Source organism: Vulpes vulpes, chromosome X (assembly GCF_048418805.1).
Source record: "Vulpes vulpes isolate BD-2025 chromosome X, VulVul3, whole genome shotgun sequence".
NCBI classification, from domain to species: Eukaryota; Metazoa; Chordata; class Mammalia; order Carnivora; family Canidae; genus Vulpes; species Vulpes vulpes.
Window position 1 is genome coordinate 120,835,695 of NC_132796.1, and position 130,796 is coordinate 120,966,490.

Genomic DNA, 130,796 nt, shown 5'->3' on the forward strand with positions numbered 1-130,796 from the left:
AGCCAGCGCTGTGCACTCACCCTCGCCTGCATTTATGGGGGAGCTCTCCGCATCCCGTGGGGGCACGCCGCTTTGCCTAGTAACAGCGGCTTTGGGTCACGAGTCAGGGAGCGAACCCTACCAGTAAAGCACAAACGTGCCCGTGGGTAGCATGAGATCCCTACCCCAACCCCAAAGCAAGAAGGGAGAGCGAACAAAGCCAGATGTTGCTCGTGGAGACCCAAGGCCTGGAGGCTCCCAGCCCAAGTTCTTCCCAGCAAAGAGAGCCTACACGTTAAAAATAAATGGTCTTTTTATTGTGTCCACGAAAACAAAGTCAGGGTGGCCTGGGTTATTCCCCCCCGACGAGGTGACAACAGACAGGAGGCATGCAATGACAACAACCATGTTCTCCTCTCCAGGAGAAGGGTCTCACCCTCCTGGGCCCTGGATCAGAGGCAAGCAGGACCAGGAGACTCCAGAGGAAGGCCTGCCCGGGCCCGCCATGCCGCGGAGGGCCTGGGCTTGCCACCTCCCGGGCAGAACGAGGCAGGGGGAGCAAGCACTGCCCTGGGCCAAGCCCAGCACACCGAAGCTAGAACACACAGAAAAGCCCCCACCCCCTCCCCCAGCAGACACTACTAAGGCAGTCAGCCAGGACTTCCGGGAACAGCTGGCCACGAAGCCAGCCCCTCAGGGCTCCGTCCAGAAGGGATTGCCATCCTCAGCCTGCATGGAATAGTAAACAAAGAGCAGGAAGGCAGCAAAGACCAGGAACAGGAGCAGCTGGCCCCAGAGTGGGACCTGGCGGTCCTGGCCCAGACCAGCCCCAGGGGCCTGCTTTTCTGGCCGGATAGCACGACGGGTGAGCCACGAAGTGGGGGAAGATGAAGATGAGGATATGGGAGAGGTGGAAGAGGGTGTGGGATAATAGGACAGGCCCAGGGAGCTTCTGGAGATGTTGGAAACAGGGCGGTAGTGCACGATGTTCTGGTAGGCGCTGTCCCGGCCATACCCGGAGCGTTCCCTGAGGCAGAGAGGACAGCAGGTGAGCCAGGGGGCCTGCGCCCAGAACCGCCCGCTGCCTGGCCCTTCCTGCCACTCACCTGTCCTTGCTGTCCTCTTCAGAAGAGAAGAGACTGTCATCGCGCACCTGCAGGTAACAGTCAGGGAGAGGGGACTGGCCAGCAGGGTCAGCAGCCTGTAGCCTGTCCCGTCCTCACTGCAAACTAGCCCAGCTGAAACACCCGGACTCTGTTCCCTCCAAAACTCTCCTGAGTTCCCAGCCTTAGCCCGGTAGGGCTTTGTCACCCACTCCACGACTTGACAGGTACCCTGGCTGCCTGCACCTTACTTTCTGCCCCGGGGGGTCTGAGAAAGATCTCAAACCTAGATCCCAGGTCAGGGTGCACGGCACGTCCCAGGTACCCTAGTGTTAGGTCTGACACTCCCCCAAGGACGGCCCTGCCCAGGGAGGTGTGCACTTACCTCGCCTCTCGGGAGGCACAGGGCCTACCGCGTGCCCCCAGCAGCCCCCCCGTCCAGGTTTTGTCCAAGCCCAGCTATGACCCCATAGGTTGTACGCAGGTGCTCGGCAGCCAGCTCACCTGGTGGTGAAAGGTGTCCGAATCTGCGAGTGAGGCTGACGGCTGACGGAAGCCCTTGGAGGAGCCCACGGGCTCAGGGTCCCCGTAGGTCCTGGTGCTCAGGTAGCTCTCCTCGTAGTAGTCATCGCCGTAGCCTTGGGGAGGGGGGGGAGAGCGGTAGAAGGGTGCACAGTGGTGGCACCCACCTGGCCCTAATCTCAGTCCCACGTGGGAGCCTGTGGCACAGTCTCTCCCCTCTGGGGCTGCTGAGGATGACGGGCTTGAGATCCCAGGTCCCCCCAACACCAGGCGCCCTGAGGGAGGGGGTAAGGGTGGCAGGGTGCTCCCCCCCCCCCCCCCCCCCCCCGCCCAGCCCAGCCTCACCCTTGCTCTGGTAAAGCAAGGCGTCTTCTTTCTTGGGCAGATCGTACATATCCGAGTCCACGGAAGCCGAATCTAAGTCTGAAGGGGGGGCAGGACCATTTGCCCCCGGCTCCCCTCCCTTCTTCCCGTGCCCCTCCCAACCACCGCCCCTGCCACACCCTCCGGACCCCGTGCCCCCCGTCGCCCAAACCCCGTCCCCCTGGGAGGCCAGGTGGAGATCCGGGGCGGGGGCCTCACCCGAGAACCGATAAGAGAAATTGAAGGCGGACGAGTTGGGGGGCGACAGCCTCCGCCTCTGGGTCTCGTACTCGAAGATCTTCTTTTCGTAGAGCTTGCGAGTGGAACCTGGCCAGACACGGGACGCGGGCGTCAGGGCCGCGGGCCGACTCCGGGGGGGGCGGGGAGGGGGCGCGCTCGCCGCCGCGTACCCACGACAGGCCCGTGCGGGATGTTGTACTGGCGCAGCACGGCGGCCAGCTCGGCGTCCGACAGGACCGCGTAGTCGTCCATGGCGGGCGGCGGGGACCCGGGGGCCCGGCCTGGCGGGCGGCGGGCGGCGGGGAGCTGGGGGGGCCCGGGCCTGGCGACGCGGGCCCAGCTACCGCTGCCTCCGAGCACGGCGGGGGCGGCGCGAGCGTCTCGGGAGCGGCAGCGCTCGCGTCACGCCTACGTCACGCTCGCGTCACGGCCGCGGGCTCTGCGGACTGCGCGCGGGGCGGGGCGGGACCAGGCCGCGGGCGGCGCCGGCGCGTAGCGGGGGACCGTGGGAGCGGGCGGGGCGGGCGTCATGACGTCGGACATTGCAAGCGGGCGGGATAGGCTGGCGGCGGCGGAGGGGCGGGGCCGCGCTCTGGAGGGGCGGGACCCGCCGGCCGAGGGGCGTCACGCGCCGGCGCGCAGGGGCGGGGCTCGAGCGAGGAGCCGGGCCTGCGGGGGCGGGGGACGAGCGTGGGCTCGCCGCGACGTGGGGGCGGGGCGGGCGACCGAGGCGTCACCGGCTGGCGTGTCGGGGTCGGGAGGGCGGGGGTGGGGGCCTACGCAAGTCGAACCGGCAGAAACCGGCCAGGACAGGAAAGCGGCGTAGGACTGACGCGATGGGCGCGGCTCGCGCTCCCTGAGTCACGCGGGCTCCGACGGTCCCGCAGCCCCCTGCCCCCTGCCCCCTCCGCACCCCGCGCTCCCCGGCCGCCCCGGGCCGGCCGCGCCTCCGCCGTAGCGGGAAGGGACCCCGATCCCGAGAGCGGGCCCTCGGGGCCGCGGGGCCCAGGCCCGGGCAGCAGCCCCCTCGGCCCCCGGTGCCCGCCCCGCTCCGCTCCGCTCTCCACCTGCGCCCGTCGTCCCGCAGGTCCCCAGCGCCTCCCACCCTCCCTCTCTGCCTCCCTCCCACTGCGCCCGGGAGGAAATGGGGCACTGGGCCAGGAGGCCGCGGGCACCCAGGAGCGGGCATCCTTGCAAGGCACTGGGCGTGCCCGTGGGCGCTGGCAGGGGGCCGAGCCGGGCGTGCGGGCGGCGGCCAGCGTGCGCCCGACCCCCCGCGCCAGCCACCTGGGGCGCCGGGGCTTTCCTCTGCTGTCCAGGGCGTCCCCGGGGCAGCCTGGGGGGGCGGGGAGCCTTCCAGCCCCCGACGACCTGCCAGGCCGGCTCTGCGCGCTTGGGCCTGGGTGGGCCTCGGGGCGCAGCCGAGCACAGGGGGCCCCGGGATACTCGCGGGTGCGCGTGCAAGGTTGCAAGGCCGCGGAGAGCCTGCACTGTCATTAGGAATTGGTTAGGGCCTTGGGCGCAAAGAGCTGTTCCTGGAGGGATTGGAAGGGAGGTGACAATCATATTCTAAATGAAGCCAACTCAGGGAATGTGGGTCCAAATGAAGCGCCCCCCACCCCGGAAGCCCAGAACTGGGAGCATGGGGAGAAGAGGTGCTATCTTTGATATCAGATGATAGCTAGTGACAGGGACAAGAGACAGGTCTCCGATCCATCCTGGTCCAGCTGGTGAGGGTCACAGACCAGTTCTCTTTGGGTCACAGGGTGGAGAAGAGGAAGCTACACAGGGAGTGGTGAGATGGGGCCTTGGTGTGAACACACACACAGACTCAAGACGTGCCCCTGGCGGGGTTTCGGGGTTTCAGAGCACAGGCCAAGCTGCTCCGTCTCCTGAAATAGGAGGAGGAGGTGCGTGGGCCTGCCGACAAGTGCATGGCAGTAAAGGGGAGGACAGCCCTGGGCAGGGCAGGCACTTGCTGCTTATCTTTCAGAGCAGGGAAGGAGATGGCATTTGGACTCTGGCGCGCAGAGGCTGCCTCATGGAATTTGGAGTTTTGGCAAGATCAGATTCCCCAGCACCTCTCCAAGCCTTCTTCTGCAATGCTGGCCCCTGTCCCAGAGGCTCAGTCCTCCCCCATGCCACCCCTCCCTGTAGGGATCCAAGCTGTTTCCTTATGAGGTCAAGGAATTCTAGGTTTGCCTTCTCCCCAAGGAGCACCCCCTCCCCCAGCACCTGCCTCGGCACTCTGCCTTTTATGTCCCACCTATGGCCCCACTATGGGGATCCCACCATCGATGGTACCAGGAGGCTGAACTGTGATGCTTCCGTGCGCCCGCCCCGTGGGCACCTGTAGCCCAGGTCCAGCCCCGCCGCAGTGGAAACCTGCTCAGACCACCCGAAAACAGACACGCTCTTGACCACGGGAGCTAAGAGGCCCTCCGCACCACCGCCATCGCCAAGAGGAGGAATTGGGGGCCTAGAGAGGGAGCACACTTGCCCAAGGACCTTTAGTGCAGGAATTCAATCACAGACATTCCCACAGCTGGGTCCTAATTCTCAGGGCAACAGCCTGGATGATGTGGCCCAGTGGGGGTTCTGAGTCCTCGGAGAGGCTGGTGGGGGGAATCTTCAGCCTTTAGCGAGGCTTTCTGGGAAGGGTGTGCACAGGTAAATAAGAGGAAGAATTTTTCTGGAACTGCAGCCAGGGTGGGAAGAGGTAGGAAACCACTGGTTCCAAGTCAAGAATAAAAAGACAGTTTCCTTTGGGGCACTGGGTGGCTCAGTCGGTTAAGCGCCTGCCTTCAGCTGAGGTCATGATCCCAAAGTCTTGGGATAGAGCCCTGAGTCAGGCTCCCTGCTCAGCGAGGAGTCTGCTTCTCCCTTTGCCCCACTCCCTGCGTGTGTGCTTTCTTCCTCCCAAATAAATCTTTTTTTTAAAGATTTTATGTATTTATTCATAAGAGACACGGAGACAGAGGCAGAGACACAGGCAGAGGGAGAAGCAGTCCCCCTCCCCGATGTGGGACTCGATCCCAGGACCCTGGGATCATGCCCTGAGCCGAAGGCAGGCGCTCAACCGCTGAGCCACCCAGGCATACCCCAATAAAATCTTAAAAAAAAAAAAAAAAGAAAAAAGTTTCTCTTTTAAGGATGGGAATGGTTCTAAGCAGTATACAGTGTAACTTAGACTCCCAGCAGGGTTGAAGGTTAAAGGAAATGTATCAACTCAAGCACATTTCTCAGGATTCTCAGGATTCGTGTCCAAGGAGAAGATTGTTCAGTGAGCAATTAACATTTTCCTTAAAATCAGAATCTTCTTAATACTTTAGTTTGATACAAAACTTAACTCTTTGGCCCGCCTGGGTGGCTCAGAGACTCCTGATTTCAGCTCAGCTCAGGATCTCAGGGTCCTAGGATTGAGCCCCTCAGGGCCTCGGGCTCCCTGCTCAGTGGAGAGTCTGCTTCTCCCTCTCCCTCTCCCTCTCCCCCTACTCATGCTGCCTCTTAAATAAAGTCCTTTAAAAATTGTTTAAATATTTTTTTAAAAACTGAAGTTTTCAAGGATGTCAAAGATCCTTTGGATTTTACCTGCTGGTATTCAAATGCACTGAAACATTGCTCAGAGGGCGCCCCGGTGGCTCAGCGGCTGAGCGTCTGCCTTCGGCCCAGTGTGTGACCCTGAGGTCCCAGGATCGAGTCCCGCCTTCTTCTGCAATGCTGGCCCCTGTCATCGGGTTCCCCGCAGGGAGCCTGCTTCTCCTTCTGCCTGTGTCTGTGCCTCTGTGTCTCTCGTGCATAAGTAAATAAAATATTCTTAAAAAGAGAAAGAAACGTTGCTCAGAGAGTAACAAAAGTTGTAAGATCATGAGTGTTGTGAAAATTAATATGTGGAAGATTGTCTCAATCAATATAAAACACTGAATGGTTAGCTGACTAAACGCCTCTCAAAGAACGCCCTGTGTTCCAATTCTAGAACACATTGGTTCATCTTGGTACTACTGACACGGCCAGGTGGAGATTCACCTGCCTTGGTGGCAAGAATGGAGCTGATTCTAGTGGCTTTCCAGAACCTTCAACGCAAGGAGAAAAAAGCCTGTAATTTCGTTTGATCTTCACCAGAGAGCCGTGGGTGCCGTGGGTGCCGTACAAAGCTTCGCTCCCCCTAAGCCGGGAGGAAGGAGAGATCAAGAGCTGCCTGCCTTTCTGGCTTGCACGTGGAGGGGAAGGGAGGGGGGTAGGTGTAAAAAAAGGATTCAAACGGGGGTGGGGGTCCCATGGTCCAGCCATGTGGCTGGAGCCTCCCTCGTGCCCCCCCACCTGTTGCAGTGGCTCCGGTTGTAATGTCTGTGGTAGGGCGGGCCTCAGTCCTTGAAGGACAGCCTTGGCCGTGAGCTCCAGCACAGCTACCCCACAGGCCCGAATGCCTCCTGCCCATCTGTGCTCATCCATCGAGTGACGCAAAGCACTGCCCTCCCCAGCAGTATGTGTGGGGGGGTTCCCACCAGAGGGAGCAGCAGGAGACCCCCACCCTCCTAGGAGATGCCACTGTGGGTGTGGGTGGAAAGGCCATCACCAGTAGAGCTAGCAAAGGTGGCAGTGAATGTCTGGGGGCCTTAGGGGCCAACGGCGCCCTCCTGTAGTGTTAAGACTGTAGGTGGCTAGCCCAGTGCGTTCGGCAGCTACCACCAGCTTCACCCTCCCTCCCTCCCTCCCTTTTTGTTTTTTTTTAAAAATTTTAGGGCAGCCTGGGTGGCTCAGCGGTTGAGCGCCGCCTTTGGCCCAGGGTGTGATCCTGGAGACCCGGGATCGAGTCCCACATCGGGCTCCCTGCATGGGGCCTGCTTCTCCCTCTGCCTGTGTCTGTGCCTCTCTGTCTCTCTCTCTCTGTCTCTCTCTCTCTGTCTGTCATGAATAAGTAAATAAAATCTTTTTTAAAAATTTGGATTTATTTACTAGGGGGGAGAGAGAATGTGCACCTGCGTGGGGGGGGGTGTAGGGCAGAGGGAGAGAGAACCCCAAGCCCACTGCCCACAGAGCACAGAACCCCACCTAGGGCTCCATCCCAGGACCCTGAGATCCTGACCTGAGCGCAGATCAAGAGTCCCGCGCTCAACCGTCTGAGCCACCCAGGCGCCCCTCTTCCTCCCTTTTAATGAAGTAGAAAAGAATAAAAAAGGTCAGAGTGCTTTTCAGGTACTTAGGAAAAGTCTCATTTTGTGAAACGTTTATTTCAGTTGTTTGCGTCCACGCGCGTGTGTGCGAGGGTGAGGACTCTCCCACCGGCAAGGGAACGCCACTGGCTCGGGACAGAAACCGTAGTTCTCACTGAGGGTTGTGGGCAAAATGTTAAAATGACACTTCTTTGTGTGACCTTCCCCGAGGAAGTGACATTTGAGCCGCCTCTGAAGCTACCAAGAAGTAGGCCTGTGGAAGAGGAAGGGGGCCTGGCAGCGCGAGAGCGGAGGTGCCCACCCGGTCAGCAGTACCGGGCCGCGGCCACGGCGCCCTCCCGCACTGCAGGCTGCACCCAGTCGTGGTCCGCAGGGGGCTCCCAGGCCGGGCCTGGCACCCAGCAGGGGCTCGCTCCTCGGGTCCCTGCCCGCGGCGGCCCTGCGGGCGCCAGGAGCTCAGTGCACACCTGCAACGGCCTGCCGCGCGACCCCACCGCAGCCCCGCCAGCCCAGGGGGCAGAGCCCCACTTGCCCCGCCGCCCCAGCTTGGGGCAAATGCGGGGGGCCGCGACTGTGGGCGGCTCCCTGGAGGGCGTGGCCTTGGCCGCTGGGCTGAGTCGTGGGCCCCGAGACCCCGCGGGATCTTGAGGCGAGCCCCCCCCCCAGGCGGACCTCGCCGGGCGGTGAGCTCATCGCGGGCGGGGGGTGGCGGCGTCGCCGGGCGGCCGAGCGCTGGAGCTCACGGCGCGCCCGCCCCCCGGCTCCTGGGCGATTTTACCAATTAAGGCTTTCTCGCCGGGCCGGGCGCGGGGCGGGCGCGGGGCGGGCGCGGGGCGGGGGTGCGGCCAAAAGAAGGCGGGCAGCGGCGGCCCATTCGCGTGGAGGCGCGCGGCGCTCAGCGGACGCCAGCGGAACCCCGAGGCGCCGGGCGCGGGCGCAGAGGCGACCCCGGCGCCACCCCCGCAGTCGCGGGCCGCCCGCAGGGACAGCAGGTGAGGCCTCCGCGCGACACGGCCACCGCGCAGCCTGCGGCCCGGGCCCGGGGAGCCGAAGGAGGGCGGAGGGGCGCCAAGAACGCAGGCGCCGGCGCGGAACCGCGCCCAGGCCGGGCGCAGCTGGGATTCCTGAACTTGGGAGCGCGGTGCCCGGGCGCTGCCGGCCCTGCTTTACCCGCGAACGTCCATCCGCGCCCAGGGGTGTGGGAGCCCCAGGCCGCAGGGGTCCCCCAGACACAGGGTGTCGGGCCGTCTGGCGCGACGTGGGCCAAGTGGGTGCCCGTGAGCCAGCCACCGCGTTACTGTCTGCGGAAGAAGGGCCCCGAGAGCAGGACGTTGTGCGGGCTGAGCGCGACTGGCCACCTGGGACCGTCCGCAGCCAGTGTGGCCCCTGGGGGGGGACAACAGCGGGTTCCCCGCTGGCACCAGCTGCGTGGGGCACCGGGGAGCTGGTTCCGGGGCTGCGGCGCTCCATGGGGGCTGGGGCAGGGGTGTGGCCAGGCGCGAAGGCAGGGGCTCCTCCTATGGGCCACATTCCCCGGCTGGGCCCCGTCCCAGGTTGGCGCGGAGCTGGATGTTCACCGCCAGTCAGGATGTGAGCGCAACATCCCCACATGCCCTTGCCAGCCGGGTCCAGGAAAAGTAGGTGAAATCCCCGGGCAGGTCCACCTGCACGTGCTCCAGGCCACAGGGTCAAGGTGGGAGCTCAGGGAATGAGTGTCCTCACCTGCGGCACCGGGGCTGGCCCTTCCCGCCCCGCTCTCTGCTCCCCGTGCCATTCTGTGGCTTTCTCCAGCCGCCCAAGCGCCCCTGTAGGAGGGCCTGGCCTGGGGTCTGAGGGCCCCGGGGTGGGGTGGGGGGCGGGGTGTGTCCAACATCCCAGAATCTACTCCAAATAAGGGAAAATATGAAAGAGCTGGATTTTGGTTTCCAAGGACTGCCCGATCTGGGGGCTTTGGGATGGGGCGCCATCTGGTGGCGATACTATGTTTCCTGGGGCCAAACCCCCTGTACACCCACCGACAGACTCCCCCAAATAGGGAGAGGGTGTGACGGGAAGCCAGGACACCCAGCTTCCGTGCTCCTTTCTGCTGGAGCAGACTACGGATCGGGTGCTCCGACTTAGTGTCCCTGGCCGCTGACCGTCACGGAATGAACACATGACCCAGTCGATAGCACTCAGTGGAGAGAAAACCAATTCTCCATGTAATTCTGTCCTTGGGAACTTGTTTTCCAGTGGGGCAGGGGGACAGACCAGGACAAATATCGCCTCGCCCTGCATGGGCCCTGCGTAGGGAGAGGTCCGTATGGGTTCCCGCCCCCGGTTCCCAGGCGCCGTGGTGTGCTTCTGCAGGTGTGTCTGACAGTGGTCAGCAGAGGGAAGAGTGCAGATGGGGTGGGCCTCCGACTGGAAACCCCAGTGGGGTGACAGGCAGCCCCAAAGTGAGCGTGCTGGAGGGCAGGGGAGATGCCGAGTGGGACGGCAGCCCCACCGTGGGTAACGCAGGCGTCCAGGGCTGCCTTAGACTCAGCCATATTTGGGCATGACGCGCTGGCCACCCGGGCCTCCTCGCCCTCTGCTCTTTTTTAAGATTCTTTTTTAAATTTTTATTTATTCATGAGAGACAGAGAGACAGAGACACAGGCCGAGGGAGAAGCAGGCCCCACGCAGAGAGCCCGACGCAGGACTCGATCCCGGGTCTCCAGGATCAGGCCCTGGGCTGAAGGCTGCGCTAGAGAGTGGCCCGGGCTGCCCTCGTCCTCTGCTCTTTATCACGTGACTTACTACTAGTCTGAAGTTCGGTTTAACAAGTGGGAGACAGACCTGCCTTCCTCGGCCGATGCAGAGAAGGGACCCTGCAGAGGGACGTACAGAGGACCGGGAGGAGTGAGTCCCCGCTCAGTGAGCCCCAGCAGGCTGGCTCCTGAGGAACAGGGTGGCAGTGGCGTCTGGGCAGGCCTCGGCTGGCTGCTGTGCCTTTGCGGTCTCGGTCTCCCTGATGTGACCACTAGAAACTTGATTTTGAGTGAATAGCTCTCCGCGGCCTTGCAACCTTGCACACGCACGCGCGAGTATCCCGGGGCCCCCTGTGCTCGGCGCACCCCGAGGCCCACCCAGGCCCAAGCGCGCAGAGCCGGCCTGGCAGGTCGTCGGGGGCTGGAAGGCTCCCCGCCCCCCCAGGCTGCCCCGGGGACGCCCTGGACAGCAGAGGAAAGCCCCGGCGCCCCAGGTGGCTGGCGCGGGGGGTCGGGCGCACACGCTGGCCGCCGCCCGCACGCCCGGCTCGGCCCCCTGCCAGCGCCCACGGGCACGCCCAGTGCCTTGCAAGGATGCCCGCTCCTGGGTGCCCGCGGCCTCCTGGCCCAGTGCCCCATTTCCTCCCGGGCGCAGTGGGAGGGAGGCAGAGAGGGAGGGTGGGAGGCGCTGGGGACCTGCGGGACGACGGGCGCAGGTGGAGAGCGGAGCGGAGCGGGGCGGGCACCGGGGGCCGAGGGGGCTGCTGCCCGGGCCTGGGCCCCGCGGCCCCGAGGGCCCGCTCTCGGGATCGGGGTCCCTTCCCGCTACGGCGGAGGCGCGGCCGGCCCGGGGCGGCCGGGGAGCGCGGGGTGCGGAGGGGGCAGGGGGCAGGGGGCTGCGGGACCGTCGGAGCCCGCGTGACTCAGGGAGCGGGAGCACCGCCCCTCCTCAGGGGCCTCGGCGGAGGAAAGTCCCTTGTATGGCGTGCCTGCCGGAGGCCGAGTGGTCCAGCGCCAGACGCCGCTCAGCCTTTCCTTGCTGCAGCGTTTCCTGCAGGGCTGGTGCAGGGCGGCGGGGCTGGGGTGCACCCTGACCCCCTCAGGGCGCGGCGACCTCCCCAGGGCCTCGGGGTCGGGCCGCGCCGCTGGGACTGGGGGCTGAAGGGGGCATTCCGACGGGCGGGGCGGGGCGGGCGCAGCCCGAAGCCCCACCCCGCGGCCCCGCCCCGCTGTGGCTCCGCCCCCACGGAACCCGCCTCCGCCCGCATTTAAAGGGCTCGTTCTCTCCGCAGCACAATCTCCACTGTCTGCCTCGTCCCGCGCGCGCGGAGGTGCCTGCGACTTTAATTAAAGGGCCGTCCCCTCGCCGAGTCTGCAGCACCGCCCCTCAGTTCCTCGCGCCTCAAAATGAGTAGCTCCCACTCCCGGGCGGGCCAGAGCGCGGCAGGCGCGGCTCCGGGCGGCGGCGCCGACACGCGAGACGCCGAGATGCCAGCCACCGAGAAGGACCTGGCCGAGGACGCACCGTGGAAGAAGATCCAGCAGAACACGTTCACGCGCTGGTGCAACGAGCACCTGAAGTGCGTGAGCAAGCGCATCGCCAACCTGCAGACGGACCTGAGCGATGGGCTGCGGCTCATCGCGCTGCTGGAGGTGCTGAGCCAGAAGAAGATGCACCGCAAGCACAACCAGAGGCCCACCTTCCGCCAGATGCAGCTCGAGAACGTGTCGGTGGCGCTCGAGTTCCTGGACCGGGAGAGCATCAAGCTCGTGTCCATCGGTGAGGGCGCGGGTCGCTCCTGTGGCACGGGGGAGATCGAGGTCGAGGTTGAGGGCGGGGGCTCCACGCGTCCTCCTCTCTCCTGGGCTGGCCCCTCCCAGCCACCCCACCCCCCACCCCAGCCCCGCCGCTGCCCCCGGGGCCGCCGGGCTCCTGCACGCAGGCCTCGAGAACAAAGGCGCGCTGGCAGGCTGGCCGGGCGTGCAGACCGCTACGCGCCCCCGCCCGCCGCACCCCGGCTGGCCCGCGCCCAGGCTGAGCTCACATCCTCCGCAGGCCGCGCCCCCGCCACTGCACCCGCGGTGGGAGACGGCCTGCGGAAGGCGGGCACTGGCCGGGCTCTGGCCCTGCGCCCAGCACCCCATCCCTGAGGAGGGGGAGCCCGGGGCTCACCACCCCCGACCCCCTTCAGCAGTCTGGGAAGGGCCCTCTGGCCTTCCCGAGCTTCTGTAGTTCCTAAACAGGGTGCTGGAGCTTAAGGGTCCCATTGTCTAGGGCTCTTGGCTCTCTTTGGCCTTAGGAGGTAGGTCCTTCATTGGAGATGGCCCCAACCCCCAGTTTAGATCTCCCCTGGGGAAACTCGGGGCCACAGAGGACCGTGGCCAGCCAAAGGGCACTTGAGAGGAGTTGGCCAGTGAGGGGAGCTGGTTTGTAGTCCCCTCCAACACCAAGTTACTGTGGAGCTTGAGCCAAACTCTTGCTTCCATGTAGGACTCGCTTTTCTGCATCTAGAATGCACGAGTTGGTTGGGAGGTACTCTAGCATGCACTGGGCTCGCCGCCAACCCGGCGTCCGTGTCACCGGACTCGTGAGGCTGGCATTGACCAGACCTACTGCAGCATCCCAGGCTCTTCTCAGGATGGGGGCCACTCAGGGACAGGCACCAGGACTGGTGACTCAGGGGCAGCGTGTTACAGCGGCAGGAGGAGACAGGAGGAGGCAGGAGGAGCGCTTTCTTTTCTTCACAATTCTCCCAGTTGTCCCTGAGGCCAAGAGCCTTACGGAGCCTGGGAGTCTAAGGGACTCGGGACTCAGGTGCCCCCAGCCACTCAGAGGGCAGGTCTCCGGGGCCCCACCTCTTTCTTTGGAATGCCAGTCGAGGCTGAGGCCCACCCCTCAGTCCCAGCCTCCGTCTAGGCAAGCTGAGTCATCTCTGAGCCTTGGGTGGGGGGGCAACCGGATGTGGGGAGGCAGGCCACACCCCAGCTGTCTGGGGGGGGTCTCCTCCTCCCTCCTCCCGTCTTCTCCTCCTCTTGTGAGCTGGCTGGAGCAGGCCTAGTTCCCAGAGCTTTGCCATATAAGGCAAAAAAATGTTGGAAAGCAGCGGTGATTAGGGGAGGGAGGGGGCAGGCTAGCCCGGGGGCTGGGGAAAGGGGGTGGGATGGGGCGGGGCCACTCCAATGGGCTGTCTCCCAACCCTGGGCCCCGGTTCTCTTCCCTCCCTCTTTTGTGAGGGGGATGAGGAGGGCTTAGGCTGGCCTCCCATGGACCAGGGGGAGGGCCCAGCCCAACCCACTAAGGCTGATGCGCTTGGCCTTGTGCGTCCCAAGTCCCCGCAGGACTCTGGCGGTGGGGTTACTAGGAAGCCCTGGCTGGTCCTGGGCCCTCGGTCTTCTCTGAACCTTCCAGTCATCCCTGGCCTGAACCCCCTCCGCCAGCCCCACCTGCCGAGTGGGGACGGCGCGGCGGTAGTGCAGAACTTGGGAGCAAGCTCAGTCTGGGACCTGCTTTGGGTGCCTCGGCTGGTCCTCGAGGTCCTGCCTCCTGGCTTCAGAGGCTGCCTGTCACTGGTGGCCCTCTTGCTGGTGTCCATCCCCTCCCTCCCACCCTCGAGTTGACTCATCCCACAAGTATTTTCTCTTGATGTCGATGGGGGCTGCAGGACTCCAGTGGCTCTTAGAACGCCCTCCCCTTTTCAGGGCCCCACCCTTAGGAAGCTGAGACCCACAAGTGCCTTGGGTGGGGTCCAGAGCCCGGAGGGGTTGCCGTGGCAACAGGGTGCTGGGTGCCCGCCCTAACCACTTCCCCTGTGGTGAGCTTGGCAGCCACCCGCCTGAGGCCCAGCACCCCGTTAGGTGGTGAGGAGGGCAGGCGGCGGCGGCGAGCTCTGCTGAGGCAGCAGGACTCCAGGACCCCACCCATGGCTCCTGCCACCCCAGCTCCCAAGCTGGGCCCCGGGTGCCCCACCCAGGCGTGTCAGCTCGGCCCTCCTCCCCCTCCCCCTTCCCCTCCTCCTCAGGCCGGGTGAGGGGCTCTCTGCAATGTGTCCTGCCCGGCACCCCAGGTGGCACCCCATCTCTGCTGGCTCCCCGCAAGTCCAGGCCACGCAGCGCCACCGGCGTCTCCTTTGTCCTCACTGCCACCCTCCCCAGGCCCGCTCCCAGTTTGGGTCTGTAGGGGGTGGTGGGGGAACTGAGGAAGTGGGGGTGGGGCTCACATCCTCCACCCAAAGGGTCCTTGCCCAACATCTCCACTTCCCCTGCCTCCACTTCCCCTGCCAGGCCCTTGGCCCACCCGCCCACCCACCCTGAAGCAACAGCTTGCTTTCCCAACCGCCCCACTGGGCAGCCTTCCTCTTCCTCGGCCCTGGCCCCGGCCCCCCGCCAGGGTCAGCTCAGGGTGCCCGTGTCGAGGCCTGCTGCGCTGCGCTGCACTGTCCTGACCGCTCCCCTGGGGACCCCAGGACACGGGCGGCCCCAGAGCCCTTCCAGCAGCACCCCTCCTCCGGCTGTTCGGTGGGGATCTGTCCCTCCCCTCAGTCCCTTTACTCCCAAAGAGCCTAGCAGAGAGGTGACCCGCGTGCCACCCTCGGGGGGCCCCTCCCCCTCCCTAGGGCCCCGAGTCGCCTGGAGTGGCCACGCGGCCTGTGCATACACAGCGACGCCCACGGCGGCCCCCTGCCCGCTCAGGCCTCGCTCTCCTCACAGACAGCAAGGCCATCGTGGATGGGAACCTGAAGCTGATCTTGGGCCTCATCTGGACTCTGATCCTGCACTACTCCATCTCCATGCCCATGTGGGATGAGGAGGAGGATGAGGAAGCCAAGAAGCAGACGCCCAAGCAGCGCCTCCTGGGCTGGATTCAGAACAAGCTGCCGCAGCTCCCCATCACCAACTTCAGCCGGGACTGGCAGAGCGGCCGGGCCCTGGGTGCCCTCGTCGACAGCTGTGCCCCAGGTGAGCGGGGAAGGAGTGGGGCGTGGGGGCAGCCTGCAAGGGGGCCCGCGGACGTCTCCCCCTCCAACCCACAGCCTTCCTTGCGCCGCAGGCCTGTGTCCTGACTGGGACTCCTGGGACGCCAGCAAGCCCGTGAACAACGCAAGGGAAGCCATGCAGCAGGCTGATGACTGGCTGGGCATCCCTCAGGTACCCCCTGCCCGGCTGCGTGGGGCCATCCAGGGCTTGCGGTCCCCGTGGGGAGCTGTGTCACATCCCGGGACCTGAGGCCTGGCATTCAAGTGGCCTCTATCTGGCATCTGTGATAGGTGATCACGCCCGAGGAAATCGTGGATCCCAATGTGGACGAGCACTCCGTCATGACCTACCTGTCCCAGTTCCCCAAGGCCAAGCTGAAGCCAGGGGCTCCCCTGCGGCCCAAACTCAACCCGAAGAAAGCCCGAGCCTACGGGCCAGGTGAGGAGGGCGGGCTGGGGATGCCCTGCGTGCCAGCCGCATCTCCTCGGGGCTCGGAGGTCTTGGGAACCCTTTGGTTCCGTAGGGGCTGGGTTGTCAGGTGCCCCCTCGCAGTCCAACGAATGGGTCGAGGCTGCGCACACCTGGCCACCCGGCCAGAAGTTCCCCGAGTCGTCAGCGCAAGGTGGAGCGTGGTCAGGGAGGGAGCAGCCGGCTGCATTACCATCAGCAGAGACAAAACCCCGCCAGGGTGTCGCGCAGGAGCTAGGGCCCAGGCACACCCGAGCGAGGGTTCCAGAAAACAGACACCAGGCCTGCCCCACAGCGAGAAGGCAGTAGGGGCGCTGGGCCGGGGCTCACCGGGAATCCGTGGACCCGGCTCAGAGCACCCCTGAAGGGATGATGGCAGCGAAGGACGCTGGACCCGAAGCGGAGGGGCCCTGGGGTGGGGTGGCAGTGCTCGGAGCCGGCTCACAGCTCCCGGGCCCTGCCTGGCAGGCATCGAGCCCACGGGCAACATGGTGAAGAAGCGGGCGGAGTTCACGGTGGAGACCCGAAGCGCAGGCCAGGGAGAGGTGCTGGTGTACGTGGAGGACCCCGCCGGCCACCAGGAGGAGGTAGGGCCGCCGAGGGGCGGGCGGGCGGGCGGGCGCCGCAGCGCCTCCCTTCAGAGCGGGGCTCACGCGCTCCTTCCCACCGCAGGCGAAGGTGACAGCCAACAACGACAAGAACCGTACCTTCTCCGTCTGGTACGTCCCCGAGGTGACCGGGACTCACAAGGTGAGCCCTCAGCCCACGGGGAGGCTGGCGGCGGGGGCAGTGGCCGGGAGGCCCTGACCCTGCCCTCACAGCCCGCCCCTCCCGGGGACAGGTCACCGTGCTCTTTGCCGGCCAGCATATCGCCAAGAGCCCCTTCGAGGTGTATGTGGACAAGTCCCAGGGTGATGCGAGCAAGGTGACTGCCCAGGGCCCTGGCCTGGAGCCCAGCGGCAACATCGCCAACAAGACCACCTACTTCGAGATCTTCACGGCAGGTGAGGAGGCTGTTGCTGAGGCCGGCAGGTCTGAGGGCAGAGCAGCTGGGGTCCAGGGACCATCTAGGAGCTGAGCCGGTCCCTTGTGGCAGGAGCTGGCACGGGTGAGGTGGAGGTCGTGATCCAGGACCCTACGGGGCAGAAGGGCACCGTGGAGCCTCAGCTGGAAGCCCGGGGCGACAGCACGTACCGCTGCAGCTACCAGCCCACCATGGAGGGCGTCCACACGGTGCACGTCACCTTCGCTGGCGTGCCCATCCCTCGCAGCCCCTACACTGTCACTGTTGGCCAAGGTAGGCCGGTCCCAGCCGCCCCCACGTGGGGCGCTGTAGACTGGGCCTCCCTCAGGAGGGGGCGCAGCTAGGGCGAGACTCCCCCCAGCCCCTGCCCTGGCACCCTGGGCCTCTATGCTTCCACTGTCCGGGCGCTCTTTCCTCCCCTGCTGGGGCCCTTCCTCCTCCTCCTCCTCTCGCCCTCCTCCGTCTCTCTCCTCCACGCTTTCACCTTCAGAAGATCTCGCTCCAGCTGTTAGAAACCTGCTGCTCTCTGCTCTGCCCACAGGGTCAACGGTACTTGGATCTGTCTTCCTCTGGGAGGGGGCGGGCGGGCGGGCGGCGGGCGGGGGGCCGGCCCCCCGGGTCCTGGGGGCACGGTTCTTTCTTGCATGTCCTTCACCATCCTGTGGGACCCCCAGGTTCGGACGGCCCAGCCCCGTGGGAGGGGAGGGCGGGGTCCCCCGGTGCCGGCTCCCGGTGGCTTAGCTGGGCCTCTCCCCACAGCCTGTAACCCGGGGGCCTGCCGCGCCGTTGGCCGGGGCCTCCAGCCCAAGGGCGTGCGGGTGAAGGAGACCGCGGACTTCAAGGTGTACACGAAGGGCGCCGGCAGTGGGGACCTCAAGGTCACTGTGAAGGGCCCCAGTAAGTCGGGCTACAGCTGGGATGGCCGCTGGTGGCCTCGGGGCTGCGGCTGGGCAGGCCTGACGCCCTCCCTTGTGTCGGGCAGAGGGCGAGGAGCGTGTGAAGCAGAAGGACCTGGGGGACGGCGTCTACGGCTTCGAGTATTACCCCACGGTCCCCGGCACGTACACCGTCACCATCACGTGGGGCGGCCAGAACATCGGGCGCAGGTGAGGCTGCGGCAGAGCCCTCGGCCAGGTGGCACCCCCCCCCCGCCGGGCCCTCACGGCCCCTGCCGTCTCTCCGCAGCCCCTTCGAGGTGAAGGTGGGCACCGAGTGTGGCAATCAGAAGGTACGGGCCTGGGGCCCCGGGCTGGAGGGCGGCGTCGTGGGCAAGTCCGCCGACTTCGTGGTGGAGGCCATCGGGGACGACGTGGGCACCTTGGGTGAGCTGGGGGCTGGGGTGGGGGGGCAGGGGGGCCACCCCGCGGGCCAGGGCGCTCACGGGACTCGCGGCTGTCGCCAGGCTTCTCGGTGGAGGGCCCGTCGCAGGCCAAGATCGAATGTGACGACAAGGGCGACGGCTCCTGCGATGTGCGCTACTGGCCCCAGGAGGCCGGCGAGTACGCAGTGCACGTGCTGTGCAACAGCGAGGACATCCGCCTCAGCCCCTTCATGGCCGACATCCGCGAGGCGCCCCAGGACTTCCACCCGGACAGGGTACGGGGCCCCTGCCACCCCCGCTTGGGGACCTGGGCACGTGGGGCTGGCCTGGTATCCACGGCGCTGTGTTCCTGCCACTCGGGGTCCCCGCGGGGTCCGCCCTCGGTGTCCTGAGACCTGGGTGGCCTGTCCTCAGGTGAAGGCGCGCGGGCCTGGGCTGGAGAAGACAGGTGTGGCTGTCAATAAGCCGGCGGAGTTCACGGTGGACGCCAAGCACGGCGGGAAGGCCGCCCTCCGGGTGCAAGTGCAGGTGGGGCGGCGGGGACGCGGGGCGGGGACGCGGGGCGGGTGGGGACCGGGGCACTGACCCCCGGCTGCTCCTTCCCGCCCGCACTCCAGGACAACGAGGGATGCCCCGTGGACGCAACGGTCAAGGACAACGGCAACGGCACGTACAGCTGCTCGTACGTGCCCAGGAAGCCCGTGAAGCACACGGCCATGGTGTCCTGGGGCGGCGTCAGCATTCCCAACAGCCCCTTCCGGGTGAGCCGGGCGCCCCGTCGCCCACCTGCCTCGGGTACCTGCTTCGGGTCTCATCCGGGTCGGTTACAGAGAACCCCGGCACCGCCCGGGTCCCCCACTTCTAGTGTTCTGTTGGGTGCCTTGGCGTCCGCTCGCTGCGCGCGTTCGGACATTTCCATCATCCGCAAAGAAACCCGTCCCCCCTCCACCCCCTCCACCCCCCTTACCCTGAGCAACCACTGCTCTGCGTCCCGGCCGCTGCCTATTCCCGACGTTTGCTCGGGACGCATTGGTTCGGTGTGTGGCCTTTTGTACGCGGTTGCTCCCGCTCGTCCCCCCCCCCCCCCCCCCCCCCGCCGTAGCGTGAATCGGCACTTCCCGCCTGTTCAGGCCTCGAGGAGTCTTCTGTTGTGGGCACGGACCACGTGGACTTTTTTCTTTTTCTTTTTGCCTTTCGGCTGTTTGGAGTAATGCCACTGTGAACGTTTGAGGACAAGTGTTTGTGGGGATGAGTGACCTCCTCCCTCCCGACACATCGTCACCTCCGGGTGGAACTGCCCTGCGAGGTGGCCACCCGCATGTTTAATCATTTGAAGAACCACTAAACCCCTTCCCGACGTGGTGGTACCATTTGGTGTGCCTGTCGCCCACCGCTGGGTGAAAAAGCCCTGGCTCTCCTCCAGGCTGGTCATGCCCTTGCCCTTGTCCCCCATGCCCTGCAGGTGAACGTGGGAGCCGGGAGCCACCCGAACAAGGTCAAGGTATACGGGCCTGGAGTAGCCAAGACAGGGCTCAAGGCTCACGAGCCAACCTACTTCACTGTGGACTGCACCGAGGCCGGCCAGGGTGAGGCCCCACCCCGGGCAGGTGGGCAGGTGCGCAAGGGGCGGGGTGGCCCGATGTGACCCCAGCCTCTGCTCCCACCTCCACAGGTGATGTCAGCATCGGCATCAAGTGTGCTCCTGGCGTGGTGGGCCCCACTGAGGCCGACATTGACTTTGACATCATCCGGAACGACAATGACACCTTCACGGTGAAGTATACGCCCCGTGGAGCTGGTAGCTATACCATCATGGTCCTGTTTGCTGACCAGGTGGGTGCTGCTGCTCCCAGCCCCTAACGGTGCTCAGTGTGGGGGTGCTGCTCTTCCCTGAGCCCTACTCCTCCCACTCCCTGCAGGCCACACCCACCAGCCCCATCCGGGTCAAGGTGGAGCCCTCCCACGATGCCAGCAAGGTGAAGGCCGAGGGCCCTGGCCTCAGTCGCACTGGTGAGGAGGAGCAGCACCCTGTGGGGTGGTCGGGGGGCCACAAGGAGGCTTGGGGCAAGGTGCCCCTACATGGCCATCGTGCTTCCTCAGGCGTTGAGCTTGGAAAACCCACCCACTTCACGATCAATGCCAAAGCGGCCGGCAAAGGCAAGCCGGACGTCCAGTTCTCAGGGCTGGCCAAGGGGGACGCGGTGCGTGATGTGGACATCATTGACCACCACGACAACACCTACACGGTCAAGTACACTCCTGTGCAGCAGGTAACCTTGACCTCCTAGCAGCGCACTCCTCCACGACACCTCCCTACCGAGCGCGTGGGCTTCCTGGAGCGGCGGGCTGGGCGGGCTGCTCCAGACAGCTCCCCCCACACTCTCGAGTCCCAGCTGGGAGAGAGCTAGCACGGAAGGCTGGGGGTGGGGCAGGGGGCAAAGCCCGTGGTTCGCCCTCCTCCATGCCCGAGTGGGGAGGGCACAGGCCAGGGCGACCAGGATGCTGACTCCGGACTCTGCCTTTCTGCACCCTTTCCAGGGTCCAGTGGGCATCAATGTCACTTATGGAGGGGATCCCATCCCCAAGAGCCCCTTCTCGGTGGGGGTGTCTCCGAGCCTAGACCTCAGCAAGATCAAGGTGTCTGGCCTGGGAGAGAGTAAGTAGCCGGGGCCCCGTCATGGTCACTGAGGATGCCCCAGGGGCTGCCTCGGCCGGTTGCCATATTTCTCTCCCTCGTTTCGTCATCTCAACAGAGGTGGATGTCGGCAAAGATCAGGAGTTCACGGTCAAATCGAAGGGTGCCGGTGGCCAAGGCAAAGTGGCGTCCAAGATCACGGGCCCCTCAGGCACAGCCGTGCCCTGCAAGGTGGAGCCAGGCCTGGGGGCTGACAACAGCGTGGTACGCTTCGTGCCCCGAGAGGAGGGGCCCTATGAGGTCGAGGTGACTTACGATGGCGTGCCTGTGCCCGGCAGCCCCTTTCCTGTGGAAGCGCTGCCTCCCACCAAGCCTAGCAAGGTAAGGGGCATGGGAGGGCCCACCTCCTCTTGCCCAGGCTCGCCCTCCCCCTTTCTCAGCTTTGTCCTATGGCCTGAGGCCCTGCCTGGGGCCCCTAACCGGTGGGGGGAGGGTGGCCAGAAGAAGAGAAAGGTCAGGTTGGGGGTCTGGGGTCAAGGGGCAGGGAGGTGATCTGGGTTTGGCGCCTGAGCAGTCCGTCTTCCGTCAGGTAAAGGCTTTCGGGCCAGGGCTACAGGGGGGCAGCGCAGGCTCCCCTGCCCGCTTCACTATCGACACCAAGGGGGCCGGCATGGGCGGCCTGGGCCTGACGGTGGAGGGCCCCTGCGAGGCCCAGCTCGAGTGCCTGGACAACGGGGACGGCACATGCTCCGTGTCCTACGTGCCCACCGAACCCGGGGACTACAACATCAACATCCTCTTTGCTGACACCCACATCCCCGGCTCCCCATTCAAGGCCCACGTGGTTCCTTGCTTTGATGCCTCGAAGGTCAAGTGCTCGGGCCCCGGCCTGGAGCGGGCCACGGCGGGGGAGGCCGGCCAGTTCCACGTAGACTGCTCTAGCGCGGGCAGCGCGGAGCTGACCATCGAAATCCGCTCCGAGGCGGGGCTGCCGGCCGAGGTGCACATCCAGGACCACGGTGACGGCACCCACACCATCACCTACATCCCGCTCTGCCCTGGGGCCTATACGGTCACCATCAAGTACGGCGGCCAGCCCGTGCCCAACTTCCCCAGCAAGCTGCAGGTGGAGCCTGCCGTAGACACCTCGGGCGTCCAGTGCTACGGGCCTGGGATCGAGGGCCAAGGTGAGGCCCTGCCGTGGGACGTGGGGGGGGGCAGAGGCCAGCGCCCCGAGGGTCCCCTGGAGCCCCACGCCTCCTCCCCACGCCTGCCCCTGCAGGTGTCTTCCGAGAGGCTACCACCGAGTTCAGCGTGGACGCCCGGGCCCTGACGCAGACCGGAGGGCCGCACGTCAAGGCACGTGTGGCCAACCCCTCGGGTAACCTGACGGAGACGTACGTGCAGGACTGTGGCGACGGCACATACAAAGTGGAGTACACGCCATATGAGGAGGGTACGTGCCGGGGCTCCCGGGGGACGGGGCTGCAGACACAGGGTGGCCTCGCTTCCCCCTGACCCGGCCTGCCCCCCTCCAGGCCTCCACTCTGTGGACGTGACCTATGACGGCAGCCCTGTGCCCAGCAGCCCCTTCCAGGTGCCTGTGACCGAGGGCTGCGACCCTTCCCGAGTGCGGGTCCACGGGCCAGGTATCCAGAGCGGCACCACCAACAAGCCCAACAAGTTTACCGTGGAGACGAGGTGAGCCCGCGCCTGGGCAGCCAGGGGCTGTGGGGCTGTGACTGTGGGCCTCGGAGCCCCCCGAGATAACGGATGATCTGTTTGGAGCAGGGGTGCCGGCACCGGGGGCCTGGGCCTGGCTGTCGAGGGCCCCTCCGAGGCCAAGATGTCCTGCATGGATAACAAGGACGGCAGCTGTTCAGTGGAATACATCCCCTATGAGGCCGGTACCTACAGCCTTAACGTCACCTACGGTGGCCACCAAGTACCAGGTGAGGGGGCCTCGTAGCCCGGCCTGGGCCGCGACTGGTGGCCGGCCCTCGGCTCTCGCACGCACACGGCCGTCCTCTTTCTTCCCTCTGCAGGCAGTCCTTTCAAGGTCCCGGTGCATGATGTGACGGATGCGTCCAAGGTCAAGTGCTCTGGGCCTGGCCTGAGCCCTGGCATGGTCCGTGCCAACCTCCCTCAGTCCTTCCAGGTAGACACGAGCAAGGCTGGTGTGGCCCCTCTGCAGGTGAAAGTGCAGGGGCCCAAAGGTGAGTGCTCCCCTGCCTGGGAGTGGGCGGGCAGGAGGGCACGGTCTTCTTGGATGATGTCCAGCACTCAGAGGCTGGGGCAGGCACTCAGGCAGTTCATGGAGGGGCCTCAGGCCACAGGGAAGCCAGTGGCCCAGGACAGAGGACCACCAGGACATAGAACAGACACACTTGGTCCCTGAGCAGACGTGGCAGGAGGGGAGGGCGGGCCAGGCTCCAAGGTGGCACCCAGATTAGTGTCTGGTGTCACAGGGGCTCAGGACCGTACCTAGGGAGGGGCAGGTGAGGACCTAGCAAGGTCTAGGCCTGGGGTGGGGACGGGAGGGCACAGCCAAGCCTTGGGGGGCACTGGGGCCCCAGGCAACTGGCTGAATGTCTCTCTGGGACTGGGACCAGGCTTGGTGGAGCCCGTGGACGTCGTGGACAACGCTGACGGCACCCAGACCGTCAACTACGTGCCCAGCCGGGAGGGGCCCTATAGCATCTCCGTGCTGTACGGGGAGGAAGAGGTGCCCCGCAGGTAGGAGGCCGGGCCTGCCACCAGCGGGAAGGTGCCTGCGCTGAGCACCAGGAGGCCTCCTGACCGTTCACATAACCCTCCCCCTCCCCGGCCCACAGCCCCTTCAAGGTCAAGGTGCTGCCTACACACGATGCCAGCAAGGTGAAGGCCAGCGGCCCCGGGCTCAACACCACCGGTGTGCCCGCCAGCCTGCCTGTGGAGTTCACCATCGACGCAAAGGATGCGGGAGAGGGCCTGCTGGCCGTGCAGATCACGGTGAGCTGGCCACCTGGCGAGTCGCGGCCCCAGGCGCACGGGAGGCGAGGGACAGAGGAGCCTAGGCCCGAGCGGCGCGCGGTAGAGGGCGTGCACCCGCCGAGGGGGCAGCAGCCCAGGTCCGCGGCCTCCCGCAGGAGCCGTGCCAGCGAGGCCAGATCCCTTGCCTCGAGGCCGCCGGTGACGGGCACGGGTCCTCCCCTACCACGCACACACTGGCTCAGTGCGGACTTTGAGCACACAGCCAGAGCCCTTGCTGCCTCAGCTTGTCCACCGGGAACATTCTCGTGGGGTGGGTAGGAGGACCCCGAGATCTTCCAGGGGGCTCTTCCGAGTGCTGGAGCAGGCCCTGGGGCGGAAGGATGGGGGCCAGGAGGTGGTCGTGGCGCTAAAGCAGGCCGGGCAGCCGGCTCCCCGGCCCTGGCCGTTGTCACGCAGCGGCGTGTTGGGCATTCGGGACCCCCCTCTGGATCCCGGCTGTGGCGAAGTAAAGGTTGGCGCCGGGCGCAGGCAGCTGTTTGGAGCCACAGCGGTTGAGCGATTGGGAGGTGGCCCCGGGTGCTGGCTCCGCCGAGAGGGTCTGAGGCCCTCCTGGGCCTGGCTTGGCCCCGGGCCGACCGCCTGCGCTGTGCTCTGCCGCACAGGACCCCGAGGGCAAGCCCAAGAAGACGCACATCCAAGACAACCACGATGGCACGTACACGGTGGCCTACGTGCCAGACGTGACGGGCCGCTACACCATCCTAATCAAGTATGGTGGCGACGAGATCCCCTTCTCCCCCTATCGCGTCCGGGCTGTGCCCACCGGCGACGCCAGCAAGTGCACGGTCACAGGTGAGCCGGCCTGCCTGCGGCCGCGGCGCTCAGCACGGGGCTTGGGTGTGCCTGTGTGCAAGGGCTCGCTGCTTGGGGCGGCGTGTGGGAGTGGGGGCCGCCCCCCTGAGTGACTCACCTGACCTTTCTCCTTGCTCTCTGCCCTCTCACCTCAGTGTCAATCGGAGGTCACGGGCTAGGTAAGCTGCTTGCTGGGGCCACTCCCAATGCCCCTCCTGCCCAGAGGGCAGCTTCCTTTTTCCTCTTCCGTGCCGATTCCCAGGACAGTTCCAGCTGCAGCTCTTGGCAGGGATAGAGGGGGAGCTGGAGGGTTAGCGCCCGGGGAGGCCTCCAGAGCAGAGCGTGAGTGCTCCGGCCCTCCCTCTCTCTGGGCCTCCGTTTCCCCACCTGAGACGTCGGGTTGCAGCTGAGAGCTTTGGGGTGAGGTGCATCCTGAGACGCACCCCACTGAGGGGCTCTGGGGTCTGGGGATCTTGGCACCCTGGGGAAGTCCCAGGGGTGGGCAGCAGCAGGCCCTGCCTTCTCACTTCCTCCTTCCGTGGCAAGGGCTCCTGCGTGGGCTGAGGGGACGAGGGGTCTCCCGTTACCAGTGGGAGTCCCGGGCCCTGGCCAGATCCGCAGACCTCCATCCCCACGTCCCAGGGGCCTGTGTGTCCCAGGCCGGGGGAGGAACAGACTGCATGAGTGGGTGGGGCGGGCTGGTAGTGCAATAGCACCAGCGTCGACTGCTTGGGCGGGTAGCATGGCAGGGCCCAGCCCAGCCTCAGAGCCCCAAAGTGCACTCGGCGGCCTGCCCGCCCTCCCTGCCTCCTTCCCTCCCCCCGCCCCCTTCCCCAGCAGTGACGTTATTCAGATAGGACCCAACCAGGCATGGAGGTTCTCCTGCTTGGGCATGGGAGGGCAGCTCTCGCCCCAGCCAGGCACCCCAGGGACCCCGGTAAGAGGCGACAGTTACGTGGGAGCCTCTGGAGGCTGCAGGCCTGGAGCTTGGGTGGGGGGGCCAGGACAAGGTTTAGAGGGTGGCTAGAGTCTCTGGGCAAGGGCCCAACGGCTTGGCAGCGTAGGCGCCAGGGTCTGAGATGACAGGCACGTGTGCCCAGGGCGGGGGCCAGGGCCTCGGGACCAGGGGAACAGCGCCAAGATGTGGTCGAAGGAGTGGTCTCTGTTGACCTGGCCGCCGTGCGCAGAACGGAGGCAGAGAGCCCGACAGGAGACCCCACTTTTGGATCAGACCTAGTGGTGGCTTGGGCCAGCTTGCGGCTTAAGCGGGGAGCCAACTTGAGAAGGGTAGTTTGAGGATGGAGCAGCCAAGGCCTGCCCAGGGACTTGGGCGGGGAAAGCGAGCAGTTGGAGGTGACCGAGGTCAGGGTGCCAGCCGCTAACTGGACGGGGGTCCAGATCACGAGCCGCGGAGAGCAGGCTGGGGGGAGGTGACGCCTCCCGGGGCGGGCCGGGCGGCAGGGGCCAGGTCTAGAGCGTCAGGGAGCCGTGGAAGGCCAGCGCGGAGCCGGGCGCGGCAGGAGCCCTCGGCCAGTGGGGGAGCTCAGCGGCAGGCCGGCCAGGGGGACCCCTAAACAGCCCTTGAGTGGGCTGGGTGCTCCTAGCTGCTTCCCCGCGGGGCCGGGCTGCAGGAAGCACTCTCACTGCCAGGCCTCGCAGCCCACAGCCCCCCAGGCCTCCACGGCTAGGCTCAAACCATAACGTCACTGTCCCCCCCCTTTCCTCGGGCACTCTGGGGCCCTAGAGGCTGCTCAGCTGCTCTGCCCTTGCACCCTAGCGGCGGTGGCTGTGGCTTGGGCCCCCTGTCCCTCTCTCCCCTGGGTGCTGCCACTGCCTGCTGCGCTGTGCTGCTTGGGTGCTAACCCCGCTACCTCCCTGCTTCCCCGCTCCCAGCCCCCTGCCTGCGCCGGGCCGCGCCGGCCACCCCTCAGCACGAGCCCCCGGTTGAGCGAGTGTTCTCAGTTGTCAGGAAACTCCAGTTGCACCTTCAGGCCTGGGCGGGGGGCAAGTGTCACACTCGCACCCCACGCTGCAGCAGGACTCTCTGCCTCACCGCATCTGCACGTGGCGCTGCCAGGGCCAGGCTGCAGGGGCGGAGGTGCTGTGGACCCAGCCAGGGGGCCCGTGTTGGCCCACGGTGCCGGCTGAGGCCACGGGGGCCAGGGAGGTGGCAGCGGACAAGTCGTGTCCTGGCAGCAGCCGTGGCCTCGTGGGCCTCCGGGCCCTTCCTTGGTCCCAGACACCCGTGTGCCACCCATCAGGCCTTTCCCACGGAGGGCTCTCCCCAAGACAGGACTCCCTGGCTTGAGGCGGCTCGGGGAACCTTTCCTGCCTTCTGAGAAACCCCTCACCGTCCCGGCTTGGGGGGCGGGGGGGAGGCCTGGCTGCGCTTGGTGGTGGCGATCGAGGCCCGGGCGGGCGGCAGGCACGTGGCAGCAGCTCCGGTGTCGAGCTCACACGTCGGCCCCCCCTCTGGGGACCCGCCCCGCCCCACCAGGTGCTGGCATTGGCCCCACCATCCAGATCGGGGAGGAGACGGTGATCACCGTCGACACGAAGGCGGCGGGCAAGGGCAAGGTGACCTGCACGGTGTGCACACCCGACGGCTCCGAGGTAGACGTGGACGTGGTGGAGAACGAGGACGGCACCTTTGACATCTTCTACACGGCCCCCCAGCCGGGCAAATACGTCATCTGCGTGCGCTTTGGCGGCGAGCACGTGCCCAACAGCCCTTTCCAAGTGACGGTCAGGAGGGGCCAGGCTCGAGGGGCCGGGGTGGAGCCTGCCCTGTCCCCACCCTCCAGACACTAGACTCTCCGACCCCTTTTGTGTTGCTCTGCAGGCTCTAGCTGGGGACCAGCCCGCAGCGCAGCCCCCGCTTCGGCCTCAGCAGCTGGCCCCACCTTACACCTATGCCCAGGGTGGCCAGCAGACCTGGGTACGGCCTCACCTGCCTCATATGGGCTCTCCTAGCCCTGGGGGACACTTGGGGACAAGCCAGTGGGGTGTCCTGTGAGGCCCCATCCTGCCACGTGTGAGGAGGGACCCCCAGATGCTTCCCCTGGGACTTCCGCCCCTCCTGTGGCCCCTCACTCAGGCCCTCTGGTCTCTACCGCAGGCCCCGGAGAGACCCCTAATGGGTGTCAATGGGTTGGATGTGACCAGCCTGAGGCCCTTCGACCTCGTCATCCCCTTCACCATCAAGAAAGGCGAGATCACGGGTGAGTGGGAGCAGGAAGGAGCTCGAGAGCCACAGAGGCCAGGGTTTGCCAGAGGGTGCTCTGACCCTGGCCCCGCTGCCCCGCAGGGGAGGTGAGGATGCCCTCGGGCAAGGTGGCGCAGCCAGCCATCACCGACAACAAGGACGGCACTGTGACCGTTCGCTATGCACCCAGTGAAGCCGGCCTGCACGAGATGGACATCCGCTATGACAACATGCACATTCCAGGTGCGCCTCGATAGCACGCTGCCGCCGCCTCCTAGGGACCTGGCTTGGTGGGGAACCCGGGAAGGGGACACAAGACCCCCGTGCACATGGCCCCTTGTCCTGCCTTAGGGAGCCCCCTGCAGTTCTACGTGGATTACGTCAACTGCGGCCACGTCACTGCGTACGGGCCTGGCCTCACGCACGGAGTGGTAAACAAGCCTGCTGTCTTCACCGTTAACACCAAGGATGCAGGAGAGGGTGAGCGGCGGCTCGAACCTTAGCTGGGCTGTGTGCCGCGGGGCCCCCGCCCGCATCCAGTGGCGAGCCGGGCACAGGGGAGACGCTTCCCCGAGTGGGGCTCCCCACGCTGCCCCTCTGGCCTCTCCCCTCCTCAGTGCGGCGGTCCTGGGTGTGGTTTCCATCCTCACCGGTGACTCTCTCTAGGGGGCTTGTCCCTGGCCATCGAGGGCCCCTCCAAGGCAGAAATCAGCTGCACCGACAACCAAGATGGGACATGCAGCGTCTCCTACCTGCCCGTGCTGCCCGGGGATTACAGCATCCTGGTCAAGTACAACGAGCAGCACATCCCAGGCAGCCCCTTCACCGCCAGGGTCACAGGTGGGTGGCACTGGGAGCAGTGACAAAAGCAGGTAGGTGGCAGGGTGGCCACGGTCCCCCTCCGCACCTGGGCATACAGCAATCGTCCCCCGGCAGGTGACGACTCCATGCGCATGTCCCACCTGAAGGTGGGCTCCGCTGCCGACATCCCCATCAATATCTCCGAGACGGACCTCAGCCTGCTGACGGCCACTGTCGTGCCCCCCTCGGGCCGGGAGGAGCCCTGTCTGCTGAAGCGCCTGCGCAACGGCCACGTGGGTAAGAGGCTGCGGGCAGGGCCTTCTGGAAAGGAGGGAGGCTGTGGGGGGGTGGGCAGGCCTTTCCCCCGCTGACCGCCCCGGCCTGTGCCCAGGGATCTCGTTCGTGCCCAAGGAGACAGGGGAGCACCTGGTGCACGTGAAGAAGAACGGCCAGCACGTGGCCAGCAGCCCCATCCCTGTGGTGATCAGCCAGTCGGAGATCGGGGATGCCAGCCGCGTGCGGGTCTCCGGCCAGGGCCTCCACGAAGGCCACACGTTTGAGCCTGCGGAGTTTATCATCGACACCCGTGACGCAGGTAGGTGGGGGGGGGCGACCAGCTGGGGTGAGAGCCCTGTGCTCGGGCCCCGGCTCAGCGGCGTCCCTTCCACAGGCTATGGCGGGCTTAGCTTGTCCATTGAGGGCCCCAGCAAGGTGGACATCAACACAGAGGACCTAGAGGATGGCACCTGCAGGGTCACCTACTGCCCCACGGAGCCCGGAAACTACATCATCAACATCAAGTTCGCCGACCAGCACGTGCCCGGTGAGTGGGGTACCCACACGCGGCCCCCCGGATGGACCCACCCGCAGAAACGTGACCCGTACGACGCGCGGGCTGTGCTCTGTCCCCGCAGGCAGCCCCTTCTCCGTGAAGGTAACGGGAGAGGGCCGGGTGAAGGAGAGCATCACGCGCCGGCGACGGGCCCCGTCGGTAGCCAACGTTGGCAGTCACTGTGACCTCAGCCTGAAGATCCCCGGTAGGCACTGTGGGGAGCCAGGGAGGGGCCCTGGGGGGCCCCGGGGCCCAGGCCTCCTGCTCACCAGGCTGTCCCCACCTGCAGAAATTAGCATCCAGGACATGACAGCCCAGGTAACCAGCCCATCGGGCAAGACCCACGAGGCCGAGATCGTAGAAGGGGAGAACCATACCTACTGCATCCGCTTCGTGCCTGCTGAGATGGGCATGCACACGGTCAGCGTCAAGTACAAGGGCCAGCACGTGCCCGGGAGCCCCTTCCAGTTCACCGTGGGGCCCCTGGGGGAAGGGGGAGCACACAAAGTCCGCGCTGGAGGCCCCGGCCTGGAGCGGGCTGAAGCTGGAGTGCCAGGTACGCTTGCTTCCCGCCAGGGTTTTGCTCCACAGGGCTGGGGCGGCGCAGGGCAGCTGAGGAAGGAGCCAGCAGCCGTGCTGACGTCAGGAGAGCAGCCTTCCATGAGCACGCCCTGCTTTCCCACAGCTGAATTTAGCATCTGGACCAGGGAAGCTGGCGCTGGGGGCCTGGCCATTGCTGTCGAGGGCCCCAGCAAGGCTGAGATCTCCTTCGAGGACCGCAAGGACGGGTCCTGTGGTGTGGCTTATGTGGTCCAGGAGCCAGGTACGGAGAGCCTGGCTGGGGTCGCGGGGAGCGGCGCCTGGGTGTGGGTGTTGGCCTGGGTCTACACCGACAGCTCCACCTGGCTCCCACCCTCCACCCTGAGGGCCCAGGGCCACCCAGGCTGTTTGTGGGAAGTGGGAGGCGTCCGCACTGACCGACGGGGCCCTCCAAGCACGTCCTCTGTGCTCTCTCCCTGCCCAGGTGACTACGAGGTCTCAGTCAAGTTCAACGAGGAGCACATCCCCGACAGCCCCTTCGTAGTGCCTGTGGCTTCTCCGTCTGGCGATGCCCGCCGCCTTACTGTTTCTAGTCTTCAGGTGAGGCACCGAGAGAAACCGCCCGCCTGGGGCCCCTGGGCCCGGCCAGACCAGAGCCGCCGCACAGAGCAGGCCTTGGCCCTGTGTCAAGTGACCCGCCCAGCCCAGCTCGGGGCGCCGGGCCTCTGCTCTGGCCGGGTGCAGCCCACGCTTGGGGTTGGCAGGAACCACCCCTGCCCGCTGTGTGGAGTTTTTCTCGTGTCTCAGGTCTAAAGGCTTTGAACAGAAGCCTGTGCCCGTTGTGCACCGGGGCTGAGGTTTAAAGAGGGACAGCCTGCCAGGGCTGAGGGCTGCCCTCCGTCCCTGCTGCCTGGGTGTGTGAGTGCGAGTGTGGATCTGGGGGCGGGGGCGTGTGCGTGTAGCTTGCTGGCCCCCAAGAATCCGTGGCTCTCCCTCTTTAAACCAAATTGGACGCCAGATGGGTAAGTGTAACCCCAGGGGCCTTCCTGCTGCTGGGGCCCTGCTCTCCCATGCCCCAGCCACCGTGTCTAACCACATCTGCTGTGCTTCCAGGAGTCAGGGCTAAAGGTCAACCAGCCAGCCTCTTTTGCAGTCAGCCTGAACGGGGCCAAGGGGGCGATCGATGCTAAGGTGCACAGCCCCTCGGGAGCCCTGGAGGAGTGCTATGTCACAGAGATCGACCAAGGTGAGGCCCTGTCCCTGCCCGGGCCACCCACCCATCTTCCCTGGCCCTGCTGGGAGCAGCGGGCCTGCCCAGCTGGCTGGAAGCCACCTGAGAGTACAAAAGGAAGGTACAGATTCTGCAAGCAGGGCCCAAACTGGGGCTCCCTCAGCCAGGCGACCCCTCCCCGACTCCCGACCCAAGCCCTTGGGGGAGGCGTCTGGCTCAGAAGCCACAGGCACTAGGAAGGAGGCCTTCTGTAGGCAGTGCGATGCAGGCTCCCGGGGGAGACACCCGAAGTCCAGCCACAGGCTGGCCCCTCCTCAGCCAGGGCCTGGCCCTTGCAGGACGGGACCGAGGCAGCCTGGAGGTGAGCGGAGCTGGTTCAGCCAACTTCACTAGTCTCACGGCTACTCCCGCCCCTTCGCAGCCCCGAGACCTTCCCGTAGCCTCTGCGCCCCTGGTGACACGCAGGGGCTGTGGCGATCGTGGTAATCTGTAGGGACGCAGGGAGGCAGGTGCTCGGCTCGTAGGTTTGCAGGCCCCATGAGCGCCAACGAGGGGCTGCTCGGCCACCCACGGCTGCAGCCGTCAGGCTTCGGGGAGTGGGTGCTGCGGGGAGCGGGTACCCCGTGCGGTCCCTGGAAGAAGGGGGCGTGAGCCACACACACCTGCTGGACCGGTGGGCGAGGAGGCCTCCTCCCGGATGCCACGTGCTCGGTCCTGGAGAGCGGGGACCTCAGGCCCACAGCACGGCCCTCTGTCCCTCAGATAAGTATGCCGTACGCTTCATCCCGCGGGAGAACGGGGTCTACCTAATTGATGTCAAGTTCAATGGCACCCACATTCCTGGAAGCCCCTTCAAGATCCGAGTTGGGGAGCCTGGGCACGGAGGGGACCCAGGCCTGGTGTCTGCTTATGGAGCCGGCCTAGAAGGTGGTGTCACGGGTAGGTCGGTGGGCGCAGTTTCCAGTGTGTCTCAGCGACGACAGGGGGGCGCGTGGAGGTGACAGAGCTTCGCCGGGGGGCGGGGAGTGGGAGTCGGGGGATGGGGCAATGGGCCAGGCTGGCCCTTCCTGACCTCCCACGCCCCCAGGGAGCCCAGCTGAGTTTATCGTGAACACGAGCAACGCGGGAGCTGGTGCCCTGTCGGTGACCATCGATGGGCCCTCCAAGGTGAAGATGGATTGCCAAGAGTGCCCCGAGGGCTACCGTGTCACCTACACTCCCATGGCACCTGGCAGCTACCTCATCTCCATCAAGTATGGTGGCCCCTACCACATCGGGGGCAGCCCCTTCAAGGCCAAAGTCACAGGTGAGCTTGGCACCAGTCTGCTGGTGCCCAACCCAATGCCTGGCCCTCTGGCCACGTTGTAGTGCCCTACCCTGCCCTGCCCTGCCCTACCTGCAGGTCCCCGTCTCGTCAGCAACCACAGCCTCCATGAGACATCATCGGTGTTTGTGGACTCCCTGACCAAGACTGCCAGCGCCCCCCAGCACGGGGCCCTGGCAGGTTCCGCTGATGCCAGCAAGGTGCTGGCCAAGGGCCTGGGGCTGAGCAAGGCCTATGTGGGCCAAAAGAGCAGCTTCACGGTGGACTGCAGCAAAGCAGGTGGGTGCCCCGCCCCCGCCCTTCCAGAAAGACGAGGCCAGAGATAGGATGGGATGACCAGTGCCCGGGGACGGGGGCAGGGTTACGCGGGGTAGGAGGGCCTTTGGAGACATGCGTGGCACTTCTAAAGCCGCTTCCCATCTGCTCCCCCCGCCCCGCCATCGTCTCTACCCTTCAGGAAAGTGGCTTGGGAGGAACTAGAGTTTCCTGCGCTGGCCTGGGGAGCAGGGGAGCTGGCAACTCTTCAGGATGGGCTCTGTCACCCCTCAATAGATGTGGGTGGCAGGGGGAGGCCACCAGGGCGGAAAGAAGAGGGCTCGGCGTGTGCTCGGCTGAAGGGAGGAGGGCTTGGGGCATGCCACTGAGGCCCCTCTCCCCCCAGGCAACAACATGCTGCTGGTAGGGGTGCACGGCCCCCGGACGCCCTGCGAGGAGATCCTGGTGAAGCACGTGGGCAGCCGCCTCTACAGCGTGTCTTACCTACTCAAGGACAAGGGAGAGTACACGCTGGTGGTCAAGTGGGGTGACGAGCACATCCCGGGCAGCCCCTACCGTGTCCTGGTCCCCTGATCTCTGGGCCTGTGCCAGCTGCCAGCTCCCAGGACGAGACGTGCCCCCACACCCATCCCCCCAACCTGAGCAGCCCCCCTGGTCTCCTCAGCCCTGGAGCCCCGGCCAGCCCTGGCCGCCCCATCACCGCAGCCACCCCAGCCCTGCGTTGCACTCACCTGCCTCCACTTAGGCAAAGGAGAGAGGCGGGCAGAGGTAGCCTTTGGTGGCTCTGCCTATCTTCTTCGGTTCTGGGGGGGGGTGAGGGATGGGGGTAGTACGCACGACCACCCGCTAGTTCTCTTCCCCAGCCAAGAAGAATAAACGTTCTGCTTCCATTCTCCTGAGGGTGTCTCGAGCTTTCTTGGAGTGGGGCCTGCGGGATGGAGCAAAGTGTGGGTGCGAGCCACAGCTGCTAGCTCTCCAGGCCTGGCACCGGGGGCCCCTGTATTGCCCCACCCATGCCCCATCCCCAACTCTAGGAGGCCCACTGGCGCTCAAGTCTTCTCTGCCCTCCTGGGTTCACACCAACGTAGGGTGAGAGGTGTGTAGCACCCCCAGAACAGGACCTGATGCCGGTGCCATTTCCCCAGGCCACACCAGGAACAGATCCGGTCCTAAGGGAGAGCCAGGCCAAGATCAGACTGCTGGAGGCAAGGTGCTGGGTGGGAGGGCCGGATAAACAGGCCTTGAAGTCCCAGCAGGCCCTGGCCATCTCCCAGGCTTTTTTTTTTTTTTAAGATTTTATTTATTTATTCATGAGAGAGAGGAAGAGAGAGAGGCAGAGAAGCAGGCTCCGTGCGGGGAGCCCGACGTGGGACTCGATCCCAGGTTTCCAGGATCACGCCCTGGGCTGAAGGCGGCGCTAAACCGCCAACCCACCCGGGCTGCCCTCCTAGGCTTCTTAAATGTGCCACCGTGCCCGTGGGACAAGGGGCTGACTTGAGGACCTCCACTGCAAGGGATCTCAAGGCCGCTCAGCGGACAGGCGGATCCGTTCGAGGTGGCCAGTTTGTCGACCTCCCACCCCAGCCCCATAACCCTGTGTCACCTCCCTCCTGCCCTGACAAGGCCTTGCCATGGATCCCTCTTGTCAGCACAGTGGGGTCACCTGAGGCCCTCGCTTCTCTCCTACGCGGCATCCGTCCCTCACTTCCCATGAACCACCCAACTACCTTCCAGTCTAAAAAACCTATCAAACCCTCCAAGGCTCTGGCCCAGTTCTGCGGCCATCTACACAGCACTGCTGATCTCCCTGCGGCCACGACAGCCACCCCTCTACGGCACCCGCACGTGCAGGGCAGGGCGTTAAACACAACCAGGCCTCAGCTTCCGGGCCTCCCCGACCCCCACCGCCACCTGGCAGCTCCAGGCCTGCTGGCAACACCTGCATTAGGAAGCACGTTCTGGGCCAGCGAGACGCAGCGCCTAGGGGCGCTTCTCCCAGCCCGCTGAAGCCCCAGGAGCCCAGGAAAGGGAGAAAGAGGACCAGGCAGTGGCCACCTTCCCAAGGCACACACCCCCCTCCCCAAACACGCTAGGAAAACCCACAGCACGTGGAGTCACTGATCAGGAGAGTGGCGCTCGGTCATCTCCGTTCGTGACTGCGGGCCTGCCGGCCCGGGACACCCCTGCCCACCCGAGGCAGAGGGCACCGGAGAAGGCGCTCAGGCCCCGCCGCCAGGCGAGCTGGCCAGGCCCCCACGGAAGACGCTCAGGAGCTGAGCCCCGCTAACCTGGGATCCCCGGCCCTCCCCGGGCGGCTGTGACCCGCGTCGGGCGGCCAGGCCAGGAGATGCCAGCCGGGGGACAGCCCCGCATGGAGGCCACAGGCCGGGCCCGAGCCCAACACCCCCCCAGCAGGGGCAAGAGAGAGCGGGACCGGGAGGCCGTCCCTGCGAGGGCTCGGGGGTACACAGGCCCATGGCACCTGGCCAAGGCGCGCCAGGGCTCCATCCTGCGGGGGACAGACGGCCTGGGACCCTCCAACCCCCCCGCACCCAGCCAGGCTCCCAGGCTCGGGCACCGGGTGAGGAGGCCTGGTAGGTCCCCCAGAGCCAGCAGAGGGCGAGGCTCAGCCCCAGCAGGCCCCACACCAGCCCCCAACCAGGCCTGGCCCCACGTCATCCACTAGGTCCAGGGAAGGGACGGGGTCACCCTGGTCGGGAGCACCCCCGGCCCGCAGGTCCCGGCTGGTCCCCAGGTCCAGGCAGACCCAGGAAGCAGATGGCCGAGCCGACCACCCCTGCCCCACAGGCAGCCTCCAGCCCTGGCCCAGCCACACCTCTACGGCGGACCCTCCCCTGTGTCCCCCCCCCCCCCCGCCTACCCAGGTAAGGAAAGGGGAGCACTGGGCCTGCGGGGGTGCTGGGGCTGCCGCTCCCCTGAGACGGTGACGGAGTCCCAGCACTTGAACACAGGGAATGTCAATCTGGGGACTGTCGGGGGTCCCTTGGGCCACCCAGCCCCCGTGGGCTCACCCCACTCCAGGGGGCGGGGCCAAAGTGCTCCAGGGCAGCCCCACCGCCAGGGCCCCAACACAGCCAGGGGGACGAGGCTGGGGTGGCCGCCTGGACAGGCAGGGTCGGGAGCACGCAGGTGCCGGGGGACATGGGCACCTCAGGTGCACTCAGCACTCTGCTGCCGTGGACCGCGGTGTCCTGGGCCCAGGCCGGCTGCGGGCAGGCCCCCCGGAGGGCGGGGTCTCCTCCTCGGGGGCAGGTGCCTCCAGGGGCGCGTCACCCAGCAGCCCCCGCCCCACCCGCTCAGAGATTGGGTGACGGGCCAGCCTCCGCCACTACCCGCGGGACCGTCCCCGAAGGTGTCACTGAGCCACCCTGAGGCCGCAGCCAGGGGCGGCGGAGGGTGAGGGGAGCCCTGCACAGTGGGGGCGGCTGCCTTTGCCCTGGATCAGCACCCTGCAGAGGACAGGCCAGCACACGAGGCGGGGAGAGAGGCTGGCCCCTGGGGGGGGGCGTGGGGACCTGCCGGCCACTCCCAGGGCGGCCACCAGGGGGAGCCCCTGTTCACGGGGGGAAGGAGGGCTGAGCACCCACCAGGCCTCCGAGGGACAGGCCTGCGGATGGTGAGATCGCGCGTGGCCCAGGGCTGTGGATCCAGGGGCCTCGGTGTGTCCGGGGAGCCCTCTCAGGACCCCGCGGCCCTGCCCCTGCTGACGGGTGTCCCCGGGAGCCCGAGCACGTCCACGAGGCAAGGGGCAGGCCCAGCCAGCACCGTGGCCTGTGCCTCTGCGCCCGGGGAGCCCAACCGGCTCCAGAGACACCCGCCGTCCTCGGGCTTGACGGGCACAGGGCGGCCACCAGGGGCCCCGCAGCGACAGCCAGCAGGAGAAGCGGCCCCCGGAAGCTGCATGACACAGCAGAGCTGCCGAGCCAGTGGGAGCATGTCACCGGGGAGTCCCGTGCGAGTCCCCGCGGGGGGGAGGACGCGGTGGCACCTCTCTGGAGCAAGGACGGGCCGACACCCGCTCCTCTGTGCCCCTGCCCGCGGCCCTGCCACCCCCAGCCGGGCCGCCCCCACCTGGGCTGTGCCCCTGGGGCCTGTCCTCCGCACCTGCTGCCCCTGCCCACTTGGCAGCCGCCGGGGAGGCTGGATGGCGGGGAGGCCAGGGCAGTGGGGGAGGCCGGGAGCAGGCCTGTGTGCACACAGAGGGGACCCCTGCCTCAGGGCGGCCGGTCCCCCCACGCGGGAGGAGGAGAAGACGGGGTGGGGGCAGGCCGGAGCCCCTGGGTGGGGCCCTGGGAGCCGGGAACCTGCTGCCACCCAGCCTGGGGGACGACAGCTCCCCCGCGGGGTGCCCACGGGCTTCGGTGACGGCAAGGGCTTCCTGGGCCTCCCCCGCACCGGGCGGCGAACTCCTGCCAGAGGCCGGAAGGTGCCCCCCGGTGGGCCTCCCCCAGGCAATGGGGTCTCCCCTCCCCCTGGGCTGTGCCCGAGGTTGGCGACCCTCTGAAGCCGCGGGGCCACCGCTCACTCAGTGGGCTGAGTGTCCCCTCTTGGTCTGGGCTCAGGTCACGGCGTCAGGGTCCTGGGATGGAGGCCGTGGGGCTCCCGGCTCAGCGGGGAGTCGGCTTGGGGATCCTGTCCCGCCCTCTCCCTCTGCCCCTCCTGGTCCCTTCGGTCTCAAAAAATAAACGTTTCTTTTTTTAAAGCTTTCATTTATTTATCCGTGAGAGAGGCAGAGACACAGGCAGGGGGAGACGCTGGCTCCCCGCGGGGAGCCCGGCGGGGGACTGGATCCTACACCCCGGGATCAGGCCCCAAGCCCAAGGCAGGCGCCCAAGCGCTGAGCCAGCCAGGCACCCCTCAACTGAATCAATCTTAAAAAAGAAAAGTAAGGACAAGCCTGGAGAGTCCGATGACACCCAAACTCAAGTTGTGTGCCTGACCAAAGACAAACCCCAAACCGCAGAGTCAAGGGACAAGTGACAGGCGGGGAAAAAATAGCAGGCAGATGTGACTCAGCGCCTCTCCTGACACGCAGAGCGCCAAGTGTCCACAAGGAAAAGGCCGAGGCGCCCGCGGGCGGGCGGAGGGGCGGGGACGCCGAGGCCGAGGCCAGCCGAAGGCCACTCACCGGACCCGCGGCCAGGACACGCTCCCGGGCCAGGGTCCCGAGCTGCTCGCTCCGGGGGCACACGGTGGCCAGGGACCGGCCTTGCCCTCCACCTGCGCTCCCTCCGACGGCGAGCCCCGGGCCAGAGCGCCGCCGTGGGTGGGGGAGCCGGGGCAGGGAGCTGGGAAGAAGGGGTGCGAGGGGCAGCGCCCCAGGAGAGGCGGGCCGCGCGGAGCAGAGCGCTGGGGGCCCCACGGCCACTGTCGCCGTCCAGGCCGCTCCTCTCCCGCCCGAGCGCGCCGCGGGGTCTGCGCCCTGCAGTCCGAGGTCCTCGCCTCCCGTCTCCCCGGCCGGCGCCCCTGTCTCCTGGAGTCCACGTGCTGTCACCCGGGCCTGGGGCCGCCCGGCAGCGCCCCGAGCCGCCGCCCCTTGCCCCGGGCCGAGGCCGCTCCCTCCCGCGCACCCAGGCAGGGCAGGGTGACCGCCGCTCAGCAGGAAGTCCCGACCCCTCGAGGGCTGCAGCGCCCTGCGCCGGCCGCGGCGACCCTGCGAAGGAGCCGGGCCCAGGAGGGCAGGGAGCATGCGCACACCTAGGACTCCCGGCCCGGGCACGGCTGCTCACGGGGGGGTGGGAGGGGTGGGGGGGGTGGGGGGGGGGCGTTCCCGGCCACGCAGCCGCAGCAGCCGCTGCAGCCCGGAGCTGCCCGAGGCGCCGTTCTCAGGCCCCACCTCGGGTGTGCAAGGTCAGAGTCCGGGGCGGAGCCCGCGATCCGAGTGTGAGCAGACCCTGCGGGGCTTCCCATGCGGCCCTGCAGCGTGAGAACCGCGGCGCGCCCGGTCCGGAAGGCCCCGCTCCTCGAGCAGCCTGGAGCCGCCCGAGCCGGCGCACCCTGCTGCGCTCCCCTGGGCGGGCCGGCAGGCGGCACAGCTGACGGCCGCGGGGCGGGGGCCGGAGCGGCCCGGGCGTGCGGGTGCACGACTCCCTCCCGGGCACACCTGCCCGGGGCCGCGGGAAACGCTTCCTTACCTTCCTGCCGTGCCCACCGCACGAGTGTGCACACATGCCCCGGGGAGCACCGCGCCCCCGCGCACTGGCCGCCGCCCTGCCCACCTGCCCGGGTACTGGGCGTGCGTGTGCACGCGTGTGTGTGTGTGCGTGTGCGCGTGCGTGTGCGCGTGCTGCCGGGACCTCGGGACCCGCGCTTTACAGAGAACCGTCCCCGCGCACTGGCCGCCGCCCTGCCCACCTGCCCGGGTACTGGGCGTGCGTGTGCACGCGTGTGCGTGTGCGTGTGCGCGTGCTGCCGGGACCCCGGGACCCGCGCTTTGCAGAGAACCGTCCGCGGCACCCCGACGGTGCTGGAACACAGTGGCCTGCTGCAGGGGGTGCGCGCGGCGGGGCCCTGGCGGCCGGGGCGAGGAGCAGGGCGCGCGCGTGGGTGTGGCAGGGCCACGGTCGGGGTTGGCCCTGCGAGGGGGACCGCCCAGGAGCCCCTCGCCGAGCGGCTCTCAGGGGCCAGGCCTGCGACAGACTCGGTCCCCGGTCGCCCCGGGGGTTCCCCGCCCCCCTGACCCGACTCCAGCCCCGGAGGCCCCGGAACACGGCGCCCGGCCGACTGCGGCTCAGACTCCCAGGACGGCGCGGCGGGACCTGCAGGGCGCGCGGGACAGGAGCCCGACAGAGCCCTCCGCGGCGCCCCGGGGCCCGGACGCCCTAGGGGCTTCTCCTCGGCCTCCGCCCGGAAGGACGGAGCCCCCAGGCCTCGGGGAAGGCGGCCGCCGGCCTGGCCCAGATCCCCGGAGCGGCGGGGCCGGAGCCCAGGGACCCGGGCACGTCGGGAAGGCTGGGCCGTGGTTCCCGCGCGCTGGCCCCGCCCCGACGCCCCGGGGAGTCCCCCTCAGGTCCCTCAGCGCATGCGCGGGGCCCCCGCCCCGCCCTCCTGGCCCGCCCCTTCCGCTTCGCTCCGCCAATCACGAAGCTCTGTTCCTGACGGGCCCGCCCCCTGGCCGCCTGAGAAAGCCCGGCCCCTGGGGACCTGACGGACGCCCCGCTGCCCAATCACAACCCGCAGGCCCCTCGGGCCCCGCCCCCGCGCCCCCTCCTAGCCCCGGGCCGGGGAGCGGCTGGAGGCCTGGACGCGGGTCCCCGGGCCTCGGAGGTGGCCTGGGGACTGGGGACTCTGCAGAGTCGCCCTGCCTGTGTGCTTTGGTTTGAACTTGGGTCTGGGAGCGAGGAAACTCCGGGCAGTGACCCGGAGCCGCCAGGGCGCTTCGCGCGGTTCCCCCGGGGCCGGCGTGTTGCACGACTGCGCGGGGGCACACTAGCAAATGGCACGGGGGCACCCGAGGGCCGCTCGGGGCGTGGTGCGTCCGTGTGCGCGCGCGCGGCCCCGCACGCGGGTAGATCCAAGTGACCCCTCGGGCATCCTGCCCACTCGTTCCCTCGCGAGGAGCCCCCCGTGGGCCTAAGCACAGCCTCTTCCCCTCTCCTCCCGCCCCTCGGCCACCAGTGCTGTGTTCTGGCCTAGCGCTTGGTCCCTTGATCACTGAGGGAAATGGACCGGTGCGCTGTGCAGGCCGCATCAGTAACCTGGGGCGATGCCCCCCCACCCCGCCTCCCCTCACACCACGCCCTGGAGGCCCATCCAGATTGCTGCGTGTGTCCACAGTCGGTTCTTCCTTCCTACTGCGAGCTGCAGCCTTTCCCTGGGGCAGCCAGGGGGCACGCGCCTGTTGCCAGCTGCGGGTTCCTACCACTACACCTGCTGGAACATTCATGGACACGTTTCCGTGTCATCCTGTGTCCATCTGTTTGGTATAAATGGCCAAGGGTACAATGGTGGGGCCTGTGGCGATGGACGCTTGGCTTTAAAGTCTATCTTCTTCGGGATACCCCGGGGGGCTCAGCGGTTTAGCGCCTGCCTTGGGCCCAGGGCGCGATCCTGGAGTCCCGGGATCGGTCCGGGTTGGACTCCCTGCATGGAGCCTGCTTCTCCCTCTGCCTGTGTCTCTGTCTCTCTCTATCTCTCTCTGTGTCTATCATGAGTAAATAAATAAGTCTTAAAAAGAATAAAGTCTATCTCCTTGGAGTCCTCTCTGCACCCACTGTGGGGCTGGGGCTCAAGATCCCGAGATCGAGAGTCCCACGCTCTGCAGACTGAGCCAGCCCACGCCCCTGGACGCTTAATTTTAAGGACCTGCCGGAGGGGCAGCCCTGATGGCCCAGCGCTTTGGCACCGCCTTTGACCCAGGCCATGATCCTGGAGAATCAGGATGAAATCCCTCATGAATAAATGAATAAAATCTTAAAAAAAAATAGGTCTGCGGAAACCTTCCAGGTCTTTAAACAAACGTCTAGCTCACTGCTTCTCGGGCTGCATGGCTTTGACAGCATCCATGTACCATAGTTTACATAATGCGTCCCCCCAGTTGGTGGTACTTGTCCCTTTCTCCTCTCTCTCTGCGGTTCATCGCAGCGCTGCAAGTCCACACCGTGAAGGTGTCAATCGCCCTCCAGGCCGCTCCGTCTTCCTGGTGGAATCGCCAGGTCACGGCCTGTGGGCACTGGACGTCTTAATACGCAAAGTAATTGCCTCCCCGAAGGACGCGCACTTGCCCTCCACTAGGGCTCTTAGTTCTCTGTCACGAATGTCGCACGTGTTTCCCTCAGTACGTCTTTGTCTTGAAAGACTCAGCTTGCTGGTTGGGCTGTCAAGAGGTTATGGGTGTTGGGCGCCGGGTGGCTCAGCGGTTGAGCGTCTGCCTTTGGCTCAGGGCGTGATCCCGGGGTCCTGGGCTCCCCACAGGGAGCTGCTTCTCCCTCTGCCTGTGTCTCTGCCTCTCTCTGTGTGTCTCTCAGGCAGAGACAGAGACACAGTGAGAGGGAGAAGCAGGCCCCATGCAGGAAGCCCGACGGAGGACTCGATCCCGGGTCCAGGATCATGCCCCGGGCCGAAGGCAGGCGCTAAACCACTGAACCACCCAGAGATACCCCTCAAAAAGTCTTTTTTTAAAAAAAAACAGAGAAGTTATGCCTCTTTTTTAAGATTTTACTTTGAAGCGCTGTGTACACCCACGTGGGCCTCGCACTCACAACCCGGAGGTCCAGTTGCTTGCTCCGCAGCGGAGCCGGCCAGGCGCCCCGAAGTTGCACTCGTTTGTAGGACCAAATGTACGAAGCTCCCAGTCGATGATCCTGGGCACAAAGGCCTCTTCCCTCGCGTGAGGCCGGTCAGGTGACTGGGGGGGGGGGGGAGCTCGGCAGTCCCCGCTGCCAGTCCCTCCGCGCCCCGCGCTGGCAGGGTGGCCCGCTGGGCCCATCGCCGCGGCCCCGGGAGTCGTCCACACGGTCCCGTGCTGCCCGGGGCCGCAGGGTGGGGGCCGGCCCTGCCGCTCTGCCCCCGGGCCCTGCCGACCAGGGATGCCAGTCCCGTGCCGGAGAAGGGCGGGAAGTGGGGGATGGGGAAAGGTTAGTGACGCTGTTTCAGTGCATCGGTGGCCCGCGGGTCAGCCAGGGAGATCCCTGGGGAGCAGAGCCAGGGAATGAGAGGAGCGAGCGGGGCTGAGGCCGCGGCTGCGGGGGGAGCTGCCCTGGGGTCCCGGGTGCCGGGGGGACGGCTTTCAGCAGGGACAGCAGGTCCTGCCCACCCAAACCCAGGTTCTGGAAGGGTGAGCTCCGCGGGGAAGGAAGGACAGGGATAGGAAAAGAGGTGGGCGTGACTGAGCTGCGGGTGGGGGCGCGGGGGAGATGCCCCCACTCCAGTCCCAGTGTCCCCGCCGAGCAGGGGCTGCCTTCCCCTCCCCTGGCTGCCGGCCGAGGGGCTCCAGCGGGCCCCCCGCTGCTGGAGGAGCCGCCCCCCACCGTCCTGCCAGCACTGCTGGCTCCTGACCCAGCTCCCCAGGGGGGAGCCCCGTCTCCAGGTGAGGAAAGGAGGAGGCCCTCCAGCGGGTGGGGCGGCTTCCTCTGCACCCGCGGCTGGCAGGCAGCTGAGGCCCCGTCCGGGCGCGGGGCTGCCAGCCCAGCCCTTCGGGGGGCCTGCTCTGCAGTCCCCCGGGGATCCCGCAGGCTCCTGAGGCCTGAGAGGGGGCCTGGGGCCAGCACGCAGCCGAGGGCGGAGGGTGAGCCCGAGAAGGGCCTGCTCACGTGGTTAACCGTGTGTGTGCGTGTGTGGGCGCCGTGTGCGGAGGGGCCTGCGCCTCAGGGTCTGGCCTTTGAATCCTGCTGAGCTCGCGGAGGGTGCTCACAGGTATTTACACACGTTTTGCACTACTGGGGTAGAAAGCCAGTCACTCCGCACGTGGCCAACAGCCCCTGAGCTACACGGACCCGAGGACCCAGGGCAAGGCGTCCCGGGAAGAGCCGTCATCCGAGGGGCCGGGCCAGCCGCAGCTGGGCGGCCGGTCGCCAGGGCCGCACCTCTGGGTGTCGGGGTGGGGCGTCCCAGCCCCAGGCTGGGCGCAGGGCTTCCTTCAAACACAGGGAAGCGTCCCGGCAGGTGTGGGAAAGCACACGAGGCCTAAGAACCAGGGTCATTGCAGCAGGAATGGTGGGGGGGGGCTGTCTCCGGGGCCTCAGCAGCCCCCTCCTGCGGGGGGTCCCCCCTCGGAGGGTCACGTGGCTTCCTCCTTCCCCGTGGGCGGCCGCAGTCCCCCCAGGGAGGCCGGGTCTCGGCTCTTCCAAGGCCCTGGGTGCTTCCGACGCCAGCCCCCCCCACTGCCCTCGCCCTGGGCCTCAGCTTCCTCCCACAGCCCTGGGGCTACGGGCTGCTCCCCGCAGTCCCCGCAGTCAGGCCGAGGCCCCTGCTGCTCGCGTGCAGTTCCCTCCGCGGAGGGACTGTTTCTAGAATGCTGACTCCTGCCGCCTGATTGGGGACTGAACCGGCGCGGCCTCGGAGCTTGGGGCGGCTCCGCCCTTGCCCTTGGGGGGTGAGGCTCCCGGCGGCAGGGACCCCCAGGCGGCAGGCTCAGGCCGGCGCGGGGAGGCGCGGGGAGCCGGGGGCAGGAGGGTGCTCCCCTGCCGTCGTGGCGCTCACCATGGCTGTGAGGTCGGGGTGTGCGAGGAGCCCGGGGCGCCCCGGCAGCGAGCGGCGAGGAGGGGACGAGCGCAGGGTCCTTCCCTGTCCGCTGGGCTCACAGTAGGACCAGCGGCGCCCCTGCACCGCAGCCCCCCAAATCCTCTTACTCGCTCTCCCTCAAGGGCTCAGGGCTGGAAATCAGACACGGGGTTTCATTGTGCGGCTCACAGATGCCAACGTCAGTGGAATTCCCAGGCTCTCTGCGTTTCCCACGTGCAAGGGAGGCCGGCGTGGAGGAGCACGGCCCTGTAGCCTGGAATTGGGACCCACGGTTGGCCTCGCTGGGAGCTGAGAATTGGGGTGCCCTGGGTGCCTGTGAGCCCTGCTTGTGGGTGGAAGTAGTTTGTTTTTGCGTCTAAGGGAGTAGTATTTCCTCGCTAGAGGAATGTGGCATTACTTCTGGGGTAGGTGCCTTGCAAGGGAACTCAGTTGTCCTTGTGTCCCCGTGCAACAGCCCCTTTACCATTCAACCCATTACTAGGGTGCAATAATAGTATGTGCCCCGGGGACCAAGTCTGAACCATGAGGAAATAGCCCACAGATCAGTATAAATCCCCAGATTTAACTGGGGATTCACAAATGAGTCCAATTTGATTTTGCATCGCAGTGCATTCTCGGGCTGTCACAGTAAGTAAGGAGGTGAATTGAGACACTCAGTGGTGCTGAAACCACTGATTGTGGTGCACTTAGGAGAAGTTCTAGATTGAATGTGTTAGCGCGTGCGCTGGTGGGAAATCTAGCCCCACACTTGGTTTGTTGACTGCAATTTGGACTCACTGCTGTCCTTATTTGATTTTTTTTAAAGATTGTATTTATTTATTTATGAGACACACAGAGACAAAGAGAGTCATTGGTAGAGGGAGAAGCAGGCTCCCTGTGGGGAGCCTGACGTGGGACTCTATCCCAGGACCTCGGGGTCACGCCCTGAGCCAAAGCAGATGCTCAACCACTGTGCCACCCAGGTTCCCGTACTTGATGGGTTTCAGTGCTAGGATTGCCTCTGTATGAGGTAGAGAAGGGAATCCAACATGTTAGGGGGAGGAAAAAAAAAGTGTTAGATAGAGGGACGCCTGGGTAGCTCAGTGGTTGAGCGAGTGCCTTCAGCCCAGGGAGTGATCCTGGAGACCCGAGATCGAGAACGACGTCCGGCTCCCTGCATGGAGCCTGCTTCTCCATCTGCTTGTGTCTGTGCCTCTCTATCTTTCATGAATAAATAAATAAAATCTTTTTAAAAAAGTGTTAGAGGGAGGGCAATTTGTAGGTTCATTCATCACAGTGGATCTGAACACCCCACTCTATGTTCCATGGAAAGGCCTAGAGGCAGCTGTTTTTATTTTTTTTTATTTTTTAAAAGATTATTTATTTATTTATTTATTTATTTATTTATTTATTTATTTATTTATTTATGAGAGACACATACAGAGAGAGAGAAAGAGAGAGAGACAGGCAGAGGGAGAAGCAGGCTCCATGCAGGGAGCCTGAGGTGGGACTCGACCGTAGAACCTGAGGATCACGCCCTGGGCTGAAGGCAGGCTCTATACTGCTGAGCCACCCGGGGACCCCGAAGCAGCTCTTTTTAGTGAAGCTTTGAGAGAACATTTAGAGTGGGAACCCTTGCATCTTTCAAAAGCTCTGAAAAGCTCACCATGGGGCTGCCTGGAAGGCTCAGCTGGTAAAGCATGAGAGTCTTGATCCCTGGGTCAAGAGTTCAAGCCCTCAAAAAAAAAAAATTTTTTTAAGATCATCATGAATGAAATAAGAAGCCAGAACGGTGTACCATGTTTGATACACATAACTCTAAATGCTGTAGGTTGGGAACAAAATAACCTTTCGTTGTCCTGGTGGAATCATACTGTTACGGAGTTTCCAGAACCACGGGAGCTGGGTTCCCTGGGAAGCCCTCTGCACTACTGCTGTAAGGAGAAACCACAGGAGACCTGCGGGCATTTACTCAAGTGACAGTCGTCCTGGAGAAGAACTGGTGTGCTTGGTCAGGAGTGCCTCCTTGGTAGGCCACACCTATCAAGTGACACGGTTAAGACCTTGCCATCTTTGTCCTGTTCCCCACCTCCAGAACGGTGGGCACTTCTGGCCGGGACTGAGATGGCTGGTAACTGCAGCGCCGCGTCGGCGGCCCTCCTGGAGTCCACTCCTGTGGGAGGGGCGCTTCATCGTAGGGCGATCCATTACAGAGGCACACTCTAGGCGCTGGCACGCAGCGGCGGGGCCACCCTCTGGGGCCCGGGGCGGTGGAAGCGCCCACGAGCGCCCAGTAAGGCCGCTCTCAGAGGCTAGGCGTGGGGCGCGGCCAGGAAGGAATGACAGTGCTCCTTTGCCGTCTTGGGTGGGGGTTGCCGCCCTCGTTCTCCAAGTCACCCCGGGGCGCCCCAAGTTTCTTTTCTCTGCCGGGTCAGGGTGGGCGGGGAGGGGATAGGCGGGGCGGGAGCAAATGGGCACACGGGGTCTCTCGGGCACCGGATCACGGGTGAGGCGCCCCCCCCCCCCCCCGCGCGGACCTTTTTCTCGCGAGAGCGCGCAGCCCCGCCCTGCGCCTCCGGCGAACGAGGGATCTGCGCGCGGTTCCCAGCCGAGCCAGGTCCGGAGCGTCCGGTTAGGGCGGGGGAGCCCGCGGCTCCGCCACAAAGGAACGCTGAGCGAGACTCCAGCCTGGCGTGTGTCGTGGGGCCCTGGAGCCCAGAGGGAGGGTGTCAGCCCCGTGACCCCCAGGAACCCGCACGCAGCCGCGTAAGCCCCACTCGAGGGTGTTTTCCTTCTTTTTCAGGACCACAGGTCTCTCACAGTTAGGGCAAAGCCTCGGGCAAGAGCCCTACACCCAAGATGGCCAGCCGGAAGCAGGCCTCTCCGCGCCGATGTGGCGACGCCCGATTGGCCGCCGGGCCGCCCGCGCCCCAGCTCCCAGCGGGGACCCAGCCCGCGCAGGTCCGGACGCCACGCCCGTGCGCAGGCGCACCGGGCGGCTGCATCTGTGGTCCGGAAGTGTGACAGAGCGCCCACCCGCCCCGGCCGCGACTCTATGGTAACTGCGCGGGAAGATAGTCCGCCTATATAAGGCCTGCGCAGGCGTGGGAGCGCCTCTTTTTCCTTCGGCGCGGTGAGTAGCCGGGGTTCCGGGCTTGTCCCGTGGCCTCTCTGACTCTCTGCCCTGCTTGGAGGCCTGTCTCCGTCTTCTCTTCCGACTTTGTCTGTTTCGTTGCAGCCACTGAAGATCTGGTGTCGCCATGGGTCGCCGCCCCGCCCGGTGGTGAGTGCCCAACCCGTACAATTTGGCAGCTGAGAAAGGGGGGAGGACTGCGCTTGGCTGCTAAAAGCAGCCGTGGGGTGGGGCCTCAAGTGGAGCGCTCCTGTGCTGGGGACACACTCCACGTCTCTCCCAGTGCCTCCCGGGTCGCTTGGGATCTTCGATTATACTGTTTAAGGTCCATGCGGCTTTTCAGAGCATCTTCTGTTTTGTTGGGTGTTGGGGTGGCCGATTTTCCTTGCACTGGCTGCGCTCCGTCACTTTCGGCCTGGAAGCCACGTCCGCCTTGCATCCTTCCTGTCTTGGAAATTCGCCGCCTTGGGAAGCTCGATACCCTTTCAGGGCCTTTGTGTGCTATCCCGGTCTTATTTCCGGGCGACATGCCCGTGCCTTCTCGGGCGCCAAGGGCCGCCCTGAAAAGCGGGCTCAGTCGCCTTGTGTGCCCTGCAGGGGGCGTTAGAATCTCTTCACACGTGGTCCGGAGCCCCGATTTAATGCCACGTGCCCAAAAGTCGGTGGATAGCATGAAACTGACTCACTAATACTCAGCAAATCTTCCGTGTCTTGAAGTGAGAGGGCCTTTCTTGTTTTTTTGTACCTAGAAAAGTCCCCTAGGATCTGTTAGAAGTATGAGGCCATAAAGGGTCAAGCGAGGTTTTTGGGCTTTTATATTCTTAGAATGGGTGTTTTCTAAGTTCTGACCACCATGTTTTGGTTGTCTTGCTTAGATCCAGTTTCCAGAACTGGAAACAGATTGATACGTTGTTGCCCTCCCCATTCGCAGCCCTCCTTTGGTCTTAACTTAAGGGAGCCTCAAAGTGTTTATTGTTACATTCACTTGTGAACTTTAAACTTCGGATTCCTCCTGTCTCCGCAGTTACCGGTACTGTAAGAACAAGCCGTATCCAAAGTCTCGCTTCTGCAGAGGTGTCCCTGGTAAGTAGTGGGCGTGCTCCCAAACTGGTTTGGCCGCACTGACTCAATTGCCAATGGCACCCCCCTCCCCCACACACCTAACCAAGGTCTTTTCAGATGCCAAGATTCGCATCTTTGATCTGGGGCGGAAGAAGGCAAAAGTGGATGAGTTCCCATTATGTGGCCACATGGTGTCAGATGAGTATGAGCAGCTCTCCTCTGAAGGTGAGGCAGGATTCCTTAATGGCTGTCCCTTCTAGCTGCCCCCCACCAGACCCAGAACACACTGCACTGGATTTCTATTTTAATGAGTGCCTAACGGTGAGCCTTTCTGAAAAACTCACCCATCAGTACAGATATACTGTGAGTCGGGGAGGGTTACAATAAAAACGTGTGTTTATCTCCTCTCACTCTGTTGCCACATGTCATCACCCTAGCCCTGGAGGCTGCCCGTATTTGTGCCAACAAGTACATGGTGAAAAGCTGTGGCAAAGATGGCTTTCACATCCGAGTGCGGCTCCATCCCTTCCATGTTATCCGTATCAACAAGATGTTGTCCTGTGCTGGAGCTGACAGGTGAGCTGGGTCTTGGGTCTCTGCCTTTTCAAGTGTTTACCCATAACTTGAGGCCTTTGTTTGGCTTGGTTTTTTTTTCATTAGGGCAAAGAGATGGCCTCACATACAGAATTCAACCATTTAATAATACAGCCAGGTTAAATTTAGGCTACCAAACAGATCTTAATGGGCCATTTTTGCCCCATACCACCACAGAGAACTGATTTGCAGAAAAAAGCACAAAAGACATTGTGACTGTCTTAGCCTCTTGGTGACAGGTGGAGGGGGCTACTTCTGAGGGAGTAACTTTAATCCTGATGCCAGCAAGCAGGTAGCTGAAGCAGTCACAGGTTGGAGGGCTTTCAGATGAGCCAATGACCCCTTAGAGGGACTGGCTAGTCTGTTTTGAGTTTTCTGTTTTCTGCAGCCAATTAAGCCGACTGTGCTCTTTCTCCATGGGGGCCCAGTGTGCCATGGCTGCAAACAGTAGCCTCCTTGGTAGTGTATGCAGCCTGTTGATTGTATGGGTTGCCCTAAGGGACCTTGGAGACAGCCCTTTGTGGTCTGACTTTGAGGTCTGACATCATGCTATCTCCAATCTAGGCTGCAGACAGGTATGCGAGGTGCCTTTGGGAAGCCCCAGGGCACAGTAGCCAGGGTCCACATTGGCCAAGTCATCATGTCCATCCGTACCAAGCTGCAGAACAAGGAGCATGTGATTGAGGCCCTACGCAGGGCCAAGTTCAAGTTCCCTGGCCGCCAGAAGGTGAGTTGTGCTGAAACCACCATCCTGCCTTTGCATGCCCCAGTGTCTAGGTTTCCTGATGCCATTCTCTTCATCTCTCCCTAGATCCACATCTCCAAGAAGTGGGGCTTTACTAAGTTTAATGCGGACGAATTTGAAGATATGGTGGCCGAAAAGCGGCTCATCCCAGATGGCTGTGGGGTCAAATACATCCCTAATCGTGGCCCCTTGGACAAATGGAGGGCTCTCCACTCATGAGAACCTTGCACCACCTGAACCCTATTCATGCCCACCAATAAATCCTGCTTCTTGTCTGTCTGTCTTTGCATCTGGATTCATGGAGGGTGGGGGGCTCTTTGGAAATCATGAAAAGACTACAAACTGGCCCTGGGCCAGCAAGGAAACATTAGGAATACGGCCTAGAACACACCATCCTCCAAGTTGCCTAAATGGCACTATGATTTGGACCTGCCTAGGTCAGAAATTCAGTTCAGAATCTCTTTTCACAAGTCCAGGCCTTGATGACTCCATAGGCATTGAATGCTGCTTAAGTCCAGTGCCCTGCCCCATTGTGATGAAAAAGGGCTTGTGGCCTACGGTTAACTTGGAGCTGCTGCAAAAGTTCTCCCTGAGGACCCTACCAGAAACATAACTGGAAATGGGGAGAAGTGAGACTAGGCCTGGTCCTAGGCCTAGTGAGACTAGGACTGGTTTTAGCCAGTCCTTTAGAAGACAGGTCTTGAAGTTGGCTCATGAAGAGTTGTGTGCAAGTTTTCAGGCAGCAGTCCTGACTCCACTCCTTCTGGGGACTCCTTTCACATCCTTGGCCACTGTGGCCAGTGTCCATTCTGATACCCAGCTCCCAACCTTAAGTAGCCCATAGGGCTTAGCAAGAAGACCTCATGGCAAGTAGTGTGCAGCTCCCCTGGGCCTGGGGATTCCGGAGTGCTGTCTGGCACCTCAATTGTGTGCCAGGTTTACAAGAGCGTTGGATTCCACATCCTGGAGGAGGAAAGATACCCCCAGGAACTCTATTAAGCCTGATGGCGTGTGGCTCTGCACCCAGAAGAGAATCCTAAAGGAATCTGGCTCCAGAGCAGGGCACAGTGGTTGCAGAGGCTCTCTACTGCTTGCCCAGGCTGGGCTGTGTGCTGCATGTAAGCTCTGGCCCGTCCTCTGGCCTTTTGCAATCATTACTAAACAGCCATTTCTAAAGTTTAAAACCCCCTTTATTTTTGGCCTTGAAATGGTTCTAAACCGTAAGTATTTGTGCTAAAATGGCCCTGATATCCTGCTAGGTGGTTTTACTGAGCTGTTCCCCAGAAATTGAAACTGGGGGGAAGGAAGAGTTCTGTGATCCCAACATCCTAATAAAGAGTCCTTAACCTACAAGCCCGCATACCCACACAGTTGCTATTACGTGAGAAGTGTTACATCTGTTTTCTGTGTGCACCTGTCGCCTGGGTAACCAGCCTGAGCCATGCCTCCTACACCTGCCAGTCAGTGCGGACTGGCGGTACCCTGGGCGGAGGGAGGCTGAGCTGCACAATGGTCGTGAATGGTCGTGAACGTGGGCTTGAGTGCAGGCGGCAGCAGGGCTGTTTGCAGCTATTTTGATTTATTAGATTACAACGAGTTTAAACATACTGTGTTCACTAGTTACTGTGTGTGTAAACTGCTTATCGGTCATTGTATCTGCTGGAATCTTAATGTAGATTCCTGTGAATCCTGTATGCAATAAAAATGGCTCTCTGGCACATCTGCTCCACATGTGTTATATCCCCAAATTTAGCTTTTTCTCAGCGTGTAAGTTCCCTCTTTGTCCTATAATAAAATCTGTTCTGTTGTGATTCCCTTTTCTGAGCCTTGCAGTTGAGCCAAAATCACCTGAGCCCCCTTTCTTCCTCCCCCAGCCCTAGAGCCTACTCTATCCCCTCGAGAGACTAGCCAGGGGCAGAGTGCCATGGGTCTAGCCTCAGGGTCCCTGCCGCCTTCTACATTCTAATGCCAGGCAGGGGCCCAACCAAAAAACACAAACCAAAGCCAAAGAAAAGGCAGGTGGAGACGGGTTGCAGTCCAGTGGGGCAGAGCTATAGTCAGATGGAGGAGGGCTGCAGCCGAAGCCCCTCAGGAGTCTCTGGGTCCCCGGAGCAGTCCAGGAGCAGACAGGAGAGACCACGATTTGAGTCCCGAAGGCAGCACAGTCCTCCCATCTGTGGGTAGCAGGCCCCAGGCTGGTTCGGGCCACCAGGCCCGGCTAGGGGAGCAGGAGTAGCAGCAACAGCAACAGAGCAGCCAGGCTAAGAGGCTGGACCCTGGGTGCCGCCCGGCTCAGCTCCACTTCCACAGGGTAGTGGTCGCTGATGTTGAGGGCCTGGGGGAAGGCAGTGGGGGACAGTGTCAGTGTCGGGCGGGGGGACTTGGCCGTGAGCCCGTCCCTGCCTCGCCCCTTTACCTCCTCCTCGTTGAGTCTGAAGCTCCTGGGGAAGTTAAAGGCGGCCGCGGAGCTGAGCAGACTCTGGCAGCGCTCCCCGTGCAGCACTATGCGGTCGTAGGCGCAGTGGGTGCTGGCCCGCACCGTGGTGTCCTCCCCGTCGGCGATCACCCAGCGGAAGCCCGCCTCGGTCCGCAGCGCCAGCTCAGCCAGGCGCTTTTTGTTCAGTGAGGCGCAGTCAGCGTTGAAGTCCCCAAGCAGGATCATGTCCTGGGCAGGGGACAGCAGTCAGGCCCGGCCACCCAGCCATCGTGTCCCTGGCCCTCCTGTGCGATCTGGCCAGCCCTACCTTGCTCTGCCAGCGCTGGGAGACGTCCAGAAACACGTCGTACAGGGCATTCAGCTCCTTCTCCACGGCCTTCGGAGTGGTGTGCAGCGGGACCAGCACCAGGCTGGGAAGGACTGCAAGGCCCCAGGACGACGGCTCCCACCTGCTCCGCGCATTCCCCACCCAGCCTCTGCCAGTAACCAAGCCCTCAGGGAACCAGCCAGACCCTCCTGCCCGCTCCCACACAGCAGGGCCACCCTTCTTCCCTTCCTACCCTTGCTGGGAAAAGTGAACTGGGCCACGAACGGCTCCCGGGCAAAGAGATCGTCCTTGTCCTCGTACACGTAGGAATCCAGTACCTGTGTCTTGTGGGACCTGGGGGACCAAGGGATGAGAAGCAGTGGCCCCCCATCACCGATTTGGCTTCGCGAGTGCCTACGTCAGAGCTGGCACTCAGCGAGGGGCCCTCCACGACCAGCCCTGTTTCATGTGACTGCAGCCTTCCTCGCTGCTTTTCCAGAACTTGTTTTTTATTGAGACATAATTCACATGCACATACCACGGAATTCACCTGTTTCAAACCCAGAATTCAGTGGCGCTTAGCACATTCACAGGGGTGTCAAACCATAGCCACGATCCGTTTTGGAACATTCTTTTTTTTTTTTTTATAAATTTTTATTTATTTATGATAGTCACAGAGAGAGAGAGAGAGAGAGAGAGAGAGAGAGAGAGAGAGAGAGGCAGAGACACAGGCAGAGGGAGAAGCAGGCTCCACGCAGGGAGCCCGACGTGGGATTCGATCCCGGGTCTCCAGGATCGTGCCCTGGGCCAAAGGCAGGCGCCAAACCGCTGCGCCACCCAGGGATCCCCGTTTTGGAACATTCTTACGGCCCGAAAGAGAAATCTCGTACCCATGAGCAGTGCCCCCCCTCCATGCCCCTCTGCTCCGCCCCTGGCAGCCACTGATCTGTTTTCCGTCTGTAGATTTGCCTGTTTTGGACACTTGGTGTGAATGGAAAGAAAATACTACGTGGTCTTTTGTGTCGGGCTCCTTTCCCTTAGCAGAGGTTTTCAAGGCCCATCCGCTCTGCAGCATGGCTCCCAGCTTCACTCCTTCCTGTCGCTGGGTGACATTCCAGTGCACAAAGAGACCACCTTTTGTTTACCCAGTCAGCGGCTGACGGGCACCTGGATAGCTACTTCTGATTTGGGGCTGTTATGAGCAATCCTACATGGATGTGTTTCTGCAACCCCCCGCCCCCATTATTTGGGAGTGAATTCTAGACATGTGATTTCATCTATATAAATAGATCTCCTTACCTGACCACCCCCCTTGCCCTCTCTATCCTGACCCTGGAGGGCTCCCCCCTCCCCAGGCTGTCTGAAGGACTTAGGGCGGTCTCTGGAGAGCGGGTCTGCCCAAGTCCCACAATCAGCCCCCGTCGTTGTCTCTTCCCAGAAGCTCCGGCCGGCCATTCTCAAAGAGCAGCCCAGCCTGCCCTGAGCCCTTGCAGGGGGGCCCCACATCTGAGCATGGATAGGGAAGGCCTCCTGCGGTAGGGACACGTGAGCGGGAAAGCTGGCTGGGGTAGAGGGGAGTAAGATACCAAAAGAAAACCACTGAGGAGGAAAAAGTGCAATGAGAAGGCGAGGGCCCCTGCAGGAGGAAGGAGCCTGTAAGCTCTTGGGACTACGGAGCCATCTGACACACGGCCAATGCCAAGTCCGCCCTGGCCGCCACCTGCGCTTACCGGTAGATGTACACGTACTTCTCCATGTATGTGTTGCGCCCTAGCAAGGGGCTGCTCAAGAATCTGTAGAACCCGGAGTCATCAAATCTGCCAGGACAGGGAAACCCAGGTCAGGGGCCCTGAGGCTCTGGGGGGCCCTCGGTCAGACCCCCAGAGCCCTCCTCACCGATTGAGTTCTCGAAGCAGGAGGGAGATAGCGCTGCCAGAAGAGTCCACCACCTCCTGCAGCACCATGATGTCGCAGCGAGCCAGGATCTGCAAGACCCGGGAGGGCCGGCCCCGCTCAGTGCCAGCGACCCCAGGAGGAAGGTGGGGTCCCTGGGGAAGTGGCACCGATGCGGCTCTCTGGCTGAGGCCCCCAGACAACACCGGGACCAGACAGGACCCGGGAGAAGCCTGAGTGCCACCCCAACCACGCCGCACCCGCATCACAGAGGAGGAGACTGGGGTCAGCGTCTCGATGTCCTCCCTCCTCTGGGCAGGCAGGGCAGGGGGCTTCGGGCGGGGGCACCTACCCGGACAAAGATGTCCATCACATGTTCCCTGGCCACCTTGGAAAGCGTCAGCCGCTGGGCATTGAAGGCACAGATGCGAAAGGCCTCAGCCCCACCGGGCAGGAGAAGCAGGAGCACGGCTGGGTAATGCATGGCTGTGTGGGCGCTGCTGGGACCTTCTGGAGGAATCCAGGTCGTCCCAGGGTACGGTCCTGGCGAGGCTCAGTTCTGCTTCTCAGAGGACATGGCATATGGAACAGAGGAAGTGATGCTCACCCTGCCACCCAGTTCGAACCTCCCAGAAGTGCCAGCATCAGCACTGCAGATTTCCCGCCTTTGTCCCTTTGGACACCTTCCAACATCGGCACATATGGCTTGACTTCATTCTTTTTTTTATGATTTTATTTTTAAGTGAGGATCCTGGTGGTGCAGTCGGTTGGGCAGCCAACACTTGATTTTGGCTCAGGTCACGATCTCGGGGTTGTGGGATCGAGCCCTGTGTTGTCGGGCTCCACGCTCTGGGAGGAGTCAGCTTCTCTCTCTTTCTCTCTCGCTTCCTCTCCCTCCACCCCTCCCCCTGCTCACATGCACTCTCTCTAAAATAAATACATATTTTAAAAAAAGATTTAAAAAAAAAAAAGATTTCATTTATCTATTCATGAGAGGCACCGAGAGAGAGAGGCAGAGACAAAGGCCGAGGGAGAAGCAGGCCCCACGCAGGGAGCCCGACGCGGGACTATCCCGGGCCTCCAGGGTCACGCCCTGGGCCAAGGCGGCGCTAAACCTCTGGGCCACCGGGGCTGCCCAATAAATACATATTTTAAAAAAGATTTTTAGGCAATCTCTACATCCAACGTGGGGCTTAAACTCACAACCCTGAGATCAAGAGTCTCATGCTCCACTGACGGAGCAGCCAAGCGCCCCTGGGACTTCATTATTTTTAAATATGGTAAAATACACATAGCATAGGATTTACCATCTTAGCCGGGTTTCTTTCTTTCTTTCTTTTTAACCATCTTAACCATTTTTGAGGGTACAGTTCAGTGGCATTAAGTACATTTCCACTGTGATGCAACCATCACCACCATCCATCGCCAGAATTTTTCCAACTTTCCAAACTGAAACTGTCACCATTAGACTCCCCCTCTCCCCCAGCAGCCCCCCTTCCTCTCTTTTTTTTTAAGATTTTTATTTATTTATTCATTCATGAGGGACACACATGCAGAGAGAGAGAGAGAGAGAGAGACAGGCAGACATAGGCAGAGGGAGAAGCAGGCTCCATGCAGGGAGCCCGAGCGGGACTCGATCCCGGGACCCCAGGATCAGGCCCTGGGCTGAAGGCGGCGCTAAACCACTGAGCCACCCAGGGATCCCCCCCACCTTTTTTTACATTCCCACCAACAACAGGTCACAAGAGTTCAACCTCACAGCTAATTTCAACTTCTCACCACCATTATCAACAGGAGGATCGCCTTCACACCTACCTCCCTGCTGCTGAGATGATATCTCCAAGACAAACTCTCACCAGTGGAATGGCTGGGTTCAAGGGCATATAGCACCGGAAGTGATCTCAGCCAGGCCAAATCCCCCACGGCAGTGTGTGCTGCACCCCTTTCCCACAGCCCTGCCACCACCGGACAGCCCCTCTTGATCGAGTCCTGCGTCAGGCTCCCTGCATGGAGCCTGCTTCTGTCTCTGCCTCTCTCTCTCTCTCTATCTCTCTCTCACAAATAAATAAGTAAATCTTTCTTTTTTTAAAGGAGAACTCAGAAGAGCTTTGGCGCTCAGCTCCAGTCTAGCTCAGACTGGCTCACATAAGGCGCGATCGGGGCGAGACCCTTCTAGCAAGGGCCTATGGGGTGGAACGCCTAGTTAGTTGGGTCATTTCTTGGCTGGAACTGTTGGCTCTGCAAAAGGAATCATATTCGTCCTCTGCTTTTATCCCTTGCCCCCATCCGTTCTGCTGATAACGTTCAGCCCTCTTCTTTATTTTAATTTTTTTAAAGACTCTATTTATTTATTCATGAAAGGCACACACACACACACACACAGAGAGAGAGAGAGAGAGAGAGGCAGAGACACAGGCAGAGGGAGAAGCAGGCTCCATGCTGGGAGCCCGACGTGGGACTTGATCCCGGGTCCCCAGGATCATACCCTGGCTGAAGACGGCGTCAAACCGGTGAGCCACCAGGGCTGCCCCCTTTTCTGTATTTTTAAAGATGACTTTCTTGGGCAGCCCGGGTGGCCCATTGGTTTAGTGCTGCCTTTGGCCCCGGGTGTGATTCTGGGGACCCGGGATCGAGTCCCACATTGGGCTCCCTGCACGGGGCTGCTTCTCCCTCTGCATCTCTCTCTGTAATAAATAAATCTTTAAAAAAAAATAAAGATGAATTTCTTTATTTTAGAGAGAGAGCACAAATAGGGAGGGAGAGGGAGAGAGAAGCCCAAGCAGACTCTGCACTGAGCACAGAGCCCTCCTCGGGGCTCAGTCTCACGACCCCGAGGACCCGAGGACCCGAGATTGGGACCTGAGCTGAAACCCAGTAGGACGCTCAGCCCCGCGGCGCCACCCAGGCGCCCCTTTCAGCCCTGTTTGAGTCACTTCCCAGTGCATTCCAGCTGCCACTTGGTCACCTCCCCCGGGGGCTCACTGTGTGCCTCACTCAGGCCCCGTCTCTTCTCCGTTCCTCCCTCTTTGTCATTGGGTCTCTGCGTCTCCTTCCCGCTCCTGGCTGGCCTGAGTGCCCGGCTCTCCCGGGCCACCTGCTCTGTCACTCATGCTGGCTTGGGTGTCCTGCCCTGGTTACTATTCTGGGATGTACGGTGGACATTTGAGCAGCCTGGGGCTGTCAAGGGAAGGCTTCGGGGTTCTAGGGTCAGGGGTCCCCTCCCCCCCATCAGGGCAGAAAGACCCGGAGTGAGTCTCCCGGCTCTAGTCCACAGCGCAGCCCCGGCCCCCAGCCCCCAGCCTTGGCCCCAGCCGCGGGGCTCCCTCCCCCTCCCACCGCAGTCCTCAGGCAGGGGTCACCCCCTCCGCCCGCAGGGCCCCCTACCTACTCAGAGCGGCCGGTATCCGCGCCCGCGGAGCTGTGAGCAGATCGCAGCGCCCCCGCGGGACCGCAGCGCCGTCTGGGCAGGCCCGGGTGGGGGAAGAGGAAGAGGCCGGGCCGCCCCGCCCTTCCTGGCGCTGGTGTGCCCCGCGGGCCGGCGCCCCGGCTCCACCTCCGCCCCCCACGTGGAAGCAGGCGCCGGCGGCCCGGGCTGCGGGCGGTGACAGGCCTGAGTCCGTCGGGGCACCAGGCCAGCGGAGGCTGCGCCCGTCCCCACGGCTGGGCGATCGCCGGGAGCCGCCCGCGGGGGACCGCGCCCCAGAGGGGGGGCTACAAGGCCGGCAGCCCGGGGCCCGTGGGCGCCTGCTCTGTCCCCGTGGGGACGACCCGGGCACTCCGGGACTCTGTAGGCCGGCGGCGGGTCCTCGCTGGTGATGGCGGCGCGATCGCCAGGGCAGTGTCCGGTTGGCAGCACCCGTGGGCGTTAGCACGTTACGACTGGAACTGAGATGAGACAACTCGAAAGCCTTTGTTTTTTAAGATTCATTTTTATTTATTTATGATAACACGCATAGAGAGAGAGAGAGAGGCAGAGACCCAGGCAGAGGGAGAAGCAGGCTCCATGCAGGGAGCCCGATGTGGGACTCGATCCTGGGACTCCAGGATCACGCCCTGGGCCGAAGGCAGGCGCTAAACCGCTGAGCCCCCCGCCCCCCCGGGATCCCCGAAAGTTTTTTTTAAGATTTTATTTGTTTATGCATGAGACACACAAAGAGAGGCAGAGACACAGGCAGAGGGAGAAGCAAGGCCCCACGCTGGGAGCCCGAGGCGGGACTCGATTCCAGGACCCCGGGGTCACGTCCTGAGCCGAAGGCAGATGCTGAACTGCTGAGCCCCCCAGGTGCCCTTTCTAACTGGTTTTTATGTAGAAACTCACTCTTTGGGCCTTCAGCCCAGGACGTGATCCACCCGGGCTGCCTCTAGAAAGTTTTTTGGTTTTTATTATATTTTAAAGATTTTGGGCAGCCCGGGTGGCTCAGTGGTTGAGCGTCTGCCTTCAGCTCAAGGCATGATCCCAGGGTCTCGGGATCGAGTCCCACATTAGGCTCCCTGTGAAGAACCTGCTTCTCCCTCTGCCTGTGTCTCTGCCTCTCTCTCTGTGTGTATCTCTCATGAATAAATAAATAAATACAAATTAAAAAAAGATTTTGGGGATACTTGGGGGGCTCAGCTGTTTAGTGCCTACCTTCAGCCCAGGCATGATCCCAGAGTCCTGGGATCGAGTCCCACATCGGGCTCCCTGCATGGAGCTTGCTGTTTCCTCTGCATGGGTGTCTGCCACTCTCTCTCTCTCTCTCTCTCTCTCTCTCTCTCTCTCTCTGTCTCTCATTGATGGATGAATAAAATCTTTTTTTTTTTTTTTTTTTTAAATGTAGTGAGTATCCATATACCCACCACATTTTATTTTTTTTAATTTTTTTTTAAATTTTTATTTATTTATGATAGTCACAGAGAGAGAGAGAGAGAGAGAGGCAGAGACACAGGTAGAGGGAGAAGCAGGCTCCATGCACCGGGAGCCCGACGTGGGATTCGATCCCGGGTCTCCAGGATCGCGCCCTGGGCCAAAGGCAGGCGCCAAACCGCTGCGCCACCCAGGGATCCCTGGATGAATAAAATCTTAAAAAAAAAAAGATTTTAAGTTATCTCTATGCCCAATGTGGGTCTTGAACTCAGGACCCTGAATTCAAGGGTGCATGCCCTACCATCTCAGCCGGCGAGGTGCCCCTATTTCTTATTTTTGAAGCACAGCTGGATTGACCTTAAAAAATGTTTCCAGGCTTAGAAGAAATAAAGAAGAAAAAATATAGCCTGCTGAGCGGATCCAGGGCTCGCTTCTGGGGTGATGACCGTGTTCCGGAACTAGCTGGAGGCCGGGGTGGACAACACTGGAAGTGCACTCAATGATACATAGTATTTTGCGGTCCTGGGCCTGTGTGGGAATATGCATCACATATTACACGTGACATATGTACACACGTATCGCACAAGCCTGTAATATTGCAACGGTGGCAACTGTGCGCGGACGGCAGGTAAAATCACACAATGTATCATAATATGCACGTAAAGGACCGTGTGTAATATAAAATGCTACAAGCCCGTAGGAAACGGTTAATTCCGCGATGTGCACTTAGTCTCAACTACAACGAAGGGGGGCGCGGGGTCCGGCAACGGCGCCGCCAGCCCGGTGGCGGCGGGGACGCTTCGGGGACGCACCGAGGGGCCGAAGGGGCGCGCGGCCGCCGGGGCCGGGAGCGCGCGGGGGCGGGGGCGGGGCGGGAGCCCGGGGACCCGCCCCCGCTGCCGTCAAGCGGCCTGCGAGCATTTTGCGACAGGCCGTGGGGAGCCGGCCGCCGTCGCCGGCTCGGTTTGCGGCGGGGGCGCGGGGGCGCGGGGCCCCGGTGGCTGCGGCCGCCGCCCCTCTCGCGTCCCGCTGCGACCCCCGGGTCCGGAGCCCGGGGGCGGCTCGGCTGTGGCGACGGAGCGGGGCGGGCCCGGGGCGGCCTGACCTGCGACGTGACCTTGGTCGAGTCCCCGCGTCGCGCGGGGCCGCGGTGGCCGCCTGGGCCGGAGCGGGGGCGCCGGGTCGGGCGGGGGCGATGCCCCTCCACGTGAAGTGGCCGTTCCCCGCCGTGCCGCCGTTCACCTGGACTCTGGCCAGCAGCGTCGTCATGGGCCTGGTGGGCACCTACAGCTGCTTCTGGACCAGTGAGTGGACCCGAAGCCGAGGCGGCATCGGTCACGGCTCCCCGCGCCCGGCCGGAGTTGGGGTTCCGGGCTGTGGGCGCGGGTAGGGGCTAGTTGGGCTGGGGAGCCCCGGGCCCCAGGGAGGATGAGGCCAAGACCCCTCCCCACGGCGCGGCTCTCCCCCCCAGAGTACATGAACCACCTCACCGTGCACAACAAGGAGGTGCTGTATGAGCTCATCGAGAACCGAGGCCCAGCCACGCCTCTCATCACCGTCTCCAATCACCAGTCCTGCATGGATGACCCTCATCTCTGGGGTACCTGGCACCAGGGTTCTGGGCACAGGGAGGCCTGGGGACAACCCGGGATGGGGCCAAAAGAGCAGAGCAAAGGCACTCTTCACTGAGCTCTGGACGTATCCCTGGCACTCCTGCTTCCCCGGGGGGGGGGGGGGGGGGGGCTGCCCGCCCCAACGATGAAAATATGATTTGGGACTTCTTCAGGATCCTCTCTCCGAAAGTGATGTGGCGAGGGCCACAGAGATTCGGATGGAATGAGGAAGTGAGGAAACGGCCGCAGGGCAGAGTCTGATGGCTGCTTCACCTTGATGCAAACCTTCCATTCTCTAAAGCGTTCAAAGTCCCACAAACTATTGGAACAAGTCTGGGAACCGTACGGTGGCCCGTTAGGGAAGGTCTGGCTAGAGACTCGGTGACCTTGTCCTGGCTCCAGGTTTGGTGCAGGCTGAGCTTGTACCCTCCAACCTGCCTCACTTGAGAGTCTGCCACCTGGGAGGTCCCGCTCTGCTGACTTCACAGGGAGCTAGGTGCTCAGCCCCAGTATCCCCGATGCCTGGGTAGAGGTACCCAGAACTTTTATTGATGAATTCAGAAGGTCACACTGTCTGAGAGCTCATGGGAAGCCAGTTGGGCAAATCAAAACCTCACCCTGGCCACTGGGTGGCCAGGGAAGGGCCTGTACAGTGCCACAGGCAGGTCCCATGAGGCCAGGAAGGAGCTTTTAGGGCCATTCAGTAACCTGGACTAGGATGGTGGCAGTAACACGGGAGGAGGAGAAGAATAGGCAGTGGCAAAACGTGCCAGGGTGCTAGGCAGGCCAGATGTGCTGACTAATAAGGTATACACGGCGGGGGGAGGGGGGAGGGAGAGAGCACCACAGACAACTTGGGGTCAGCCCAAGAGTCTGGAAGATGCTACTTTGGGCCACAGGGAGATAGTAGTGCTGCCCTCCCTGTTCCTCATTCCCTGAAACTAGGTGACAGAAAAAGATGCTCCCTAGGGACAAGGCGTGTTGGGGCATGAAGCCGTTTCTTCTCTAGGGATCCTGAAACTCCGCCACATCTGGAACCTGAAGTTGATGCGTTGGTGAGGAGGAATGGGCCCCTGGCATTGGGCCTGGCAGGCCTCACCCATCTCTGCCCAGATTTGCCCTCCTCCTGCTCTGCCCAGGAGGCGGCATCCAGCAGTACAGGCAGGGCATGGGGTGGGATCCCACAGGCCCTCCTGTGCCTTTCCACATTGCCGACGATGTCAGGCATCATGTTGGGCGGCGGGCAGGGAATTAGGGTGCAGGGGAGGCAGGGATGACCGCATCTGTCCCTACTTCAGGACCCCCGCGGCTGCAGACATCTGCTTCACAAAAGAGCTACACTCCCGCTTCTTCAGCTTGGGCAAGTGTGTGCCCGTGTGCCGAGGTAAGCTGATCCTCCAAAAAGGGGCTCGTGGGCTAGTGAACGCAGGGAGGCACCCCTGAGGCCTTCTCTGGTTTACTTTGGAGTGAGGACTGGTGGCTAGTGCCTAGCACTAGCAGTACGGGGAGTGGAGGGACCCAGGTGGGACGTGGAACCTGGGAATGAAGGGAGCCAGAGGCCACTACCCCACTAGTGTGAGTCCCAGTTGCATGGCGTGGTTGCAGGGGCGGCACTGGTTGCTGGAAGAGTGAGGGGGGCCTGCAGGAGAGCACTCATTTCCCGGGACTGCATGAGGTTTCTCAGGGAGGCATTGCCCACAGCTGAGAGACTCCCTGATGGCAGTGAGGTGTCATTGGTCTGCGATGGTGGTGGCATGTGCTGGAGGCTGCACAGTTTGGGGAACAAACAGGCTTGTGGGCTGAGGGTATGACATTGAGTGACTACTCGGCACTTCTCGAGCGCTTCAGGAGATAGGGACCATTTTGATGCCCATTCTCCAAGTAAAGGGGTTTGGAAGGATTAAGCTGCTGGCCCAGTGTCATGGGGTGACATATGGCAGAGCGAGGGTTTGATTCCAGGTTGCTCTTTCCTCTGGGGAAGTACGACATTTTCTAGGCAGAGTATGAAACGCAAGGTGTTCTAGACACAGGAAGCGCATGCCAGGCGCTGAAGAGGTACGCAGTAAAGGTAGAAAATGTAGGTTGCAGGCCCCATGTGTGAAAGTTCTGGAATAATCACGTTAAGAATTTTGGACTCGATTGGCTCATCTGGGTAGTGATGTGCCTTCATCTGTGGTTCAGAGAGAGCACCCTGGCTGCAGCGTGGCTGGTGGATGGGAGCGGAGCCCACGGGAGGCAGGAAGCCCAGTTGGGGCTGTCTCAGTAATTCTGGCAGCAGAGGGTTGTAGCTGGGCCGCTGGAGGCCGCTATGGAGAGAGAGCTGGACAAGAGGGCTGCTCCGGATGACGCAGAGCTGGTAGAACTTGTTCATAGATTGGGAATGAGGAGGGGCAAGGAAAAGATAGCTCAAAGATGCCACGAGGTGACATCTGATGACACTGAGCCGCTGGGAGGGTGGGATGAAGGCGAAGCGGTGTGAGGGTTGGGAGGGGAACTGAGTTCTGCTTTGCACATGTTTCATCCGAGGAGCCTATTGCCCGAGGAGGGAGCAGTCCCAGAGTCAGTGGGAGGTGCAATTCTGGAACTCAAAGGAACAGTCGGGGACGTATTAGGGACACAAGCACTAACAAAGTTGTAAAAGTAGAGATAAGATTGCTGAGAAGAGGGATCCCTGGGTGGCTCAGCGGTTCAGCATCTGCCTTTGGCCCAGGGCGTGATCCTGGAGTCCCGGGATCGAGTCCCACATCAGGCTCCCTGCATGGAGCCTGCTTCTCCCTCGGCCTGTGTCTCTGCCTCTCTCTCTCTCTCTCTCTCTCTCTCTGTCTGTCTCTCATCAATGAATAAATACAATCTTAAAAAAAAAAGATTGCTGAGACGGAGAACAGATGGAGAGCAGGGGCCAAGCAGCCCCTCAGAGCGTGAATGGACAGACAGGCCACCAAGGCAGTAGGAAGCAATGGCCAGAGAGGAAGGAAGGAAAGCAAGCGGGGCCCCTTGACACTGTGGAAACCTCCACTGACCCCAGATAAGCCATTTCTGTCAAGTGACAGCTGCAGGAGCTGCCGGGACAGGATGGAGCAGAGATAGCAGGGATGTCCCCTCCTCTCAGCAGTTCAGTCGTGAGGAGGAGGAGGTAACCAAAGGGTGTCACAGGGCAAGGGAGAGTTTCTTTTCTTTTTTAAAAAGATTTATTTATTTATTTACTCATAAGAGACAGAGAGGCAGAGACACAGGCAGAGGGAGAAGCAGGCTCCCTGTGGGGAGCCCAATGCAGGACTCGAACCCAGGACCCTGGGATCACACTCTGAGCCAAAGGCAGACACTCAGCCACTGAGCCACCCAGGTGTCCCCAAGGGAGAGTTTCTTATTTCTACTTGGTCAAAGTAAAATGTGAAGTGCAATAAAGTCACCTCAAAAAATAAGGAAGAGCTTTTAATGAAAAGCTGCAGTGCCCACCCCTCAAGATCCTCAGATCTACTCCTTAGAGACAACTAACTGCCTCGGACGCTTTCACTTCCTGCTACATTTGAAGGCTACTTCATTTCTCTGAAACAGAAGCAGAAGCTACAGCGTTGTGGCTAGTGACCATGGAATTGTTTATCACAGCCCACCTGACAGATGGAGACTCTGCTCGGGTACCCTGTTCCTGAGTCCCAGTACCTCCTTTCTGTAGCCTCACGCAGAGGCTTTCCAAGTCTGCTTTTTTTTTTTTTTTAAGATTTGTTTATATTTTTTTTAAAAGATTTTGTTTGTTTATTCATGAGAGACACAGAGAGAGAGGCAGAGGCCTAGGTGGAGGGAGGAACAGGTTCCCCACAAGGAGCCTAATATGGGACTCGATCCCATGACCCCGGGATCATGACCTGAGCCAAAGGCAGACACTCAACCACTGAGCCACCCAGGTGCCCCTTAAGATTGATTGATTGATTGATTGATTGATTGATTTCTAAGTTTCTTTTTTTTTTAGTAATCTCTACACTCAGTGTGGAGCTCGAACTCATGACCCTGAGGTCAAGCGTCATATGCTCTTCTGATGAAGACACCCAAACACCCTCCATGTCAACTCCTTGTCTTATTCTTTTTGATTTGCATCTAAGTTTTATTGTATAATTAGAAGGATAAAACAATTCTTTTTTTAAAAGATTTTATTATTTATTCATGAGACACAGAGAGAGGCAGAGACCCAGGCAGAGGGAGAAGCAGACTCCCCACCGGGGGCCCAGTATGGGACTAGATCCCAGGACCCCGGGATCACACTCCAAGCCAAAGGCAGACGCTCAACCACTGAGCCACCCAGGTGTCCCCAGAAAACAAAATCTTAATTCTAAGCACCTTCAGTGAGAGAAAGTGGGCAGGGACAACCTGTGAATGTGAATCCAACATACATGATGTGCAGCAGAGATCTAACAACGTGTGTTAAAGCAAAGGAAGCATCTGGCATATTTGGCTTCTGTATTCCAAAATACTCCATTTCCCCCTCAAACATAGGCCTTATGATATGACATGAAGTATCAGAGGGACCTTGTACAAGTTACACAAGTGAGTAGAAATAGCATTTGCAAAAGCTAAATATTCGTGTGCTGTTCCAAAATCATAGTAGTAGTAGTTTTTCCCTTTCATTTATTTAAGATTTCTTTTCTTCTTTTTTACTGAAGTATAGTTGGTGCCCACTGTTACAGTAGTCTCAGGCGTACGGTGTAGTGATTGGCGACTATACGTTACGCCGTGCTCGCCACAAGTGTGGCTACCACCTGTCACCATACACCACTATTACCATCCCATTGACTGTATTCCCTGTGCAGTACCTTCCACCCATGTGACTTATATTCACTCTGCAACTGGGAGCCTGCATGTCCCACTCTCCATCCATTTTGCCCATCCCTCCACCCCTGCTCCTCCAGCAGCCATCAGTTTGTTCTCTGTATTTGTGGGTTTATTTCTGCTTTTGGGTTATTCTTTTGTTTTGATTTTGATATTCCACATATAAGTGAAGTCATCTGGTATTTGTTTTTCTCTGACTTATTTCTCTTAGGATAATGTTGTTGCAGATGGCAATATCTTTTGTCCGTTTTTAACAGTGGGGGAGGGGCAGAGGGGGAGATAGAATCAGCCTGACATGGGTCTTGATCTCATAGCCCTGAGATCGTGACCTGAGTTGAAACCAAGAGTTAGATGCTTAACCAACTGAGCACCCAGGGGCCCCTTATATATTTGTTTGTTTATTTATTTACTGACTTATTTAAGTTTTTTTTAAAGATATTATTTATTCATGAGAGACACAGAAAAAGAGGCAGAGACACAGGCAGAGGGAGAAGCAGGCTCCATGTAAGGAACCTGATGTGGGACTCGATCCCAGGAATCCCGGATCACACCCTGAGCCAAAGGCAGACACTCAACTGCTGAGCCACCCAGGCATCCCTATTTTTTTTTTTTAAGTACGCTCCATGCCCAGTGTGGGACTTGAACTCAAAACCCTGAGATCAAGAGTCTCATGCCCTACTGACTGAGCCAGCCAGGTACCCCTAAGATCACATTCTTTTTTATGGCTGAGTAATTTTCTGTGTGTGTGTGTGTGTGTGTGTGTGTACACGTGTATGTACACATCACGTTTATTCATCTATCAGTGGACAAATAACATGGTTCCATGTCTTGGCTGTTGTAAAGCTGCAATAAATATAGGGGTGCACATATCTTTTTGAATTAGTGTTTTTTTTTCTTTTTTTTAAAGATTTTATTTATTCATGAGAGACACACAGAGAGAGGCAGAGACCCAGGCAGAGGGAGAAGCAGGCCCCATGCAGGGAGCCCGACGTGGGACTCGATCCCGGGTCTCCAGGATCATACCCTGGGCCAAAGGCAGACGCCCAACTGCTGAGCCACCCAGGCGTCCCAGTGGTTTTGTTTTCTTTGGGTAAATACCCAGTAGTGGTATTGCTGATCATATGCCACTTTTAATTTTTTGAGGAACCTCCGTACCGCTTTCCACAGTGGCCACACCAGTCTGCATTCCCACCAACAGTGCACAAGTGTTCCTTTAACGCCACATCCTCGCCAACATTTGTTATTTCTTGTCTTTTTGATACTAGCCTTTCTGACAGGTGTGAAGTGGTATCTCATGGTGGTTTTGATTTGCCTTTCCCTGATGATCAGTGATGTTGAGCATCTTTTCATGTGTATAGTAGCCATCTGTATGTCTTTGGAGAAATGTCTAAGTTTTTTAATTGGATTATTTGGATTTTTTGTGTTGAGTTATATAAGTACTTTATAAAGTTTGGATATTTGGAAATACCATTTGCAAATATCTTTTCTCATTCAGTAGGTTGCCTTTTCATTTTGTTCATGGTTTCCTTTGCTGCGCTGTGCAAAAGCTTTTTATTTTGATGTACTCCCAGTACTTATTTTTGCTTTTGTTTCCCCTGCCTGAGGAGACATGCATATAATAATGTTGCTAAGACCAATGTCAAAGAGACCACTGCTTGTGTTTTCTTCTAGAAGTTTTATGGTTCCAGGTCTTAAATCCATTTTGAGTTTATTTCTGTGTATGATGATATAAAATAGTCCAGTTTCATTCTTTTGCGTGTGGCTGTCCAGTTTTTCCCAGCACGGTTTGTTGAAGAGACTGTCTTTTCCCCATTGTATATTCTTGCCTCCCTAGTTGTAGATTAATTGGTCATATAAGCATGGGTTCATTGCTGGGCTCTCTATTCTACTCCATTGGTCTGTGTGTCTGTTTTTGTGCTGGTACTATACTGCTTTGGGTCACATGGATGTTTTAACAACACTAATTCTTCCAATCCATGAGCATGGAATATCTTTCCATTTGTTTGTGTCATCATTCATCATGATGAATTTCTTTCATCAGTGTTTTATAAGTACATGTCTTTCACCTCCTTGGTTAAGTATATTCCTAGGTATTTTGTTCTTTTTGGTATAACTGTAAATGGAATTGTTTTCTTAATTTCTCCTTCAGCTATTTCATTATTAATATATAGAAATGCAGTAGATTCTATATGTTAATTTTTTAAAAGATTTTATATATTTATTCATGAGAGACACAGAGTGAGAGAGAGAGGCAGGGACACAGGCAGAGGGAGAAGCAGGCTCCATGCAGGGAGCTCGATGTGGGACTCGATCCTGGGACTTTGGGATCATGCTCTGAGCCAAAGGCAGATGCCCAACCACTGAGCCACCCAGGCATCCCTATATATTAATTTTTAAATATTTTATTTATTTATTTGAGAGAGAGAGCAGAAGCAGGGGGGCAGGGCAGAGGGAGAGGGAGAAGCAGACTCTCTGCTGAGCAGGGAGCCTGATGTGGGGCTCCATCCCAGCACCCTGAGATCATGACCTGAGCTGAAGGCAGATGTTTAACCGACTAAGCCACCCAGGCACCCCATCTATATGTTAATTTTGTAGCCTGTAACTTTATTGAATTCATTTATTACTTTTTAAAAAAAAAAGATTGTATTTATTCATGAGAGACAGAGGGAGGCAGAGACCAGGCAGAGGGAGCAGCAGGCTCCATGCAGGAATCCCAATGGGGGACTCGATCCTGGGACTCCAGGATCACACCCTGAGCCAAACGCAGGTGCTCAACCACTGAGCCACCCAGGCGTCCCAAATTCATTTATTACTTCTAATGCTTTTTTTAAAAGATTTTATTTATTTATTCACGAGAGACAGAGAGGCAGAGACACAGGCAGAGGGAGAAGCAGGCTCCTCTTAAGGGAACCCAATGTGGGGCTCGATCCCTGAACTGCAGGATCATGCCGTGAGCTGAAAGCAGAGCTTAACTGCTGAGACATCCAGGCGTCCCTAATACTTTTTTTTGAGGTTTTATTTATTTATTCATGAGAGACACAGAGAGAGAGAGGCAGAGACACAGACAAAGGGAGAAGCAGGCTCCCCGTGGGGAGCCTGATGCGGGACTCGATCCCCAAACTACAAGATCATGCCCTGAGCTGAAGGTGACGCTCAACCAATGAGCCACCCAGGTGCCCCTACTTCTAATACTTTTTTGGTGGAGTCTTCAGAGTTTTCTTTTTTTTTTTTAATTTTATTTATTTATTCATGAGAAGCAGAGAGAGAGAGGCAGAGGCATCGGCCAAGGGAAAAGCAGGCTCATGCAGGAAGCCCCATGCGGGACCCCATCCCGGGACTCCGGGATCACGCCCTGAGCCAAAGGCAGACGCTCAACTGCTGAGCCACCCAGGCGTCCCTCTTCAGTTTTCTATGCATAGTATCATGTCATCTGCAATAGAGACAGCTTAATTCCTTCCTCACCAACATGGGTGCCTCTTACTTTTTCTTGTCTGACTGCTGTGGCTGGGATTTCTAGTACTATGTTGAGTAAAAATGGCAAGAGTGGACATCCTTGTCTTATTCCTAATCTTAGAGGAAAATTTCTCGGTTTTTCACCATTGAGTATGATGTTAGCTGTGGGTTTGTCATATATGGCTTCTTTATATTGAGTTAAGTTCCCCCTGAACCCACTTTGTTGAGAGTTTTTATCATGAACAGATATTGAATTTTTTCAAATCCTTTTTCTGCATCTATTGAGATGACCGTATGATTGTTATCCGTCATTTTGTTAACGGGTGTATTGCATCGATTGATTTGCAGATATTGAACCATCCTTGAGTCCCTGGAATAAATCCCACTCAATTGTGCTGAATGATCCTTTTAATGTGTTGAATTCAGTTAGCTAATATTTTGTTGAGGGTTTTTGCATCTATGTTCGTCAGGGATATTGGCCTGTAGTTCTCTTTTTTTGTGACGTATTTGGTTTTGGTATCAGGATAATGCTGGCCTTGCAGAATGTATTTGGAAGCTTTCCTTCCTCTTCTGTTTTTTGAAAGTTTGAGAAGAGTAGTAGGTATTAACTCTTCATTAAATGTTTGACAGACTTCACCTGTGAATCCTTCTGGTCCTGGACTTTTGTTTGTTGAGAGTGTTGTGATTCTCAATTCAAATAATCATTTACTAGTAGGCAGCCTGTTCAGCTTTTCTATTTCTTCCTGATTCTGTTTGGCGCATGTATCCATTTCTTTTAGGTTGTCTGATTTGTTGGCATAACATTTTTCATATTACTCTTTTATAATCCTTTGTGTATCTGTGATCTCAGTTGTCATTTCTCCTCTTTCGTTTCTGATTTTATTTGGATCCTCTCTTTTTTTTTTCTTGATGAGTTTAGAGGTTTATCAATTTTGTTTATCTTTTTGGGACACCTGGATGGCTCAGCAGTTGAGTGCCTGCCTTCGCTCAGGGCATGATCCTGGGATCTGGGATTGAGTCCTACGTTGGGCTCCTTGAGTGAAGCCTGCCTCTCCCTCTGCCTGTGTCTCTGCCTCCCTCTCTCTCTATCTCTCTCTCTCTGTCTCTCATGAATAAAAAAAAAAAAATCTTTAAAAAAAATTTATCTTTGGGATCCCTGGGTGGCGCAGCGGTTTGGCGCCTGCCTTTGGCCCAGGGCGCGATCCTGGAGATCCGGGATCGAATCCCACGTCGGGCTCCCGGTGCATGGAGCCTGCTTCTCCCTCTGCCTGTGTCTCTGCCTCTCTCTCTATCTCTCTGTGACTATCATAAATAAATAAAAATTAAAAAAAATTTATCTTTTCAAAGAACCAGCTGTTGGTTTCATTGATTTTTTATTTTTAGTCTATTTCATTTATTTCCACTCTGATCTTTATTGTTTCCTTCTTTCTACTAACTTTGGGCTTTGCTCTTCTTTTTATAGTTCTTTCGGTATGAGGTTAGATTGCTTATTTGAGATCTTTCATGTCTCTTGAGGTAGGTCTGTATCATTATAAATTGCCTTCTTAGAACTGCTTTTGCTGCGTCCCAAAGATTTAGGAGAATTGTAGTTTACTATAATTTTGATTTCAAGCTGGATGGCTTAGTTACACCAGTAGGGTGTAGTAGAGAAGGAGATAACACCTCTGAAGCCCACCTCCTGCCAGGTAATGCTATCCCAAGTAGGGAAGGCACTGCTCCCATGATGCCCTGAGGAACTGTGGTGAGGGATTGCTCTTCAACTCCAGCCCCCAAGGGAGCTGCTGGGCCAGGTCCCCATTGGGTTATGTTGGGTTGAAACTCCTGGATGCCTCACTAGCACCTTCTAAACACTCAGCCTTGCAGAAAACAGGTTAAAAGTCCATTTCTTGGTGCACTGACCTGAGATAGTCCCAATGTCTGTCTCCTCGTCTTTTTTTTTTTTAAGATTGTATGTATTTATTCATGAGAGAGACAGAGAGAGGCAGAGACACAGGTAGAGGGAGAAGCAGGCCCCATGCAGGGAGCCTGACGCGGGACTCGATCCTGGGTCTCCAGGATCACACCCTGGGCTGAAGGCGCGCTAAACTGCTGAGCCGCCGGGGCTGCCCTGTCTCCTTGTCTTTATGCCATGTCTCTCCCTACTCGATAAGTCTGTCCGTCACTGTCCACTATATGGACAAGGTTGGGGAGATTCTTACTGCGTGTGGTCACAGATTGTCTCCACAGGACTCCCAGTTGAAAGCCAGCACGTAGCATTAGGCATCTGTATCTTGTTGCTAACTGCCAGGCCACCTGGGTCCAGTGTCATGGTCTCCAGGTGTCTCCAAGGTGAGTGTCGTTAGCCATGGGGGCAGCTGAATCCCCCTGTTTTCAGCCAAACAAGTTTGAGTCTTTCCCAACTCTCAGTGACACCATGTGTTGCATCGAATGTTCTCCCTTTCCCAAGAGTCCTCGATAAGCAAGTGTCTCATTTCAGAGACGAAGGGGTCAGCAGGAGGGAGGGATGGTGAGGCTGAGGGCTCAGGTGGGGCTGGGAGGCCTGTGAGGCCGGGCTGTGGGGACTGGCCTCGCTGAGACCTCAGGAAAGGGTGGCTGTCTGGGATCTGGGGTCCAAGGGGGGCTGGAGATCACGAACAGACGTGCTTTGCTCCAGCAGCTCGGGGCCAGGGGCAGCAGATGGTAGGCTCGCGCCAGGGCCGGGGCGTCCCACAGAGAAGGCTCCCGGAGCTGGAGAGGGCAGGCGGGCGGGGAAGGCCATAGGGCATGGAGCAGGTGTCGCGGCTCAGCGGGGGAGGCTGTGTGGTGGCACCAGCGGGCGCAGGGCGGGCTGGAGGCTGGTGGACATTGGAATCGCCGGTTCGGCATCTGAGTTGGAGGCAGTGTCGCCGCCGTGCACGTGACAGGCACTTAGAGGTCGTCCTTGAACGAGGACAGCGGGGGCCACGGTGCAAGCAGGCTGAGTCCCCAGAGACGGCGGTTGGAGGGTGTCCACGTGGACGGTGCAGCAGGGGCTGCGGAGGCCCTGGAGTGGCTGCTTCATCCCCAGGGGAAGCAGGGAGCCCTGGGAGAGCGGGGACCGACAGCGCAGGCCTTTTCTCGGCAGGAGACGGCGTCTACCAGAAGGGAATGGACTTCATTCTGGACAAGCTCAACCACGGGGACTGGGTGCACATCTTCCCCGAAGGTCAGTGGGGTTGGCGGGGTTGGACACGCCCCCAGCCCCCCAGGCCTCACCTCTGGCCTCTCTCTCCACAGGGAAAGTGAACATGAGCTCCGAGTTCCTCCGCTTTAAGTGGGGTAGGTGCTGCTGCCCGCCGGCCGGGGCGGGGGTGGCGGGGCTCGCGGAGGAGCTGGGCCACCGGAGTTGGTGTTGCTTGGAAGTGGGCGGGGGTGGCTTCGCTGTAGGCTGGCACCGAAGCTTTGCTCGTGCCAACGTTTCTGCCTCTCCCCGGGGCAGGAATCGGACGCCTCATTGCTGAGTGTCATCTCAACCCTGTCATCCTGCCGCTGTGGCACGTCGGTGAGCCTCCCTCTGGGGCCCAGTCGGCAGCCTGGGGATGGGGGCGGGAGAGATGGGGTGGTGGCGGGTAGGGGGGGCCCTGGGGTGGGGGCTGGGGCTTCATCTGTTCCCAGACTGCCCTGCTCCACCCCATGCCCGCTTCCTGGCCTCTGTCCATTGTGCTGCAGGAATGAACGATGTCCTTCCTAACAGCCCGCCCTACTTCCCTCGCTTTGGACAGGTGGGTAGGGGCTGCCGACCTTCACCCATCTGTCTTGTCTGCCATCTGCCTCGTGTGTCCCACTCGGCACCACTGAAGCCAGATTCAGGAGGAGCTGAGCTCGAAGCTGCAGCAGGGGGACCCGAGTGGGACGGGGGGGCGGGGGCTTCCTGGCACCAAGGCTGGTAGAAGGAGAGCAAAAGAAATCCGGCTGGGTGGGGGTGAGGTGAGCCCCGGGCTTTGGACAGACAGGCCATCTGGAGCATGGACTGCAGGACCGAATGTCACCGAGCCTGACCACCTCGGTTTAAAGAGGGAGCGTGGTCATGAGGGAGCATGTAGCGAGTTAGGGGCAGGGCTTGGCTTCTGGCTCTCTGGGGTGGTGGGGCCATGGCGGTGGCCACTGTCCCTGTTGCTGTCACCCGCTGTGACCACTCTCCCTACAGAAGATCACTGTGCTGATCGGGAGGCCCTTCAGTGCCCTGCCTGTGCTCGAACGGCTGCGGGCAGAGAACAAGTCAGCTGTGAGTTGTCTTTCTCCCCGCCCTCCCCCTCCCCGGCTCCCCTGTAGCTGTCTTAGCCTCCCCGGGCCTTTGGGCGAAGGTCCCCGAGGGCTGCAGGCCAGCCCCAGTCCTTCCCCTCAGGTGGAGATGCGCAAAGCTCTGACCGACTTCATTCAGGAAGAATTCCAGCGCCTGAAGGTCCAGGCGGAGCAGCTCCACAACCACCTGCAGCCCGGGAGCTAGGCGCCGCCCGGCCCAGACCTGCCCTCGCTGCCTCCTGCAGGGCCGCTGGCCCCCAGCCCGGGGGGGGGGGGGGGGGGGCAGCTCCCACCCAGGCCCCAGCCGCCTGCTCTCAGGGCTGCCTTCGGGTTCTTGCCCCACACAGAGCTGAACTGGGGGACGCGCTGATGTTTTGAGATCAGATACGTGTTTTTAGACAGATTTATGCTTAACCCTTGATGGGTAGCGTGTCCTCGTTGGTGAGCATTCCTTCTGCTCTGAGCTGCTTCAGTTGAAGGAAGTGCTCCTCCCACTCGGCCACGAAAAGAGGAGGAAATTTTGGCGGGGGCCTGCCTCCTCCTTGCCTTCAGGTGTTCTCCGCCAGGGCTGGCATCGGGATGGAGGGTACTTGAAGGGGGGTGGGCATCCAGGCCAGAACTTTGGGTAAGGGGTCCAGGAGGCCCTTGGCCCGGCGTCCACCCACCGGCTCCAATCTGGGAGCCGTCCAGCACCTCCTCAGGGATGGCCGCAGCCACGTCTTCCTTCTGCCCACACTTCCCGCAGATGTGGGGTCCTCAGGCAGGGCCCAACCCTGGGCTGCAAGCAGAAGAGCAGCCTTTTGCCAGAAGTGGAAGCCAGCTGAACGGAGCCTGCAGCAAGGGCCTGACACCCAGCCACTTGCCCACGTGCCAGGGCCCACCAACTGACAGGAGTCCCCCCTGGGCCTGGGTTTTTGTATTTTGTAACCAATAAAGCATCTGTGTCGTGTTTTACCTTTGGCCTCTTCACAGGGGTGGGCATGGGAGGTGACCTGCTGGACACCCTTAGAGCAACAAGAGCACCTGAGCAGGTGGGCGTCAAGCTCTCCGCGTGCACCAGTCACTTAAAACTTCAGTCGTTATCGGGGCGCTGGGGGGCTCGGTTGGTTAATCGTCTAACTCTCGATCTCAGTTCAGGTCTTGATCTCAGGGTTGGGAGTTCAAGCCCTGTGTTGAGTAGGCCCAGTGTGGAGCCTACTTAAAAAAAAAAAAAAGAAAAAAGAAACTTCACTCACTATCTGTAATCCCTATAACAACCTTGCAAAAGTTGGGGTTAATCTTACTTTGCAAAGGAGGCCGAGCAGAGCTAATGGACTCGTTTCAAAACCCAAATCTGGTAAGGTAGGGAGAAGCAAATACAATTCAGTCCTCTCCAGGCCAGTTCCCAGGACAGAGGAGTTCTCCGAAGGGCCCAGCCAGCCACCGTGAACACGTGCTGTGGTGGGAAGGGAGAGCGGCGACACCTTGATTGAGCTTGAGACCCTTGGTAGGAGCAAAGGCCGTGGTGGTGGTGCTCCTAGGAGAAGCAAAAGCAAATCCTCTAGAGAAAAGTGAGTCTGGTTTGGGTCTGCAGTTCATCCACAAGTTAAGATCAACCCACAAGACTTCGCAAAGATCACCGAACGTATGGAAGTGTCTGCAGAAACGATAGTTTAAAACCTGTAGGAACTTCTGAAATGGACAGAGATGGATCATGGAGAATAATAGAAATGTGGAAAGAAAGAAAAGCTGGAGCCACAGGAGTGAGCCAGCAAGAAGGGAAGACTCGAAGACGATCAGGGCTGTAACTGCAAATCTGCAATTATTTCAAAATATAACGTCTTTAAAAATCACCAGAAGGGGAAAAAAATCACTTGGGGGCGGGGAGATACGCTGTCGGCCAATTTGCATTCGCAGCTCCAAATGTGGCATCACTTTTTTCCCACATATATTCATTTGAACAACTACAGATATTTACTGTCCAGATGCTCCTGCAATTTGATTATTTCACATAGACTATATTTTTAGAGTAGTTTTATGTTCACAGTGAAATTTGGCTGGTCCTGGGATTGTGAAATTTATAAATAGCACTCACCATACTAAAGAAGAAAAAGAGAAAGGAGAAAATCCATGTGGTTATTTCAATAGATACAGAAGATGCACTTGATAAAATATTCATAATTTTAAAATTTTTTAACAAACTATAAGCAGAGGGAGCTTTTTTTTTTTTTTTTTTTTTTTTTAATTTTATGTATTTGTTCATGAGAGACAGGCTCCCTGCAGGGAGCCCCATTTGGGCCCGGAATCATGCCCTGAGCCAAAGATGCTCAACCACTGAGCCACCCAGGTGCCCCTGGGAGGGAACTTAAAAAAAAAAAAAAAAGATTTATTTTAGAGAGATGGGGAGGAGCAGAGGGAGACGGAAAGGGAGAACCTTAAGCAGACTCTTTTCCCAGCACGGAACTAGATGTGGGACTCGATCTCACAACCCTGAGATCATGATGTGAGCCAAAATCCAGTCGGCTGCTTAACCGACTGAGCCACCCAGGTGCCTCAAATGGAACTTTCTTAATCTGAAAAAGTCTATGTATAAAAAACCCTTTTTTAAAGATTTTATTTTTTTATTTGACACAGAGATCACAAGGCAGGGGGAAGAGCAGAGGGAGAAGCAGACTCCCTGCCGAGGAGAAAACCTGATGCGGAACTTGATCCCAGGACCCTGGGCCAAAGGCAGATGCTTAACTGACTGAGCCACTCAGGTGCCCCCCAAAAACCTTTCTTTTTTTTTTTAATTTTTTTTTTTTTTTTTATGATAGTCACAGAGAGAAAGAGAGGCAGAGACACAGGCAGAGGGAGAAGCAGGCTCCATGCACTGGGAGCCTGATGTGGGATTCGATCCCGGGTCTCCAGGATCGCGCCCTGGGCCAAAGGCAGGCGCCAAACCGCTGCGCCACCCAGGGATCCCCCAAAAACCTTTCTTAATCTGATGTAAACTATAAAAAACTAGAGTAAATATTATTTTTTGAGTTTGAAATTTTAGAAACATTCCCTTCAAAATTTGGAACAAAATGAGGATGCCAACACTGTGCTTATGGTACCAGACGAGTAAGACAAGGAAAGGAAATCAAAGTGTAATGATTGTAAGGAAAGAAAGAAAACATTCATTGTATGCTGATTATAGGATTGTCTACATAGAAAACCCAAAAGAATTTACAATTTTTTTGAAATAAGGGCTTAGGAAGTTTCCCAGCTATAAGATCAATATGTACAATATCGATTGTATGTCTTTTTTTTTTAAGATTTTATTTATTCATGAGAGACACAGAGAGAGAAAGAGGCAGAGACACAGGCAGAGGGAGAAGCAGGCTCCATGCAGGGAGCCCGACGTGGGACTTGATCCCAGGACCCCAGGATCATGCCCTGGGCCCAAGGCAGGCACCAAACCACTGAGCCACCCGGGCTGCCCTCGATTGTATTTCTATACACATACTAGCAATAAAGAATTAAATCATATAATTGAAAATAAGACACTATTTACAAAAGCTACAAAGTACCTAGGAATCAATCTAACAAAATATGTGAAAGACCCACATAAGGAAAATCTTTTTTTTAAGATTTAATTTTTTTATTTTTTAAAGATTTTTAAAAAAGATTTTATTTATTCATGAGACACACACACACACACACACACACACACAGAGAGAGAGAGAGAGAGGCAGAGACACAGGCAGAGGGAGAAGCAGGCTCCACTCAGGGAGCCCGATGTGGGACTTGATCCCGGGACCCTAGGATCAGGCCCTGGGCTGAAGGCAGACACCCAACCGCTGAGCCCCCCAGGCATCCCGGATGTGGAGCCCACTTAAAGAGAATGGGTAAAATGTAAATGTATTATGGATATTTTACAGGAAAATTTTATCATATGGTTTCACTCCTATGTGGAATATAAGAAATAGTGAAAGTGTCTCTAAGGGAAAGGAGGGGAACTGAGTGGGAAAAATTAGAGAGGGAGACAAACCATGAGGGACTCCTGACTCTGGGAAACTAAGGGTTGCGGGAGCGGAGGTGGGTGGGGGGATGGGGGAACTGGGGGATGGGCACTGAGCGGGGGCACTGGATGGGATGAGCACTGGGTGTTATATATTGGCAAATTGATTTTATTTATTTATTTATTTTTTAATTTTTATTTATTTATGATAGTCACAGAGAGAGAGAGAGAGAGAGAGAGAGAGAGAGAGGCAGAGACATAGGCAGAGGGAGAAGCAGGCTCCATGCACCGGGAGCCCGATGTGGGATTAGATCCCGGGTCTCCAGGATTGCGCCCTGGGCCAAAGGCAGGCGCCAAACCGCTGCGCCACTCAGGGATCCCAGCAAATTGATTTTAAATAAAATATTAAATAAAAATTGGCTAAGATGGCAAATTGTGTATACCACAACTTTATCTTATTTATTTTTTTATTTTTTGAAGATCTTATTTATTCATGAGAGACACAGAGAGAGAGAGGCAGAGACACGGGCAGAGGGAGAAGCAGACTCCCTGCGGGGAGCCCGACGTGGGACTCGATCCCAGGACCCTGGGATCACGCCCTGAGTGGAAGACAGACACTTAACCAACTGGAGGCACACTGGTGCCCCTACTTTACCACAATTTTAAATACTCAAGATATTAGAAATCATCTAATGAATCTGACAAGTTGATTCTAAAATTTATATGGAAGCAAAGTAGCCCAAGAAGAGCCTGTTGAAAAAGAACAAGTGGGAGAACTTTACCAGGTATCAAAGTTTACTATGGGGGATCCCCGGGTGGCTCAGTGGTTTGGCACCTGCCTTCAGCCCAGAATGTGATCCTGGGGACCTGAGATCGAGTCCCACATCGGGCTCCCTGCATGGAGCCTGCTTCTTCCTCTGCCTGGGTCTCTGCCTCTCTCTCTCTCTCTCTGTGCCTCTCATGAATAAATAAATAAAATCTATAAAATAAAAATAAATATGTTATCAAAGTTGCATAATTTCATTTAGCACTGCCAGCAGGTTAAAGTCTCAAATTAAGTCTTTCACATAATACTCATTTTTATTTTTTTATTTTTTATTTTATTTATTTTTTTTAAGATTTTATTTATTCATTCATGAGAGACAGAGAGAGAGAGAGAGAGAGAGGCAGAGACATAGGCAGAGGGAGAAACTGGCTCCATGCAAGGAGCCCGATGTGGGACTCGATCCCGGGAATCCAGGATCACGCCCTGAGGCAAAGGCAGGCGTTCAACCACTGAGCCACTTAGGCGCCCCTATTTTTTATTTTTTTAATACTCATTTTTAGTCAATGAAAAGTTAAAAAGTTCTCAAACCTTCTTTATCCTCTTGAATTTACCCTTCTTCTTTTTTTTTTAAGATTTATTTATTTATTCATTATAGACACAGAGATTGAGAGAGAGGCAGAGACACAGGAGGAGGGAGAAGCAGGCTCCATGCCAGGAGCCCGCCACGGGACTCGATCCCAGGACTCCAGGACTGCGCCCTGGGCCAAAGGCAGGCGCTAAACCGCTGAGCCACCCAAGGATCCCCGAATTTACCCTTCTAAATGACCCTCAGACTGCAATTCCTAGTTTGCAAATAAAAGAATGCACTATGCATCATACTTCAAGGAAAGATGTCGAACTAACATGCTTCTGGATCTTTTCCTTGGTCCTCTCAACCTCCTTTATAATTTCCGCTACTACGCATACCAACGAGGTGAGACCCACAAGAAACAGCAAATACATTATCTCAGATAATTTTAAAAAATTAAGTATTGTACCATTTATGGTGGTGGGCTTTCTTACTAATACACGAATAAATTTAATCATTTCCAAGGCAATCTGTTGGTTTAGAAGTTGATCCCCAGGAGTGCAGTATTTCAGCTACTGTTATTTCCTTTATCCCCTGTAGTGTAAGCAGCTCAGATACTTTGTGTTACTGTTTTTGTATCAGATCTTTTGCCCAGGATGCAATCACTGTCAGATCACTGTTCTTTTCTTTCTTTTTGTGATTGAAAAGCCTATATTGCAATTTGAAATAAATGTTTGCTTTTCTTAGTAAGTGTAAATGGTTGGTTTTTTTTTTAAGTTATGAGTCTTTGGTCTAGAAAAAACAATACAGGGTTGTCAAGTGGCCTTCTAGGTAAAGTAGCCTTGTCTATAATTAACACTTAGTCGTAGAATGAAAAGTACTTAAGAGTGATTGGGCTAAAGTTTATGACTGATTATATGAACATGTTAATGCCTCTTTTTTGAGTTACCTATAAATATACACTTTGCCAAGTATCATTTTGTCAGCCCCATATATAAATCCAAGTACCTCACCTGAATAACTGAATTTTATTTTTCTTGCTGTCTTTCTTAGAAGTATAGAATATGCTATACTTAGAGAATAAAAATGCCCCAAATTCAAATAGATGGTTTATGAACCAGAGTATACATGGAAGACTCTGTGCTGACGTTGCTTTTTGAGTGTCTGCAGCTTCTTTGGCTTAGATTGAAGCACTACTCTGAGCCTGTCCCTTCTTGGCCTTCCATCATTTGTTCTCCGCGTTCCTTTTGATTCATTGGGCATGCCAGAGAAATAGTCTGATTTACTCACATAATGCCATCAGTTTTTAGAATTGCTGGTGAGGTGTGGGTAATTTATTTTGTGCGTGTTGTTGTGGCAAATTTGGGCCAGAAATTCAAAATTAGAAGTCCATGTCCCGGTTGAATATTTCTCCCTGAAAGAGAAATGGATTTCAAATTCTTACATGTTTAATTCTTCTTGAAATTCGTGAGTTTTGTATTTTATAATTATTCTACATTTTTTAAACTGTCAGGATAAACTACTCTTAGTTTTTTATTTTTTAGATTCTATTTATTTCTTCACGAGACACACAGAGAGAGAGAGAGACAGAGACACAGGCAGAGGGAGAAGCAGGCTCCACGTAGGGAGCCTGATGTGGGACTCGATCCTGGGATTCCAGGATCATTATCAAACTTTCTTCTCTCTATATTTTTATTATGAAAAATGTCAAACATACAGCGTATTAGTTTATTAGGGCTGCTATAACAAATTCCCACAAAACTGCAGGCTTTTTTTAAAAAAAAGATTTTATTTATTTGACAGAGAGAGAGAGAGAGAGAGAGAGAGAGAGAAAGCACACAAGCAGGTGGTGCGGCAGGCAGAGGGAGAAGGAGAAGCAGGCTCCCCTCAGTGGAGTAGGAAGCCTGATGCGGGCTTGGTCCCAGGACCCTGGGATCATGACCTGGGCCAAAGGCAGATGCTTAACCGACTGAGCCACCCAGGCACGCCCCGCAAAACAGCAGGCTTAAAACAACAGAAATCTCTTCTCTCTGGAGAGAAGAGAAGTTCTGGAGGCTAGAAGTCCAAAATCAAGGTACAGGCAGGTGCACACTCCCTCTGAATGAAAGCCCTTAGGAAGGAATGCTTCCTGCCTCTTCGGCTTCTGGCGGGTCCCGGGGTTCCTCACTCTAGCTCTACTGTACCGTGGCCTTTTTCTCTGTGTTCAAATTTTCCTCTTCTTATGAGGACACTAGTCATGGGGTTTAGGGCTCACCTGAATCCAGCATGACCGTATCTGGATCACATCTGGAAAGACCCTATTTCCAAATAAGACCATATTTCTGGATGGATTATGAATTTAGGGGGTCAACCTTATATCCAGTACACATAGGAAGGTCAAAAAACAACCCTACAGTGCCCACCCATAGATCCACCCCCTAGGTTCTGCCATTAGCAGTTTACTATGGTTGCTTCATCACAAACCTATGTCTGTAGTCCCACTTCGCTCTATTTTATTTTTGGGGCATTTCAGAGTGAGTTGCGGGCATCACTTCAGTTCCTCCGAAATCAGTGTGCATACCCTTAACGGGAGCTCAATATTTAATTATAGTTTCCAGTGTTTCGACTGTTGATCTCTAATAGTCACCAACCTGAGAAATCAAAAATGACCCAGGAAAAGGGAAGTCTTCCAATGGGTTTGACGCGGTGTCTCCCACCTTGACTCTAGCTGTCCCACGGCCTCTTTCCTCTCTTTAAAGCAAACGTCGAGAAAAGACGATCTACAACCACGTCTCCTTCCTCCCATTGACATCGCTCCTGCCAAGGCCTCCAGGTGTTGCCAAGTCCAAGAAACGGTTTTCTGTCCTCATCCTACGTGCTTCGTGGCAGCAGGTGACACTGACATTGCTCATCTTGGTGCCCTTGAAACCGCGCTTCTCCCTGGCTCCTCCCCTCCCCCCCGACGCTCCTCCTCCTCCCCGCCCATTTTCAGTGCGGGACCTTCCTCTGGAAGTTAGCCCGGGCCCTCCGGCCGCCTCCTCTGTCTCGGCGGGGCCCACCTCTGGGAAAAAGAAGCCACTTCTGCCATTTTAAGCGAAAGGAGGATTAAAGCCGGGAGACGCGAAGCCCGGAGGGCGGGGACCCGGTGAGCCGAGCCGCCTCGGCCCCGCCCCGCTCCCGCTGGGAGCCCGCGGTGGGAGCCGGCCGAGCCCCGCCCTGCCGCCTTTCCCGCACGGAGCGTGCGCGCCGGAGGCACGTACAGCCAATCCGTGCGAAGGAGCGGCCGTGAGTGGCGTGAGCCTTGTCCAATCACCGGCGCGCCTGGCGAGCCGGCCTGTGCCCGAGCCAATGGGAGCGCGGGGCGAGCTCGGGCGTAGGCGGCGGTCACCTGATCTGCGGCGGCAGCGGCGGCCGAGGCAGTGGAGGCCGAGGCTGTGATGGCGGCGACGGCTGCGGCTCGGGTGCTGGCGGGGACGCGCCGGGCCCCAGCGCTCAGGCAGATGCGGTGGCTGCCGCTGTTGCTGGTGGCGGTGGCGGCGGCGGAGCAGCAGGTGCCGCTGGTGCTGTGGTCGAGTGACCGGTGAGCGTGGCGGGCCGGGCCGGGGCAGGCTGCGCTGCGCGCCGCGGCGGCTGAGGCGCCCTCGCCCGGCTCCGGGGCTGTCCTCAGCGAGCGGCGGCCGAGGGGGGCAGAGGCGGACTGTCCCTTCCTCGGCGGCCCGTGGGGAGCCAGCCGGGTCAGAGCTCGGGGCCCCGCGCGTCACGATGGTCGCAAGCCTGCACCCCCCACTTGACAGCACCTCTTCTGTGCCCTGCCAGGGACTTGTGGGGTCCTGCGGCCAGCACCCACGAGGGCCACATCACCAGCGACATGCAGCTCTCTACCTACTTAGACCCCGCCCTGGAGCTGGGCCCCCGGAATGTGCTGCTGTTCCTGCAGGACAAGGTGCGCCCGCCCCAGCCCTCTCTCCCTGTCATCCGAAGAAGTCAGGCCCCCCTCCCCCCAGGACACCGAGCCCATTCCCCAGGGGAGGCTTCAGTGACCTTGTCCCAACCGTAGGGAAGTGTGGCTCCTCTCTTGGGAAGGCCTGCAGGAGAAGGTTCTGTGGGAACGGTGAGGGCCTTGAAATGGCACTGACTTGATTCTGTTGAAGCCCGGGGTCAGAGGCCAGATTCCTACCCAGTACCAAGCACGTATCCGAGCTACTCTGTGTGGGGGGGATTATCGTCCTCCTTTACAGATGAGAAGACTTCGGGACCAAGGACGGCAAATGACTTGCCTAGGGTCACTCAGCTAATGGGTGACAGAGCTGTGATCCTAACTTTAATGATGATAGTAGAGGTAATCGAAAAATGATCACTTAATTGAGTGCTTCACATGCACGATGCTAAGCTGATGTCATTATCTTGGATTCACTGCCAAGGAAACTAAGGCTGGTAGAGGTGCAACCATTGGCTAATGATCCGTGGCTTATGTGCACCACACTTGGTTCCAGCCGGAGTATGTCAGACACCCCCCACTTTGTGCTCAGGCACACAGTTTTCCCTGCCATGCAGGTCTCTGCCTCCGAAGCAGGCTTATGGACCATGAGAAGATTCTAGGGCAGTGTAGAATTGGTGTTTGGGAGCTTACTGAGCCTCTACTTATTCCTTCCTCAGGGGTGGCCTGTGTGGCTCATTCTCCTGTGATCTTGCTCAGTTGCTCTCTGGGCACATCGTGGTGGTCATGCTGGCCTGCACTCCTTCCAGGAGGTGGTAAATAATGTAGTTAGACGGGAACTCAGTTCTGGTTCTACTACTTACCACCCTTTGGATGTGGGAGATAATCTGTGAATGCCAGTTTCCTCCTCTGTACAATGAAGATACCACCTGTATCAGAAGACTGTGAGGAGCGATTCTTATAAGCCTCGTAAAACACGTTTCCGGGGTCGCCTTATGGCATCCATCCATTCATTCATTGGCCAAGTATGGACTGCCTGTAGTGTCCCAGGTAGCAAGTGTTGGGGACATAGCAGCGAGCAGAGTAACCCAAGCCCCTCCCAGAGGAAGCTGGCAGCCTCGGGAGGGCAACAGGTACATGCTAAGTTGGTGTATGATATAATGGCAATGCTGCTGTAGTTTTCAGAGAAAGAAGCAGGCCATGGGAACAGAATGATTAGTGATACTGTTTAAGATAAGGGTGATCAGACAGGGGCTCACTGAGGAGGGCTATCTGAGCAGATACCTCAATGGAGAGAGGCACCCAGCCATGTGGGTATAGGTGGAAGAGTGCTCCTGGCAGAGGGAGCAGTAGGTGCAAAGGCCCTGGGCAAGGAGTGCGCTTGGCGAGCCCATGAAAGAGCTGGTGTGGCTGGAGTGTAGTAGGGGAGAGCCAGGTAGCCAGGTAGCCAAGGGATGACAACCGGGGAACGGCTGGTTGCAGTTCTAAATGTGGCAGGAAGCTTTGGGCAATTTTGAGCAAGGAGTCCCGAGAGGACACGGTGGTGGTTCCTCGGCTTTCAGAATGAGAGCCCAGGCAGCCAAACAGGGTTAGGATTCCTGTCTAGATGGCAGAGGAGGCTGGGCAAGTGTGTATACTAAACAGAATCAGGTTAGGGAAACGGATTAAGATCGCATCTGGGCCTAACTGGGAAAAGCCAGAGGAAGCTGGGAGTCGGGTGGAGGGCAGGAGTTGAAGGACACGTCTAGGTTGCAGAGGAAAAGGGATGGGATCGTGGTTACTGTGGTCCGGAGAGCTCCAAGGACTTCAGTGCTCTTTCCCGCAGATTCCACCATCTTCCTCTCTCACCTTCCACCAAAACCAGGCAGGGAAGGAACTTCTTGCCCTCTTTGAAAAAGGGTCTTGTCCAGGTTGGACATAGGCGGTGCTAGGCGTTGCAGCTGGCACGCAGGTTCTCCTTTTCTCTGACTTCCGCCCCGGGGACGGGGCGGCGGTGGCAGTGGGGGAGCTGCCGAAAATGTTCCTCGCTGTCCACCAGCCCCTCCCCCAGCTTCCCTCTTCCCCAGCCAGTTCCTCATCTGAAGGCAGGTGGCTGACTCTGAATCTTGAGGTTACGAGTCACCTGCCTGCAGATTGCCTTCCAACCCCATGACCACCTTCCATGTTTTCTCACCCTACCAGGAAGGAGAAAAAGAGAACCTCCCATCCCTCCACTCGCTACCCCCAAACGTGCCTTTGTCCACCCTTTTGACTAGACCGTGTCTGATTGCAAATGAGATTTGGCTGTCCCTGCCACTGCGCAGGGAAGGTGTCTGCCCCCTGTCCTGGCCCAACCTTCTGAGGCACCTTCTCTGCTTCCCTACTAGCTGAGCATTGAGGACTTCACAGCATATGGCGGCGTGTTTGGAAACAAGCAGGATAGCGCCTTTTCTAACCTGGAGGTAAGAGTCCTCTCCCAGCCAAGGGCCATGGGGGCTCTCCTGCACTCTCTCCCTCCATTCAATAAATACTGTCCCATTAGGAACCAGAGGTGCTGGTTTTAGAGGGTAGAAAGGCCTGAGATGTCAGGGACCAGGAGTGTGGGGTGTTTTCTTTCTGACTCTGAATAAGACCCTGGTGTGAGTGTGGGTGTGCCTGTGCCTTGCCAGAGAGGTTTGGGGGCTGGCTCAGGCCTGCTGGTCCCTTGCTAACCTATCCTTCTGTCTCTCCCTGGCCCCCAGAATGCCCTGGACCTGGCACCTTCCTCTCTGGTGCTTCCTGCTGTCGACTGGTATGCGGTCAGCACTCTGACCACTTACCTGCAGGAGAAGCTCGGGGCCAGCCCCCTGCACGTGGACCTGGCCACCCTGCGGGAGCTGAAACTCAATGCCAGCCTCCCGGCCTTGCTGCTTATCCGCCTGCCCTACACGTCCAGGTATGCCCCAGCTTCGGAGCCCAGAGAGTGGTGAGGCTCTGGGCTGTGGTGGCACAGGTCAGCCAGAGACAACGGTCCTCCCGTTCAGTCCCTTGAAGCCTGATCAGAAGGTGCTTTGTGTGTCCGGAAGAGGCGGGAAGGGCTTCTGGTCAGTGGGGACTCAGGAGTTAGTGCCCAGCACTGAGTGAGGCCTGTCGGGCCTCCAGAGATGCAGCAGACGTGGGCCCTGCTGCTGCGGGAGCTAGCTCCCTGAGCTGGGACGTGTTCCCGGAGCAGCTGGCACAGGGGTGACAGGGCAGGGCCAGGCAGTCAGCGAAGGTGCAGAGGGAGGAGTGAGCGTGGCCTCCAGAGCCCCCAGCTACATTGTGCTACTTGAACGCGGCCCGTGGGGAAGGACGGAGTCCTGGAGGGGAGGGCGTGCTGGAGGCGTAGACAGGAGCTGTCCCGAGGCGGTGGGGCGCTGTCCGGATTGCGGGGGCTCTCATGCTCTGCCTCTCTTCCACAGCTCAGGTCTTATGGCACCGAGGGAGGTTCTCACGGGCAATGGTGAGTAGCAGGGTCAGGGAGGGCACATGTTTTCCAGCCTCGCTCAGCCCTTGGCTACAGAGAGCTGCCTCGCGGCTCCTCCTCAGTCCCTCTTCATTCCCAGGGCGGCTCCCCTGCTCCCCGGAACAACTGGCAGCTGAGCAGAAAGATGCCGGCCCCCCGGGCCTCGCCCCTCCACAGCTGGGCAGAGGTGTCAGGGCATCTGTGGGCCTTCCGAGTGAGAGCCTGTGGAGCCAGTCTCCACTCCAGCAGCGCGAGTCCTAGAAGTTTGGGTTTGGGAGACCAGCAACGTTTCAAAAAACAGTTCTGAGGACTCCTTTTCTGCTATAAAGGGCAGTCGTTCCCCACGGAAAGGTCATTGAAAACGTATAGGCAGATTGGGAGTTTTCTTGATCTCTGTCTTGTGTAAGTTAGTTGGGGCTTGGCATTAGGGAGCCAACTACTGAGGCCGGCCGCAGGTTTCCCCAGGGAGGCTGGGGTGGACGGGTAGGAGTAGCAGCTGCTCTTGGGGGCCTTGGTGGAAACGGAAAACACGAGTGAAGCTGGATGGGAGCCGGCTCTGGGAAGGTCTCAGCGCCCCACCACGGAGGACGTACCAGTTGCCAGGGGTGGGAGATGTCTGCTGGTCCCCACCCCCACGACGCGATCCCCCTGAACCCCACTAATGTGGTGCATGGAAGGGCCCGGCCTTGTGTCGGCAGTCTTCTGCGTGGGACAGCCAGATGGTTTCTAGCCGGCGTTAGGGTGTTGCTGTGAGGAGCTGCCCACGACCTGGTCCTCTGCTCTCCCTGTTGCTCCTCAGATGAGGTCATCGGGCAGGTGCTGAGCACACTCAAGTCTGAAGATGTCCCGTACACAGCGGCCCTCACAGCGGTCCGCCCTTCCAGGGTAGGCAGCGTAGTAGCCTTCGGCAGGGCTCTGGGAGGTGTGGGCGGCCACCACAGGGCGAGTGGGCCTGGAGGGGGTGTGGCTCTGAGCAGAGTGCCTTAGGGGGGTCGCCTTCTTCCCTGGGCTTGTGGAGGCCGGGGTGGGGGGACCAGGATGGACCAGAAAGTCCTGCTTCCTCCTTCCAGGCGGCAGCTTTCCTTCTTATCCGGTGGGTCTTATTTCCTGGCTTGGTCGGACGGTATGTCCAAGTGTTCCTACTTTGGGGAGACCAGGAACATCACAGGGCTTAGGGCTCAGCCAGGAAAAGCTTCCTGGAGAGGGGCCTCTGAGCACGACCAATAGAACTGCAGATGCTAGACCGGGTGCCCAGTGGGGACACTGAGCGCAGGTCATGTGATTCTGGGCCATTCTGAGAGAAGGCTTTTGGGTTGTTTGTGCAGGTGGCCCGTGAAGTAGCCATGGTGGCCGGGGGGCTAGGTCGCCAGCTGCTGCAGAAACAGCTAGTGTCGGCTACAGTCTATCCCCCTGTGAGTTACAATGATACTGCCCCCCGGATCCTGTTCTGGGCCCAGAACTTCTCGGTGGCATACAGGGACCATTGGGAGGATCTGACCTTCCTCACCTTTGGGATCCAGGAGCTCAACCTGACTGGCTCCTTCTGGAATGACTCCTATGCCAGGTAAGGGCAGGTACCTGTCCCTGCAGGTGGGTGGGTATGGGGGAGGTGTTCACTGTGGGAAGCAGATGGGATAGTGGGGTGGGGCTGCTGGAGGGCTCTGGGGATGGGGCTTGCTCAGAGTTTTGCCTCTCCATGCCTTCTAGTCCTTTCCTGGAACCTTGGTTGTTAACACTTCCCAGTCACATGGGAACCTGACACTCCCCTACCCCTACCCCTGCCCTTAACAGCCTCAGGGCGACTGCCCGGGGGCATCTCCCAGGCCTGAGGTCCTTTAAAGGCTTCTGTACCCTCCCTGTGTGGAGAGACAGAGACAGAGACAAACACAGACACTGACACTGACGGACAGACTACCTTTATCCCCAAAGCCCAATCTAGGCATCTCAGTAACCTTAAGGGGGAGCTGAAAGGAGGGGCAGTGGGCTCAGGGAAACCAGAAGGTGCTTTCAGCTGGAGGTGCGGAACCTGGGTGCTGGTTTCTGAGCTAGGTGTGATAGGGCGTCAGTTTTCCCATTTGTCGTGGGGGGGGGGGCACTGCTTCCCGGGAGGCTGTAAGGACCTGGGGCAGCATAGATGGGCTAGGCCTGAGGAGCTCGCTCTCCCGCTAGATGCTAAAGGCCCTCCCAGAGCCTGACGGCTCACCTCTTACTCTGGCCCTGCAGGCTTTCGCTGACCTATGAGGAACTCTTTGGTACCACAGTGACATTCAGGTGAGTCGGAGGGGCAGTTGACCTATGGGCAGGCTGGTGTGGCTCCAGCCTTCCCAGCTGCCTGACACCCCACATGCCTGCCTCAGGTTCATTCTGGCCAACCGCTTCTACCCAGTGTCTGCCCGGCACTGGTTTACCATGGAGCGCCTCGAAATCCACAGCAATGGCTCTGTCGCCTACTTCAATGCCTCCCAGGTCACGGGGCCCAGCATCTACTCCTTTCACTGCGAGTATGTCAGCAGCCTTAGCAAGAACGGCAATCTCCTCGTGCCCCGCCTGCAGCCCTCTCTCTGGGAGGTGACTCTTCGGGACTTCCAGGTAGGGAACGTGGGGCCCAGACTGGAGATAGTGGGGTACTGGTAGAGAGGCGGGAGGGAGCAGAGACCCGATGGCGTCGCAGCATCTCTGGGTCCAGGCTCGGGCTCGGACATGTAGTCCAGAGTCCTGTCCCACAGTGCTCCCATCCCACGAGATTTGGACTACCCACTAACTTGGGCACGGTGGGCCTCACTGGGTCTCCCTCGGTGTGGGGCCACATGGTCCTTTCTCTCCCCTCCCAGATCCAAGCGTTCAACGTGAGCGGCGAGCAGTTCTCCTACGCCAGTGACTGTGCGGGCTTCTTCTCCCCGGGCATCTGGATGGGGCTGCTTACCTCTCTGTTCATGCTGTTCATCTTCACCTATGGCTTGCACATGATCCTCAGTCTCAAGACCATGGACCGCTTTGACGACCACAAGGGCCCCACCATCTCTTTGACCCAGATCGTGTGACCTTGTTCCTGTGGGGGGGTTGCAGGCGTGATGGTGTCCAGGTTGTCAGTTTCCCACCTCCAGGCATCCTGGACCAAAGGGCTTCCCCTCTTCCTAACCGGAGCATGAACCCCCAGTTTTCCTCAGCCTGTCTTGTTCCCCGTTCAACCCACTGAGGGGCTTCCCACCCCTATTTGTACCAACGAGGTGTACATATTCTTCATAGATAGTAGACAAATCTCCCAGGCCCGGTCATTGTAGGAGAGGTCATGAGTTCTAGGGCCCTTCTCCTCCCCCTTATTTATTCTCATCTCCATCTTCACCCCTTGCTGTTTATAGTGCTTTTGTGTAGCAAATGCTCCCTCCCCGGGCTTAAGGGGGTCCCTGTAGCAGCTACAAGCTGGAGGTTCCCTGAGTTTGGGGGGTGTGGAAGTACTATTTAACCGTCCCGCTTGGCTGGTGTCCTTGTCTTTTGGTGATGTTGTGCTAATAATAAGCAGTACACTGGGGTTTATCTCTGTGGCCTGAGAACCAAGGGGCCTCCACAGCAGCTGGTCCAGGGGTGATCACTGGTTTTCTGGCACGTTCCAGCCAGGAGTGCCTGGCAGGAGCCTGGGTTTCTCGATGGTTTCCTTCCTAATAAAATAAAGACAGGTTGACACGCTCCGGCCTCTTGTCCCTCATTTCTGCGCTGGGCACAGGGGATGCCCTGGGCTCAGGGCTGCCGCGGAAGGCGCCCGGATGTAGCCGCACCGGAGCCAGGCCCAAGGGGAGGCCGGAGGGTCTCGGGCAAGTCGGGCCCGGCGGGCGACGCTACGGAGGGTCTGCGGCGCGCAGGCAGGGCGCGGCGGCCGGCGCCCGCGGGGAGGGGCCCGTCGTGACAATAGCCGCCCTGCCGTCCCGCGGGGCCGCCCCCGGCTGCCGCAGCAGCGCGCGCCCGCCGCGCCCAGCCTCGGGGGGGGGGGGGGCGGGGGGCGGGGCGGGGGGCGCGCGGCTCCCGCGCACGGATCCCTCGCGGCCGCAGCACCGGCCGCCGGCCGCCCCGCCCCGCCCGCCCCTCTCCGGCCCCCTCGGGGCCCTCGGCGGGCGGGGCCGGCCGCGCAACGGCGCTGGCGCTGGGGCCCGGGCCCGGGCCGCCCCTCCGGGCCGCGCGCCGGGGAGGCGGGGGCCCCGGCGGGCGCGGCGGGACGCGGGGAGGGGCCGGGACTCTTTGACGCGGCGGAGGGGTCAAGCAGCGTCGGCCGCCGCCATCTTTGGTCCAGTGCGGCGGCGGCAGCGGCGGCGGCTGTGGTGAAGGAGGAGGAGGAGGAGCGTCGCGCGCTGCCAGCTAGGCCTGACCATGGACGAGGAATACGATGTGATCGTGCTGGGGACCGGCCTCACCGTAAGTGCGGCCTCGGGCGCCCGGGAGCCCGCACCGGCCCTCCTCCCCGCGGCGCCGCCGCCCCCGGCCGCCGCCCCCATCCTCCGGCGCGGCCGCCGCGCTGCCTCCCCGGCGCCCAGCTTCCCGAGACGACAGCCCCGTGCCCAACCCCCACCTCCTCCCCCGTCCGCGACATCGTCTTCTCGACCGCCGTGGCCCCGTCTCCGTGACACGGTCCCCTCCCTGGCCGCCCCCTCGGCCCCCGGCCCGTCCCTCCCTCCCTCCCTGTTGAGGCCTCCTGGGCCCGAAGACGCAGCCCCGTCGGCCCGAGGCCCCCCTCCGTGCCCCCGACCCCGCCCACCCGGCCCCCACCCGTCATCCGCGCCCCTCACCCGCCCAGCATCCCCCCCTCCCCCGGCCTGTGGTGGTTCCGGTGGGGATGAAGTACAAGGACCCTGGCTAAGGGGGGCTTCGCCTGCGTGGGCCGTCCTCCTGCGTTCCTGGTTTCTCATGGGGCCCGGGGACCCAGGGAATGTTCCAGAAGGAGCAGCAGTGGGGCCAGTGAGCACATTCCCGCTACCCCAGCACGGTTTCCCATGGAGATTTCGGGCGGAGTAGTATGTGCAGCCTTTGTCCTTGGCCTGCTGACAGTAACTGCCGAGGGCGTTTCTGCTCCCCCTTCCCCGGACCCTCCTGGACAGCTCCCCTGGAGACACTGCTCTGCCCCTGTCAGGGTGCATGAGCCCCTCCCGCGGCCCGCAGGCACAGGGTCAGAGGCTCCTGTCCTTTGAGGGAAGAGCAGCCCAGGGTGGGGCCTGAGATTGCGGGACCGTGCTGGGCCTTTCTTCACTTCCGTTTCTGGTGCCCTTGGCTATTCAGCTGGATCTCCTCCTCTGTGGCTCATTGTGTCTCGTCTGCCTTTAAGCATGGCCCTACCTAGGTAGATGACTTTCTTGGCATGGAAGTTGCCAGAAGACCATCCTTGGGTCTGCTGGACGCTCTTTTTCTCAGCACCGTCGTTATTTGTCTTCCCTCATTCAACCCTTTGCCCAGCAAAGTTACAACAGAGACTGGCCTGGTGAAGCGGTCACCCCTGATTTTAGGCAAGGCAGCGTAAAAGGTGGAAGGACCTTTCACTGGAGCAAAGTCGCTAGCGTTGCTCTCCTCTCAGGTTTAGGGTGGGGAACAAATCAGGGCTGCTGGTGGGAACGTGGGCAGGTGGGAGTGCCGCGCATGTTGCCCTCTTCCCCAGGAATGTATCTTGTCGGGCATCATGTCCGTGAACGGCAAGAAAGTGCTGCATATGGACCGGAACCCCTACTATGGGGGTGAGAGCTCCTCCATCACACCCCTGGAAGAGGTGAGGCTGCCAGGCCTGGACCCATCCCCCAGTAACCTCTCCCGTAGGGTGCCACAGCAGCTCCCCAGGTTTTCTGGGAAGGGGGGCAGGGACAGGAAGCGATGGTCCTCGAGGTGCCTCTCTTTCTCCTGCTTGCAGCTCTATAAGCGTTTTCAATTGCTGGAGGGGCCCCCTGAGGCGATGGGCAGGGGCCGAGACTGGAACGTTGACCTGATCCCGAAGTTCCTCATGGCCAATGGTGAGAGGGATGAAAGAGATATTGTGGGGGGTGGTTAGGATGACCAGAGTAGGGTCAGGCTCCCAAAAAGGGACAGCCACACCAGCTAGGGAGCTTCTGGGGGGAAGTATGCTGATGTTGTTTTCGCCCCACCGCCTCACAGGGCAGCTGGTAAAGATGCTGCTATATACAGAGGTGACGCGCTACCTGGACTTCAAGGTGGTGGAGGGCAGCTTCGTCTACAAGGGGGGAAAGATCTATAAAGTGCCATCCACTGAGACCGAAGCCTTGGCTTCCAGTGAGTACACGTTCCCATGGCGAGGGGCAGAGAGCAGGGTGCCCCTTGCCCAAGGGAGCGTTCCCCGTGCAGTACCGGAAACCCGCTTGCTCTGTGCTCCCTCAGTTGCCTTGAGCCGCACGATGGATGCCAGGAGGGAAGTCCATGTGCCGAGGGGAATGCGTGGGTGGTCGCTCTATCTTGAAAGACTTAAGCCTTTTGACAAGGGCTGGACTTGACCGGTGAAACATCCCCAAGTGTTGCAGCCAGGAGGGTCCTCAGAGCTTGTCCAGTCCCATTCCCTCTTTGTACAGATGGGGAAACTGAGGCCAAGAAGCTCAGAGAGGCTAATTTAAAGTTAACACTGCTGTCAGCAGCAAAACACAGCTGGGAGCAGGGTGCCCGCTTTCCTGGTCTGCCTGGTGGTAAGGAGATGTTCCCGGTCTGTGGCGTGAGGGTTCTTCTCACGTTGCCTCCATAGATCTGATGGGCATGTTTGAGAAACGCCGTTTCCGCAAGTTCCTGGTATTTGTGGCAAACTTTGATGAAAATGACCCCAAGACCTTCGAGGGTGTTGACCCCCAGAGCACCAGCATGCGTGACGTCTACCGGAAGTTTGACTTGGGCCAGGATGTCATCGACTTCACTGGCCATGCCCTGGCCCTCTACCGCACTGATGAGTGAGGGGAAGCTGGCATGGCAGACCGCCCCCTGTTGGCCTGCACCTCGCTCTCCCCATTCCCGTGTGCCGCTCCCTTGACCCGCCCTGCACATTTCTTGTACTCAGCCACATGCTCATCCATTGCCTTTTTTTGTTGTTCCTTCTTTGCATTTATTTGACCCGTAATCTTCCCCAGGCTGTAGAGGGTGGTGGGGGAGGTCGGCCTGGTGCTTGGGTGGAGGTGAGCTGGGTTTGCTGCCGCTGGAGCCTCTTCTCTTGACCCCGTCCCCCCAGCTACCTGGACCAGCCCTGTCTTGAGACCATCAACCGCATCAAGTTGTACAGTGAGTCCCTGGCTCGGTATGGAAAGAGTCCGTATTTGTACCCACTCTACGGCCTTGGTGAGCTGCCCCAGGGCTTTGCAAGGTGAGGGCATGGTTTCTTTCTGGTGACAGAACTCAGGAGGACTAAAGCCAAGAATGGAAATGGCCCCCCTGAGCATTTAGCATTCGTAGTTTCCCGGCGTGGTCTAATTTACTTCATGCCGTGCTTGGGTGACAGGGTGGGGGGCAGTGTGCTGCAGCAGGGCGTTGAAGTGCAGGCCTGCACCAGCAGGCTTGCTTGGCTTCCAGCCTGAGTCAGGCAGCACCAGGGCTGGTCCTGGAGCCTTAGAACCTGGAGTCAGAGGGCTTTTCCAGAGGCCTTTGTTCTGTTCCCCAGACTGCTCCCCAGAGGAGCTAGCTGTACCTTCAAGCCACTCTCATACTAGCTCTTTGCAGAATAGTCTAGGTGGAAGCTCCAGAGAGGAAGGAGTACTCCGGATAAAATCCCGAGTCTGTGGCAGTGACAGAGCTGAGAAGAACCACCAGGTCTCCTGAGCTCTGCCTGCCTAGGGCAGCCTTCTCTGTACCCCACTGTTGGTGGAGGGAGCGCACAGTGGCACTAGTCCCTGTTTCCTCCTGGAAAGGGGATTCTCTGGTCGTTCTCCCCACCACAGATTGAGTGCCATCTACGGAGGGACATACATGCTGAACAAACCTGTGGATGACATCATCATGGAGAATGGCAAGGTGGTGGGTGTGAAGTCTGAGGGAGAGGTACGTCGTCGCCACAGTGCAAGCATCATGGTCTGGGTGGGGCTTGGCCGCTTTCGGGGCACTCTGCCCAGTGAGTGACTCTGGCCCTGCTGGGCCTGCTGCTAATCAGGTCCAAGAGCCTTGGGCTGGGGACCAGAGCTCCAAAAGAAGTCCACGTAGCTAATTCTGTTGGCGAGAGGTATCTCAAACCCACGTGCCGCGTCAGGGACCAGGGAGTGTTCTTGATCACAGTGTCTCAGCAGAAGGGTTTTCCCAGCCCTGCATAGGGGGGCCAGCTCCCTGAGGTACAGGATGAAGCGGAACACTACAGGAGTGTCAGTGGTGACAGCTCAGAGGAGCGTAGTGCCGGCCCTCACTGTGCACTCAGCCCCACAACCACCCAGGGGAGTGCTTGGATGGGCCCGCTGGTGTCTTCACAGGTGGCCCGCTGCAAGCAGCTGATCTGTGACCCCAGCTACATTCCGGACCGAGTGCGGAAGGCCGGCCAGGTTATCCGCATCATCTGTATCCTCAGCCACCCCATCAAGAACACCAATGATGCCAACTCCTGCCAAATCATTATCCCCCAGAACCAAGTTAACAGGAAGTCAGGTAGTTGAGTCTCACGTGACTTCTTCCAGTGTGTTCTCTCTTGAGAGTGGCTCTGCCTTTCTCTGTCACTCTTGGGACTGCCTAATCCCTGCATGGAAGGATGGGGACCTGCATAGCAGTCCCCACGGCTTGGGGCTTTAGCGATTAGGTGGCTTGGACTCTCCTCCTCTGTGAGGGTGGGTTTGGATGCTGCTTGCTGGGCAGGGCTGGGGAGGAGTGGGCCGGCACACCTGAATCGAGTCCAGCCTCCAGGAGCCCTCTGTGCCCATGTTAACGGAGACCCTTCTCGTGGGCAGACATCTACGTGTGCATGATCTCCTATGCACACAACGTGGCTGCACAGGGCAAGTACATCGCCATTGCCAGCACCACAGTGGAGACAGCTGAGCCGGAGAAGGAGGTTGAGCCTGCCCTGGAGCTCCTGGAGCCCATTGACCAGAAGTGAGGGGCTGGGGCCGAGGCTGAGGCTGAGGCTGGGGGGAAAGAAGGGGGCCAAGGGGCTGGGGGGCAGAGACCAAGGAGACGAAGGCTTGTTGCAAGGTCTTCCCCCTCCCCTCTCTGCCCCTCAGGTTTGTGGCCATCAGTGACTTATACGAGCCCATTGATGACGGTTCTGAGAGCCAGGTAAGCAGGCTGTCTTGGCCCCAGCTCCTAGCTGCTCACCCAGGGCCCTTGCCCGACTCACCTTGGCCCTGGGCTCTGGATGTTTCCAGGTGTTCTGTTCCTGCTCCTATGATGCCACCACACACTTCGAGACAACCTGCAATGACATCAAAGACATCTACAAGCGCATGGCAGGCTCTGCTTTTGACTTTGAGAACATGAAGCGCAAACAGAATGACGTGTTTGGAGAAGCTGACCAGTGATTGGCGACCCCACCCCACCCCAGCCCTTGGTGCCCCCTCTCCTGACCCAAGTCTGTTCTCCTCGAGGGCTGGGGAGATGGGTGTGGCTGGGCACCCCGGTTTTCAGCATTCTCTGCTTCCCCCACCACATTCTACATTCCTGTCACCCACCTCATTGATTCACTGACCAAATCCTTAACCTTAGCGATGGTTTGGGAGACGGGGGGTTGGATAGCATCCTCTTTCTTGGCCCTTCCTTATTCTGGGAAAAGAGGGTTCTTCTCCTTGTGTGTGTCTCTTCCCCCTCCACTCCTAATTCTTCTGCTCTGTTTGGGAAGAACGTGGAGGAAAAGCTGACTTCTGCCCCCACTGCTCTTACCCCTACTGTAGTGGCCTTTGGAGATGCCCCCTGCCTCCCCCCACCAACTCTCTTGTGTGTTGGAGAGAAGGGGCCCTCCCAGCACAAAGTTGCATTCCCCCCCCCCCCCCCCCCCCGCCCTCGTTAATTTATTCTAATTTATTAACTCTGGCCCGCCCGATCTGAGAAGGGAGCACTGTGCCTCTCGCCCGCAGCCTTGTGGTGCGGCCTGGGAGGGGAGAGGGCTTGGGTGCGGCCCAGTTGAAGGTTGATCTTGCTGTTTTTGTTTCTTGTTTTTGTGTTTGTGTTCTCTGGCATTTGCTGAGAGAGAAAAGAAATGTGAGCAAAGCAGAAGGAGGTGGGAAAATGGATCCAAACCCCAGTATGCCCTGCCCCACCCCACGACCTGTCCCTTAGTGGTGGGAACCCCTTACCTTGCAAAGTGAATGTGTCCCCTTCCCCAACCTCTAGTGTATTTCACAGAAAACTTCCCAATAAAACTGTGTTGAAACCTGAGCCCAGATCTTTAGCCTTATTTCCCAAACCTGGGCAGTGGGCGGGGCGCCGGCTTCCTGGGCTGTTACGTTGTATCAGTGTCAGACTTCCGCTCCCGGAGTGTACAGGGCGGCCCCCTTCATCAGGCGATTAGCTCCTGGGTCAAAAGGGCAAGTGTTGCCCCTTGCGAGCCGACGGCCACCCAGCAAGTTGGTGCTGGCACCGGGCCGGCAGCCCCTGGGGGGTCAGGGGGGGGACGCAGGGCGAAAGAGGTCCGGCCCAGGGCGCGGGAGGAAGCGGAAGCGGCAGCAGGGCCCGTCTCCAGGTCGAGGAGGAGGCACCCAGAGGGCACCCGGGCCGCTCCGTGGCGCTCACGGGGGGTGGGCTGGCGCTTGGATGGGGTCGAGGGAAGGAGCGGGAGGCAGGGCGGGGCGAGGGCCCTGGAGCGGGCTCAGGACGGCAGCGGGGGCGCGGGGCTCGGGCTTGGGGCAGCGGCACGAAGTAGGGCTGGGGACCCGGTCTCGGGCCGGGGTTGACGCGGAGGAGTTGACGGGGAACCAAGGGTGCCGGGAAGGGTCCAGCCCCGGGGCGCGGGGGGGCGGGGCGCGGGGGGCGGGGCGACTGCGCGTCCCCTGGTGGCCGACGTCACCGCGCGGGCGTCAGCTGACTGCACGGCTGCTGCCGTCCCTGCAGTCGCTGAGACTCCAGGCCGCTGTCGCCTCTGCCGCCGCCGCCGCCGCCGCCGCCGCCGCCGCCGCCGCCGCCGCCGTCTCTGCCGCCGCCGCCGCCATGGCTCAGTACAAGGGCGCCGCGAGCGAGGCGGGCCGCGCCATGCATCTGATGAAGAAGAGGGAGAAGCAGCGCGAGCAGATGGAGCAGATGAAACAGCGGATCGCCGAGGTGCGGGCCAGGCCGGGCCGCCCCGAGCACGCGCGCTGCCCGCCGCCCCGGCCCTCCCGGGCCCCGCGAGAGCCTGGGCGGCGGCCGCACGGCCCCGATGGCGGGCCGGGGCGGGGCCCTTGCTTGCTCAGCTCCAGGAAAGGGCGGAAGCGATCCGGCGACAGTCTCATCCGTAAAACGTGCCCAGGTGGCCGAGATGAGCTAGCTTGTGACAAGCCTCCGACAGGAGGGAGCCATAGCCAGGGGTCCCATTGGGGGAATTAGGGCTCCCCCCGCTCCGGTCCGCAGAACATCTTTGCCCCCGCCCTTCAGGCCTGAGAACCAGGCCTCTGCCCTGATCCAATGGATGCTGGGAAAGGGAGGCCCCACAGGCCCTGGCCCTCCACCGGCCACCGAGGCTCGTTGCAGAGCCCTCTGTGCCAGGACAAAGGCAAGGTTCAGCGTCCTGGGCGCTGGCGGTTCACCGAGGGCTTCAGTGAGTGGCCGGTGGCGGTGGACTGTCCGGAAGAAAGGGTTCCTCTGCTTGGGCCTTTTGGGGAGACTTGTCCGAAGAGCAGGGACTCGGGGCGAGAGGGAGAGCGGGCTACCTTAGGCGCCATGGAAGCCAGGCCCAAGGAAGCAGCTGCACGCCGAGGCCCGGCTCCCTCACTTACACTGGGTTCCCAGCGCTGCTGTCTCAGGGTGGACCCGTTGGCCAGCTGGACTTGCCTTTCTCTGCTGGCCACCTCCTTTAGAGGCCACCAGCCAGAGGAGACCTGTGTGGTACCAAGTGGGATGGGGCTGGGCTGGAGCGCGGGCTCATGGGAGCTGTTGGCAACATCTAGGGCCAAGACAGAGCCACATGGCTCTGTGGAGGACTAGGTCCCTGGGCCGGTCTTCACTCTGTCCTGTCACCCCTTGGCTGGGGTCTCCACGTGGAGCTTAAAGGCTGCGTGTGAAGAGCACCAAAGGCAGGTAGAGCCTGTGAGCTCAGGCCACTGGGGGAGCTCTGGGCCCCAGCAGGAGACATGGAGGGGCCAGGAGAGCACAGGGCGCCGAGAACTACCTCCTTTGGCATCCTCAGCACTGCAAGGGCCCCTCATAGCCCCGTAGAACCTTACAGTGACCAAGGGGGCATGTCTTTCTCAAGGTCACGAATCCAGAGGCCAACCTGAGACTAGAACCCAGGTGTCCACTTCCACGGTGGGGCGGCGGGTGGTCCTCACTGCTGTCCTCTGTCCTCAACAGGAGAACATAATGAAATCTAACATCGACAAGAAGTTCTCTGCGCACTACGACGCTGTGGAGGCGGAACTCAAGTCCAGCACCGTGGGTGAGTGAAGCCTGTGCATGCCACCCCATCCTGGACCCGGATGCCAGTTGCTTGGCTGGCTCTGGGTGACCGACCCTGCCTCCCATCTCTCTGTACCTCACAGGTCTCGTGACCCTGAATGATATGAAGGCCAAGCAGGAGGCCCTGGTGAAAGAGCGGGAGAAGCAGTTGGCCAAGAAAGAGCAGTCGAAGGAGCTGCAGCTGTGGGTGCCCGTCATTTCAGCCGTCAGTCCTCCCCTCAAGCCAGAGCCAGTGCTTGGGAGGGGGGGCAGGCCAGGCTGTTCTTGCCCCTTGGTGGGGTCCACCTGTGAGCTTGACATGCCCCTGCCCGGTAGGACCGCTAGGACCGCTCTGGGCCTGTGCTGTGTGGCCCCCCCACCCCCCGCACTGAGTGCGGGCAGCTCTGGGTCACGGGAGGAGCCTCGGGGCGGGGACGTGGTGCCTCATGGTGCGTGTGCCTTGGTAGGAAGCTCGAGAAGCTACGAGAGAAGGAGCGCAAGAAGGAGGCCAAGCGGAAGATCTCCAGCCTGTCCTTCACCCTGGAGGAAGAGGAGGAGGCCGGGGACGAGGAGGACGAGGTGGCCGTGTATGAGGAAGAGCTGGAAAGGGAAGGTGAGGGCCGGTTCTAGCGACCAGGCTCCAGCAGGAAGACGCGGCCCTGCCGCCGGCCTTGGTGGCCCCTGCGCTCCTGGTCCTGAGGCTCAGGCGGAGGTTCAGGCCGTAGAGGGGACCGGGCCCGCACCACAGGGTCCAGCCTCACGGGGTGGGGCTTGCCGCCAGGCCCCACCTGAGTCCGAGGCAGGCGGCTGGCCTCTGTGCCACGGCTCGGGGCCTTCGGGCCAAGAGGCCGCCGGAGGGAGGCTGATGCCTCAGCAAGACGTCTCCGGAAGCTGCCCTTCGCAAGTGCTAGGAAGAATGGGTTTCCTGTGATCGTGAAATTGTTCACGTTTGTGCGGCCAGGTGGCTGCCGAGCACATGGCTCGTGTGACTGGGACACCGAACTGTGCACTGTGACGAATTTCAGGTTGAACTGACACAGCCCCAGACGCCCAGGGGCTACTCAGTGGGCAGGAGAGGTCTCAGCTGAGGGCTGAAGGGGGGTGAAGGGACGGTTCGGGAAGGCCAGGTAACAAGGATGAACCAGCACGGGCCCCGTGTGGCCCATGCCTGCTCTGGGCCGGCCCCGAGGCCGACAGGCGGGGTGCCATCCCTCTCTTCGCGTCACGCGGGCCGGTCTGTGCCCTACTTAGGGGTCGGGGGCCAGCTCGGGGCCAGGGAAAGCGTCCCGTGGGGGGACAGTGGAGATGGGCCTTTAGGATGAGAAGAATTTCACGAGCAACCAGAGAGACTATGGGGGGGGCGTGTAGCGCCAAGTGATGAGTGTGCCCAGAAGCAGAGCCAGCAGGGGCAGGAGGGGGGGGGCACATCTGAAGCCCTGGGGGGCTGTGGCGGTGGTGGCCGGGGAACTGAAGCAGGGGATGGCATGCACGGTGCGGCCACCGCCGCTGTGATGGGCGCCGTTAGGAGGAAGAGCGCGTGCCTCCTGGGGTCTCGTGTGTTCCCAGAGCCGCAGGAGAAGGGACTATGGCTCTATTAGGGGCTTTCGGTACTATTTGGTCATATTAAGTGTTGAGTAACGTCTGGTGGTATCCCAGGGGGACCACTGTTTGGGACAGCACGGGTCTGGGGGCAAGGCTGTTAAGGTCACTGCGTGTCGCCACGGCCTCGCAAATGCTTCCCCCCCTCACCCCACCGTGATTTGGTTTAGGGGGCCCCTGGACGGGGCAGTAGCGCGGGATCTTCTCTGGGTGGTGTGAGGTGCAGGCGGCCTCTGGAACCGCTGCCCTGGAGTGGCAGGCTGGCGTGTAGGCTCGTCTCCTAGGTCCCCGGTTTCTAAAAAGTGCTCCTAGGAGTCTGTACGACCCTTTCAGGGGGTCTGCGAGGTCAAGACCACTTTCCTGATTGTGCCCAAACCATTCTCGGCCTTTTGCACTGCGGTCTCTCTTGAGCTTGGGGCGTGATGATGTCATCACTCCATCAGCCGACAGAGCGGTGCCTTCCTGGTTCGGAGTCCCCCCGCCCCTAGACGAGCACTCTCCAGGGGCCTCGGAGCCGCGAGAGTGTTCACAGGTGCTAGCGCAGCCAGCGGAGGAACTGCCATGCTACTTCATCCATGTCCCGATTGTGGAAACTGAGTCAGAGTCCGAGATACCGGGCGAGCCCTGGTGGGGCTTCTCTCCCATCTCCCCTCCGGCCCCAGTGTTGTAGCTGCGGGGCTTCGGGCTTCCGTTTGCTTCCCGGGGAGCAAGCAGCGCGTACGGGTCTGGGGCTGCCGTGACCAATGGATGGCAGGTCAGGTGTGCAGCTGTGAGCAGCACGGCGCCTGGCGTGGCGGGGTCCTGCCTGGGTGTCCAGCCTTCTGAGGGTGCCCCCATTCCTCCCATGCAGCACAGCCTTCGCTCCCTCAGATGCTGGCACTGGTGCCTTAGGGCCCCCGACGCACGGCAGGCCACAGCTGTTGGGGTGAGAGCACAGGCCCCCATCTCCTGCCCAGCTCGGTGCTGGAGACCGAGGCCAAGGCCCCTTGGCCGGGATGGGTCTCCACGGGGCTGTGGGGAGGACAGCCGGTTGCTCTGGCTGGGAGCAGGTGGCGGGGCCAGCAAGCTCCAGGGAGCCTCCGAGGAGGTCGTGTCAGAGCTCAGGCTTGAGAAACAAGGGTTCCAGGTGCCCTGGACGTGGGGCCTGTGACGCAGTTGACTCCTTGTTTCTTTTTGCTCCAGAGGTCTCCACGAAGAAGAGGAAATTGGGGAAGAACCCCGATGTGGACACCAGCTTCCTGCCTGACCGAGACCGTGAGGTAAGAGCGGCTGCTCCCAGCTCGGGCCGAGGCTTCTGCTCAGGCCGTGGGGTGCCGTGTGCCCCCCGAGCTTCCCTGGGCCTCCGTCCTTGACCCGTTTCCTCTCCCAGGAAGAGGAGAACCGGCTGCGGGAGGAGCTGCGGCAGGAGTGGGAAGCCAAGCAGGAGAAGATCAAGAGTGAGTGCTTGCTGCGGGGGATGCAGGGCAGAGGCTGCTGCTGCCCCCACTTTCCAGGGCAGCGCCCCGCGCTCCCGGGCACTTGCAGAGGCCAAGGCACAATTCTGCTTTGTAGGTGAGGAGATCGAAATCACCTTCAGTTACTGGGATGGGTCTGGGCACCGGCGGACAGTCAAGGTAGGTTGTGTGGGGCTCGCACCCCGCTCCCCAGGAGCTCCTCTGGAAGGAGCTTTCTTTTTATTTTTTTTATTTATATTTATTTATTTTTTACTTTCATTTATTTATTTTTTTGGAAGGAGCTTTCAATCCTGACCTGGGTGCTTCACGGGCCCTTTCCGTGGGTGGGCCCCCGGAGCCCCCGGGGGAGCAGGGATGGGGGCCTGGCCCTCGGAGGGGTAGCCGGGGGTTCCAGGGTGCCTGGCGTGGCCTCCGGGCCCCTGCCCTCTGGAGAGCGCCTCTCCAGGCTTCCATGTCCCCTTCCCCACCGCTCACTTTCCCGGACCCTGGCACTTGGGCGCTCATGCAGATGAAAAAGGGCAACACGATGCAGCAGTTCCTGCAGAAGGCGCTGGAGATCCTGCGCAAAGACTTCAGCGAGCTCAGGTCAGGGCGCAGGCGGTGTATGCCCGACTCGGCTCCCCGAGACTCCCACTAGGATGCCCGGCCTGGGCACTGTGCTTCTGAGGCGGGGAGCTCGGGTCGGGGCGCCAGAGTGGAGGGCGGTGAGGTCCTGGGCTCCCGAGCCTTGCAGCGTGCTTCCAGAGCCTTTGGGGCTGCCGCCCAGACCGCTGCCCCCCGGCTGCGCGCCGGGTTTCCTCGGCTGGCCGCTCCCCTCGGCCCCACCGTCCTGCCTTTCTCCCTCAGGTCAGCAGGGGTGGAGCAGCTCATGTACATCAAGGAGGACCTGATCATACCCCACGTGAGTCCCTTCTCTTCCTGCGGCCCTGGGCGGGGGCTTGGGGGTGCTCAGGGGCTTCTCGCCAGTGTCCCCGTGCCCCAGCCTGTGGGGCTGGTGGTTGGGCGTGCGGGCGGGAGAAGGCGACACGGGTCCTGAGCCATCACTTCCTGCCCTCGGCTCCTAGCACCACAGCTTCTACGACTTCATCGTCACCAAGGCACGAGGGAAGAGTGGTAAGTGCGCCTGCCAGCCCTGCCCCTTCCCCGCACCTCAGCCCCAGCGCCGCAGGGCGCCCCGACAGCAGCTCTCTCCCCGCAGGGCCGCTCTTTAACTTTGACGTCCACGACGACGTGCGGCTGCTCAGTGATGCCACCGTGGAGAAGGACGAGGTGCGGTGGCCCGGGGGCAGCGGGCAGGAGGGCAGGTGCCCGGCGGCCCCGAGCTGACGGCTCGGCCCGTGTCCTTCCGCAGTCCCACGCGGGCAAGGTGGTGCTGCGGAGCTGGTACGAGAAGAACAAGCACATCTTCCCCGCCAGCCGCTGGGAGCCCTACGACCCTGAGAAGAAGTGGGACAAGTACACGGTGAGTGGGTCCCCTGGGGTGGCCCGAGCTGGGAGCACGGGAGCCAGCCTGGCTGCAGGGTGGCCGCCCGAAGAGCAGCCGTGAGCCACCCCAGGTGGCACTGCAACACGAGCCTCCTCTGTGCTCTTGTCATGCCAGATCCGGTGAACGCCGAGGCTCCCCGGGCTCCCTCGGTTCTCAGCCCCTCCCGGGGTCTCCGGGACTCCAGGCGCTGCTCCCGCCCCCCACTTCCCTCAGCCCTGACGTGACAGGGGTGAGACACGACGGGGCTGGCCGTCCCCTGCCCCCGGTGGCGTCCTGTACTGCTCTGTTTCTTTTATGGTAAATAAATGCACACGTCAGAGTTGGAGCACCTGCACTGTGCTTTGTTCTAAACGTTTTTTTATCGAGCTGAAGTTCACCATTCTGATCATTTGAAGGTGTACAATCCGGGGGTCTTGAGTACATTCGGTGTTGTGCAGCCATCACCTCTACTTCCAGAACACCTCTGTCACCCCACAAGGAGGCCCCGTGCCCATTAGCAGTCTCTCCTGGCCCCTGGTACCCCCTTGTCTACTTTCTCTCTGTGGACTTGTCTCTTCTAGATATTTCACAGAAATGGAATCAGACAGTTTCTGGTCTTTGTATCTGGTGAGGAAGCGGATACTTGGTGGCGGTGGGAGGGTGGAAGAGTAACGTGAGTCTGCAGAGGGCCGTGGGTGATGCACTGGGGCCTGGCGGGCCCGCGTCCCGGCAGCCAAGCGGCACCCCGCAGGGCACCTCGTGGCCCTGCGGTCGTTTACTGTGAGTGGTCTTGCGGTTCCTCTTCTGTCTCCTAGCTGCCAGTCCGAAGGGGACACGGCTGCCCTGTGGCTCTCAGCCGCCCGACATCCCCACCACAGCTCTAGAAACAAGCTTTGCCCTCCCGGGGCTGCAGCCTGCCCGGCATCTCTTCGCAGTCCCCGCGTGGGAAGGCTGCTGGGGGTGCCCCGCGCTCGCTGCTCAGCTCGGACTGCCATCCTGGCCCCGAGGGCGACCTGCCTCGGGGTGGGCGCTCTTGCTCCCTGTCCTTGCCGCAACAGCCAGATCCCCTGGCTCCCCTCGGGTAAGCAGAGGGAACAGGGTCAAGCCCTGGCTGGCAGTCAGCATCCCAGCTCTGGGTCCGGTCCCACGTGCTGGACAAATACCTAGATATGACAGCGGGCGACTTCGCCAGGTACAGAAGCTCCTGTGCCCTCCTCCCACAGGCAGGGCTCTGTGTCCCTTTCCGATACGGCGTGGCCGATCCTGGCTGGCAGTTAGGAGCTCTCTTTTGGGCTTCCTGGCCCTGTGTCTGGGGCAGAGCCATCCGGGGTCATTTGGAGGAGGAGGCGGGGGAGGGAAGTCGCCTAGGCCAGAGACCTCCGGGCACGGCAGGCAACGAGTGGCTCAGCCTGACCCTAGGTCCTGGATGTGGGGGACAAGTGTGAGGACCTCAATGGGGCCTTTTGTTTGGCACTGGGAAGCCTGGAGAAGGGATCATCTGGCCTTCTGCACCAACCCCCCTGCCGTCTTTGGAAAGAGTAGGCTTCTCCCGGCCAGGGAGCCCCTCTCAGCCAGCTTACCCAGTGGAAATGCTTTGCAAGGGAACCGCCTCAGGCCCCATAGCTCCAGGAAAGCAAGCGCCTTAAGGCCCAGTCTTGGCTCCCGGCAGGAGCCGACCTGGTTCTGGAAGCACCGAACTCACAGATCATTGGGGCAAGTTGTCCTCGTGAGGCCAGATCCTCAGATGGCCCCAAGCTTCCCACCTCCCAGCATACAGGCCTGTGTGACCCCCTCCCCCGGAGGCGCACACACACGGGGGGCCAGGTGGGCCCGCACTCCCGGGGTCCCGCTCCCGGGGTTCCGTTGTTCCTCCGAAGGGAGAGTGTGCGGGTGGGCGTGGCCTCCTCAGGGGAGCCCCTGGGAGTGGAGGGCATTCCCTGGCCAACAGCCGATGAGAGGAGCGGGGCCTCAGTCCTCGAGGCACAGGTTGGGTGCGGTTGGGGCCGGGAGGGAGCCCTCGCGGTCAGGGCCCGGGGGCAGGGGTTCTGGAAGGAAGGGAGAGCCACTTCCTTCTAGCCAGCGAAGCGTCGCAGCCACGGTGGGGCTGGGGCTGACGGAGGGCCCCTTGTCCTCAGTGAGGCTGCTGGCGCCAGGCCTCTGGCCTCACGCTTGGCTGGCCCGGGCCGGAGTTCCTGGGAGGAGGGCGCTGCAGCTCTGGGGGCCCTCTTCTTGGGACCTTGCACCCGTTTGAACGTGCTGCTCACAGAGGATGGGCCGCAGACAAGCTGGGAAGCTGCGGGGACGGCTGTTGGGCTCCGGAACTACACGAGGCCACCAGGCCCGGTGAGCGGTCACCCAGCCGGCCCGGGGGGCAGCGTGGGCCGGGGTGGGCCGGGTGCCGAGGATGCACCCGAGAGACAAGGCCGGCCCTCTCTTGCTCGGCCAGGCCTCCTTGCTGGGGGGCGAGTCCGCACGTGGGCGATAGAAGCACCAAGCGGCAGCAAGAAGCGCCTGCGATGGAGAGGCCCTCCTGAGGTCCTGACACGAGCAGGGGCGAGAAGTCAGCCGTTCCACGACGACGGAGGACGGGGTGTTCCAGCAGAGCATGCTGCGGGCAGCTTGCGGGTGAGCAGGGCGGGGCTGGGGGGGCAGGCCAGACAGGTGGAGCCTGGGACGTGAGCCAGAGGGTGGATGCCCGCGGTCCCGTCACTCCCCACCAGCGGACATGCGACCTGAGCCACGTGTTCTCCTGGCGTAGGGTTTGATTTAATTTTCAAAGATTTGTTTTTTATGAGAGAGAGAGAGAGAGCACAGGAGGTGTGGAAGGGGCGAGGGAGACGGAGAACCACCAAGCAGACTCCGCGCTGAGTGCAGGGCCCCACTGAGGATCCTGGGACCCCAAGATCATGACCTGAGCTGAAATCGAGTCAGGTGCTTAACCGACTTAGGACGCCCAGACGCCCCTTATTTAATTAGAAGTACTTTTTGGCAACCGAGGAAAAATTCACAGAACAGAAAACCAGTAACCATTGAAAAACGTACTTATCAAAGTGGCATTTAGTATGTTCACAGTGTAGTCCGGCTGTCACCTCTGTCTGGTCCCAGAACATTCCCGTCACTGCAGAGGGAAACCCTGTGCCCATTCAGTAGCCTCCCCTCATCCCCTCCCCGAGCTCCTGACAACCACTCATCTACTTCTGTTTCTGTGCCTTTGCCTCTTCTGGAAATTTCACAGGAATGGAATTGTACGATTACAGATCTGTTTAGAGGCAAAGACGTTTCATGCTCCTGGATTGGGGGACTCGGTAGAGTTGGGGTGTCTGTTCTAGGCTTCTGCTGCCGTGTAACAGATCTGTGAGAACTCGGTGGCTTGTGACGACACCGGGCTCTTACCTGACACTTTCTGCAGCTCACGGGTCCTGGGTCTCACGGGGTTGCCATGGAGGTCGCCATGGAGGTCGCCTGGGCTGCCTTCTCATCAGAGACTTGGGGCCTCTCCCCAGCTCACGTCGTTCTTGGTAGAGGTCAGTTTCCTGGGACTCTAGGACTCAGGTCCCTCTTCTCATGCCGTGCCACCTGGTGCCCTCCAGAGGCCCGTTCCTGCTTCGAGCATCTCTCCTTGCAGGAAGGGCCCCTTCGCAGTGCGGGGCTCCCCTGAGGAGGCCACGCCGTCCCGCACACTCTCCCTTTGGAGGAACTCAGCTGGTTAGTAACGTAACCCCCATAACCCCGGGAGGGATGGCTCACCGTGCGTGTGTGCGTGCGCCTCCAGGGGAGGGGGTCACAGAGGCCTGTATGCTGGGAGGTGGGAGCCTTGGGGCCATCTGAGGATCTGGCCCCATGATGACAACTTGCCCCAGTGATCTGTGGACTCCATGCAATCCCCGTCCAAACCCCAGTGTGCTCTTTTGTAGAAACTGGCAAGCTCACCGTCAGGGTATATAGACACGCGAAGGACCTAGAAATCCAAAAACCATTTTGAAAAAGAAGAGCAAAGTTGCAGGGCTCTCATTACCTGATTGCAGAGCTTACTACGAAGCCACGGTGATCGAGGCAATGTGGCGTAAGCACGAGGGTAGGTGCGGAGGTGGGGGGCACGGAACTAGCAGTCCAGACATAAATCCTTACGTTTCTGGCTAAGAAATGATGCTGGAGCAGTCAGGTATCTGTGTGGAAAAAGTGAACTTGACCCCTTGATGTGATGGGTTGCATTGTGTCCCTAGAAAGAAGTGTTGCAGTACCCCCCCCCCCCCCAGGACCCTTCACTGCGACCTGGGCTTTGAGATGGAATCAAATTGAGATGAGATCACACTCGAGAATGGTCCCTAATCCAAGATGACCGGTGTCCTAACAGAGGAGACAGACATGCATATGCAGGGAGAAAGCTGTGTGACAGCAGAGACAGGAGCAGTGCTCCTGCGGGCCGAGGACACTGCGGCAACAGGGGCGCTGGAAGAGGCGAGGAGGGCTCGAGGGAGCTCCGCCCGGCCCACACCCGCATCTCTGACTTCAGCCTCCGGAGCTGGGGACCGTGACTGTCTTTTATTTTAAACCCCTTGGTAGGGGATCCTGGGCGGCTCAGCGGTTGAGCATCTGCCTTCGGCTCAGGGCATGACCCCGGGGTCCTGGGATCGAGTCCCTCATCGGGTTCCCCACAGGGAGCCTGCTTCTCCCTCTGCCTGTGTCTCTCATGAATAAATAAAACTCTTAAAAAAAAAAAAAGAAACCAGTTAGAAGTAGCAAATGTGTTCAACAAGGTTGCTGGACAAAAGATCGTGACAGAAACCACTTGGATTTCTATACACTAGCAATCAGCAAGCCAAACTGAAATCCAGAAAATTATTTCATTACAAATAGCAACAGGAGGAAAAAGACACTTGGGGAATAAATGCAACAAAAGAAGCCCCCGGCTTGTACCCGGAGAACTACACAGTATCACTGAAAGAGTAAACAGAAGCATCTGCTTAGTCGTGTTCTTCAGAGAGACCCAGCAGGACGCGCACAGGGTGTGCGCTGAGGGCTCGCTCACACGAGCGTGGGGGTGGGGGCCGGCAGTCTGGCAAGCCCAGACTTTGCAGGGCAGGCAAGCGGGCTGCAGACTCAGGCGGGATCCCTATGTTGCGATCTTGAGGCCGCGGTGAACTCCTCCAGGAAACCTTGACTTTTGCGGTTAAGGCCTTCGCTTGAGTGGACGGGACCCACACCAACTGCAGGGGGCACTCTTTCTTTTTTTTTTTCTTTTTCAGGGGGTCACTCTTTACTTAAGTCACTCAGTTGTAGGTGTTGACCACATATGCAAGATACCTTCACAGCAACCTAGATGAATGTTTGCTTAAATAACTGGGGGAGGGGCAGCCCTGGTGGGTTTAGCGCCGCTTCAGCCCAGGGCGTGATCCTGGAGACCCGGGATCGAGTCCCACGTTGGGCTCCCTGCATGGAGCCTGCTTCTCCCTCTGCCTGTGTCTCTGCCTCTCTCTGTGTGTGTCTCTCATGAATAAAATTTTTAAAGATTTTATTTATTTATTTATTTCTGAGCCACCCGGGCTGCCCAAATAAAATCTTTAAAAAAATAAAGGGGAGGGATCCCTGGGTGGCGCAACGGTTTGGCGCCTGCCTTTGGCCCAGGGCGCGATCCTGGAGACCCGGGATCGAATCCCACATCAGGCTCCCGGTGCGTGGAGCCTGCTTCTTCCTCAGCCTGTGTCTCTGCCTCTCTCTCTCTCTCTCTGTGACTATCATAAATAAAAAAAAAAAAAAATAAAGGGGAAAAAGAAAACAGGGCCAATTAATGAAATTGCTTACGTCCAGGAGGAGGGAGGGAAGCAGGTGGCAGTGGTGCAGGAGGTAGTGACACTGCCCTGTGTGTATCTTCTTGTGTAGTTTTGACTTCTGGAGACATGTTGCTGTCTTATATAATAAAAGAATAAAAAAAGAATTGGGGGGGGGAGCTGAAGTCGAATAAAAACAGAAATGATCCCAAGAGTATTTCAAGTACATAATATGACCATATTGTAGGGGAATGTACAAAAAAGTCTATCCTAGGAATGTTTACTACAGCATTCTTACGTTACACAGTTTTTTTTTTTTAAGATTTTATTTATTTATTCATGAGAGACACAGAGAGGCAGAGACCCAGGTAGAGGGAGAAGCAGGCTCCACGCAGGGAGCCTGATGCGGGACTTGATCCCAGGACCCCGGGGTCACGCCCTGAGCCGGAGGGAGATGCTCAACTGCTGAGCCACCCAGGCGTCCCACAGTCTCAGTCTTAAGACAGGAGACACCAAACAACAAAACTCTGCAACTAAATCGTACACTCCACTTGGTAGGTTTATTTGTCCTGGGGATGCGGGTGCAGCTATTCCGAAAGTGCTGTCTATGTACCCGACGGTCAGGCAGAGGAGTGAATAGCTGCACGATGTTGGGAGCTAGGTCCCTGTCTCCCACTACTGGAGAAGGGGGATACGAATATAGATAGACTGGAGAAAGGTTAAGACCTTTTTCTTTTCTTTAAGATTTTATTTATGTATTCATGAGAGACAGAGAGAGAGAGAGAGAGAGAGAGAGAGAGAGCTCTGTGTCTGTCATGAAAAAAAAATTTAAAAATAAAAAATAAATAAAGGGGACTAAAGAGAAATGACAACTAAATGCAATGTGGGATCCTACACCGGGTCCTGGACCAGACAAAACATTACCATTTCTGCTGCTGGCCCATACACGACGGCTGCTGAATAAGACACTACAGTGGTAATACCGTAATTTTACCGTAGTTATGAAATACAGAGCAAGATATTTAGGGGTAAAGGGGCGAGGTGTGTGCAACTTACCTTGATATAGTTCAGAAACATTATTTTTATGTAAAATAGTGGTTGCATACAATATATCTGCATGCACACGTAGGAGAGACGTGGGGGGATGGCAGGAGCAAATGAGCGAGGAAAGCAAATGGGACAAAATATGAACTCTGGGCAAATGTGCGTCAAGGGCACATGAGAGCTCTCTGACCTGTTCTTACAACTTCCCCCATAAGTCTGAAATAATTCCAAATTATAAAATTAAAAGCAAAGCAACCCCTCCCAGCCAACGTTTAACTGGAAGAAAATAAAAGGCACCCAGATTAGAAAGGAAGAAGTAAAACTATATTTTTAGATGACATAATCTCATATGTGGAAAATCCCAAGAAATCCCCTAAAAACCAATCAGAGAAGGGACGCCCGGGTGGCTCAGCGGTTGAGCGTCTGCCTTCGGCTCAGGGCGTGACCCCGGGGTCCTGGGATCGAGTCCCTCATCGGGTTCCCCACAGGGAGCCTGCTTCTCCCTCTGCCTGTGTCTCTCATGAATAAATAAAACTCTTAAAAAAAAAAAAAGAAACCGGTTAGAAGTAGCAAATGTGTTCAACAAGGTTGCTGAACAAAAGATCGTGACAGAACCACTTGGATTTCTATACACTAGCAATCAGCAAGCCAAACTGAAATCCAGAAAATTATTTCATTACAAATAGCAACAGGAGGAAAAAGACACTTGGGGAATAAATGCAACAAAAGAAGCCCCCGGCTTGTACCCGGAGAACTACACAGTATCACTGAAAGAGTAAACAGAAGCATCTGCTTAGTCGTGTTCTTCAGAGAGACCCAGCAGGACGCGCACAGGGTGTGCGCTGAGGGCTCGCTCACACGAGCGTGGGGGTGGGGGCCGGCAGTCTGGCAAGCCCAGACTTTGCAGGGCAGGCAAGCGGGCTGCAGACTCAGGCGGGATCCCTATGTTGCGATCTTGAGGCCGCGGTGAACTCCTCCAGGAAACCTTGACTTTTGCGGTTAAGGCCTTCGCTTGAGTGGACGGGACCCACACCAACTGCACGGGGCACTCTTTCTTTTTTTTTTCTTTTTTTTTTTTTAATTTTTTTTTTTTTATTATTTAAATTTTTTTTTTTTTTTTTTTTTTTTATGATAGTCACAGAGAGAGAGAGGCAGAGACACAGGCGGAGGGAGAAGCAGGCTCCACGCACCAGGAGCCCGACGTGGGACTCGATCCCGGGTCTCCAGGATCGCGCCCTGGGCCAAAGGCAGGCGCCAAACCGCTGCGCCACCCAGGGATCCCTTTTTTTATTATTTATTTATGATAGTCATATATAGAGAGAGGCAGAGACAAGGCAGAGATAAAGGCAGAGGGAGAAGCAGGCTCCATGCACCGGGAGCCCGATGTGGGATTCGATCCCGGGTCTCCAGGATCGCGCCCTGGGCCAAAGGCAGGCGCCAAACCGCTGCGCCACCCAGGGATCCCTTTTTTCTTTTTCAGGGGGTCACTCTTTACTTAAGTCACTCAGTTGTAGGTGTTGACCACATATGCAAGATATCTTCACAGCAACCTAGATGAATGTTTGCTTAAAAAACTGCGGACTACAGCCTAGCCAAGCTGGAATCAATAAACATCTAAAATTAATCAACATCCCATGTTCATGGATGGAAACACTTAATCTTATTAAGATGGCAACACCCCCCAAATTGGTCTGCAGATTCAATTTCATCCCTATTGAACTCCCACTGGCTTTTTTCCCCCCAGAAACTGATAAGGTCATTCTAAGATGCCTGTGGAGGTGTACAGGACACTAAACAGCCAAAACACTCTTGGAAAAGAGCAAATTTGGAGGATTCACAATTCCCAGTTTCAAAACAGTACACAACTACAGTGATCAAGACAGGGCGACGTGAGCGTAAAGACAGACATATAGGTTAACAGAACAGAATTGAGGGAGTCCAGAAATAGGCCCACCTATGTATCGTCAGTTGATTTTTTTTTTTTAGTTTTTTTTTTTTTTTAGTTTTTTTTACTTATTTATGATAGTCACAGAGAGACAGAGAGAGAGGCAGAGACATAGGCAGAGGGAGAAACAGGCTCCATGCACCGGGAGCCTGATGTGGGATTCTATCCTGGGTCTCCAGGATCGCGCCCTGGGCCAAAGGCAAGTGCCAAACCACTGCGCCACCCAGGGATCCCGTGTCAGTTGATTTTTGATGAGGGGGCCAGGACCATTCAATGAGGAAAGAAAAGCTTTTTTTTTTTTTTTTTTTTTTTTTAAGAATAGCCTTATTTAACAAATGGCAGAGCAGCCACATGCAAAAGAATGAAGCTGGACCACAACCTCACATTATATGCAAAGACTAACCCTGACTGGAGCCAGAGACCTAAATTTAAGAGCAAAAACTATAAAACTCATATTACCAAGCAGAGCGGTAAATATTTGTGACCTTGGATGAAACCACAGTTCCTTAGCTCTAACAAACACAAGCAACAATGAAGGCTCCGGCAGATGTCATCCAAATTCAAGACTTTTGTGCATCTAAGCACACTCTCAGGAAGGTGAAAAGAGAACCCAGGGGATGAGAGAAAATATTTGCGAATTATAAGGGATTAAGAACCCGAATACATGTAGAGCTCGTACAACTTGACAACAGCACCGAGGGCCCAGCACAAGATGGGCAAAGACCTGGAGCAGACGCGTCACATTGCTCTGTGTGTCACAGGAGATCTACAAATGGCCAGGAAACTCACGAGGACGTGCCCGATGTCATTATTCATCAGGGAAATGCAAATCGGCACGAGGTATCACCTCACACCCACCAGGAGGGTAGAAACAAAGTCAGATACTAAGGGTTCGCCAGGATGTGGCGACATTGCAACCGTCATGCACTGTTGGTGGGAATGTGACCTGGTGCAGCCGCTCTGGAGAACTGTGTGGAGGTTCCTCAAAGAGTTTAAAATAGACCTGCCCTACGACCCAGCAATTGCACTGCTGGGGACTTACCCCAAAGATACAGATGCAGTGAAACGCCGGGACACCTGCACCCCGATGTTTCTTTTTTCTTTTTTTTTTTTTTAAAGTCTTTTTTTTTTTTTTTAATTTTTTTATTTATGATAGTAACAGAGAGAGAGAGAGAGGCAGAGACACAGGCGGAGGGAGAACCAGGCTCCATGCACCGAGAGCCCGACGTGGGATTCGATCCCGGGTGTCCAGGATCGCGCCCTGGTCCAAAGGCAGGCGCCAAACCACTGCACCACCCAGGGATCCCCACCCCGATGTTTCTAGCAGCAATGTCCACAGTAGCCACACTGTGGAAGGAGCTTCGGTGTCCATCGAAAGATGATGTATAAAGAAGCTGTGGTCTATGTATACACTGGAATATTCCTCAGCCATTAGAAACGACAAATACCCACCATTTGCTTCAACGTGGATGGACCTGGAGGGTATGATGCTGAGTGAAGTAAGTCAATCGGAGAAGGACAAACATTATATGGTCTCATTCATTTGGGGAATATAAATAATAGTGAAAGGGAATATAGGGGAAGGGAGAAGAAATGTGTGGGAAATATCAGAAAGGGAGACGGAACATAAAGACTCCTAACTAGGGATCCCTGGGTGGCGCAGCGGTTTGGCGCCTGCCTTTGGCCCAGGGCGCGATCCTGGAGACCCGGGATTGAATCCCACATCGGGCTCCCGGTGCATGGAGCCTGCTTCTCCCTCTGCTTGTCCCTCTGCCTCTCTCTGTCTCTCTGTGTGACTATCATAAAAAAAAAAAAAGACTCCTAACTCTGGGAAACGAACTAGGGGTGGTGGAAGGGGAGGAGGGCGGGGGTGGGGGTGAGTGGGTGATGGGCACTGAGGGGACTCTTGACGGGATGAGCACTGGGTGTTATTCTGTGTTGGTAAATTGAACAGCAATAAAAAAAAAAGGAAAGTTCTCTGGCCGTTTTTCTCAAAATGTTAAAAATAGGTATCATGTGACCCAGAGATCCCAGCCCTAGATGGAAGGGAAATGAAAATCTGTACAGGGGGCAGCCCGGGAGGCCCAGCGGTTTAGCACCGCCTTCAGCCCGGGCCTGATCCTGGAGACCCAAGTTCGAGTCCCACGTCGGGCTCCCTGCTGCTTCTCCCTCTGCCTGTGTTTCTGCTTCTCTCTCTGTGTGCGTCTGATGAATAAATAAAATCTTTGCGAATAAAAAAAGAAAGTCTGTACGCAAATGTCCCTAACAGCATCATTCACAGCAGGGAGAAGATAGACGCCCCCAGATGCGCAGCAGCCCCTGAACGCCCCCTGAATGTGGTATGTTCATGCAGGGGAATATTATTTGGCCCTAAAAAGAAACAAAGCTCGATCTACGCTGCAACAGCATGAGCCTCGGAGGCACCGCGGCCCAGGGAAGGGACGCAGACAGCAGCGACACGCGCGGAATGCGTGGGTCTACGGGCATGACGTGCGCAGAACAAGGACATCCAGAGTCCGAAAGTAGCTTACGGGGAGGGGGGGGTGCGGTGACTGCTGGGAGTCCGGGGGTCCCCCCCGGGGGGGGGGCGATGTCCTCGAATTTGGCGGCGCGATGGTGGCCCGAGCCTGTAGATATGCTGCAGGTCATCGAGCGTCTCGCTTTCAACAAGTGACTCGTGTGACAGGTGCTACTTGGAAGGCCCAGGGCAGGGCGGCCGCCCCCGTCCCCGCCGCGCCTGGCGGCACCACGCGAGCAGGCTCCGCGCCGCCCGGCCTCGCGCCTCCCAGGCCCCGGGGGCGGCCGCTCCCGCAGCAGGTGGCCGGGCCGCGCCTCGGGCGCCGGGCGGGGCGGGGCGTGTGCGCGGCGGCGCCAGCGCGCGGGGCCGAGGGGGTGTGGCGGGGCGCGCGGGCCGGGGGCGCGGGGGGCGGGGCGGAGAGGCGCGGCCGCGGCCATTGTGCGGGGGGGCGGGGGCGGGGGCGGCGCGCCTCCGGGCCCCCCGCCCGCCCGCCGGCCTCCCCGGGCGCCCCCGCGCGGCGCGGTGGTACGGTCCGGGCTTAAAAGGCCCCGGCGGCCGCGGGCCTGCCCAGTGTGTGGGCGGCGGCGGGGGCGCGCGCGGGGCGCGGCGGCGGGGGCGCGCGCGCGGGGCCGCGGTGGGGCTCGGGGGCGCGTCCACGTGGCTGGCGGGCGGCCACCCGGAGCCGCGGCGGCGGAGGGACGGGCAGGTAGGTGGCCCCCGCGCCCCGCCGCCCGCGCGCGGCCAGGCGGCTCAGCGGCCCGGGGCTCGGCCTCGGGGGTCGGGCCCTGCCCGTGGGGCGCCGCGGGCGCCGGCCTCGCCGTTCCTTCGGCCCAGCGCCCCGAGGACGGCCGGTCCGAGCCCGGCTCCCTGCCCCATGGGGACCCTTTGTGGCCGAGGAGCGGCCCCTGCAAGGACTGCGGCGGCGCCTGCGCCCACTCGGCACTCGGGGCCCGGCCGAGGGCGCCCCTGCGCGGGCAGGGCTGCGGGCCGCGGCACGGAGGGCGCTGCGGGCGGGCGCTGCAGCCGCCTCGGACTCGGGCCGCCCCCTCGGGCTCCCGCTTACAGGTGGACGTTGGGCCGGGGGTGCGCAGCCTGCCCCTGCCCCCCTCCCGGCCTGCGTGCGCCTCCATCCCTGCGGGGCGTGCAGGAGGTTGGGGTGCGATGCGGCCCCCTTGCCTTGCGCCCCCTCCCTTCCCTGGCCGTGGCATCGGGGGTCCAGCATGCAGACCCGACAAAAGAGCCCCAGAGAGACGAGCAGCGTGAACCGGACTCTGCGGCCTCGAGCAGGGCCTGTTCCTTGTTCTAGCAAAGGCGTCTCCTGGCTCCTGTCTCCCGGGCCTTGTCCCTTCGCTGCCCTGCGCCCCGAGCGGGTACCTTGGGTGTCCCTGGGGGCTGGCGCGCCGACAGGGTAGCACGAGCCCTGCCCCACCGGCCGCCGCCGCCGCCGCCGGCTCCGCTGCCTTTGCTGCCTGGAGCCGCCGGGAGCTGGGTGTGGCCTGGGGGTGCCGACCTGGCCGAGCTGGGCACCCCGCACACTGGCCCCGGCCCCGGCCCCAAGGCCTCGCTACTTGGGGACCTCGCATGCTCCCCGGGGCGCCCCCCACAGCGCCCCTCCCGCGGCTGCCCCTGGATTTGAGGGAGAGGCGCTCGGCTGCCGGGGCCATCTGGCTGCTGCGCCTGAGCAGAGGCTGACTCTGTGTCTAGGCGCGTGGCTGTGGGGACAGGCACAGCTCGGCTTTGTGTGGCGGTGCGTAGGCCACACAGCAGGCCCCGGGACGGCCAGCTCACGGAGGCCCCGGGGCGGCGAGGGGACGTGCTGGCGCTGGGGCCGCCCCGGACCCGCGTGCCTCACACCTCGGGCCTGGGTCTCCCGGTGGCAGTGCCACTCTGCAGTGCTGCCCCCCCCCAACACACACACTCGTGATGGTTCACTCTCTGCCTTTCCCCTTCCCCCCGACTTGGGCGTGGGGTGGCTCTGTGGCCCGGGGCGCGCCCACCACGGCTCTGCTGTGTGGCCGGCCACCGCCGCCTCCGGGCTGTGCTGTTTGGGGTCTCGTTCTGGGCGGGCCTCCCGCCTGGCCCTCCCCAGCATCTGGCTCTGCTGCCCCCTTGGGTGTGGCCCGGCTGAGGGGAGGCCTCCTGGCTCCCTTCCAGCGGGGGCCGGGGGATGATTGATGGCCCGCAAGCCTGCCTGCGCCCGCGGCTCACTCCTGCGCCCTGCGGAGGCCCGTCCCGCCCGCCGCGGTCACCATCTGGGACTCTGGTCTGGGGGCGGACGAGTGGCCCCACCGCCCGCGGCCCGGGGCGCGCCCGCTGGGGGCCGCTGATTGGCACTTGCTTTCTGCCCGACAGGCCGGTGCCCGGCGCAGCTGCCGGCCATGCCTGCTGCCTGCCTCCTCCTGCTGGTGCTCCCTGCCGTGGCGGGGGCCGTGGGCAGCAGCAGGCCCTTCCCTGCCTTCTTGGTGACAGACACTACGCTCACCCACCTGGCCGTGCACCGGGTCACCGGGGAGGTGTTCGTGGGTGCAGTGAACCGCGTCTTCAAGCTGGCCCCCAACCTGACCGAGCTGCGGGCCCACGTCACGGGGCCCGTGGAGGACAATGCCCGCTGCTACCCGCCCCCCAGCATGCGCGTGTGTGCCCACCGCCTGGCACCTGTGGACAACGTGAACAAGCTGCTGCTCATTGACTACGCGGCCCGCCGCCTGGTGGCCTGCGGCAGCATCTGGCAGGGCATCTGCCAGTTCCTGCGCCTCGATGACCTCTTCAAGCTGGGGGAGCCCCACCACCGCAAGGAACACTACCTGTCAGGGGCTCAGGAGCCGGACTCCATGGCCGGCGTCATTGTGGAGCAGGGCCAGGGGCCCAGCAAGCTGTTCGTGGGCACGGCCGTGGACGGCAAGTCGGAGTACTTCCCCACCCTCAGCTCCCGCAAGCTCATCAGCGACGAGGACAGCGCCGACATGTTCAGTCTGGTGGGTGAGCCCGCGCCCCCGCACTCCCGGCGCCGGCAGGCCCCCTGCCCCGCCGTCGGCGGCACGGCCAGGGTGTAGGATGGGGCCGCGCACCCTCTGTGGCCTTCCTGGCCCGGGCTCCCGCGACCGTCTGGGTGGGGGGGGTCGCGGAGGGAGCCCCGGGCGGCGGGGCCGTGTTGTGGGAGCGGGGCTGGAGTGGGGCCGTGGGGGCCGCGAGGCCAGGCTTTGGGAGCCCATGCTCTCGTCACCCTGCTCCCCAGGTGTACCAGGACGAGTTTGTCTCCTCGCAGATCAAGATCCCCTCGGACACGCTGTCCTTGTACCCCGCCTTCGACATCTACTACATCTACGGCTTCGTGAGCGCCTCCTTCGTGTACTTCCTGACGCTGCAGCTGGACACGCAGCAGACGCTGCTGGACACGGCGGGCGAGAAGTTCTTCACGTCCAAGATCGTGCGCATGTGCGCTGGGGACTCGGAGTTCTACTCTTACGTCGAGTTCCCCATCGGCTGCTCCTGGCGGGGCGTGGAATACCGCCTGGTGCAGAGTGCCCACCTGGCCAAGCCCGGCGTGCTGCTGGCCCAGGACCTGGGGGTGCCGCCCGACGAGGACGTCCTCTTCACCGTCTTCTCTCAGGGCCAGAAGAACCGGGCCAGCCCGCCGCGGCAGACCATCCTCTGCCTCTTTACCCTCAGCAACATCAACGCGCACATCCGGCGCCGCATCCAGTCCTGCTACCGCGGGGAAGGCACGCTGGCCCTGCCCTGGCTGCTGAACAAGGAGCTGCCCTGCATCAACACTGTGAGCGCGCCCTCGCCCCTGGCCGCGGCCCCCCTGGCTGCTGTGCAGCCTCCCGCCCCCGCAGCTCCCGCCTCGCTGGTCCTTCCTTCCCCGCCTGCGGCCTACCCCGGCCCCTCCTGTGCGCGGCCCGGCCCGGCCGGCGGCTCCCGCTCCCGCTCCCAGGCAGCCCCGTCTTGCAGGCCTCGGAGCTGGGCCTGGGGCCGCCTGCCGCGCCCCCTCCCCTCCCCGCTCCTGCTCCTCAGCCCCTGCCTTCCCGCGAGGTCCCAGGGCGAGCAGTTGGTCTTGGCTGCCGGGAAGCCAGTTCCGCATCCCGCTTCCTTCCAGAATATGGGGTCTCGTGGCCTCGGTCCAGCTGGTGCCCCCAAGCTCTGACTCTCACTCTATCCCTCCTATTTCACCAGCCCATGCAGATAAATGGAAACTTCTGCGGGCTGGTGTTGAACCAGCCCCTGGGTGGCCTGCATGTGATCGAGGGGCTGCCCCTGCTGGCCGACAGCAGTGACGGCATGGCCAGCGTGGCTGCCTACACCTACCGCCAGCACTCCGTGGTCTTCATCGGCACTCGCAACGGCAGTCTGAAGAAGGTAGGCCGGGGCTCGGGCAGGATCGAGCACTGCGAGGCCCTGAAGGGGACACGGCCCACGGGGGAAGGCGGACTTCCAGGCCGGGCCCTGGAGACCCGGCCACGCTGCACGGCGGCTCCTCAGCCGTCCGCACTCACCAGCACCAGTGCCCGCCGTGGCCTCAGTTGCCGGCTGTGTGACAGCCCAGACCCGTCTCAGGGTGTCCCTGTTAAGCGAGCAGGGCCCTGGCTGAGCCATCATTGCCGAGTCCTCAGTTGCATGAACGAGGAAGAAGTTTGGACGCAATCCGCTATGTGCTCTTGTCCCCTCACGGACACCGGGGCCGCTTCCATTCCGGGGCAGAGGGTAGCGGGGAAGGGAGAGACGCACGGGAGCTCCAGTGTCCAGCTCTGAAGGGAAGGAGTCAGGACGGCCTCCACGTGCTCACCCACTGGCTCACTGGGCAGCTATGGAGCTGCCCCCCTGAGGTCTGAGAATGGCGGGGGGCAGGGGCAGGTTTGTAAAGGGAGCTGCTGGGTTCTTGGGGGCCTGGTCTGTTCCCCTCTCGGGCCCTCGCTGGGAGGCATCGTTCCCAAACCACACGCTGCTCCCCCTCTACAGTGTGCCTCTCCGTGCTTTCAGCAAGCTCGCAGGGCCGGGCAGCCCTCACCGCTCTCTTGTTCCAGGACGGTGTCATCCCCCTAAAAAGCCCTCCTCCTGGAGCACTCATCCCTCTCCCCTCAGCGTAGGCGACATTAATCTCCCCGTCTCTCTTTCTTGGGGGCCTCTTTGAGTAGCTGAGTCACCTTCAACAGTCTCCAGGGTGGCCTTCGGACCCTCCTTTCCCTGCCTGTGGGGGCCTGGGGTAGTGGGCAGGTCGGGTGTCGGGCCCCGCCGGGCCCAGCTTCAGTTTGGTCGAGCCTGGGAAGGCCCCGGCTTGATAAGAGGACTTCCTGAGTGCGTGCAGTGGCACTCTGGCCTCAGGCTGGCGTCTCTTGCGGCCCAGGTCCGGGTTGATGGCTCCCAGTATGCCCACCTCTACGAGACGGTGCCTGTGGTGGATGGCAGCCCCATTCTCCGAGACCTGCTCTTTAGCCCTGACCACCGGCACATCTACCTCCTGAGTGAGAAGCAGGTGGGCCCGTGGCGGGCGGCGGCGGGCGGCAGGGTGGGGGCAGGGTGGGTACTGATGCACCTGTCCCCAGGTGAGCCAGCTCCCGGTGGAGACTTGCGAGCAGTACGCGAGCTGCGCAGCCTGCCTCGGCTCGGGGGACCCCCACTGTGGCTGGTGTGTGCTGCAGCACAGGTGAGGGTGGCGGCAGGGGACCGGTGGGAGGCGGGCTTTGGAGCGGCCCTGCTCTGGGGAGGAGCCAGCGAGGCCGGCTGTTGCTTGGGGGGGCACTGCCTGCCCCCGCCCACGTGCCCGTTCCTCCCAGTCGTGCCCTTGTGGCCTCGTCCGCCTTCCCCTTCTGCTTCATCCGACTAATGAGCAGAACCCGCGTCCCCAGTGACGGCCCTTGCACTCCAGGGGATGAGGCCAAAGCGCGCCGTTGCCTGGCACTACGGGCTGGGCCGGGTGTCCCCTCTTCCCTCCAGAGCGCCAGCGCGCCCCTGGCCAGGGCCCTCCGGGGCAGCTGCCTAGCCGGCTCCGGCCCGATCCCACACAGGTGCTGCCGCCAAGGGGCTTGTCCGGGCGCCTCCGCCCCCCACGGCTTTGCCGAGGAGCTGAGCAAGTGTGTCCAGGTGCGGGTCCGGCCCAACAACGTTTCGGTGACATCCCCCGGGGTGCAGGTGAGTGGCGTGGTGGGCGGGCTGCGGCGGGGCGCACGGGGGCGCCTCCTGCCCTGACTCGTGTGCCTCCCCCAGCTGACGCTGGCCATGCGCAACGTGCCAGACCTCAGCGCCGGTGTGAGCTGTGCCTTTGAGGAGGCGACGCCGAGCGAGGCCGTCCTGCTGCCCTCCGGGGAGCTGCAGTGCCCCTCGCCGTCCCCGCAGGAGCTCCGGGCGCTCACCCGGGGGCACGGTCAGTGGGCTGGGGCTCTCCGGGCTGGGGGCGCCTCTGGTCCCCGGCTTGCTCACCGCCGCCCCTGGGCTCGCCGCAGGGGCCACGCGCACCGTGCGGCTGCGGCTGCTCTCCAGGGAGACTGGCGTGAAGTTCGCCGGCGTGGACTTCGTCCTCTACAACTGCAGCGCGCTCCAGTCGTGAGTCGCGGCCTTTCCCCGCCCTGTCCCCACGTCGCTCTGTCCCCGTCCCTTGCTGCATCCTCGTGCGGGCCTCCGTAGGAGAGAGACTTCTCTGTGACTCGTGAAGCCTCTCCCCCGCAGGTGCATGTCCTGCGTTGGCAGCCCTTACCCCTGCCACTGGTGTAAGTACCGCCACGTGTGTACCAGCCACCCCCACGAGTGCTCCTTCCAGGAGGGCAGGGTCCACAGCCCTGAGGTGAGGCGGGTGCCGGGCGCGAGGGGGCTGGGCTCCGCGGGGGCTGCCCGCTGGCTTTTCTGCCTTTCGTCTCACTGGTTCCTTGGAGCCCCTTGAACCCGGGGCCGGCCCCGCTGGGTCCAGACGGTGGCGGCGGGCATGCGGCTGATGGGCGCATTCTCCCCTCAGGGGTGCCCTGAGATCCTGCCCAGCGGGGACCTCCTGATCCCGGTGGGCGTCATGCAGCCCCTCACCCTGCGGGCCAAGAACCTGCCGCAGCCCCAGTCGGGCCAGAAGAACTACGAGTGCGTGGTCCGGGTGCAGGGGCGCCAGCAGCGGGTGCCCGCCGTGCGCTTCAACAGCAGCAGCGTGCAGTGCCAGAACGCCTCGGTGCGGCCCGGGCCGGGCTGGGGGCGCTGGGGCGGGCGGGGGCTCCGGGGCGCCCCACTCTCCCGCCGGGCGTCGGCGCGCCTTCTCAGGGTCACGCGGTCCCTCTCTCCCAGTACTCCTATGAGGGCGACGAGTACGGTGACACCGAGCTGGACTTCTCTGTGGTCTGGGACGGGGACTTCCCCATCGACAAGCCTGCCACCTTCCGAGGTAAGGGGCGGGATGGTCCTGGGCCGCAGTTGGCCTGAGCTGGCGCCGGGAAGGTGGGAGGGGAGACCCTTCGTCGGGGTCCCAGCGCCCCCGGCTGCCTGCAGCTGCCCCCCCACCAGCGGCGCCCTCTGCCCGCAGCTCTCCTGTATAAGTGCTGGGCGCAGCGGCCCAGCTGCGGCCTCTGCCTCAAGGCCGACCCTCGCTTCAACTGCGGCTGGTGCGTCTCGGAGCACAGGTGCCAGCTGCGGGCCCACTGCCCGGCGCCCAAGACCAACTGGATGCACCCGAGCCAGAAGGGCACCCGCTGCAGCCACCCCCGCATCGCCCAGGTCGGCCGCCCTCGCCCCCGGTCTGTCTGCCGGGCGCCCGCGACTCTGGCCTCACCCTCTCGCCTCTCCTGCTCTGCAGATCCACCCGCTCATGGGCCCCAAGGAGGGAGGCACGCGGGTCACCATCGTGGGCGAGAACCTGGGCCTCAGCTACCGCGAGGTGGGCCTGCGGGTGGCAGGCGTGCGCTGCAACTCCATCCCCTCTGAGTACGTCAGCGCCGAGAGGTGAGTGCGGCCATGCGGGTGCCTGGGCCCCGGGCCACCCGCGCCCGCCCTCACCGTCTCCGATCGACCCCTAGGATCGTGTGTGAGATGGAGGAGTCGCTGGTGCCCAGCCCGCCGCCAGGGCCTGCGGAGCTCTGTGTGGGCGACTGTTCCGCTGACTTCCGGACGCAGTCCGAGCAGCTCTACAGCTTTGTGGTGCGTGGGCTGCCTGCCCTTTCCGCTGCCCCCCCTTCTGACCCCCCACCCCCATCGGGCTGCCTCCTCCCTCCCCTCAGGGCTGCTTCTCCCACAGACCCCAGCATTTGACCGCGTGAGTCCCAGTCGGGGCCCGGCGTCCGGGGGCACACGGCTCACCATCTCCGGGAGCTCTCTGGATGCCGGCAGCAGGGTCACGGTGACTGTGAGAGATGGCGAGTGCCAGTTTGTGAGGTGGGCAGGGCCCCGTCAGCCCCGGCCTGGGCATTGGGCAGGAGGCCCCGAGGACGGGACAGGTCGTGGGCCCGGGCCGCCTGCCCTGAACGCCCCCCTTGCCCACATAGGAGAGACGCGGAGGCAATCGTGTGTATCTCGCCCGGGTCCACCCTGGGCCCCAGCCAGGCCCCCATCACCCTGGCCATCGACCGCGCCAACATCTCCAGCCCCGGAGTCCTCTACACCTACACCCAGGACCCCACTGTCACTCGCCTTGAGCCTACCTGGAGCATAATCAAGTAAGACCCTAGGAGAGACGGGGAGCCTGGTCAGCATCGGTGGGGGTCAGGGACTGTGGCCCTGATCTCCTGTCCTGGGGCCTTGCCTGGTGACCAGGGCCTTGGGCGCTGAGTTACACATCCGGTGAGCCCGAGCCCTCATCGCCAGAGGGGACAGAGTCCTCCCAACAACACAGCCCCTGGCGTTCACCTCGCACCCTACGTGGAGGGGCCTTGGGCTCCCCAGCAGCCTTGATAACCTTCCAGAGCCAGCTTGGGGGCAGTTGCGGGGGACAGGGGGACATAGTTGGGGAGGGGGCCTCAGGCTCCCCTCCCTAACTGTCCCCAGTGGAAGCACTGCCATCACCGTGAGCGGGACCCACCTGCTGACAGTCCAGGAGCCCCGGGTCCGGGCCAAGTACCGGGGCATCGAGACCACCAACGTGAGTACCAGTGGCCCACACCCTGCCCTGCCCGCCCCCCGCCCTGCCCCTGCCCCCTGTGCCCTCACGTGCCAGGCTGCTCGCCCTCGTTCCCGCAGACGTGCCAGGTGATCAACGACACTGCCATGCTCTGTAAGGCCCCTGGCATCTTCCTGGGGCGGCCCCAGCCCCAGGCCCAGGGTGAACACCCGGACGAGTTTGGCTTCCTGCTGGATCACGTGCAGACGGCCCGCTCCCTGAACCGGTCCTCCTTTACCTACTACCCTGACCCCAGCTTTGAGCCACTCGGGCCCTCTGGTGTCCTGGACGTCAAGCCTGGCTCCCACGTAGTGTTGAAGGTACGAGTGGGGCACAGAGACCGGGAGAGGCAGGGGGGTGGGCGCCCCCGGCTGACCGTGTCCCCCACCCGCAGGGCAAGAATCTGATCCCCGCGGCAGCTGGCAGTTCCCGCCTCAACTACACGGTGCTGATCGGGGGCCAGCCCTGCGCGCTCACCGTCTCCGACACGCAGCTCCTGTGCGACTCACCGAGCCAGACGGGTCGGCAGCCTGTCATGGTGGGTGGGGTGGGGAGGCCGCGGGGAGGGCACGGGGGCCGGGGAGGCCGGCAGGGGCGTGTGGGGAGGGCCTGGGGCCCGGGGAGGCCGGCAGGGGCGTGCGGGGGGTGGCCCAGGGCCCCGGGGAGGCCGGCAGGGGCGCGTGGGGAGGGCCTGGGGCCCGGGGAGGCCGGCAGGGGCGTGCGGGGGTTGGCCCAGGGCCCCGGGGAGGCCGACAGGGGCATGGCGGGGAGGGCCCGGGTCCCGGGGAGGCCGGCAGGGGCGCGTGGGGAGGGCCTGGGGCCCGGGGAGGCCGGCAGGGGCGTGCGGGGGGTGGCCCAGGGCCCCGGGGAGGCCGGCAGGGGTGCGGCGGGGAGGGCCTGGGTCCCGGGGAGGCCGGCAGGGGCGCGTGGGGAGGGCCTGGGGCCCGGGGAGGCCGGCAGGGGCGTGCAGGGGGTGGCCCAGGGCCCCGGGGAGGCCGGCAGGGGCGCGGCGGGGAGGGCCCGGGCCCCGGGGAGGCGGGCTCACGGCGAGCGCGGCGTGCAGGTGCTGGTAGGCGGCCTGGAGTTCTGGCTGGGAACCCTGCACATCACGGCGGACCGGGCGCTGACCCTGCCGGCCACGGTGGGCCTGGCGGCGGGCGGCGGGCTCCTGCTGCTGGCCATCGCCGCCGTGCTGGTGGCCTATAAGCGGAAGACGCAGGATGCCGACCGCACGCTCAAGCGGCTTCAGCTCCAGATGGACAACCTGGAGTCCCGCGTGGCTCTGGAATGCAAGGAAGGTGCCTGGCACAGGGGAGGGTGCAGGGCAGGGGGCCCGGGGCCCCGTCCTGCTCTGCTCACTCTCCCTCCTTGCCCCTCCTTGCCCCTCCACAGCCTTTGCTGAGCTGCAGACGGATATCCACGAGCTGACAAGCCACATGGACGGGGTGCAGATCCCTTTCCTGGACTACCGGACGTACGCCGTGCGCGTGCTCTTCCCGGGCATCGAGGCCCATCCGGTGCTCAAGGAGCTGGATGTGAGTCCCTGCCCTGCCCGCCCCTGCCCCGTCCCCCGTCCCCCGGGGCCGGCCCGCTGTCTGAGACCCGCCGACCCTCCCAGACGCCCCCCAACGTCGAGAAGGCCCTGCGCCTCTTCGGGCAGCTGCTGCACAGCCGCGCCTTCGTGCTCACCTTCATCCACACGCTGGAGGCCCAGAGCAGCTTCTCCATGCGGGACCGCGGCACCGTGGCCTCGCTCACCATGGTGGTCCTGCAGAGTCGCCTCGATTACGCCACCGGGCTGCTCAAGCAGCTGCTGGCCGACCTCATAGAGAAAAACCTGCAGAGCAAGAACCACCCGAAGTTGCTGCTGCGCAGGTACCGCGAGGCCCGGCCCCGCCCCCCGCCGCCCCCACCCCTGCCAGAGCACATCCCGCCTGGGCCCCTGCTCTGCCCGCGGGCCCAGCGCCCTTTCTGCCCTAGGACCGAGTCGGTGGCCGAGAAGATGCTTACCAACTGGTTCACGTTCCTGCTGCACAAGTTTCTGAAGGTACGTTGGGGGCGGCGGGTAGAGGGTCAGAGGGGGTGGGGGGAAGCCGCAAGCTGTGTGCCCGACCTCGACCCCCACCCCGACCCCCACCCACGCCACAGGAGTGCGCCGGGGAGCCGCTTTTCCTGCTCTACTGCGCCATCAAGCAGCAGATGGAGAAGGGCCCCATCGACGCCATCACGGGCGAGGCCCGCTACTCCCTGAGCGAGGATAAGCTCATTCGGCAGCAGATCGACTATAAGACGCTGGTGAGTGGGGGGCCAGGTGGGCAGGGCTCCAGGCACGGGGGGAAGTTCCGCCCGGGCCCCAGCCTGTGCTCCCCTCCCGCTCAGACCCTGCACTGCGTGTTCCCGGAGGGCGAGAGCACCGCGCAGGTCCCAGTGAAGGTGCTCAACTGTGACAGCATCACCCAAGCCAAAGATAAGCTGCTGGACGCTGTGTACAAGGGCCTCCCGTACTCCCAGCGCCCCAAAGCCGAGGACATGGACCTAGGTGACCTGCCCTTGCCTCCTGGTCCCCCCCCCTGCAGCCATATGACATTGTCGGGCCTTCACACCCCCACTCGGGTCTGTCCTGTGAGGGGAGCGGGTCCAGGGACCGGGGACCCTGAGCTGCACCTCAAGGGCTGTCTGTGGCCTGCAGAGTGGCGTCAGGGTCGCATGGCCCGCATCATCCTGCAGGACGAAGATGTCACCACCAAGATCGAGTGTGACTGGAAGAGGGTCAACTCGTTGGCCCACTACCAGGTGAGGGGCTGGGGGCCTTCCTCCACCTGGGAGCCATGGCCCTGCCCTGAGGACACAGGAGCTGGGGCCCCGCTCCTCCCTCATCTTGCCCCTGCATTCACGGTCCCTCCTCGGGGACCCTCGGGTGCCTCCCCACATGTGCACCCCTGGGCGTTTGGCTCAGGCCCCTAGGCCTCTTAGCCTCCCGCACTGCTTCCCTCTGTCTCTGGGGCTTGCAGGTGACAGACGGCTCCTTGGTGGCGCTGGTGCCCAAACAGGTGTCCGCCTATAACATGGCCAACTCCTTCACCTTTACACGCTCGCTCAGCCGCTACGGTACGTGCCTCTGGTGTGCTGCCTTTGCCAGGCCCGTGCCCCTTGAGGCCGCGTCACCCGTCATGGGGAGCCCCCTCTCCGAACGGTGGGCTGGCGCCTGGGGGTGCTCGCAGAGCGTAGAGGCAGGGAGGGAGGGCCAGTGAGAGCGGGCAGGTTCCCCTCGGCCTGCTGGGCTCCTGGAGCAGAGTGGGGCAAGAGCTGAGGTCGTGGCCGCCGGGACCCCACTGGCCTGAGCGGCGCGCTGTTCCCCGCCCCAGAGAGCTTGCTGCGCACGGCCAGCAGCCCCGACAGCCTCCGTTCTCGGGCACCCATGATCACGCCCGACCAGGAAACGGGCACCAAGCTGTGGCACCTGGTGAAGAACCACGACCACGCCGACCACCGCGAGGGGGACCGCGGCAGCAAGATGGTCTCGGAGATCTACCTGACACGGCTGCTGGCCACCAAGGTGTGGGCCCACCCCGGGCCGCCCTGGCCTCGGCCCCGCGGGTGGCCCGGCCCGGGGGGAGGCCACGGTCGGTCAGACCAGCGGGCGGCTCTGAGGGCCTCGGGAACTCCCAGCCGGGCTCGAGGCGGTCCCTGCAGGGGAGCCCTGCGTCCCCCGTGCGCTGCGGGGACTGCCCGCCGGGCGCCCTCACGGCCTGCGCTCTTGCTGAGCCCCCGCAGGGCACGCTGCAGAAGTTTGTGGATGACCTCTTTGAGACGGTGTTCAGCACGGCGCACCGCGGCTCGGCCCTGCCCCTGGCCATCAAGTACATGTTCGACTTCCTGGACGAGCAGGCCGACCAGCGGCAGATCAGTGACCCCGACGTGCGCCACACCTGGAAGAGCAACTGGTACTGCCCGGTGCTGGGCCGCTGCTGGGGGACGGGTGGCTGGAGGAGACCAGTGCTTTGGCGGCACTCGGGGACCGTGGGGGTAGGGCGGCTGACCGGGGCTGGAGTGGGCATCCGGGTGGGAGGGGACGTGCGTCAGTGTTGGCACAGGCGGCGAGGAGTGAGCGTGACACCAGACGTGGGCTCTGTGGGGCACGTGGGACGCTGGTAGCGGGGCCAGCACGGGGCAGAGGTGCTGTGGCGGCTGTGGCGGAGGGGGACTGCAGCGACGCAGAAGGCTGGAGGTCCGGCGGACGCTGAAACACAAGCCCGCTGACGTCAGTGTGTCACCCTGGCTGCCCGTGGGCAAGACGTGCCCGGGCCAGCCAGGAAGCCGAGAAGGGAGCGGTGACGGGAGGGCGCGTCGGGGGCTTCTTCCTCTGTGCAGCCTGCCCCTGCGCTTCTGGGTGAACGTGATCAAGAACCCGCAGTTCGTGTTCGACATCCACAAGAGCAGCATCACGGACGCCTGCTTGTCTGTGGTGGCCCAGACGTTCATGGACTCCTGCTCCACGTCGGAGCACCGCCTGGGCAAGGACTCGCCATCCAACAAGCTGCTCTACGCCAAGGACATCCCCAACTACAAGAGCTGGGTGGAGAGGTGCGCCCTGCCCTGCGGCCCCGGCTGGGTGGGGGAGCGGGGCCAGGCCGCCCGGGGAACCCGCTCCGCACCCCCTCCCCCGGGCTGGGTCCGCTTGAGGAGACCGGCCCAGGACTGGCCTGGCAGCCAGGGCAGGGGCCTGGGCGCACCTGCCTCTGTGACGTCTCAGGGTTCCGGCAGGTACTACCGGGACATCGCGAAGATGGCATCCATCAGCGACCAGGACATGGACGCCTACCTGGTGGAGCAGTCCCGTCTCCACGCCAGTGACTTCAACATCCTAAGCGCGCTCAGCGAACTCTACTTCTACGTCACCAAGTACCGCCAGGAGGTGCGTGCCGGGCCCTGAGGCGACACAGTTGGTGGCAAAGGCGGGGCCTTTGGTGGGCTCAGCGAGGGTGAAGGGCGCTGCAGGGTGCTGGAGGGGACGGGGGGGGGGGGGGGACACGCAGCCCAGCTCTTAGATTGCTCCCGACGCCTCGCCCAACCGGCCCCCGGCTTTCCAGGGATGCTGGGGTTTGAGGGGCCTAGGCGACAAGCCGCTGGGCAGGGAACGGAGCTGTGGTTGGTGGAAGGGCAGGTGCAGGGGTCGGATGGGCTGACGGGTGCGCTGGGGGGGGCCGGGGGAGAGGCCGCAGGGTCGGCGGGCCGAGCCCTAGAGGGCCCCCGGGTGTGTGGCGCACACGTGTGCACTGGAGGATGAGGACCTGCGAGCCCGGCCTGGCCTTGGCAGCCCCGAGCCCCCCCAGCTCCCCCCGGGCTGAGAGCAGGGGCAGAGGGAGAAAGCCCCATGCAGCCGGCGCCGGAACCCTGGGACACTCCAGAGGGGGCGGCGGAGCGGGCAGGGGCGGGGGGGAACCCCGAGAGGGCTGGGGGGCTCCCTGGCACGGGAATGAGCTCCCGTCGCCCCCGGAGGGAGGCGGTCAGGAAGCCGGGGCGCGGGACGGCGCGGGGGCCACTGATGGTCGAACGCCAGGAGGCCCCGAGCAGGGGCTGCGCCCGGCACAGGACAGGTCGGGGTGCGGGCCGGAGGGCCGTGGGGGGAGGACACGCGGGGCGCGGGGGGAAGGCCCGGGGCCCTCGCCAGCCCGGCTCGCGGCCCCCCCGCAGGTCCTGGCGGCGCTGGACCGGGACGCCGCCTGTCGGAAGCAGAAGCTGCGCCAGAAGCTCGAGCAGATCATCGGGCTGGCGTCGGGCAACGGCTGACGGGGCGGCCCCGGTGACGGAGGGGGCGGCCGGCCCGGCCCGCGGTCCTGGGCGGCCCTGGAGCGGGGCGGCGCCGGCCAACAGCCCCCGGGGACGCGCGGGCCCCTTCCTGAGTGCCTTCCTTCGGGCCCTGCGTGGGGCAGGGGGACGGGACCCAGCCCGGAGCCCCGCGGCAGCAATACCCCCCGCCCCCCGTGTCTGCCCGCCCCCCGCTATTTATACCCCAGCCACCTATTTATTTAATTTATGTCCCTCCGGCCATCTGTGGGCAGCACCGCGGCCTCCCCTGGGTCGGTGGCAGCCTCCCGGCTCCTCCCGAGTGCTCCCCGCTCCCCCTCCTCCTCCTATGGGCCCAACGGGTGGGGGCCTGGCCGGGGGAGCAGCCCTTGGGGTGGGGGTGCAGGGCAGGGGCAGGGTGAGCCCGGGCCCCCCCCGCAGCCTGGCCGCAGGGTCCCCTCCGCGCCCTGGGGGGGGGGGCACCGCGTTCTGAGCACCTGCGGCCCCGGGGGGCTGGCGGGGGGGCCTGAGCGTGTCTGGGGGCCCAGGTGCGCCCTCCCCCCCCCGGCCCCCCTACCTACACCCTCAGCCGCCCTGTTGGGGGGGGCCAAGGCCAAGAGGGGCCGTGCCTTAGGCCTTGGCTCTCCCTCAGAGGAGGAGTCGGGCCGCGCGTCCTGGGCCGCAAACCGGTTCCCTCCTTGTCTCTGGCATGAACTTTGCGTTGTTGCTGTTCGCGGATTGTTCTCCGAATTAAACGTCGGGAACGTGGAGTCGGGGTGTGGCCTCATGCTGGGGGCAGGTTGGGGGAGGTGTCTTGGGGGCAGGTGGGGGGTGTCCTGGGGGCAGGTGCAGGGGTTGGGGGGCGTCGGCCTCTGCATGAACAGGAGGCAGGGTCAGGGGGTGCAGGGTCCGGGATCCAGGTAGGGCGGCCGTGGCCATCCGTGGTCAGCAAAGCCCCGGGGGCTCCCCGTCAGCCTCCCCCACCCCGTCAGCACCCACACCCACCGGCACGGTCCCCCTGGGCCTAGCGCCCCTCGGCTGGGGTGCGGGGTCGTGTCCCCGCTGCTGCCTCGCCTGCCCTCATCCACCCTCTTCTCCGTGCAGCGGATCTGGGGACCTGAGAGGACATCGGGGAGACCTCGTTGGGCTCCATGCCCAGCTCCCCACTGTCCTTGGGGCACCCACACTCCTCCCCGGGGGCGGCTGGGCGGCGTCTCCGTTGGGCCGCACCTGCCTGCTTCCCGCCCGCAGGTCTGCTAACGTCATGGGGGGCGGTGAGCCAGGCGGACCAGGGCACAGAGTTCCTGCAGGAAAGAGCTGGGCCTGGCCTGTGGCAGACGAGGGAGGAGGCCAGTGTGGCCGGGTCACAGGGACCAGGTGGGAGGACGGGAGGAGGCCAGAGGGGCCGGGTCACAGGGACCAGGTGGGAGGACAAGGAGGCGGCCAGAGAAGATGTGGGGGGCGAGGGAGGGTCACATCCAACCGCGTAGGCCACCGGAAGGGCCATGTGCTGCTCTCGGAGGGACAGGGGAGCCCAGGGAGGGTTTGGAGTGCGGAGGTCAGGGGCCTGACCAGTGTCGTGTCCCCAGCAGCTTCTGCAGCCCCGCGGGGGACCCAGGCAACGGGCTGTGGTGGTGGCGGTTTCAAAACTGTGCATTTGCCAAAACTACTAGACTTGGACACCTAAAAGGGGGGAGGTTTACAGGATGGAAATTGAACCTCACTGAGCCGGACTCGGACTTCAAACACAAACGAGAGAGGTGAAGAGAAAGCTGCTTGACCCAGAGTAAGGACTGAAGCCCAGACCAAGGGCAGTGGTCGGATGGCCGCTCTGCAGGCAGGTGGCCTGGGGGGGGGGGTATGTGGGAAGAGACCGCGGAGGCTAAGGAAGATGGTTTTAGAACATTCGCATTGTGAGATCACAGAAACTAAGCCAATGAATGACTAATCGAAGCAATTTTTATCCTTGGGGGGAAAGAAACCCCAAGTGAATAGAAGAGAACCATTTTGGGAGAAGGAAGAGGGGAGGCGAAGTGGGCGGTGGGATAAAAGTGAAATTCTCATCTCTCAAA

At 61.0% G+C, this 130,796-nt stretch overlaps 11 protein-coding genes and 1 non-coding gene across 20 annotated transcripts; 9 read left to right on the forward strand and 3 right to left on the reverse strand.

Moving 5' to 3' along the window:
- Positions 1-274: 274 nt before the first annotated feature.
- Positions 275-2,616, reverse strand: EMD (emerin). Of its 2 annotated transcripts, none has more exons than XM_072744736.1 (6): positions 2,378-2,616; positions 2,187-2,294; positions 1,950-2,027; positions 1,587-1,720; positions 1,086-1,132; positions 275-1,006 (listed from the first exon to the last, which is right to left on the reverse strand). In XM_072744736.1, exons 1-6 carry the CDS (start codon positions 2,457-2,459, stop codon positions 673-675), a joined length of 783 nt encoding a protein of 260 aa, XP_072600837.1. In that variant the 5' UTR covers positions 2,460-2,616; the 3' UTR covers positions 275-672. The 2 variants fall into 2 exon arrangements, with proteins under 2 accessions (XP_072600837.1, XP_072600836.1); XM_072744735.1 differs by having other exon boundaries at positions 1,086-1,159.
- Positions 2,617-8,232: 5,616 nt separating this feature from the next.
- FLNA (filamin A) lies at positions 8,233-33,468 on the forward strand. Of its 2 annotated transcripts, XM_072744737.1 has the most exons (48): positions 8,235-8,373; positions 11,406-11,893; positions 14,821-15,069; positions 15,161-15,258; positions 15,378-15,525; positions 16,024-16,142; positions 16,228-16,305; positions 16,397-16,559; positions 16,652-16,852; positions 17,339-17,476; positions 17,562-17,685; positions 17,765-17,901; positions 17,982-18,175; positions 18,315-18,428; positions 18,518-18,661; positions 19,363-19,486; positions 19,573-19,733; positions 19,820-19,910; positions 20,001-20,170; positions 20,439-20,556; positions 20,654-20,916; positions 21,125-21,722; positions 21,818-21,991; positions 22,074-22,236; positions 22,327-22,487; positions 22,581-22,751; positions 23,148-23,271; positions 23,370-23,526; positions 24,171-24,360; positions 24,516-24,539; positions 26,858-27,105; positions 27,203-27,298; positions 27,479-27,581; positions 27,668-27,808; positions 27,917-28,045; positions 28,232-28,405; positions 28,502-28,663; positions 28,758-28,961; positions 29,037-29,189; positions 29,281-29,403; positions 29,488-29,754; positions 29,884-30,021; positions 30,223-30,338; positions 30,852-30,984; positions 31,732-31,908; positions 32,057-32,275; positions 32,372-32,572; positions 32,955-33,468. In XM_072744737.1, exons 2-48 carry the CDS (start codon positions 11,521-11,523, stop codon positions 33,140-33,142), a joined length of 7,941 nt encoding a protein of 2,646 aa, XP_072600838.1. In that variant the 5' UTR covers positions 8,235-8,373; positions 11,406-11,520; the 3' UTR covers positions 33,143-33,468. The 2 variants fall into 2 exon arrangements, with proteins under 2 accessions (XP_072600839.1, XP_072600838.1); XM_072744738.1 differs by lacking the exon at positions 24,516-24,539 and having other exon boundaries at positions 8,233-8,373.
- LOC112911492 (uncharacterized) lies at positions 33,358-42,017 on the reverse strand. Its single transcript, XM_072743538.1, has 4 exons — positions 41,791-42,017; positions 41,291-41,405; positions 38,725-39,562; positions 33,358-33,497 (listed from the first exon to the last, which is right to left on the reverse strand). The coding sequence occupies exons 1-4, from the start codon at positions 42,015-42,017 to the stop codon at positions 33,358-33,360; spliced, it is 1,320 nt and encodes a 439-aa protein (XP_072599639.1).
- A 4,787-nt stretch (positions 42,018-46,804) lies between these two features.
- RPL10 (ribosomal protein L10) lies at positions 46,805-49,563 on the forward strand. Its single transcript, XM_025988018.2, has 7 exons — positions 46,805-46,883; positions 46,989-47,033; positions 47,908-47,966; positions 48,063-48,170; positions 48,383-48,521; positions 49,104-49,266; positions 49,351-49,563. The coding sequence occupies exons 2-7, from the start codon at positions 47,011-47,013 to the stop codon at positions 49,501-49,503; spliced, it is 645 nt and encodes a 214-aa protein (XP_025843803.2). The 5' UTR covers positions 46,805-46,883; positions 46,989-47,010; the 3' UTR covers positions 49,504-49,563.
- Positions 48,922-49,055, forward strand: LOC112911516 (small nucleolar RNA SNORA70). The gene has a single exon (XR_003233383.1). It is a non-coding gene; the product is annotated as a small nucleolar RNA SNORA70 (small nucleolar RNA).
- Positions 49,564-50,452: 889 nt separating the features above from the next.
- On the reverse strand, positions 50,453-57,465 carry DNASE1L1 (deoxyribonuclease 1 like 1). Of its 5 annotated transcripts, none has more exons than XM_025988022.2 (8): positions 57,310-57,465; positions 54,274-54,483; positions 53,925-54,013; positions 53,759-53,845; positions 52,282-52,382; positions 52,029-52,141; positions 51,701-51,949; positions 50,453-51,619 (listed from the first exon to the last, which is right to left on the reverse strand). In XM_025988022.2, exons 2-8 carry the CDS (start codon positions 54,403-54,405, stop codon positions 51,503-51,505), a joined length of 888 nt encoding a protein of 295 aa, XP_025843807.1. In that variant the 5' UTR covers positions 54,406-54,483; positions 57,310-57,465; the 3' UTR covers positions 50,453-51,502. The 5 variants fall into 5 exon arrangements, with proteins under 5 accessions (XP_025843807.1, XP_025843809.1, XP_025843808.1 ...); XM_025988024.2 differs by having other exon boundaries at positions 54,274-54,480; positions 57,310-57,461; XM_025988023.2 differs by having other exon boundaries at positions 54,274-54,486; positions 57,310-57,430.
- Positions 57,466-59,689: 2,224 nt separating this feature from the next.
- TAFAZZIN (tafazzin, phospholipid-lysophospholipid transacylase) lies at positions 59,690-73,865 on the forward strand. Of its 2 annotated transcripts, none has more exons than XM_025988038.2 (10): positions 59,690-60,068; positions 60,236-60,364; positions 61,387-61,432; positions 61,676-61,761; positions 71,755-71,835; positions 71,907-71,948; positions 72,109-72,171; positions 72,339-72,391; positions 72,817-72,894; positions 73,657-73,865. In XM_025988038.2, exons 1-10 carry the CDS (start codon positions 59,960-59,962, stop codon positions 73,843-73,845), a joined length of 876 nt encoding a protein of 291 aa, XP_025843823.1. In that variant the 5' UTR covers positions 59,690-59,959; the 3' UTR covers positions 73,846-73,865. The 2 variants fall into 2 exon arrangements, with proteins under 2 accessions (XP_025843823.1, XP_025843824.1); XM_025988039.2 differs by lacking the exon at positions 73,657-73,865 and adding an exon at positions 73,015-73,296.
- A 7,307-nt stretch (positions 73,866-81,172) lies between these two features.
- On the forward strand, positions 81,173-89,272 carry ATP6AP1 (ATPase H+ transporting accessory protein 1). The gene is made up of 10 exons (XM_025988040.2): positions 81,173-81,768; positions 82,005-82,131; positions 84,492-84,566; positions 84,846-85,039; positions 85,545-85,585; positions 86,388-86,473; positions 86,914-87,152; positions 87,812-87,859; positions 87,946-88,177; positions 88,420-89,272. The coding sequence occupies exons 1-10, from the start codon at positions 81,626-81,628 to the stop codon at positions 88,627-88,629; spliced, it is 1,395 nt and encodes a 464-aa protein (XP_025843825.1). The 5' UTR covers positions 81,173-81,625; the 3' UTR covers positions 88,630-89,272.
- Positions 89,273-89,753: 481 nt separating this feature from the next.
- On the forward strand, positions 89,754-95,893 carry GDI1 (GDP dissociation inhibitor 1). Its single transcript, XM_072744763.1, has 11 exons — positions 89,754-89,992; positions 91,224-91,331; positions 91,470-91,569; positions 91,712-91,846; positions 92,307-92,505; positions 92,781-92,912; positions 93,484-93,583; positions 94,003-94,174; positions 94,471-94,615; positions 94,744-94,798; positions 94,888-95,893. The coding sequence occupies exons 1-11, from the start codon at positions 89,948-89,950 to the stop codon at positions 95,038-95,040; spliced, it is 1,344 nt and encodes a 447-aa protein (XP_072600864.1). The 5' UTR covers positions 89,754-89,947; the 3' UTR covers positions 95,041-95,893.
- Positions 95,894-95,981: 88 nt separating this feature from the next.
- Positions 95,982-102,956, forward strand: FAM50A (family with sequence similarity 50 member A). Of its 2 annotated transcripts, none has more exons than XM_072744765.1 (14): positions 95,982-96,042; positions 96,566-96,772; positions 98,000-98,084; positions 98,188-98,287; positions 98,551-98,696; positions 100,865-100,941; positions 101,052-101,118; positions 101,234-101,295; positions 101,645-101,721; positions 101,983-102,037; positions 102,201-102,249; positions 102,335-102,405; positions 102,488-102,598; positions 102,737-102,956. In XM_072744765.1, the coding sequence occupies exons 2-14, from the start codon at positions 96,662-96,664 to the stop codon at positions 102,743-102,745; spliced, it is 1,020 nt and encodes a 339-aa protein (XP_072600866.1). In that variant the 5' UTR covers positions 95,982-96,042; positions 96,566-96,661; the 3' UTR covers positions 102,746-102,956. The 2 variants fall into 2 exon arrangements, with proteins under 2 accessions (XP_072600866.1, XP_072600865.1); XM_072744764.1 differs by lacking the exon at positions 95,982-96,042 and adding an exon at positions 96,189-96,252.
- Positions 102,957-103,195: 239 nt separating this feature from the next.
- LOC112911490 (uncharacterized) lies at positions 103,196-106,676 on the forward strand. The gene is made up of 7 exons (XM_072743539.1): positions 103,196-103,253; positions 103,335-103,381; positions 103,486-103,682; positions 104,737-105,226; positions 106,011-106,125; positions 106,227-106,306; positions 106,501-106,676. The coding sequence occupies exons 1-7, from the start codon at positions 103,196-103,198 to the stop codon at positions 106,513-106,515; spliced, it is 1,002 nt and encodes a 333-aa protein (XP_072599640.1). The 3' UTR covers positions 106,516-106,676.
- Positions 106,677-114,469: 7,793 nt separating this feature from the next.
- On the forward strand, positions 114,470-128,976 carry PLXNA3 (plexin A3). The gene is made up of 33 exons (XM_072744727.1): positions 114,470-114,582; positions 116,229-116,851; positions 117,112-117,651; positions 118,053-118,235; positions 119,221-119,349; positions 119,420-119,520; positions 119,882-120,005; positions 120,081-120,237; positions 120,317-120,416; positions 120,540-120,654; positions 120,823-121,023; positions 121,137-121,233; positions 121,372-121,562; positions 121,642-121,787; positions 121,862-121,982; positions 122,080-122,216; positions 122,327-122,497; positions 122,826-122,919; positions 123,018-123,257; positions 123,332-123,475; positions 124,001-124,235; positions 124,330-124,472; positions 124,556-124,812; positions 124,918-124,984; positions 125,086-125,232; positions 125,317-125,476; positions 125,627-125,730; positions 125,949-126,045; positions 126,303-126,493; positions 126,712-126,881; positions 127,309-127,521; positions 127,702-127,852; positions 128,632-128,976. The coding sequence occupies exons 2-33, from the start codon at positions 116,255-116,257 to the stop codon at positions 128,725-128,727; spliced, it is 5,619 nt and encodes a 1,872-aa protein (XP_072600828.1). The 5' UTR covers positions 114,470-114,582; positions 116,229-116,254; the 3' UTR covers positions 128,728-128,976.
- Positions 128,977-130,796: the final 1,820 nt, after the last annotated feature.

Excerpts from the sequence above, each read along its gene's own strand:
- DNASE1L1 (XM_025988022.2), bottom strand. The coding sequence starts at position 54,405 with ATGCATTACCCAGCCGTGCTCCTGCTTCTCCTGCCCGGTGGGGCTGAG. Across the intron at positions 53,846-53,924 it reads CTGCTTCGAGAACTCAATCG|ATTTGATGACTCCGGGTTCT; the intron begins GTGAGGAGGGCT and ends CTGTCCTGGCAG. Across the intron at positions 51,950-52,028 it reads CCCAGCGCTGGCAGAGCAAG|GACATGATCCTGCTTGGGGA; the intron begins GTAGGGCTGGCC and ends TCCCCTGCCCAG.
- ATP6AP1 (XM_025988040.2), top strand. The coding sequence starts at position 81,626 with ATGGCGGCGACGGCTGCGGCTCGGGTGCTGGCGGGGACGCGCCGGGCC. Across the intron at positions 85,040-85,544 it reads CGCCTGCCCTACACGTCCAG|CTCAGGTCTTATGGCACCGA; the intron begins GTATGCCCCAGC and ends TCTCTTCCACAG. Across the intron at positions 86,474-86,913 it reads CAGCGGTCCGCCCTTCCAGG|GTGGCCCGTGAAGTAGCCAT; the intron begins GTAGGCAGCGTA and ends TTGTTTGTGCAG.
- TAFAZZIN (XM_025988038.2), top strand. The coding sequence starts at position 59,960 with ATGCCCCTCCACGTGAAGTGGCCGTTCCCCGCCGTGCCGCCGTTCACC. Across the intron at positions 60,069-60,235 it reads CTACAGCTGCTTCTGGACCA|AGTACATGAACCACCTCACC; the intron begins GTGAGTGGACCC and ends TCTCCCCCCCAG. Across the intron at positions 60,365-61,386 it reads GGATGACCCTCATCTCTGGG|GGATCCTGAAACTCCGCCAC; the intron begins GTACCTGGCACC and ends TTTCTTCTCTAG.
- FAM50A (XM_072744765.1), top strand. The coding sequence starts at position 96,662 with ATGGCTCAGTACAAGGGCGCCGCGAGCGAGGCGGGCCGCGCCATGCAT. Across the intron at positions 96,773-97,999 it reads TGAAACAGCGGATCGCCGAG|GAGAACATAATGAAATCTAA; the intron begins GTGCGGGCCAGG and ends TGTCCTCAACAG. Across the intron at positions 102,406-102,487 it reads CCACCGTGGAGAAGGACGAG|TCCCACGCGGGCAAGGTGGT; the intron begins GTGCGGTGGCCC and ends GTCCTTCCGCAG.
- LOC112911492 (XM_072743538.1), bottom strand. The coding sequence starts at position 42,017 with ATGGGCCCAGCGGGCCACCCTGCCAGCGCGGGGCGCGGAGGGACTGGC. Across the intron at positions 41,406-41,790 it reads AGCAACTGGACCTCCGGGTT|CCCAACCAGCAAGCTGAGTC; the intron begins GTGAGTGCGAGG and ends ACCTCTTGACAG. Across the intron at positions 33,498-38,724 it reads GCGGTGGGCACGGCAGGAAG|GCCCCACTCCAAGAAAGCTC; the intron begins GTAAGGAAGCGT and ends TCCATCCCGCAG.
- EMD (XM_072744735.1), bottom strand. The coding sequence starts at position 2,459 with ATGGACGACTACGCGGTCCTGTCGGACGCCGAGCTGGCCGCCGTGCTG. Across the intron at positions 2,295-2,377 it reads CCCGCACGGGCCTGTCGTGG|GTTCCACTCGCAAGCTCTAC; the intron begins GTACGCGGCGGC and ends GTGTCTGGCCAG. Across the intron at positions 2,028-2,186 it reads TTTCTCTTATCGGTTCTCGG|ACTTAGATTCGGCTTCCGTG; the intron begins GTGAGGCCCCCG and ends CCCCCCCTTCAG.
- GDI1 (XM_072744763.1), top strand. The coding sequence starts at position 89,948 with ATGGACGAGGAATACGATGTGATCGTGCTGGGGACCGGCCTCACC. Across the intron at positions 92,913-93,483 it reads CTGCCCCAGGGCTTTGCAAG|ATTGAGTGCCATCTACGGAG; the intron begins GTGAGGGCATGG and ends TCCCCACCACAG. Across the intron at positions 94,616-94,743 it reads CTGGAGCCCATTGACCAGAA|GTTTGTGGCCATCAGTGACT; the intron begins GTGAGGGGCTGG and ends TCTGCCCCTCAG.
- FLNA (XM_072744737.1), top strand. The coding sequence starts at position 11,521 with ATGAGTAGCTCCCACTCCCGGGCGGGCCAGAGCGCGGCAGGCGCGGCT. Across the intron at positions 11,894-14,820 it reads CATCAAGCTCGTGTCCATCG|ACAGCAAGGCCATCGTGGAT; the intron begins GTGAGGGCGCGG and ends CTCTCCTCACAG. Across the intron at positions 17,686-17,764 it reads GGCCAGAACATCGGGCGCAG|CCCCTTCGAGGTGAAGGTGG; the intron begins GTGAGGCTGCGG and ends GTCTCTCCGCAG.
- PLXNA3 (XM_072744727.1), top strand. The coding sequence starts at position 116,255 with ATGCCTGCTGCCTGCCTCCTCCTGCTGGTGCTCCCTGCCGTGGCGGGG. Across the intron at positions 122,498-122,825 it reads CCTACCTGGAGCATAATCAA|TGGAAGCACTGCCATCACCG; the intron begins GTAAGACCCTAG and ends AACTGTCCCCAG. Across the intron at positions 123,476-124,000 it reads CGGGTCGGCAGCCTGTCATG|GTGCTGGTAGGCGGCCTGGA; the intron begins GTGGGTGGGGTG and ends CGCGGCGTGCAG.
- RPL10 (XM_025988018.2), top strand. The coding sequence starts at position 47,011 with ATGGGTCGCCGCCCCGCCCGGTG. Across the intron at positions 48,522-49,103 it reads TCCTGTGCTGGAGCTGACAG|GCTGCAGACAGGTATGCGAG; the intron begins GTGAGCTGGGTC and ends TCTCCAATCTAG. Across the intron at positions 49,267-49,350 it reads AGTTCCCTGGCCGCCAGAAG|ATCCACATCTCCAAGAAGTG; the intron begins GTGAGTTGTGCT and ends ATCTCTCCCTAG.
- LOC112911490 (XM_072743539.1), top strand. The coding sequence starts at position 103,196 with ATGGAATCAGACAGTTTCTGGTCTTTGTATCTGGTGAGGAAGCGGATA. Across the intron at positions 105,227-106,010 it reads ATGCTGCGGGCAGCTTGCGG|CTCACGGGTCCTGGGTCTCA; the intron begins GTGAGCAGGGCG and ends CACTTTCTGCAG. Across the intron at positions 106,126-106,226 it reads TCACGTCGTTCTTGGTAGAG|GAAGGGCCCCTTCGCAGTGC; the intron begins GTCAGTTTCCTG and ends CTCTCCTTGCAG.